This window comes from Cheilinus undulatus, linkage group 19 (assembly GCF_018320785.1).
Source record: "Cheilinus undulatus linkage group 19, ASM1832078v1, whole genome shotgun sequence".
Lineage (NCBI taxonomy): Eukaryota > Metazoa > Chordata > Actinopteri > Labriformes > Labridae > Cheilinus > Cheilinus undulatus.
This window is the reverse complement of record NC_054883.1, coordinates 25,229,913-25,351,808: the sequence shown is the minus strand read 5'-3', so window position 1 is coordinate 25,351,808 and position 121,896 is coordinate 25,229,913. Positions and strand designations below refer to the sequence as shown.

Genomic DNA, 121,896 nt, shown 5'->3' with positions numbered 1-121,896 from the left:
TCAGGCTGGCATAAACCGTCCAGTTAAACCCTCACATAAACATTTACATTTAACCCTCATACACATGCAAAACTAAAGAGCTCAGTGCTCGTGTCACAAGGAGGCTCACAGGAGATCTTTGTGTGCTCCTGCTGCAGATAGACCGTAGAAGAGGCTGCAGTGTGGAGGCAGCTTGAGCCATTTGTGGTTTAAGGTGGAATGAATGAATGATTGAACTTCAAGAGCTTTTTTAAACTTACTAGCACCAAGATTGCTTAAATGGGCTGTTCCCAAGGGGATATCCACAGAGAAATGTGATGTTTATAGAGAATCATGTGACTGACCAAAGCAGGGCCGGGCAAATGGCAGAGGAAACATGCAGCCTCCCTCCTCTCTCAGTAAAGCCTGCAAATCAATTTCAAACATCCATCATCCATTTCCATACATATCCATAAATAAATGACAAAAATGCCATAAGGACTGAGTGTCATGATGATAAAGCTGACTTTGCTATAGATTACATAGACACTTAACTTACATAGCTAATCTAAAGCTAAGCTCAAAAAGCAGCTACGTAAGCTATATATCTACATGTATCTAGCTACATCTGTTAGAACTCATGTTGCTAAAGCTGACTTAGCTATAAATAATGTCGTTACATAGCGGATGTAGCTTAAGCTAAGCTAACAAAGCAGCTACATAGGCTATGTGTATACATTTATCTAACTACATTTGATAAAAATAACGTTGCTAAAGCTTAGTTAGCTGTACATAACGTAGCTACATAGCTTACAGAGCTAAAGCTAAGCTCACAATGCAGCGATGTAAGCTTAAATCTAGGCTATGTCTTTCTAGCTACATTTGCTAAAACTCGCATTGCTAAAGCTGACTAAGCTGTAGATAATGTAGCTACATAGCTTATGTAGCTAAAGCTAAACTCACAGAGCAGCTATATAAGCTATGTAGCTCAATAGCTTTAACTATGTTTGCTAAAGCTACCATAGCTAAAGCTAACTTAGGTACATTGGCCTGTGTAGTAATGTTAATAACGTAGGTAGCGTTACCACTATGTTAGCTTTAGCTAAACTAACAAAGCTAAAGCTAGTCCCCATTTGCGTATCTACTTCTAAAACAGGTTTATACATAATTTGAGTGAAATGTTTCTTAGTCTATAATGTTTTCAGTGAGGTTATTTTATGAATGTAACAGCAGGACTCTAGTTATGGATACAAGTCAATTAAAAAAATCTAAATCTGGAAATACTGTACTGGTAAATTATGGCACTTCCTTTCTGAGATACAGTATACAGTTCAAGCCAAAAATGCCAGGGGCCAAGTATTCCTCCCAGTCCATCTCTGTCCAGTAGAAGCTGGAAAATGTCACTGGGAGAGGGTTGTCTGTGTTGACTTCCCTGCTGCCAGCATGATCTGACCCCTGACAGGAGGAAGAAAATAGATGCCATTATGTTTGGATTTTCTCATGAATATTATGTAAGAAACCACGGATGTTTTGCTAGAGGTTTCACACTGTAGAGACAAACATGTTGTTGGTTACAATGATTATGGAGTGCCCAAAGTACTTTCACAAAGTAGTACTTGAAATAATCCTGAAATTGTCATGGATCAGGGCCGGAGTAGAAACCCAATCATTACATGAGACCTTTGGTTTCACGGTGATGATCACTGCAGGTTTTAGACTTTTCTTCAGCTAATGTTATTGACTCTACTGATGACAGTGTTACTAATGCTGTGCCATTTACAGCATGTTCCATTCTCACATGACTCTTTCACAGAATGCATTTAGATATAAGAGACCACAACAAATTGAATTTTTTAACATCTTTTCCAGAGTGATGCACAGTATATTTGCAGTCCAGTGAGCAGGGTGTGATTTTCTTCAGAGGTGATGTTGGATCAGCTCCTCATATTAGCAGGCGTCTGCCCTCCTGGAGTGTCCTTGAATGAACTGCCAGTTTCCCTCCAGGTATGCCGGCCTCAGAGCAAAAAAAGGAACCTGCATGTGAAAAATAGAAAGTACCTGAAGATTCTGGTCCTAGATCTACCGCTGGTATCACCCTGGATTAAGACTTTTCATTTTGGGCACACCAGACCCACTGAGGGTTTAAAATAAATCATGTTAATGCCTAAGGTTTATTAGAAGTAGAAATTATTATTAGATTTGTGGATTTGTTCTTCTGAAAATCTGGACTGAACAAGGTCTCAAATGAGAAATTAAGAAATATAGTACAAAATATTTCATTTCCATGTTGAAAATGTTATTCATATATATGTCAGAAATCTATTATACATGCACACACACACACAGATAAATATGTGTTAGTTCTGTTTGTCTGTGGTTTGAGCGGACAGTTAAACTTTTCCCAGACATCCGTGAGAGTACACGTCACCCACAGAGATACCATAGAGACAGAGGAACCACAGGAGAGCGCCACTCTCACCTGGAGCTAGAATAATAATGGGCACACACTGGGACTGTTATGCACTTGGTTTTTCCACAGCAGCTGATGTCAGCAAACTGATGTTATTAATTACAGAGAGAAAAAAACTATCGTTGTGGCTATATGTCTCAGTAAGTTCAGTGGTAGATCATTTCTCTGTTGTAACAATGCTTCTTGGCAATAATCTGGTTCTGTTGGAACCCTTTTAAAATTCTGGAGGTAGTCTCTGATAAACCCCGCTCTGTGGAGACCATCTAAGTCATCTTGGAGGATAGAGTTCACTCCCAGACTGGGGAGATATGGGATTACAACTGGTTCTAGAATCTCATCTCCATATCTCTCTGCATTGAGATTTCCTTTAATGATGACAAGCTTCGTTTTTCCAGTCACATCACACCATTGGCGTCATAAATATGAGATAAAAAGTCAACATTATGAAATAAAAAGTCAAAATTATGAGTTCAAGAGTCATAATTATGAGATAAAAAGTCAAAATCATGGATAAAAAGTCGAAATTATGAGTTAAAGAATCATAATTATGAGATAAAAAGTCAACATTATGAGTTAGAGAGTCATAAATATGAGAAAAAAAATCAATATTATGGATAAAAAATCAAAATTATGAGTTAGAGGGTCATACAATATGAGATAAAAAAATCTAAATTATGGATAAAACTTCAAAATTATGAATTAAAGTCATAAATATGAGATAAAAAGCCAAAATTATTGATAAAAAGTCGAAATTATGAGATAAAAAGTCAAAATTATGAGATAAAAATTATAATTCTGACTTTTTATCAGATTGAAATTTGTAACAAGTAGTGTGCAATAACAAACTGGGAGGCCGCTCCTCCTCCCTTAAAAATGTCAAACTGATGTAGTCCAGCGCTGGATTTTCCAAGTATCGTGCCCAGAGACGTGGCTAGGGATTTTGGGCCCTCAGAAAGAATAATACACAGGGCCCCCCTTGACCCGCTAACCAGTCATTATTTACAAATATCCTAGCATTCAAACATATTTTAGAACCATAACTTCTGGATTTATGAGCAATATTTTTACAGTGGTTGGATTAAATTTACTTGCATTATTTTGCAGCAGTGGACTATACCATTTGGACATTTTTGAAGGAGAAGCAGGGCCCCCCCAGTATTTTATTTCACTCTATTTTATACAAATTTCAGTCTGTTGACTGACTCATTTAGGGGCTTCCCAAGGGCCCCTCCCTACTGTGGGCCCGGGTAACCCCCCCCCCTCTCCCGTGCTACACCCGTGCCTTTGCTTTGTGTTGTGTGGATGAAATGTGCTACAGCTCATAAATAAAGTTTGACAGGACTTTTGGACCAGTTTAAATAAAAGGACTATTCTTTCTTGGACTATGGTCAAAACTGTCCATCCTTTTTTAAGCCTATGTCTGCCCATCAGATTCATTGAATAAAACCAAACCAAATCCCTCCATGAGTATTTTAAGAACATTTCTGTCCCGCTATGAGAAGAGTAGAGAGACTGGAATAATCTCTCTCCAGCAGACAGAGAGAGAGAGAGAGAGAGAGAGAGAGAGAGAGAGAGAGAGGTCCCATGTAATCGGATTATGTGTCTGTAGGTTAACAGGCTGCTGTCTCTCTCTCTCTCCGCCCTATCTGGGACGGTCGTGCTCGCAGCTCTTTAACTTTCTGCTTCAGCTCCACGTTTGGACTGAAAAGAACTTTTATTTTCATCTACGCTCTCACACGCAACCGCGAACCAACGTGGTTTCGGTTTTAATATTCTCACTTGGCGGGACATTCCCGGAGCAGACGAAGAAATGTTAACAACTCTGCAGAGGTGACTGATGGGTAACGGTCCGGGCAGCATGCTTCAGTCTGCGTAGCACACAAACAGTTCAAGTTTACGCTGTTTCAGCGATGGATGTGACTTCTTGAGTGGCACTAAGATTCAGTTTGACGCTCATGTGTGCGCCCCGCTGTGCGCCAGGCTGGGGTTAGATGGTGCTTATCACGGACGACAGGGATGGAGGAGGCGCTCCTGTCCGGATCAGACAGATCCACCAGCAACAGAAAGTCCAAGTCCACCCGACTATAACCGAGCTCAACTCTGACGAGGACTACCTGGGCTCATGTGAGGAGGAAGACGAGGAGGACGATGAGGAGGAAGAGGATGATGAATTTGAAGTAGTTGACTTCGAGGACTTGAGCGACAGTCGGAGCATCGCCTCCGATGACTCCTTCTACCCTCCTGATGATGCGTTCGCGGACTCGGAGCGCACTCCGTCTCCGGACAGCCCACAGCCGCTGTCCTTCTTCCAGGCGTGCTGCAGCAACAACGCGGCCATAGTCAGGATCATGATCCGGCACGGGGTGACGAAAGAGGAGGTCAACGAGGCAGACCGAAACAACAGGGTAGGAATTGTTTACACGAGCGTTAGTTCACTTTGAAGGAAACTAGATGGCTGTTGGGGGAGACCAGGGTCCACAGTAACAGGGGGAAAATGAACAATTCAATATCTCCATTCAGAAACAGGAAATGATTACACTAAGTCTGCTGTGAATAGACTCCACAGTGGCCTTAGGCCTCCTGCCCTAAGGGACCTCAAGGTACAAGCGATGTATGGTCGGCTAGGGCCCCCAAACCCTGAGTCAGCCTTTCTCTCTATTAAACCACTCACATGACAAAGAATGACAGGAGAAGAGGGGACATGTTAAAAAAAGCAAATTAGTCTATTCTGACTGTTCCAAAAATAATATTACACTTAGTAATAAAAGAATTATCAAGTTTAACCCTGAAGTAGGCACAATAAATTAAACAGATGTTCAGCCTTTATTCATTACAAATCATTTTTTAAAAACATTTTTCTCATTTGGAGTGAATTCAATAAAACAAGACTGGGTTTTATACATTTGAAGAAGAGCATTTGCACTAAAATGCAGACCTTAAGCATTTCCTCCCTTTCTCTGATATTATATAACACCACAGCCTTGTTCTTTGACTCATCATAGATTTACAAGTAAATCCTAACTTAAACAGACTTTTAGAGACTCTTTAAGACATTATAACATGAATCTCTGCAGCGCTGGATCTGAGACACACAGAGATGATGCAATGCAATATAATCTGTGAAAAACAACCTTTTTTAACAACTGTGGTCTCTTTCTTCAGACTTTTCTCTCAGTTTTTCTAGAACCTGTTTGTTATAGTGTGGATTCAACATTCTGGAGCACACTCCTCCAAAATGATCCCCTAAATGTCAAAGAAAACAACCAACATGGCCTTGGATTTGGACTGTCTTTGTGTTGCTTTCTTCATCCTTGGTGACGATGGTGTTTTCATGCACTGACTGCTGTTTTGCCTCAGGATTGTATTTGAAGATCCAAGTTTCATCACATGTAATCACTCCTTCTGAAAAACGTGTTTCCTTCAATTTGTTCCAAAATGTCTCCACTAATGTGAGTTTTTCCTTTTGATCAGGAGTCAGAAGTTTTAGCACACACTTTTGTCATGTTCAAATTTTCATGCCGAACTGTCCCTTTACCAGTGGGCCCATTTCTGCTCTCATTCTTATCCTGAGTGGTTGATTATTCAGTTCCACCCATTTGTTCAGGTTGTTGAATGGTTTTGATGGTCATGGGTGCCCAGAACGTTCATGGTCTTAGACATCCTCTCTGTCTCCACTAAATCTTTAGCTCCATTCAAACACATGGCCGTGACATGCAGTGTTCCTGACACACCTCAGTTAATACACCAAAAGATTCAGCTGCTGTTGTACTCAATTTCACCAAAAATTTACAGGGGAACCAACTTTTAAGCTTACCATTTTTCTGACGCCTTACCAAACATGTGCACTTCAGTCAGCAGTGAACTAAAGACGTCACTGATTGGAAACTTACAGTATTTGTGTTTGAACCTTTAATATAGAACACTCAGTGTGACCGTGAACCCTGGGGTTTTATTCTAATAAGAGCAGGAACATTATTTAATACCTCTCTATATAAACTACTTTTAGTTCTCAGATGTACAGCCACTCACAACATGCCATGTCATCATACCAACATACAGCCAATCATACTGAGCAACATCACCAGCAGATGCAGGGCCCTGAGCAGATCTGGCTCTCACACAGGCCTCACCACTGTCCTGTGGCCTCACACTCAGCAGGTATTGAAATAATTAAGCCTGAACTCACTGCACTGGCTTATCTTGGCCAACACTGGCATCAGTATCCCTTTGTCTTAGTAGGGACCTTCTTTTTAAATTTTAAAATGTTCCTTAACATTGAGTCTCACCTATCATGAAACAGACAGACATACTAATGTTGTATTGAAAATTATGGTAGCCCTAAAGTTCACTGCAAAAGCATTTTATTGATTGCAAAACATTTCATCAAACACAATAAAACAAAAAATCATGGGTTTAAAGGATGGTTTTACATTTGCATTTTTGTAATTGCTGAACTGTTTTTGATGTGTAGAGAAAGTTTTTACAGTTTTTTAAAAATGTTTTTCTGTTTAAAATTAGTCCAAACTTTAACCCTGAATTAAAAAATATCATTATAAATATTTTTATTTAAAATGCTTTACATTTTTGGACTGTTTCAGGCACTGACAGACCTCAGATTTTAAATAGTAACCAACCTGAAGCTGTAAAAACAGTGAAACCTCTCACGGTTAGCAGAACACTCGCTCTTCTGTACGAGCGTTGTGTGTCAGGCAGAGAGATAGAGAGAGTTCGTGTGTGTGTGTGTAGGAACATTAATGTGTTTATTAGTGTGTGTCTGAGTGCATTTACTTCTTCTGGGTTTGGTTTTAACTTGTTGGAAGACGTAGGCAAACAAATTATCTCAAAATGAGATGACGGCAGTTGTTTGTCTGAGCAGTTTTGTTAATTATCCAAACTGTGCAGTTAAAACTATAAATTCCTCTATAGAGACGAGCTGATGTGTACACTTTCAAGTTTAAGGTATGAGGATGAAGAAAGCCTCAGCTGAGATGTTTGCTGCTTCAACTTAAAACTTCATGGATGAAAAATAAATCACAGTTTTATCATTTTTGTTATGTGAGCTTTTCAGTAAACATGTCATGTAAGTCTCAATTTATCTCAGTAAACAAGGAAATTATTTTTTATACAATCAGCATGTTAACTACATGTTCTCTAAACTTCTTCATGCAGTCAGGCTCACTGTCATGGTATCAGATAATTCTGGTGATTTATTTTTTAAGACTAGAGACCTGTATCGGACTCTTTTCTTAATTCTGTTCCTGATGGATTTCTTACCATTACCCTCTGCTCATGCATAAATCTCAGACTGATTTAACTCCTTGTTATGGCTTAGTGATGACAATGTCAAAGTAATATTTCTCAACCTTATTTACGCATCATTTATCATCATTTATTTTAAAGTCATACAGAGGTGGATTTTTTCCTGAGGCCTGGAAAGTCCATCAGCCCTCACAGACAGCAGACTTTACTCTATTTATGCCGTGCTTTTACCAACCTCGTCATGCTTAATGCAATAAGGCCAATTTGCATGGAAAGGGGTGTTGTTCCCCCAAATGACTGCATAATGGTTCAGCGTCTCTGCGCACTGGTTTGTATTTGTGGTGATTGGCCTACAAAATGATAAGGAGAGCATTAGTTCTGTGCCTTTTGACTTAATCAAAAAGTTTAAGAGTGCACATTTTATTGTGGAGTTTTAACAAAGCATCACACTGTTTGGCTGCACAAAGACAGTCATATATTCAAATGTATTTAAGCTGCACTGCCATCTACAACCAACAAAAAAAAGCAAATAAACCGTGATTTCTAACACCAATGTGTGCCACATCTCCTGTATTATCTTGTTTAATCTGAGCATGGAGAAGTGCTTTAAAGAGAGCTTACTTTGGGTGGGGATCGTGGAGCAGGTGTGTGATCACATCCAGGCGTGCCTAAAAAATTGCCTTGCAGGTGCCTTAGTATTTGCAATGTCAAAGTAATATTTTCCAACCTGATTTACACATCGTTTATCATCATTCATTTCAAGGTCAGAGGTGAAACTGTTTCCTGATCTCTGGAAAGTTTGTGTGTCATAAAAACTGCAGCACACTTCCATCAGCTCTCTAGGCTGTGCTGCTACCAACCTCGTCATTAGATGCTTCACACAATAATTCCAATTTGCATGGAAAGGGGTGTTTTCTGCCCCAAAATAACTGCATAATGGCTCTTGGTCTAAGTGCAGTGATTCACCTACAACATAACAAGGGGAGCATTAAACCTCAGTCACACAGGCGTGCCAAGCGCAACAATTTTGGATTTTATAGAAAATCTGTACATACACAATTTATGATTTTTTTAAATTGGCACCAGTTTCGAACTAGTACACCCAAGAAGTCTTCTGAGAGGTTTCAAGGACAATTGCAGAAGCGCCGTAGCATGCATATCAACAGACAGACACGCCACCAATAACAGTAATAAGATAGGTTGCAAATAGCTTTAGCAATAATAATAATGATAAAGTTATGGAGACCATATTAGCTTCAGCTATGAAGCTAAAACTGTTGCTTTATTTGTCATACTTCAAAATATCAAAATAATATTGGGTAAATATGTGTATAAGGTTAAGATACACTTAAAGTACAAAAATAATCCAATTCTAATTCTTTTACTAAAATGTTAATTGCCCATATTTAGATGATAGATGTGATAATCACTAAATTAATTTAGGAATGACTTCCTTGTGCTTTTATCTACTGTAGAGATATAAAACAGAAGGAAAAGATATCATAATGACAATTTTGTCCTCTATCATTTAGCCCTACATGTGGGGAAAACTATAACATCTTTTCTTTGAAGGTAATTCATTTAAAGAGTTCCTGGAGATAAAGTCTGCAGCTCTATCAAAGTTTTTCTTTTCTTCTGTCTGGTGTAGTGCTTCGGTCCGCCAAAGAACTTGAGCCCAGGGCGAGGAGACGAATCTATTATGGTGAAACACTAGACACCTTTTTTCATTTCGACACTTCTGTAATTGAATTAGCTGGAAATTAGCTCTATGCTGGAATAGATTCACATTACTCTGTTCTTTAAAAGGTTGATTTACTTCCACCATTATGTCCAAAGAAGAGGTGACCAAGCCTATTTCCTCTATACTGACACATTGTTTTATAAAGTTACATAAGGACCATCACTGTAGATTTATATCATTGGCTACAAACGAGTTTTAGTGCAGACTTTGGAGTGCAACTTCAATTAAGATTCAACTCAATCTCTGTTTATCATATTAACTTTACAAAGAGTACATCTCTCTCTAGCTCTACCTTAGGCTACTGCACGGGTCAGTTTTAGGCCCAGTTCTGGGCCTGATTTGCCCCAGCATGGTCCTGATTCAAGGCATATTGCAGCCTGTCAAAAACAGATAGAAACAACATGCTAACAATGGTTCCATATCTTAAGGCTTTCGTATGATAATCTGGGTAAAGACTGTATTATGCAGGAGCCCTGGAACATGAACTTCATAAAGCGTGCTAATGTGTTTTCAATCGTCTTGCAGTGAAAGAGGGGCCGTGTTTGCAGGATGTACATACTCAGACAAAGTACAGGTTAGAAAACCCATCCGTTGAAAACACATATTTATCTGAATCTGTTAAGCTCATTAGTGCATGTGTGTGAGGATGTGTGTGTCTTCGACATCCAGACACAGATGTCATCATCCTCATACAGCAGACAGCCTGATAGTGTGTGTGCAAGACAAAGAAAATGTCTGTATCTAGAGTAATCAGCAGGGAGATTTTCAGTTTAACTTTTCAGTTAATCTAAAAGACAAAGAAACTTCTAAAACTACGTATAAACAATATGACACACAGCTTACATATGATACTGTTCTGATGTATGGCTGCATACAGATAGTTACAACACACGACTTTTGTAGCTAAAGCAGATTAAAGATGGAACTGGTACCCAGTTAGAGAGGACAACAGGCTTTGCTTCATCCTGTTCTCATGCTCAAAAAATATGCCCTAACCTATTTATGGTGTAGCCTTGTGCAAGTAACACCTGGTTTACCATCTTGTTGTGCTTATCCTTAGATAAGCTATGCTGTTAGCTAAACTTCAGCAGAGGGGCACAGCAGTAGAGCTTGGTGTACAGTGAAGACATGAGGTCACCAGTGTGGGGGCCATGGAGTCTTAAATGGTAACAGAGCCCGTCATCTGCAAGACCATACAGAAAAAAGTTGTAGCTAACACTAAAGTTGATGTAGCATCTAATGTAGCTTATCCAGGACTGGGTCGCAATGGCAGCAGGCCAGGCAAGTCCACCCAGACATCTCTCTCCCCAGCAACATTCTCCTGAAGGATTCCACTGCACTCCCAGGCTATGTGAGATGTGTAATCCGTCCAGCAAGTCCTGGGTCTACCTTGGGTCTCCTTCCACTTGGACACACCCGGAAGACCTCCACATGGAGGTGCTCAGGAGGCATCCTGATCAGTTGCCCAAACCACCTCAGCTGGCTCCTTTCAAGATTAATGAGCAGCAGTTCTACTTTGAGATCCCACCAGATGTCTGAGCTCCTCATTCTGTCTCTTAGGCTGAGCCCAGACACCTCTCATTTTGACCACTTGTACCTGTAATCTAATTCTTTTGGTTATAACCCAGAGTCCCTGGCCATAGAAGAGGGTTGGAATGAAGATCAACTGGTAAATTGAGTGTTTTGTCATCTGGCTACAACATCTGCAATACTGCACCAAACTGCCTGTTGATCTCACGGTTCATGCTACCCTCACTTCTGAACAAGACCCAGAGATACTTGAATTTCTTCATTTGGGCCAAAGACACCCTCCCCTCCTGGAGGAAGAAATCCACTGTTTTCCGGCTGAGAACCATGGCTTCAGACTTGGAGGTACTGGCCTTCATCCTGACTGCTTTGCACTCATCTGAAAACTGCCCTAGGACCATGTTGGTGGTCCTGGACTGAAAAAGCCAACAGAACCACATCATCTATAAAAAGCAGGGATGGAATTCTGAGGTCACCAGGTGTCTCCATTGTTGCCCACATGGCCGTTGAAGTCCCAGAGTTTGACAGTGTAGTCTCCTGGGGCCACTCCTTCCAGGACACCACCCAGAGACTCCAAGAAGTTTGGGGACTCCAAACTGCTGTTCGAGGAATATGCACCAATAGCAGTCAGAGCCATCTTTCCTGCAACCCAGCACCACAGAGAGGCGACCTTCTCTACTGGGGAAAACTCCAGCACAGAGGCTGCCAGCCTTGTGAATAAGTGACCCACTTCTGGGTCCTAACCTACTAGTTGAAAACCAGTGATTAGATCATTATTGTAGCTTTTAAATACAAGGTCAGAGATGTTGGTTAATAACAGAAGAAGAAATACTGAGAGGATGTGGGATTTTGTTAGTTCAGCTTCATTATTTGGCAAATGTGATCATTTGTTGTAGGACTGTTTTTCATTGGTAGTGTCTTGTGTCAGGGAGGTCAGAGGTCAAGGTTTACTGCAGATGCTGCTGGTGATTTTGTGCAGAATCACAGTACATTACTCAGAAGTCTGTTGCCAAAAGGTAATTATATTACATTAATTTGGTTAGGAGGAAAAAGAGCAGAGCTAAAATCCACAATCCTTCTTGTGGCCAAAATATCAGAATCAAGTGTGTCATGGATCAGACAAAGAAAAAAGAAAACCATATGACTCTAGTTTAGCTGAATAACAGGAAAGGAACAAAAAATTAATATTAAAATGTATCTTAGAGAAGATTACTTAAATAATCTTAAACCCTCAGTTTTGTTTTTAGTTTCACTTTTTCAACATGTTTTTGAAGTCTTTGATTTCTGTCACAAACTCATTTTTATCTCAACCTTTTAGTGGCAAAAAAGTATGGCAAACTTTCAACTCCACAACGCACCTGTTGAAGCATGACTGACTGGAGTCATGACCCCAATTTATAGACAGATCTGAAAGCTGACAGGCAGCCATTACTGCAGTGGAGCTGCATTATGACATTAGGGTGTTTGAATGAGAGCTGACAGAGAAGGGGAACATTTTTCTTCTTTAACATGACTTTCTATGTGACAGTGATGGGAAGAACAGAGTGAAGAGCTAGTGGAGTTCTCAGCTGTGAGACAAACTTAAAAAAAAAAAAACAGGAAGTGCACAGTTTTGAGTTCATAAAGAGTCGTCCTGTATAAGAGCAGATGATTTATTCTTCACAAGATCATCAACAACAGGATCTTTATTCTGGCCTCTCTCTAAGATCTAAACGTCGTTTTGTTGTTCATCTCCAGGGGATTCAGCAAATCCTCTTGTGTATAACGTTCTTCTACTAACTAGTGAGCATTAGCAAACTTTAGTCTGTGAGGATCTAATGCAGCTGTTTTAAATGATTACACTAATTAAGTAGAACAGCCTCATTGAGTCATATTGCATAATCTAAATTTTGATCAATTGCTTAGACTTAAGGCCCCTGCACACCGGATTAATTTTTTATTATTTTGGTGCAAATAATTCACACCTATTTATTTTTTTGTCAGAAAAAGTGGTTCAGTGCAAACTTTCAATTCAGCAACAGAATTCTAAATGTGGCTGATAGTTTTCTTTAACCCTGGACGATTTTTCAAACTTCCTCTATCAACCAGCACACATCTTACACTTATTGCGAAACACTTGTTGTAGAAAAGTTTTATGGCAGACAGAGTGGCAAAACATCCTTCTCTCCATAACATGTAATGATGTTTTTCCCCTTTACATTCTGATATTTGTCTCTACTCAGTGCCTATTTATCCCTTTAACATGACATCATGGAGCCTCATGAAAGATGGAGGCAGACATCAGGCAGCCCAGCACATGGCCATGTTAACAAAACGTGCTGCATGCACAGCTGGAGCTCATTAATACTAAACAGGACTTGTCTCCAATGATACATTTAACAACCAAGTCTCTAACTTGCAATTTCCACATACACCGGCAGTGCTGCGCTTTGCAGCACCATGGTTTTGCTCTGAATGAAGGCGAGTGACCTTGCACACTCAAAGCGTGTCCAGAGCTTGAGACTCGAGGGAGGAGATCACAGCAGAATTGCAAGTTCACACTGGAATAATTATGTATCAACAGCATATTATTTTGCCTTTATTGGTTTGATTTGCTGTTCATTTTGACATGATTGCAGTATTTTATTGCTTACACCATGGGTGAGTACATACTATGTTGAGAAGTTAATGTTTGCTATGAAGAATCGGTGTTATCATGTGAAATTCGGTGGCTTTCTACCTCAGAAGTAAACTTTTCCTTGTCAATGTAGTAGTAGCTTTGTGACCATCTGACCTCTCAGTGACCTTTAGCTCTTGCTGCAGGATGATAGGCTATGTTGATAAAGTGATGAATTAAGATTGGAAGTGCAAGCATTGTGTTGTATTTGGAAGTTGACCGGATACTTTACACGGTCCGATCGATCTGCTCTGCGTGGATTGACACGGGTTGGCAGCAGCCTGAACATAAAGATGGTAGACACAGACACACCTGGATACCTCAAGAGGACAGCCTATAGCTGCATTTCTATTACCCTTAAAAATGTGCAAAATCTAAATAGTGCAATATGAAACTGGTAATGGAAACACCTGAATTTCGAAAAACCTCTCAAGTATCTTGAAAAAGTTTTTACGCTCTCAAGAGGAGGTTTGTCATACATTTCATTATAAAAAATGTATTGCAAAAGTGCAATGGAAACACTATTTTCACATTTACACTTCACAGGATGTAACGTTCAGTGTCACGTGACCAAGACAACATGGCGTGGTACGTGTGGACAGAGGAGGCTGAGATTTCTCTTAACATCATACTTATACCCTCATTCCTGGCTTTTTCCATACATATGGATTTAGCCTCTGAACTTTCATCTGTTGCCTTCGTCTTTTGTTCAGAATTATCAAGGTCATGTAATCATAACCGTACCAACACACAACAGGTTTTGAGTGTCCATCTTTCTTGCAGCGGAATCTCGCGAGTGAGATTTTATGAGAATTGTGAGGCTCATGCCCAAAACACTCTTCAGTGGAAACACATTCAAAGCTCAATTGTACCTAGTCGAAATTTAAGGAGTATCGCTTTTATTTTGTGAAAAACTGTAATCGAAATGCAGCTTGTGTCAGCGCTGTACATGGAACCAGGTAGAAACAGAAACACACTTCCTGCTGCACTGCAGTAAATATGAACACATCAGGAAAGAATTCACTGATCAAATCAAACTAAGGGTTCCTCACTTTGATTTACTAAAGGATGAAGTTAAAATGACATATTATGAGAACAAAGAACCGTCTGTATAGATGCTGCTGTCATAGCCTGAGGGACAACTATTCAGTCTCCTCCCAACCAACATACTGAATTTTATTCAGCATTTTCATTAACTGTTAATGTATCACTGTATATATCTAATTAATCAGATTTTTTATGTTTATTCTTCTTTAATTTCTTTGAATTATTTAATATGTAAATTAATATTATGTATATAATATTTAATGCATTTTTTAAAATTTTGTACACTGTTTTAGCAGTTATGGATCTGTTCATGCCAATAAAGCAAATTTAAAATTGAAATTGAAACTAGCCCTGCAGCATTTCTCAAAGGAAGCAGATCTTATTGGTGCTTCAGGGACGTGCCGGTGTGAGCAGTGCAACTACCCTGATTGACTAGAGAGAGAGTGATTTTCTCCGCAGTACATTTTGCTGGCAGATCGCGGCGCAGCCGTTGTGTGTGGAAATCGAAGGTTATGCACAGCCAGGAGGAACTAGAGATGAAAACCCAAATTTATCTTCCACTCTAAGTTTACCAGTGGATAGAGTAAACACACAGTAGACTTCATCAGCATGAATGCTTTGTAGAATGTACATAATTTACCCAGAAATTTGTGTTGCTCTTCAAGTGACTAGGAAGGTGTGTCAAAATTCACCCCCAAATTATCAGCATTCTCGTGCTGTTTATTCGCATAGTCCTTTGGTGTGCAAAGACCTTTAGTCTAATTAATGAGTCTTTTACAGCAGCTGTCTGTCTTTAATCTGACTATCCATGCTGCTGTCACAGTCAGCAGACAGCTGCAGACACTGCAGGATTCCAGTGCCCACATGCCAACCCCTGGATTCATCTTCACCAGTCAAACTGTGCATAATGACATGGCATTCTGTGCCTCATAGGACAACAGACAGTTTATGTAAATGTTAAAATTTGACACATTTTAGGTCATATGCAAGAATGTGCGTTTAGCTATAGAATATTCTTGGTGTCCTGGCTCTGAAGGCTGATGTTCTTCGTGAGGATTTCCACAGATCAAAACACAGTTCAGTAAAAATCACAGGTACCAGGGTGTCCACTATTAGATTTGTGTCTGTGTGTTAACATCATGTGTGATGAGTACTAAATCATCGTCCCCGGGCCCCTACGACCTGGTTCAGGACTGTGTGTACCCCCTGTGGTGAATTTGATAAGGAGCCATGCTCACATGGAAATTAAATAACACACACGCACCCAAACACACACACACCCAGACACAATCCAATCAACTTAAATGAGGTCGCTCTGTGCCTCACTGTTACCTCTCTCTCTCTCTCTCTCTCACCCTCCTCTCAAACACAATCAGATTTTCCAAACAGAGGCAGACACAGTCCACTTTTGTCAGCAGGCACACAGGGCAGCAGTGAAACTACAGAGTGCGAGACGAACACACAGTACGACTAACAGCACACTCAGACCAGACCACCGCGTGGACAGGAGAGAGACAGAAATCAGGCACCACAGATGGTAGCGAGCATGAGGCCGCTCACAAATATAGATGAGTGGAAAAATCAAAGCGGCAGTCATACTCATCTGATTTAATTCGACCATGTGAACGCTCAGCTGCAGACACAAAGACAGTTAACTGGGAGGCTATTGACAGGCACATGGCACAGAGTGTGTGTCAGACACAGGGCCAAGAACTGTACGTCTGCATCCGTGCTGCTGTGTGCATGTTCCTAAAGACAAAGATGTACTGTATAAGGCTGCAGAGCTGCAGCTGTGTGGGAGATCTGTTGGATTTAATTCACGACAGTACTGATTAGGAAGTTAAAAAGCCCCTATTTAGTAAACAGGAAGATTGTTGGATATTACTGAAGAATTCTCAGTGGGGAATCATCAAGGAAAGCAGGCTGTTCATGACTGAGGTTTTAAAAATGTTTCTTCTTATTTGGGATGATATCTTAGTTGTTAATGATATTACTTCAAAATCTGGTTTGAAAGATGCAATTTGAATGCCTATTTTTATGTAAGAAATTAACATTGCTGAGACTAGCATTGTCATGATTGCAGGTGCAGCCGCAGACATCAGACATTGCACAGACTTGACCCATTGATAACTGTATTACAAGCAGCTTCTCCATAGCTTGCAGTACAATGAAAACTGACTAGGCTGTCTGGGGTTGGCGCCACTTTTTAACAGCTTTTCTGCCTCATTAGTTCATAATCCAACATTTAAAGGAGTGAAGGAAATATAACGCTTGATGTGGTTTATGATACAGCCAATAGGTACAGTAGGTGGGGAACCAGGCCAGCTTATAGAACAGGCTGGGCCCCTGAAGAACCCAGAGAATATGCCCTCCCCAGCTGTGATTAATTGATGATGCCAATGCATGTGTGTTGGATAAGTAGCATTGATGCTACCATCCTGGCTAACAGTTTCCCCTAACATATATTGAGTTCTAATTTTCACATTATCTATTCGTGCCACTTGTTAACCCCTTTTCATCACTGTTTTTCCTATTTCCCAGATTTGTTTACACATTAAACTGATTTTTGCCCTTTACAACCCATTTTTAACTGCTTCTCAAAAGTTTTGCCACCCATTTGTGCAACTTAACCAGTTATTTATACTTTAAACCATTTTTGCCCATTTTTACCACCTTGCAGTATTTTTTCTGCCCATTTTTTTTGCAACTGTAAAGCTTTCCCATTCATCCCCCTTATGGCTGGCTTTGAAACACAAATACAAACACAAATAGCTTGACTATAGTGTGACAGACTTCTCCCAAATGGTTTTGAACAATATTTTGATGTGTGACGACCATATAAGTGATATTTGGAATACTTTCTGTGAAGTTCAGATGTTTTTCTCAACTCTGTCTTGCAGTCTGTCCAAAATAGTTCCATCTCTGTTTCTGCATGAAACATTTTCATGGGATGTATGTGCAGACTACTTCCATTGTGAAGTGTTTTGTGTTTTCTGTTAATACAAAGTGTTTCAATTATGCATTCCTATTATACCTGTATGCACTGCATTTGAATGTACATTCATGCAAAGCGGTCAGTTTATTTTTTGGCAGATCCATTTCACGGTTGAAACCAGACTCAAAAATAGGGAGGAACTCTTATTATTCCTTTTTTTTTTTTGTTTGTCTGTTTTTTTTTTGTTTGTGACCAAAAATGAAAAACAAACAAACAAAGCAAAACAGAAAAACAAGCCAAGCCGTTTTTCATTTTGGTCACAAAAACAGAAAAACAAATAACATTTAATTTCCAATTTTGGCACGATGGATGGCTCATGTTTTGACATGGAGGCTTTTATTTTAAAATGCTCACCTTTCCTAATGGGTCCCATGATTTCTTTTCCTCAAGTATTTCATTAAATGAAGAAAACAAAAGAACAGAATAAAAAAAAAAATTGGACCCCTTTTTAAAAAAATGTTTTGTTTTTTTTTTTCTTTTTTTGTGACCAAAATAAAAACAACATAGAAAAACGGCTTGTTTTCTCTTCTTTTTTCCTTCATTTTTGGTCAAAAAAGGAAAAAGACTTGTTTTTCCGTTTTTCCACTTTTGGTCTAAAACAGGAAAACGGAAAAATGACTTTCCATTTTTGGTTAAAACAAAAAAACATAAGAGTTTCTCCCAATTTTTGAGTCTGGTTTTGACCAGGAAATGGATCTGCCAGAAAACACACTGACACAAAGCCTGTTTGTGTGGCAGCTTTTGCAACCATCTTTTCTGTTAATGCAAGCGTTTGGATATGCATTAGTGTGAGACTTCTCAGCCACCATAAACAGGTGGAAGGAGAAGATGATCTACATGATGGAACTCATGCTCCAAAATTCATGGATGAGAAACTCTAGTTATTGCCCTAGTCTAGTTATGCACGCTCTGCAAAAACTATTTGACCAACCTCCATCTGCACTTACAAGTTGCTCGCTACAACAGCTAAACTGAGCCAATGTGGGCCAATCCAACCTGCAAGGAATTTTTAAGGTGAAAAATTGATGGTCTTTTAAGAGCTATAGAGCTGCATTGAACACAGCATGACAGTTTAAATCTTTTCATAGACGGAGGATTTTATACAAGCGCACCTTTTCATCGGCTTTAGAGCTCTCATGTAGATTCAGATTTCTCATGCTTTGTCATTGAGCTTCAGCTTAAATCAGTCAGGTGGACCATCAAAAATGCTTTAGTACAAGTGTAAGCTGGTATTTCTATTTTTAAATGATTAGATTAAGAACACTGACTGGAAAAAGCAGTTTGTTCTGTGTCTTTCAGAAACTTTATTGTGTCATCCTCACTGGAGCCAATTATTACAGCATTCTTAAGTAAAGAACAGACTCAAATCCCCCCCCCTTGTGTGGCTCTGATACGGCTAAGCCTTTCTATTCCTGGCTCTGGATATCCCCCAGATTACTTTGTGTGTTTGTGTCTCTGTGTTGTTGTCTCTCTGCGGGCTAATAATAAGATTTACTGTATGTGTGTGTTTTTAGACTGAGTCCACTGACCTCCATTCCTAAATCAAGTTTAAGTTCAAGTCAGGCTAAAATTAGAAATATTTTAAAGACATGTCACATAGTTCATTTAGGAGAGAGAATGTAGTTTTCCTTTTACAACCCAGGCCCGGATCAGAGACCACTAAAGCCAGGTTAATTTGATCAGTGTGACCTTTTTTGAAGCCCCGCCCTCCTTGGTTACTGTCTCCAGGTTAGACAGACCACCTACTGCCAGCCTTCTCTCCATTAAAACAAGTGAAACACTCTTCAGTTTAATTTTCAATTCTAAAATGGTTTTATTCTTTTACAAACTTGGTCTTAGTGAAAGCATAAAGACAAAGATACAGTGGGGTGGTGTTGCAGTAACAGTGAGGTACGTTCCGTTCCACTTGTTGGTCAAATATTGCTCTGCTTAAAGTGGCCAGGAGAGTATTAAGAAGGCTGGGAGATTTAAAAAGTTTTATATGGATCTCTACAAGATGGCAGTGTGAGCAAGTTAGGGAGACGGTAGAGAGAGGCAGTCAGGCTGCTTTTGCAGCAGATTAGTCTGTTATGTAATCTGATGGCAGTGTTTTATCTAGACATGCTCATATTAAGATAAATGGTGATGTGAAAAGTTTTTTTTTTCAGCCATGAATGAAACTTGAGTTTAGTTTACTGTGGAGACAGAGAATGACCACTCATGCTATGAGTTACTGAGAGTTAAGAGCTCTGTGAACCAAAGATGGCACTCGGTGAGCATCCAGGTAAGAGCCTCGCCTCCTCGTTCCTGTATCAGAGCTGCTGTCAAACATTCACAGTCGGCTGTGAGGTGGGATGATCTGACTCAATGTCATATGAGTAATGGTGCGACTGGTCTACCTGCCAAAGGCTTTTGAACTGATGCTTTGCTCATTTTAAGTCCAAGATTGTTAAATGAGGCCTCAGTTCCAGCGTGAGATTGCAGGAATTGTGCACAACATATTTAATAGTCACAAGTCCACCACTCCTAATGCAGGAAAATGCCACATGAATTTCCAGCAAGCCTGTGCGCCATGTAGCAAACATTTGCTCAGTCGAATACAGGACTGGTTTAAACATGGTTAAAATGAGCAACAACACTCAACAGTCAAACTTTTCAGTATTGCCTTAATGATTGTGATAACTCTCCTAATAACAAACTTTATTATCTTACCTCTTAGTTGAGGCTTATTAAATCTGAATTTTATGATGAGGCTGCAATGGAGACTCAAATCAGCCACCAAATTGCCACAAGATGGAGAAATACAAGTATTTTTCTTAAAATAACTGAAACATTTCCCTTTATTGTATAGCATTAAACTTACATACTTTAATTCTCGACTTTCTTTATCATAGCTTGTCTCATTTTGCTGATTGTTAAAATAAATTGGCTGGTAGATTTTTGAATCAATCAGCTAAAGTGGCAGGTGGATTAAAAAAGTAATTTCCAACTCTTCTGTCAACACGTTCAAGGCCTGAAATGTAAACACTATAACTCATCCTGTTTACTTTCAAAGTAAAAGCTTGATTTTTTCAAGGCCCACCTTGAGCTACCTGTGTATTCACATTATGCTTTTATTCTGAAGCTAGTGAATTAAGTGACTTAAGACACTTGCAGGATTACTAAGCTCTTTCTTGGCATCTGCTAAATTTTCTTAGTGAATAATAATAATAATAATTGCCTCATATTTATGATGATTTAATACATAAGGCCAGGTATTTATCTGAGATCCCCCTGTCACTCTTTGCTACCATCTCAGTTTCATTTCTGAAGTTGTTTTATTATCAGTTCTCAATTTAAACACACGTTCTTAGTGTAAATAAGTTTATTTTCTAAAAGCAAATTCCCATACAACAACTTAACCAACCTCTGAACAGGTGCAGCCAGAAGGCGGAAAAATTAAGAGTAGTATGTCTGTTTTATGCACGTGCATTAATGAGAACCTTTCCTTGCAAAACAAAAACAAAGAACAAACAAAACACAAAATCCATAAATGAAGTTTCACAGATTCCTGCTCAAATATGATGCAGTGATCATAAACCAAGATGCGAGTATTTCTTATGTCTACAGGGATATGCATAACCAGGTTTCTCTGTGCTTCTCATGCGAAGACAGTATCCTGATCAACACCAGGATATGACTCATAACCGGGATATTTAAGTCCATGTAAACACAGACAACCATATATATCTGTACTGCCATGAGAGGAAGTATCGACTTTAATACCTCTGCCTCCTGTACAGGTGAACAGAACAGACAGCTGCTGATTCCTTTGGTACAAAGCACAAAACACAACAGGTTAGCATTGAAGCTAGCTGGCTAGCCTGCTAGTAGGAAGATGATGGGTTGTTAAATTATGTTTTAGTGGAATGTTTGACCATTTCTCAAAGTTAAAACTATAAATTGTAATAAAACCTCAGGACAGTCAACATTTCTAATGTTTTCTATGGACGTCTAGAAGCCAAGTGCATTGTGGAGCTACCTGAAATGTGATTGGCTGATGGCTTTAGAGGACAGGCTGAGGGATGATCACCTGGAGAGCCAACAAAGGATCAGTTCTGTGAAAAACCTCACATAACAAACTAAGGTATTTAGGCTTGAACTCGAGCGTTATGTAACACCTTTTTACTTAGCAAGAAATTACAGAAGTAAGGTCAGGCAAAAACTGCAATACATCAAAATTAAGTTTGAGTCTGCATTAACCTTGAGGTAAATATCACACTTCATAAGGCGCCTTCAACCAGCTGTAATTGAAGAGAGGAGATTAAAGTCAGAGAGGGCATGTGTCTATGTCCATCAGCATCAAGTAATGAATGCTTTCAAATTGCTTTAGTCTGCATCCTCACTTGGCCTACATGCAAAATACATAATCCTCCCAGAAAGTATTGGTGAGGATTTATATCTTAGTCATGCTCTGAGCCTCACTTTACATTTGACTGTACCTCTATCTAACACATACACTCATCCACCCCAGAGAGGAGCACTCCTGATGGTTCCAGGGTTGTTGAGCTACCTGCTAGTGTTGTTATTTTTATCCTTTTAGCCCCACAGTTAGTCACTGAGTGGGTAATACTGTGGAGCACATGATTACCTTTCTGGATGTATGTGTGTCTCTGTGATTGTGTGTGGTGTGTTCCTCTGGCAAACATTGCCAACAGCCACTGATAAAGAGAATCAAAGGATGAGAGAGTGTGTTTGCATTTGTGTTTGACCACAGGCCTAGAGCCTGAGGAAAGGTAAGACAGAGAAGGTAAAGAGTAAGTAAACCCAGAGTTTTGGCTGAGGTGCCTCCGGAAATGGGGTGTGATTTTGAATGCCTTGTGTCATTAATGTGTAGAAATTCAAATATTATAACTCCTGGTTGGTACTACTGCCAGACTGTTGCTGTTGGCTAGCTGCCATTAAACCACAAAAAAATTAATCCAACTGTGAGATGTTACCAATATTTTTTTACACACTGTACCTTTGAGTAGTGTTGTTGCTATGACAGGGTGATGTGCTCATGCACAAAAGTCACAGTGGAGCATGAGCTGTTAGTTAACATGACCTTAAGCACACTACGCTGCTTCTTCTTCATTTTCATGACTAATCTGAATTAAAGTGTGCCTGTAATCCTCATAATCAGCTGAACACTGTGCATGCAGAGGCTGTGTGTCTCCTGGATATCAGGTGAAGCTGCTACTATCACAGATACACCAGCATGATGATCCAGGCAGACGATTAGTCATGCAAAGCCGTTCCAAGGTGAATCGATTTCAGCTTTAATGGCACCTCTTTTTGGTGTTCATTAATATACAAGGCACAAATGTGCTGATTATTTATTTCACAGCTGGCAGCCTCCACAGCTGGGGGTCCATAGTGGCTGCCATATTAAAAATGCTGTCTAAAGTATTATTGACTACTGGGTAGTTTTGCCTGTGGACCTCTGATAATTTGTGAATCACGCCCTTTGTCAGTGTTCGCGACTGTGCAGTTGCATGTAGGCCTGGGAAGATAATAAATCGATTAATTGCATAATAAATGAAAATGAACTCAATAATTTTGCCGGCCACGATATATTGCCATGTGCATGCGTATTTGTTTTCGTCGTCTCTTGCCTCCAAACAGGCTGGATGACAAGAGGGTTCACTCTGTGCATCAGTCTCAGCACCTGGCTGGTTTGTTCCATAGCGGAATGAACGTAGTGAACCCTCTTGTCAGTCATCCAGTCTCTTTGTCTCTGTGGGGGGAGGCGGGGCCGCTAGCATACACACACAGAGTTCAGCAAGTGAGTCTCGTGAGGAGCAACGCAAGGTAACGTAGTAGAAATTAGGAGGAAAAAAAAGATGATTGCAGAGCCAAACGCCAAAAACTGCACCTCAAGATGCAGAGCCTTCGTCCCGACAGTCAACACTCACTGAGGAGTTTGGTCAACAAAATAAATACAAACGGAACAGCGCAAAATGGTGTGTTTGTTTTAAATATTTTGAATATTTAAAAGTCCTTGACATTCCAATAACAATGGTAAAAAAATACCCATGAGAAATAAAAGTTTATTGCATTTGAAAGGTATACTAGCATTACAATGAGATATTATCATTACATTAGTGGTCAATTTGATTGCAAAATAATGTTGACAATAATATTTATCGGCAATAATTTGTGGTATAATATATAGTCCAGCAAAATTTGTTATCATCACAGGCCTAGTTGCACAATTAAGTAAAGTCTGTAATGTTGTCAAATTTACAGACATTTCTGAAGGAAGCCCACGGCTGAAGCAATATAAATGCATTAATTTTTGTTTCTAAAATCCACACAAAAAATGCTTTGTTGTGCACATTGCATTCTGCAGGTGACATTTCCTGCATGTGTCTTATACAGACTGTTAAGAGTTTCCAATACACAGCATGGACTGAAGGTGTTTTTTTTTTTGCCTCTCTCTGTCTTTATATATAAATTAACATTTTTGCGATCTCTAGAAGCTGTCCATGACTAATAAAATAGTGACAAGAGTGATCTCCTGCAACTTTCCGATGACTCATTATCAGGCAGAGAAAGAGAAAGTCGAGCATTCCTCCCATAACTGTGTAAAAAACATGGACGTCTAATGTTACAATGCACCTCTGGTCATGCATATACAACAACCCTCCTTACACAGATCGGCTGTTGCAGCCTAACCACTGAATGTTGAGACACATTTTAAATCATAAATTGTGTTATGCATGAAATATACAGCTGGCATAAGATCAGGGACTTGCAAAGAGAAACTGCAGGAAGCAGAGCAGTAGTGCTGCGCACATGAAGAGAGCAGTGGTGCACGCATGCACATTTGGACAGCAGAGTTTGATCAAAAAAAAGTTCAGCAAAATGAAGACATTTTTATATATAACATGAAATTAACAGGAAGAGAAGAACTATTTACTATAACCTATGAGTCCAAACTTTGTTAACCATCTACCACTGTTATACTTCTTCGATTAGATAAAGGCACAGGAAAAGCCGCATGGACTGCTTAAAAAAACTAATTACCACCTGAAATTACAGAGATGCTGATTAGCACAGGATTAGAATTACCTGTGGACTTCTGTGTGCTGAAATACAGTCAGTAGTTTGCCCTGGAATTTTTACTCTGCAAATTACCAACATGGTCGATTCACATGCCCATAATCACAGACGTTCTGCACAATTATTTCAGATTACCAGAGGTCCCTAAGCAGGTCCTTTGCAAAGAGGACATTAAACTAACTTAAGATTGGACAAAGAGGCGGAGCTGAAGTGGGTCTGATTTATGCTTCTGCATTAAAGCTACACCTAAGGTGAGCTGTAGAATCCGTGTAACCTTGGACCCTATGTAGATCACAGTGTACCGACTCTATTTGCTGAGATTGGTTAGCTGTGGTGATTGTGCATCTCTGTGTAATGTCTACAGGAATATTGTGTGCACTTCAGTTAGAGATACATGGCTGCAGACAGCAATCCAACTGGTCAGATCAACTTCCTGATATCTGAAAATATCAGGCATGAATTTCCTCATCTGTGTCTCTCTTGCATGCCTCCAATTTCCACATACAGTGACTGTGCGGTGATCCACCGGCAAATCGTACTGCAGTGCAAATTGCACCGCAGGTCTATTTTCAGCACTGGCTGCTGCCAATGTCAATTCCCGCCGATCAGAAAGCTCCAAACAGGAAGTCACAAGCTTAGAATATCCGGTTCTTTCAAAATACAATACAATGTGGGGGGACTCCCAATCGTAAATCATCATTATATCAACATTAAATCCATCCTGCAGCAAGAGCAAAGGGTCGACAGGAGATCAGTGGGCCACAGAGCTACAACGGCACCATTGATGAGAAATAGTTAACTTTTGAGGACATTTAGCCAAGGAATTTTACATAAAACCACAGATCCTTTAAGCAAACATTGACCTTTTAACTTCCTAATGTACTCACCCAATGGAGGAAGCAAAAATATTATGGACTTATACCAGTAAGGATGATAAATTAACCCCTAAAGTTAAAAAAGTCAGCTGTTGACATACTATTCCTGTGTGAACTCGCACTTCTACCATGATCTCTGCCTGCTGATAAGGGCTGTGTGCCGCGGTGCAGCACTCTTCACACGCTTCCACACTCTTCACACTTCAGTGCGCTGCACAGTCGTTGTATGTGGAAATTGGGGGTTAGACGCCAAGCGAGTGCAAATCATTCTCTCTCTTCCTGAGCTGACTTTGCATCAGCTCCTCTGATGTCTCCTCTCTTTGTCAGTAAAACCAACTGCTACTCAATATCTGTCAGCTCCAGCTCCAACCTAGTACACTCCATATTTTCCTGTGCAAAAAAAAGCAGGAAATAGGGTGGCGGGACCAGGAACTGGCATTATACACTGCCTGGACAAAAAAAAAAGTAGCCACCTGGATTTAACTAAGCAAATAGGTATGAGCCTCCTATTGGATAATTACTGCATGGGCGATTATCTTCCAGCTGGCAACAAGTTATTTAACCCCAGCTGATGCAATGAGTAACTTCTCATTTCTTAAACAACCATGTCGAAAGACACATCCTGTGGTCGTGGAAAAGATGTTAGTCTGTTTAAGAATTGTGAAATCATTGGCATGCAAAAAAGGCTTCAGTTTGCTAGGGAGCATAAAGATTGGACTCTGGAGGAATGGAAGAAGGTCATGTGGTCTGATGAGTCCAGATTTACCCTGTTCCAGAGTGATGAGCGCATCAGGGTAAGAAGAGAGGCAGGTGAAGTGATGCACCCATCATGCCTAGTGCCTACTGTACAAGCCTATGGGGGCAGTGCTATGATCTAGGGTTGCTGCAGTTGGTCAGGTCTAGGTTCAGCAACATTATGTGCCCAAGAATGAGGTCAGCTGACTACCTGAATATACAGAATGACCAGGTTATTCCATTAATGGATTTTTTCTTCCCTAATGGCACGGGCATATTCCAAGATGACAATGCCAGGATTCATCGAGCTCAAATTGTGAAAGAGTGGTTCAGGGAGCATCATTTTCACACATGGATTTGCCACCACAGAGTCCAGACCTTAACCCCATTGAGAATCTTTGGGATGTGCTGGAGAAGGCTTTGCGCAGTGGTCAGACTCTCCCATCATCAATACAAGATCTTGGTGAAAAATTAATGCAACACTGGATAGAAATTAATCTTGTGACACTGCAGAAGCTTATCGAAACAATGCCATAGCAAATGCATGCTGTAATCAGAGCTAAAGGCGGTCCAACAAAATATTAGAGTGTGTGGCCTTTTTTTGGTGGCAACTTTTTTTTTTTTTTTGGCCAGGCAGTGTAATATCGCACTGTGGAGTAGTATTTGGGCAGAATATTGCGGAGTGACACTAGTATTTGGGGCTCACTACAGCAGGCCTCTACTGAGTAGCTACTATTTAGACTGCACACAGAGGGATAAACTTAGCATAGCTTTCAGATGTGCAGCCATTGTCTGTCTGTAGTACCACATTAAAACTAAGAGTAATGGAGAAAAAAAATATGGATTTGTAGAAGTAAAATAACATTTTAAATATTTGACATCATTTCCCACCTCTATCTGCTTACCTTTAGATGTTTTTGTGATTGTGTATGTGAGAAAGGTTCACAGAGAAAATAGGACATTGTCAGACAAGTGAGATCGCTCCAGACACGCTGCAGGGCATGCTGCTAAAGTACATCACAGTGAGGCTGGAGGGATGCCAAGAGTCTGTGAGAGAGAGAGAGAGAGAGAGGCATAAACGAGGACTACATGCTTGTCTCTAACCAGATAGAGCGATCTGGAGAGCTGCCAGCATGTGTGAACTTCCTGCAGACGATCCTCCCATTACTCCACGGTACTTTTCTCCACCTTTATCCTTTAAAACTCTCAGAGCTGACAGCACTAATCGTGACGACGTCTCCAGCCGGCTGACAGTCTGCCGTGTTTTAGAACAAAGTCTAGGTTCAGTTTGTCTTTCAGGTTAGAAAACTTCTACAGCAACTTCTTTTTTTTGTGGTTCTTAATCTTTATTTGTAGAGCACTTAACACTTTACAAAAACAGTAGGTCTAGACTGTTCACTTTATTTTATGAAACAAAGATCAAATATTAATTCATTATGAGCACAGCGATGAGCAACATTTACCAAAGTCATTGGCGGAAATGTCAGTAGAACCAGACTCCTGTTGAACAGCCATCTGCTGGGATACTAGAGAACAGAAGGAGTCTTCAAGTAAGTCTGAAGGGCTGTTCTTCTATTTTCTAAATAAAAAATATGTTTTGGTAAGAATACTATTGAGTTGACATGCCTCTTCTATGTCACATGGAGGTCTGGGACAGTACCTGTGGAGTGGTGGACCGGGCTGGTAGTCCCCTTTTTTTAAAGGGGGCCGGAGTGTGTGCTCAAATTATCAGGGTATCACACTAGTGTGCTGTAAAGGAGGGTGCTGTAAAGGGTGCTCCGGCTCATTGTCGAACCTCAGATTCAGGAAGAATTACAGGGATTCTCTCCTGTCTGTGGGACAGCTCTTTACTCTTGAAGGGCTCCTTGAGGGAGCATGGGAGTTTTCTCATCCAGTCTACATGTGTTTTGTGGACTTGAAGAAAGCTTAAGATCATGTCCCCCAGGGGGGTCATGTGGGGGATAGGAGTATGGGACTTCGGCACTGCTGCGGCGAGCCATCAGGTCCCTGTATAACCAAAGTGAGAGTTGTGTTTGCATCCTCAAAGTTGCACAATTTTTCTGTGGGTTTGCCTTCACCAGGGCTGCCCCTTGTCTCTGATTCTGTTTGTGTTTTTTATGGACAGGATCTTTGGGTTTGCGGTTCAGGAAACCTACTGCTGTTTGCAGATGAGCTGGTTCTGCACTAGGATGGTTTATGGCAGAGTGCAAGCTGCTGGTATGAGAATAAGCACCTCCAAGTCTGAGGCCATGGTCTTCTGCTGTAAAGTGGTGGATTGCTCCCTCTGGGTGGAGAGTGAGTCTCTGCCCCTAGTGAAGGAGTTTAAGTATCTCGGGGTCTTGTTCACAAGTGAGGGTAGAATGGACTGTGAGATTGACAGGTGGATTGGTGCTGCATCAGCAGTTTTGCAGACATTGTACCATACCATTGTTTTGAGGAGGGAGCTGAGCCAGATGGCAAAACCTTTGATTTGCTGGTTAAACTTTGTCCAACCCTCACCAATGGTCATAAGCCCTGGGTTAATGACCAAAAGAACGAGATCACATGTTCAAGTGGTCAAAATGAGATTCCTCAGGAGGGTGTCTGTGTTCAGCCTTAAAGACAGGGTGAGGAGATTGGACATCCGTAGGGATCTCGAGGTAGAGTTGTATTGACAAGAGCCATTGGTGGTTGGGGCATCTGATCCGGATGCCTCTTGAGTCCCTCCCTGTGGAGACCACCCAGAACTCGCTGAAGGGATTATAGATCCCATCTGGGCTGGGAATGCCTTGGAATCCCTCAGGAGGAACTAGAAAATGTTTCTGGGGAGAGGAACGTCTTCTGCCACCACAACCCAACCTCGGATAAGTGGAAGAAGATGGATGGATGTAGAATCTGGAGTTTCTAAATTAAGGAAAAGAAGCGGTAAGCAAATCCTAACAGATTACCTTCCTAACAAAAAATTTCTGGAAGAGCAACATTTTTTTAAGTCAAAGGAAAAGTACTGTGAAAGACCATATAACAGTACAAAAGATAGCCGTTAACCTTTCTTATACTACCGAGAGGTTTGCTAACACTGTTCTCAGGATAAAGAAATACTCATCGAGCTGCTATTGTTGGGGGAGATTTGGTACTCAAGGCCTTCAGTTTTTTTTCCTGAGGTTTTTACATTTTCCTTCTGAGTTTGTATTTTTTAATGTTCAGTATGTGGAGATGCACATACAACCTTGTCAGTTTTGTGTCTGTGAGCATGCAATGTTCTGGTCATAGGAGGATATAGGGGAGTTTGCCACAACTTTTGTAAGTTTGCTAAACACCTCCAGGTCCTCTCTGTTCCCATCTTCACTCATCATTATGTTGACTTTTCAGAGAGACAGAACTTTTGATCACATCCAAGCAAGAAGTTAAAAAGAATCATTTAGTGCAGTAACACAGTGTGCTGGGGACTACAAACATAGTCTACAAACATACACTGCTGAGAGGCACTTAGCATGGAGCAGATTGTGGAGAGAACATCGAGTCACAGAAGCACGTTCCCAAATCAAGTCAGCCCTCGGAGTATGAGAGTGGAATGTATTGTGATAACTTTCCTAAACACAGTAATTATCTCACCAGCAAAGCTGAATCTATTTCTGGAGACTGATTTATAATTATTTATGGCACTGATATGAGTTTCACAAGGCAAAATAGTTGGGTGGTAACCAAGTTGGGTGGTAATACAGTAATTAAATATCGTAAATCAAATAGCCACAGCACCCCTTTAATTACTGTCATGAAAAAATCAGCTGTGGAATGTGCGCATGTTTATAATAAATAGGTCCCATCAATGATGTAGGCCTTCTTTGTCAAAAAATGGACTCACTATACACAGTGTCTATAAAAAGTATTCACCCCATAGATGTTTTACCCTCTTACTGATTTTATAAATAAATTGTGGTCAGTATAATTTGGCCTTTTTGACCCAAAAAAATTTTAATGTCAAAGTGAAAACAGATTTCAACAGAGGTTCAGACAGTTGGTACTACCAGTCTCACAATTAGTGAAATGGGGAGCGCTGTGAATGTGTCTCAGTGATTGTAGTATAAAGATACCTGTGTTTGGAAGGTCCAGTATCTGGTTCATCAGGATTCCTGGCTACCATTACACCATAAAGACAAAAGAACTCTCCAAGCAATTTAAAAATAGGTTATTGAAAAGTGTAAGTCAGGGAATGGATACAAAAGCATTTCCAAGGCTCTGAACATTCCCCAGAGTTCAGTTGAGTCTGTCATCAAGAAATGGAGGAATATGACACGAGTAAATCTGCCTAGATCAGGCCGTCCTTACAAACTGAGTGAGTGTGCAAGAAGGAGACCAGTGAGAGAGGCCACCTATAGATACCTATGACTACTCTGTAGGAGTTACAAGCTTTAGCAGCTGAGATTGGAGAGACTCTGCACACAAAAACTGTTGCCTGGGTTCTTCACCAGTCAAAGATTTATGGGAAAGTGGCAAAGAGAAAGCCATTGTTGAAGAAAACTCAGATTAAATCTGGACTAGAGTTCACCAAAAGCATGTGGAAGACTCCAAGTGGAAGAAAGTTCTTTGGTCTGGTAAGACCAAAATTGAGCTTTTTGTTCATCAGAAAAGACGCCAAACACTGTACATCACCACAAATACACCATCCCCACTGTGAAACACAGTGGTGGCAGCATCAGGCTGTAGGGGTAAATATTTATGCAGTCACTTATTTTAAATTACATTTTTATTTAACTGACATTGCTTTATAGATATCTGTTTCTGCTTTGACATTAAAGAGTTTTATTGGTCAAAAAAGCCAAATTATATTGACCATGATTGATTTATAAAAACAATACAAGGGAAAATCATCCAAGGGGGTCAATACTTAGGACTGATACTTGCACCCAACTGGCTGATTGATTTCATGACTCTTTGGAAGGTAATTCACAGTTTTCCAGATATACTAGCAGGATTTTAAATGCATAAATAAACTGTGTTCATGATAGGTCAATTGAGAACTGTGTGTTCCCTTAGCCCCCCCTCTCCTGTGCTGATCTCTCCTCTCTCATGTTTGTCTTGGCTCATGTAGTGAACACCTTCCGGAAAGCACCAAACTTTTACGGGAGTTTTCCAGGACTCACACAGGCGAACATTTACACAAACGTCCACACATAAAAGGGTTCCTGTACTGGCATTAACACACCCACACAAATACACAACCAAATACACAACAACAACATCAGAGGAAAGTACACAACAACATCAGATGGGGAGACAGCTTTTATTTCCACTGAGTTCAGGACGGTTTACTCCTCAACGAAAAGACAACAGATGTCACATTTATTCAGGGATATTATTTTGTAGGACACACAAAGATCCCTGAGTCTTATGGAGTCCTGCTGACCTCGCCGTCAACAAATTTTTCTCCATCCTACTTCTTATATCTCAGCATTTTATTGAACTCTCTTCTATCATCCTCTCACTGCTTTGCTCTCCTGTTGGGTTTTTCTCAGATTGGGCTGTTGGTGGCGTGTTACCAAGGCTTCGTGGATGTGGTCATAGCACTCGCCCAGTGTCCATATCTGGATGTCAACTGGCATGACAGTGAGGGGAATACAGCACTCATCACTGCTGCTCAAGCAGGTAACACACACAGGAGCTGTGCTTGGAAATACAGTGTAATGAAAAAGCATCAGCCTCCTTCCAGATTTTTTTTTCTTTTGCATTATTTGTCCAACTTAAATGTTTCAGATCACTAAACAAATGTTAAAATTGGCCACGAACACATCATCTTGCTCTCTGTCCCTGCCTTCTTCTCCTCCATCATCCTAAACATGCTCTCTGTCCATGGCTTCTTCTCCTCCATCATCCTCATCTTGCTCCCTGTCCCTGCTGTCTTCTCCACCACCCTCATCTTGCTCCCTGACCCTGCTTTCTTCTCCACCACCCTCATCTTGCTCCCTGTCCCTGCTTTCTTCTCCACCACCCTCATCTTGCTCCCTGACCCTGCTATTGTTTCCTCCACCACCCTTATCTTGCTCCCTGTCCCTGCTTTCTTCTCCATCATCCTCATCTTGCTCTCTGTGCCTGCCTTTTTCTATATTAATAGTTATTAATCATTTTTGTGTCCATGTTTGATTTTTTAACTCTGAGGTATGTCAACATGTGCAAATTGTCAAATTTTATTTTCATATTGCTAACCATTCCTGCTTTCTTCTCCTCTATTATGCCCATCAGCTTGTCCTCTATCACTGCTTTCTTCTCCTTGATCCTCATCTTCCTTCCACCGCCTGCTTTCTTCTCCTCCAACATCCTAATTTTGCTTTCTGTCCCTGCTTTCGTGCCCCCATAATCCTCATCTTTCTCTCTGTCAATGCCTTCTTCTCCTTCATCCTCACCCTCTTCCTCTGTGTCCCTGCTTTCTTCTCCTCCATCATCCTCATCCTCTTGCTCTCTGTCCCTGCTTTCTTCTCCTCCATCATCCTCACCTTGCTCTCTGTCCCATGTGCTCTTCTACATTAATAAAGTTATTAATTACATTTGTGTCCATGTTTGAATTTTAAACTCTGAGGTGTGTCAACACAGAGGCAGATTTTTTTGTCTCACTGCTATCAAAGTTTAGCAGTACAAAGCACAACATTTTGGTGTTTGCACATTCAATATAAAAGCATTTGATGCCAGTGTTGAAGGGGAAAACTGAAATTTACAGATCAGAGCATTTAAGATTTCAGGGATGCTGTTTCCTGATTCACAGAAGAAATGATGAGCATGTAATGTGAATAAGGACCAGCTGAATGTATGGAGATGTTATTGTTCAAAACATGATAACAAGTGTAAATGAGTATTTAGCTGCTGCCATCTAAGCCTGTGTTGCAGTAACAACAACTCTCTCTATGTTCTTCAAGGCCACATAACAATCACCAACTATCTGCTCAACTATTACTCTGGGCTGGATATTGAGAGGAGGAACTGTCACGGCTTCACGGCTCTGATGAAAGCTGCCATGCAGGGCCGCGTGGAGTGCGTGCGCTCGCTCATGATGGCAGGTGAGGAAAGAGTCTATAATTACACTATCTGGGTGGTACACAACATTGTCTTTCTCAGGAGCTACCCATATAAAACATATTATGGACAGAGGCAAACTCCAAAAGTCTTTTTCTTTCCTAAAAATAAATTGTTATATAGAAAGTGGATAAGGAATGAAAAGAATGATGCAAAGTAAAATTAAGGAAGGCGTTTTTCATTTTGACTGATATAGATGCCCCTCATCAAAAGTCCTTTATGCTCCAAGTCTTTGTTTTTTGTGTATCCTCCTACCGCTATGTCCTCTTTTCACTCTTCCACCAGGTGCCGCTCTGGATTCCAGAGACTTTGGCCGCCATTTCACTGCCAGGGAGTGGGCATTATTTACAGGCCGATATGAAACAGCATGGGTGATGACCCGGCTGATGGAACGACCCTACCCTCGCCAGTACTGTGACACATACAGGTAATCTTATGCCTTTATCTTACTCTTAGTACCTAAGAATCGGCCCATTTCCATCACTGCTTCACTGTAGTCAAAACTGAGATCTAAAGCAGTAGGATGGAAAGCAGGCTGACTCCATGTGTGAAGAGAATCTTACTGACCAGCTTTCAGGACAGTAGAAATATTCAGGGGAATAAATAAAAGGTGTATTCATATACAGGTCTTGTGCTTCTCTTTGCCCCGAGGAACTGACTTTTTTTTTGCTACCCAGCATCTTAACAAGCCGTTTGAAGAGCAGATTCTATCAGAGCAGCTCACTTGAACATCCTGACCAATATTCCAGCTTTGTATGCCTGCTTTAATCATTTTATCATTAGGGTTTCTGTACAGGTCTCACAAATGTGTACATTTAATAGGGGTGTGCATTTCAAGGAAAATTACTGTTTAAAAGACACTGTCAGTTAGTCAAAGAAAATTCACAGATCTCTAGAGATGTACTGGGATATTCATCTGAGTTTGTTAGCTTGATGCTAATAAATAATGGAAGTCACCCATTACAAGCTAATAGATTTAACATGAAAACATGACAACAAGTGAACAAAAATTTAGAACAGAACCGGGGATAAGTGGGGTACAGGGCTTGCCGAAGACTTCAGGAACACCTGAGGGAGGGAGAAATGCAAGGAAATGTATGGTAAATATAATATTTAGGGTAATGGTAGCAAGTTTCTAAGACTTGTGTAACATTATTGATAAAACAACATGAGTTCCCTTACGATCAGTAATGTTGTTTTATCATTAATGCTACACAATCCCATGCTGCAACATGTTTATTTTGCTTGGATAAAATTTATATCTTATTTTAAACAGATCAAACTTAGCTCATCAAATACTTATGCTCTATTTATCACTCGACGCTGTCGTTAATGGTAGCAGTAACTAACAATCTGTATTCAAACAAATGCTCATCAACAACGCACATGTGCTCAAGCAGGGTCCTATTTCTACGGTCCTGAATCTGCAGTCCCAAAACTGCTGCCTGGGAGCCTGCTGATACCCCCTTCTCAAAAATATACAAGCTAGTCCCATGCAATCTTTTAATTTTTATTTCTATTGATTATTAACTGATTAAGAACTTGAAAATCATTGCTCATCCATATCCTATAGTCGATTTTCTCCTACTATAAGGGGAGACTTGTTCTAGTTTCTCTCTGCAGATCTCAGTGGATTTATTTCACATTTTTCTCCCAGTCTAGAGTGGCCCCCACTGGCATCACAAGTGGCCAAAGCCCAGGAGCCTCGCGGCTGTCTGAAGCGTCTGTCTGATACCGTACGGAACGTATTCAACATCGCCAATGTCACCAACCCTGAGGATGAAGGAGTCATCGACCACATGGTTTCCATAACAACTGCAGTGAGAAGCCCTTTCATCGCTGTGGCATGCCATACAGTGAGTATTTACATGATTGTTAATTTCAAATGAAAAAGCCATCGCTACCTAACCTTGCAAAGCAGATGGATACGCCCGTTTCCGTGTTTCTTACTGGCGAATCCATCTCGCAAAGCTCCCATCTGAACTGTTTGAGCCCAGTTAGAAAATGCTGTATATGAGTGGTTTTTCAGGTTAGTGCGTCAGGTTAATCGCTACCATCATAGATTGTAAAGGGTTGGAAATCACAGTTCTCTGTCTTATTTCCTGTTTTACACAACTGTCTAACTTTTTAGGATTTGGTGTTTGTTGTTTGAAGTCTCTAACCAAACTGCAATATCTTTCCTGCATTTCCAGAGATAATGTAGAAATACAGATGCATTGGCACGGAACTTATATCATAAATGAGCTTTAAGATAAAGGATTAGTCCGTATTACTATTTGTTAAATAAACATGTTTGCCTTGAATAAGTGTGTAAAATTCCTTTTATCAGTCAGTGTGATCGCTGCTGTTTCATACAGATGATGTGCAAATAAGTCAGTGATGATACATGACTAATGATGCTTGAATCTGCCACTAATTAATCTTCTATGTATTGACACATCATCTGCCTTTTCATGGGATTTAGTAAGAGTAATTAATGGATGTAATTAATGTGGGTATTATCTGATAAGAAGGTAATTCATGCAAGATTAACCAATATGCAGAAGAATGGAGACTTAGCTCTGCTTTTTGTTTATAGAAATTTCTATCATCAACAGAGCTGCACATGTGCCTCCCCATCTGACCAATCAGATTTGCCTATGTAAATCCTGAGTCTTGGAAACCCATGCATGATGTCATTATTAGTTAAAGCCTATCACATGCTGTTGTTTTTGTTTCAGGTCTGCCCTGACAGTCCCCCAAGTGTTGGCAAAAGGAGCCATGCGGTCCCTGAGATCATCCGGCAGCAGCGTGCCAAAGAGCTCCGCTCCACCAACCCCAACAGAGCAGACAGCCACCTCAAACTCTTCCAGAACTCTCGGGTCACGCTGGTGGCTAAGCATTCAGCAGACCGCCGGGCCAGCCTTCAGGCTCAGAACCTGGTCCCCCGACACAGGAGCTCCAGTCTTGGTGTCGTGACCTTCAGTGAAACTCTGGACCTGCGGAGGACCAGCCTGCTGCCTTTAAACATGATGCTAAGGAGGAGCAGCGTGAGGCCAGGATTCAGCATCCCTAAAGTGAGGGTGTCCAAGGCACCAACGCCTACTTATGAACCAGAGAAGATCCGCAGAAAGAGTAGCTGCAAAGATGGAGGTGGGCACATGCTGCAGATCCCAAAGTGGCGCTACAAGGAGCTGAAAGAGGAGAGGAAGAAGGCAGAGGAGGCGGAGAGGAGGAGGCTAGAGGCTGTGACCAAGAGACACCTCACTGCTGGGAAGAAGAAATGAAATCACTGCCTCAGAGGATGCCACGTTTACTAAAAGGAGATAACTGTGCAGAGCATTACGTTTAGTTTTGATGTTTTCTCCCTGGGAGATCAGGGTGAACCTCCTTTACCAGCAGTGTTTCACATGGACCACAGGAGACTGAGGCTTTTTCAAAAATGGTTTCCAGAGCAGAAACACACCTGCACGCTTAGTTTCCCATAATGCCGAGGTCAGACTACACAGATCTTTTGTCTGTTATGATGCTGTTGTCAGGTGATCACAGAGAACTTGTGCCATGACTTGATGACGGACTCCATGGCTGACAAAAAGTTGGATGAATAGCCATTATTTTTAATAGGATTTAATTGGTTGATTAAATTAGTTGGCAGATTAATCTGGGCCCAAGAAATAATCAATAGTGGAATAGATCTCAGATTAATAAGGAGTATTAATAATCGATAGAAATTAATGATCTCCATCCCTACTCCAGTCTATCGTAGTCGTCCCTCTTCACCACATCATAAAAGCAGGGATGTTGTTGTCAGAGCTCGATAAACATTTCCTCTGTCTCATAGTTCCATAGCCCAGCTCGGACTTTATTCTTCTTTCGCTCCACTTTGTTTAGGCTCATGACTTTTGTTTTTTGTCTATGCTGTCATTGGCCAATACTGATACGATGAAGCAAGTCATAGAAGGTGGTAAGAAACATTCAACTTAGTAGAGTGTTAGGAGTACAGTCCCAGATATGCCAGGGCTTTCGTTCACTGTGACACAGTTCACGCTGATTTTTTAGAGCTGACGGGACCCATCAACAGACAGGGCCTTAATTGTGCCCATAATATGGAGTCTGACCTCGGCATAAGACGTGGAGAGACTGATGACCAGGGGATCTGATACTTGAAGTCTTTGTAGCTAACTTATTTTTTCATATTTATTACTTTTAGAGGGGATGGAAAAGTTTACATTTTGTTACACGTTGGGTGTTTGCCTCCTCAGTTTTTTATATGACTGTAAAGAGCAGCCAGACTTTATTAACACTGAAACAGCAGCAGATAACTTTATGAATCTGCCTGGAAACAAAGGACAAGCTACAGACATGATGGAGAGATGTTTTCAGTGGGGACACTGATGGATAATGGACTATGGAAGCTAAACACAGGCTTAGTGAGGAATACATGGAGCTGGGCAGCAATGATCTGAGACGCTTTTTTATTTTGCTTTCTAATGAAAAATCCAAGAATGTATTTAGCATACATATTTTGTATTAGATAATGCTTTTTAAAGATGTTTTTAAGTTTTTTATCCACTATGGACTTTTTCATATATTGTTGTGTAAAAATGAAGTTTTCTAGTCTTTTGCCTCTTTTTTAAATCTTACCAGGGATAAAAAAAAAATGTCTTAGTCCTTCCCAAATGTTTACATTTAAAACCAAATTAACACTGGCTTTAATAGTGATAAACTAAGGCTGGCTACACATCAGGTGATTTTCAAATCCAAGTCAATGTTGGAACACGGGACCACAAACTAAAGGACAGCTTCAGTTTCTTATATTACTATTCTCCAAATTCAGTCATGCACATTTAAGAATAGTAAACATACTTACATCTGAAGGATTTTTTTAACATCACTTTGATTTCTGCATAAATCTTGCCAAATTATCATGTTTATTTTGCATTTAACTAATTCCATGCATTTATGGACAAAGTGGAATATAAAAATTGAAATAATCTTACAATATTCTTTGTTTTTTGGAAGGCGACCCTCCTGGGGGTCCCAACCCCCATGTTGAGAACTCAGCCAGACTGTCAGACTACACACTTGCAGTTTGAAGGATTTCATAGCATAGATTCCACAGAAAAGATCTCAGAAAAACTCACGTTATCAAATGTGATCTCAGAAGAAAAACATAAGTAGAGGAGGATGGTCATCAGCTGGTTCTTGGGTGGGGGGAGTACAGGTAGGCTGAGAAGACAAGACAGTTGTTACCTGCCATGTTTAGGAGCTGTAAAAGTATGCCTCATCTGGTTGGAGATGCTTTCCTCTTTGCCTGTTCTCTTGGCTTTATTCTGTAGGAGGGAGCTTGATCTAATAACTGAAAATATTTGATATTTATTAGGGTCGTAACAGTGTTTGTATTCACAGTTCAGTGCATGTAGTCACATGCCAAATAAGTCAGGGGAAAACTCAGGGAATAAAAAAAATAAATAAATATTACAGTATTTACTGCCAGTACAGGTGGCAGTCATGTTCATTAGTGTTTGATAACCGCTATTAAACAACCAACGAAGAAGAGGAATACACTAAGGAGACAAAATACACAAAGAAGAAAAGTTGGCTTCTGCAGAGCAGGGAGACCTGCTAGGGTTTTCTCACTTATCTCCGCGCTGTTTTTAAAAAGACTCTGGATGTGAAAGCAGAGTGTGTTGAAGATATTACAGATGCTTATACATTTTTAAAGGCTATGCACGAGTAACCCCTGCACCGGCTTTTTACGAATGACGTGAATAATAGATCTGATACACTGCTCTAAAATGCATGTATTTATTTTCATTGTTTCAAATCAGGAGATATTTTAGGCTGCTCGTTTCTGTGTTGCTTTTTAAAAATTGTCCTCTTTTTTGTCTCATGTCTAATCCATCACAGGCCATACCAACTATCACAGATAGCTCTATCTGGATTAAACAAACTCTAAGCTAATGTTAGTTTAAAAAATAATAATTTGGGGAAACCTAGAATTATAAATCTGGGTCTTTTGGTTCCTTTTTTATAGATAACCTATACTGAACTGTGGCCTCTGTGAAATGTTACACCCCTAATATTTATGGTTTCAAATTTGGCTCTGACTTAATTGGGTAAAGTTCAATATTTATGTTGACAACAAACTAAGGGGATTATTTGGACATCAACTCTTAAAATTGGACCAGTCCCCTGATCTAGGAGGGCAAACTGGGCCTAAAACCCCCACTAAAATTCTCTAATGTGAAGCCAGCCTTACATAGTGACTGAGTTGGGCGTATACATGGAATGGATGGTGTTAAAAATAAATAAATAAACATGTCTGCTAACAGTGACTGTTTGGAAACATTTATGATGTATTGCTTTTATTTAATTAAATGTCTTGACTGTTTTATGCAGGAAAATTAATTAGAGAAAGATTCTTTGTGGTATTCATGAAGCATCAGAGCATCGAGTATGGATTAATGTGCAGAAAATAACTCTGTAGGGATGTGAGTCTGAGAAACTCTGAAAGTCCAAACAGAACTGAGGAGATAATCCCAAACATATGGACCAGCTGATAAAAACAGTATTAGCCTATAGAACACAAGGTCAGCTCTGTTTTAGCATTAGAATAGTGAAAATAATGGGGCAAAAAAGCCTGCAGTTTAACACAGAGCCGGGGGAGAGCAATGATATAACAATGTTGAGATTTTTCACAGCACAATTTCACGCTCCTAACTCCTCATGGCGGCTGCAGCTTAAGTGCCATCCAAGACTGTGTGTCTAATATACATGGTGATGAGTTGCTCAGGGGTTACAAGGCCGCTGTGCTGCCAAATTGTTTCTTCAAACAAACTTCATTGACTTAAGAGTGGTAGACGGCTCAGATAGTGCCCAGAGGAAGTCATTTGAACATGACAAAAGATGAGCACATTTACTGAACTCTGCACTTCATGGACTATTAGCATATTTCACATTAACATGAGGAAACGATTCAGATGGAAAGACCTTTAAGGGCTTTTCTGACCATTAAACAAAACCAAAAGTACTGGTAAAATGGGACATTTAAAGAAGGCATTTCAACAGGAAAAAACCTCATGAGTGGGCGGGGTATCACATGCAGTTCAATGTGATACACTTGAATTCAATGACTTAGCTGAAAAAAATTAGCGTATAAAATATGAATACAGAGCAGGTATTGTGAAATCTTACTACTTTCACCATTGTGACTTACTTTTCCTATTTTGCCACTTGTAACCTACTTTGCCACTTTTCAGCCTTTAATGATTATGCTGCTTTTTAGGCACTTGTTTGCCCTATTTTTGCAAATATTAACCATTTTTTGTCCTTTTTGCCTAGTTTTGCCACTGTTTTGCCACTTAAGACCAATCTTTACCACTTTTTGAAACTTTTAAGGCCACTTGTCTCCCATTTTTGTCACTTTCTTACCATATTTTGCCACTTTTAACCCATGTTGTCACTTATAAGTATGCCCTATTTTGCCAAATGCTACCAATTTTGGTCACTTTTTACCCTTTTTTTTGTGCTTTTTGTCCATTTTTGCCACTTTTGAACAATTTTTCTGTTTTTTGAACCGTATTTTTCTTTTCTGCTGCATCAACATTTTAAATTGTAAATATTATTCAAATACCACTCTTCCAGAGGTTTTGGTAAAACATGACTAAAAAAAATCCAACATGGATTCTTTTCTTTGAGTAAATGTACATTTATTTTTTATTGAAAACATTCAAACTTTATATTATTTATTTGGTTTCCAGATTTCCAATTTAGAGTCTTTGAATTGACAGTTTGAAATACACATGGACATTTCTATACAAAAATATTTCTAATCAGTCGTATTTGGTTTATTTTTACATCAAATTTAAACTGTAAATTGTGCGGTTATGTGGCCACAGCTGCTTTATGTTTTAAAGATCACAGCCATGACTTCATAATTTATGATTAAAATAATTTATATTCATCTGTGTAGGCAAGAATAAAGCTGACATTGTATGTGAGCTAGTTAGATGTAATTGATCCTCAGTAATATTTTAATAACTTAGGTTTTAGAGATAAAAAGAGACAGAGATAAGTTTATTCTCCAGTAGGAAATGAACTCTATGAGTGTATTATGGGTGTGTGTAGAGGACATAACACCAAACCTATTAGTCCTGAATGCATCCGCCAATATTTAGGTCATGCTTGTGGCTCACACAGCTGTTGGCTTAGATTGGAACCTGAGATTATGAGGCACTTCAGGCTTGGTCAGCGATCCCCCCACCTCGACCCAAATCCCTCAGAGAAAATCAAAAAAAGGGCCAAATCCACAGAGGGCCACGCACTGATAGTATGAGATATTACATCATGCTGTGATGCTCCAGACCGATTTAAACAGGATGACCTGGATCTGGATCAGCACTAACAAACCTGTGAGATAAGGGGGGATTCCTGTCTGGGGCCCTCTGCTGGTGGGTGTTGGTACAGTGTGTAAGGGTTTAAGAGCATTAGAGTAAATCTAAGTGGGATTATGCAGGATTATGTATGCGATGATATTCCTTTAGGGTACAAACTGTAAAGATAGAAATGGAATCATCCATTCATGTTACTTGTTTGTTACTTCTGATTAAATTATACATTTCTTAGTTGGAAAAAAATCAACAAAAATGGTGGAATATTTTACATTCAGGTTACCTGATTTACAAGTTACACCTTTTTAATGGATTAGGAATTATCCCTCTGCTTAAGTACAAACTTCCTATTTATTTCTAAAAGGCACAATATGGTAAATACATCTCACAGCTTTCATTTATCTACTGACTTATCTTTTCTTTCAGGATGTTGTGTTTGTTTGTTATTATGAAATGGTTTCAATTTTCTCAGATGTCCAAAATATCATAATGTTACCCCCTCCTTGTGGTAGACTGATTTTTTTTTTAACCAAATCCGCCATTTTTTCCCCATTTAATTCTTTTCATTCTAATGTGTTTTACATAATTACTTTAACCAAAACAAACGCTCCTCTAACAGTCACAGTCCTCCACTGCAACAAAAAAAGGGTTTAACCCTCTCGAACTAGCCTGAGATTTTGAAAGCTGATATGGAAAGTCTACTTAGAAACTCCACATAGAAGCCAACCAGGCTTTCATGTGTTTAACTCTGAGGAGAGCCTTCATCTAACCACGCTACCATAGAGCCCAGATCAGGGAAGGGCTGCAGTGATGGGTTTCCTTCTGGAACTTTGTTGCATCTCCAGGATCTCTGGAGCTCAGTCAGAGTGACCACCAGGTTCTTGATCTCCTCTCTTACTAAGGCTCTTCGGACCAATCAACTTCTTTGAGGAGAACAATATGGCAGCTATGGGCGGGGTTTAGTTGCCTCCAGTGCAGAGATTAGCCAGGATGTAGCTGCAATTGGTGTATCCAACGGCTGCTGCCGTAGTAGCTGTTAGTTTGGATGTAAATGTAGAAAAGTAGCAGTTTAATTGGGACTGGACCACATTTTCTTTCAAAACAAGGTCTGATAGCCACACTGAAAAACTGTCTCGGCAGAGAAGATGTTCTTTGCAAGTCTCTCGACCGGCCTTGGCATCACTTTTATTCGCAGAGGAGTGCCGCCATTAACAACAATGGCAGTACACAACCTCATTTTGTCTCATCAGTCTGATTTGCCCATTGTGAATGTGACAGACAGAACATTCCTCCAATCACCTTCAGATAATTTGTTGGAAACTCCTGCCCTTCCCAAACACTTTCTATGGGAGCTTTCCCAGATGAATGTGCAACACATCCATGCAGTACAGAAAGCAGTCTATCTGATGTCAGGTGACTTTCTAAATGCACTATACATAATTCACATGGTCACCTGTTCAGGTTGGGAAATCTAAAATTTCATGCTGAGTTATGGAAAACCATATCCCTGATGCAATCACACAGTGGACAGCATGTTTAAACTCAGACATTTTAGAAAATATGTCCTATCATTTACGGCTTATAGAAACACTTCACTGGATGCTTGATTTAAACAAACTGTTACAGAACAGGGAAGTTAAGAAAAAAGGGGCTAATGATTAGAATTATTTAATTTCCTTGTCATAAATGTAAAAGTTGTGAACATCACCGAAGAGTTTATTTATGAACAATAGTGATAGAACATGATGTCCTAGTGGTCACAGTATCCCCATATTTGATCTGCTGTAGGAAGAATTCTATCAGTCGTCCACTGCAGCTCTCTGGAAATATTAACTGTATAATTCAAACTTCCTTTATTAGCATTTTCTCTGAGATGATACCGTGATGCAATCAAAGATAAAGTAGGTCCTTCTTAATGAATTCCATTTCTAAAAAGCATGAATAAATGAAAATGTCTCACAATTAAATCAGCATCAGAATTATCTCCAACATGTGGACTAAAAATGAACTTCAAGTGGCGCTGCTCTGGCTGATAAAGAGGGAGAGAGCAGCTCTGTCCCAGGAGCTCTGATAACGCCAAAAACTGCTGCTCTATACCTTTTTTGCATCAACGGAGCTAAAAATACATCATATTGACTTCAGAAATCCTGTCGATGTGCCGCTTCAGGCTTTGGTACAGTGGGATCACGGCAGTATATGTTTATTTCTCAAAGGTAGTTGAAAGTGTGGTCAGTTTGGTTTGATGAAGCTGGAGCCAAAATGTCAGAGTAACTTGGTCATTTTAGCCCTATCGCTCTGACCGGGAGCACATCCTGAAGGCTCCTCTAGGTCACCAAAATCCCTCATTCCACTGTTGCTAGTTGACTCGGTAAACTCCAGCCTCTGCAGAAGGTTTTCAGGTGGTTTGGTCGCAGAAATGACCGGTCTCAACTGGCTGCAGCCAGATTTAATGTTCCTGAGGAGCACACGGCCAACAGCTGGTGCTGTGTACTGAGGTCTAATGTAATAATGAGAAGGACTCAGTGCTGAGGGTAAAGTGCAATAAAAGTGTAACCCTGACTGCTGTTATGGAGCTGCAAGGGAAATGTAAAAGCACATTTCACACTGAAAAATGGATTACTCCTTTAGATTGTTTTTATAGTTTTTCTACCTAAATATGGCCACATACAGGGTAGTCAGTATGAGTCTACCATCTCGGTCAAAGCCTCAGTGCAACTACTGAAAGATGACATCACAAACTACCCATTTCCTTTAATTTCAACTTCAACAAATCAATACACTGGGAAAAAATCATTCACATTCTCAGCAAAGACCTGGAAATTTGTTCAGAAATGCAAAGTTTTAAAAGTGGGATTAAAATAGTCAATAATTGTGATTAATTATCTAAACTCAGCGATCAATCACATTTGACAACATTAACGGGTTGAGAGTCCTGGTATTTAAAAATCAATCCTGTGCTAATGTACCTTCTCCACTGTGGAATTTATAGGCAAACAAGCCGAGATTTGAAGCTGGACACTGATGTATTTTTAGCATCCTCTCACGCTCATTCTGCTCCTTCAGTCAGTCTAATAGGCCATGGCAGCGGACTGGAGAACTGCACACGAGCATGGAGAGTGGAGGAGAGCGTGTCTGCTTTAATGGGACTTTCAGCCCGCTGACAGAGGCCTGCACACACCGAGCTGGCCGGCCGGCACAGGCTGCTTTATTGGGCTAACATAAACTGACAGAACACCTGGTTGCAGATGCTTGTGTAAAGATGGATTACATGCACTAACACCTGGTGCACACTGTGTTCCAGTGTGTGTGCGTGCATGTTTGTGTGGGAGCTACTGGAGAAAAAAACAACAGACAGCTCTTGGAGATGTTTCTGTTTCATTTCAAAACAGCAGCTGAGCCCGGGCCCCTGAGCGCACGGTGCTAATTCACTGTGGGATGCTCAGATGGTTCAGGTTAGGTACAGGTTACAGTCCATCAAGTGGGGCTATTTCAACTTTATCAGAGTGCAAAAAAGGGAGCATCACTCATCTTCTTCAGAAGTTATATATAATCTTTATAATTCACTGTGTACTTTTGTGTATGTGAGAAATCCCAGATGTTTACTTGACTGGTCAGAATTTCTAAGTACGAGCACACTGGTCGTACTTCACCACCAATCTGGACCTTAGACCACTGAGATCACATGGTCCAGTTCTTTTTCTCCTTAGCCCAGGTGAGACTCTGATGACATCTTTGATTCTTCATTCATTATCTTTAATGAATAATGAATGATTGATCTAATATCTAAAAAACGCTTTACAGGGTTTTCTTCACATTTTGCACAAATGTCCACTCTGACTCAAGGTTCAAGGTCCAAAACCACTCCAGACCTTTATCTTGACCCACCACCGTACTTTGACTGACTGCTAACTGTATACCTCACATGCTACCACTGGCACTGACAGGGAGGGCTACACGGCTCTGGACAGTGTTGACTTTGCCAACAGTCAGAGGTTGAGGATTGCTGAATTGCGGTTCCAGAGGCCCCATTCGCGGTACTGGATGGTATTTCAAAGATGGCATCATGAAGAAGGAGACTGACCATGTACTTGTAGGTGGATGCTGGAGGTTGCTCAGCGACCACAGGTTTTCAGGAGTTCCCTGTTTTTTAGTGACCATCTGCTTCATGGTTGCAACTCAGATGTTGTAGCTGAGGTGCTCAAAGACAGCTGATTCTGGTCATATAAAATTTGATGTCCGTTGCCTGAGGGAGCCAGACTTGCAAAGGCACATGTGGCTTGTGATCCTGAGTCTCTCTGGGCAGTTTTAAAGTCTTGTACCCTGGCTGCTGCCAGTGAAATGCATCCCGACTTACCAAGAAGGAGGAGGGTCTTCATCTCTTGCAGGGCAAGACCAAGCGGCAACCTCCGGTCCTGAAAAATGAAGCCAATGCAGAAGTGCAAAAAATTGCTATACCACAAGTGTCCACTTGAGGCTGGCTGCAGGAACACTGGAAGTCCTGTCTGGACACATGTTAAACAGCCGGTTTTGATACTAGAAATAAACTGGTTTACAGCCTGGTTCAAAACACCAAACGTGTCTCATTAGCTAGTGTCTTACTGTGCTCCCACTGTACGGGGGTTGAATTTTTTTGTACCACAACCGTTTGGATTATATTTAGGATGAAAGCTGATTGGCGTGTCTCATTTGATTGACAGATAGCTCGGCAAGCAGAGGCTCCGTTTCTGTCAACCAGAATGCTTGCTAGCAGGCTGACAGGAAGTCGTGCTTAGTGGGCAGGCCATTAGGGGGATCCAAAGTTCAGTTGAGACCGCGATTTCAATACGGAAGCCTCCACGGATTAGCTTTAAGAGCCATTTGAGTCCACCTATTGTAAGCAGATGCCTGATGTCACACGGGGTTTGTTCAATTCTTTCTACACTCTATGGGCAAGACTTGATGGCAAAACTGAACTTAGCCGGAGACTAGTGCGAAAGCAGAGCAGAGACTGTAGATGTCCTTGTGGGGGCTCTTAACTTGCTGAGTGAGGAGGCTGAAGTGTTGGGGATGCACATCTCCTGGGCCAAAACAAAGATGCTGGCATTTGGGGATGCTGCCATCAAATCTGTGTTTATGAATGGTGAGAGCATGGAAGTAGTAGATCAGTTCATCTACCTTGGCAGCAAAAATCCATTGATCCACTGATCAACTGCAGATTTAGACTTGTGCATGGTGCATTGGGTTTGTTGAGCAAGACATAGTGGTGCTCCCGATATCTGAACATGCAGATGAAAGTGAAAGTCTCACTCCTTGGTCCTTCAGGTTTTACTATACTCTTGTGAGGCCTGGATATTGACCGATGGTGCAGGTTAATCTCCTTTGTGACACCTTCTCTTCTCTTGGATATCGTTGGCAAGCCTGTGTGTCTAAAGCTGTTATGTTCAGTAGGCTGACGATGGGAAGGGTCAGTTTCCTGATACAGGAACAGCAGCTAAGCTTACAGGCATCTGGTGTGCTTTCCCAGGCCTGATCTAGCAAACCTTGTTCTGGGTAACCAGGGTCTGATGGGTTGGTCCAGCTGCTGGGTGCAATCTATGCAATGTCGATGGTGGCCAGAGTGGCCATCAGGAGGCCTGAGCAGTGCAGAACCAAGGTTGACACGGCAAAGTGCTGAACTGCTATATGCTCCCATACTTGACTGACCACAATGGCATATGACTTGCAGGCAGTGGTTCTAGTTTTTGAGTGTTACCCTGTTTCTAAGTAAATAACTCATGCCGTCTCTTGGTACCGCTTTTTTTTCTCTTCCTTGTTTGTCCTTAAACTCATAAACCTCATGGTTTATCAGGTTATTTCACCAGTTACGTTCATTCATCACTCCTTTCATTCAAACAAAACAAGAGGAAAAGCGTTTTATCAAGATAGTTTAAATCTTTATTTACTATGACAACCACACCTAATACCTAAGTCCACTCAATGACTAAAGATTTATACAATTTGAACAATTTACTCAAGAATATGAACCAAAGAAAAAGCAAAAAATAAATCTCTTTTAAACTTAATTAAATTAGCATTGGAAATTATTCCTTCTTGGTAAGATAAACTCTTTCTTTCTAGAGACCTGAACATTAGTGTTGAAACATCGACACTTGAGTGTAAGGGGATGGGTGATTAAGGATAAAGGGTGCTCGTGTATGTGTTGATATGTATCATTTCTAAGTGGATTTCTGGGGTTGATACAGACTTCTACTATGAAATGAGCCTTTCTGCAGATATTCTTTGCAAGCAGAGATAAATGGATTAGCTTTGTACACTGTCATACTGTTGACATATTTGTTACAACAGTTTTCCATGGAATGTCAAAATCACCAGTTTTGTACAGCGATTACCTTTATCTGACAGCTGAAAGCTACTTTTTCTGAACTGCTGCCCTGTGAGGCTGTGTTGCAAAGTCTTCATTCTGCTGTTCAACATTTTGTCAGTGTAGACATAAAGGATCCTGCAGGTGCTTCTTACCAGACATTTTTCATTGCATTTCTGGCTTTATTTTGGTTACAGCTGACTGTACGGTGGCTGACAAGGGGAAAGGATCAGCTCCTGCTAAAACTACTTTCAATAAGATAAACACAAAGCATACTCAGAAACTCTCTATGAATTAAAAAGTACACACAAATGTCCAAAAATAAACACTGCAAGTACATGAAAGATACAAAATCTGCAGTGCAGTTCAAATGTTGCATTTGTTTTGGACCTTGGCATGTGCTTTTTAATTTGCAGAATTTCTGTATTCCATATGTGCCGTTTCAGACAAAGCCAATTTTTTGCCCTTGTTGGTCACTGTAGACTCTGGTATGAAGCAAAATAAAGTAAGTCTGAGCAGAATTAGATTTAAAAAGATGTTGGAAGTCTAACCATTGAGACACAGCTGGAGACTTTTACAATGAAGCAGGTTCATTTGTAAAGATTGAAGAGGAGGAGCAATGATGACTGCACCAACAAAGCAGATAAGAGCAGAGGGCAAGGCTTCTGTCTGTTGAATTAAGGCTGACTACAGACTAGACCATTCAAGCCCCTTTTGGACCCCTGGTTGTCAAGTTTGTGGTCAGATTCAAGGCTTGAAGCACTGATTATTTGTTAATTATCTCCAAGTGTGTGGTGTCATTCATTGTTTTTTTACTGCTCTCAGCAGCACACTTAGCTAGAGTCACACTGGATCTTTTTTGGTATCTTTTATAAAGAAAACATCAAATTGACCCTTTGTTGTCTGATTGGTCCGCTGACCCACCAATCAGGGAGCCCTCTCTCACTGCAACTGTTACTGGGCTAACACCAGATAGAAAAACCTTTCAAGACAAGTCTGGCTGCAGACCGTTCCTCTCTGATGGTCACTCTCACAGATGTTCATCTAAAATGCTGTATATCTCAGAACAGAAGCGCTGTCATTTGCCAGCACAGTGTATTTTCAGTTTTAGAGTGTTTTTAAAATCCAACATTATTCCTACACAAACTCTGGCAGTTAGATTCATGAAATAACCACATAGCAATCATTACAGACAAAGCAACATTTCATAAATAAAACTGAGAAAAAGGTCAGAAGTCTAATCCGGGATAACGTAAAGTATAGAGCCATTTTAGCAGTAGATACATGAACGGTGACTCGCTTTAGCTAAGTTATCTTTAGCTAAAACTAACAAAGCTATGCTAGCTTTGCAATAAACATTACTACATAACCCAGTGTAGCTAAAGTAGCTTTAGCAAAAGTAGCGTAAGATGACGAAGATATGTAGTTTACATAGCCGCTTTGTGAGATTTTACATAGCTAAGTTAACTTTAGCAAAGGCAGCGGAAGATAACTCAGCTACATATATAATGTAGATATGCAGTTTAAGTAGCTGTTTTTTGGGCCTAGCTTTTAACCACGTTAGCCACAAAGCTAAGTTAGCTTTAGCAGAAGTAGCAGTCTTTATCCTTTCACTGAATCCAGATTTATAAAAGATCAGATCAATTGAGAATTTGTAAAAGTTAGTCAAATTGTGGATTATTTTCTCTTGATTCAAACAGGAAGGATCCTGACAACATGAGATTTGTCCAACCTGGTGACAGTGAACAATGAGGGCTGGGCTTCACACTTCCTGGTAAGGTCAGGGTTTCACAAAGGGTCAATTTGAAGTCATGCAATCACTGCAGTCCTAATTGTTGCTAAATGCTGGAATCCTAATGGCTCTCTCTGGTCCATGCTTTTGCACTGTGGATTCAGTTTTGGTGATACAAAAGTTGAACTGAGTTTTGTCATTCAGAAGCTGCTTTCTGTGTCTTTTTGGTTTGTGTTGATTGTGTTATGTTGTTGTCCACCTCTTGATTGGTTCTTTTTGGTCTGTGAAGATCATAGGTAGAAGGCTGGAGCTCGGGCTCATCACTGTGAAGTGATTGGTTGGTCAGTTGGCTGGTTTGCTGTGATGTGACCAGCTCATGGATGGGATGAGGCTTCCCCCCACAGACTCAGATCAGTTTCTATGATAATAGTAATGTTTAATCCTACAATGATAGCCATTTTAGATGATCCACTTATACCAACTTAAGACTATAAAACGGTCAAAGCAATCCCTCATGAGGAGAGGATTAAAAGTGCAGAACTGATAGTGCAGCACGATGCAGCAGGGGTGTAAACAGTAGATCCTCTAAAACAGCTACAAAGGCAGTGGATGTGTGTAAGAGATTATTTCCTTGTACATTTAATGCAGCAAGCTAACAAAAAGAACTCTGATTATTAAGCAGGGACCTGAGGCTGGTGGGGGAATATCTTCATCTTCTGTGTTCCTTTGGGAAGGCTGGCTGGTGGCGTTAGCGGAGCCCTTGGAGCCTGAGGCCTGGCTCACTTGCGAGGCTGGTGGATTTGCTGTTTGATGTGCTGCTGGCTGTGCGGCAGCTTTGGGACACCTGGCTGGGGCTTCTGGTGGGCTACCTGGGCAGCAGCAGGGGTGAAATCCTTATCACCCTAAAAAAAGCACAATCAGCCAATTAGAATAAATATAATGCATTCACTGTTGACACAAAAGCTACGAGTTTCAGTCTCATAACCTGAGTGTAGCTGATGCATAGATGCACACAAGACCATCTGCTAAAAACATGCCACTGTGTACCCAAACAACTGAGCATGCACAGCAGAGAAGGCAAAACAAGAAAGAATCAGCTCTCAAATTCAGATTTAGAAACATCTTGAATACCTATATGAAACAGTCCAAAGTCTAACAAGACTGTTTCTGTTTAATTATCATACTAAGACTCTCAAACTTGCAGGAAAATCAGCTGATAACACCCATAAGCCCTTCTGCACATCCTTGATGTCTAAGCCAAGACTGTTTTCCCTTCAAAATAAAAGTGGGTTTGCATCCAAACAGAAGGTTAATCATCCTAAGTGTGAGACAAATTCAAATGCAAAATAGAGGAATTTCAATTGGTGACAAAAGAGAGATTAATCGAGATTACCTACAGAAATTCTGACTGGGCTGACTAGGTCTTTAAGGGGACAAGATTCTTCTATTGGTGGGCCTGAAGACTGGCCAGTGACCTGTTCACCACAGGCTTGAATGGGCCAGCATTTCACCCTTCTAATGCTATTAAATTCTTTGATAACTCAAAGCAAGATATAATTTTCTGTCACTCCACCAATTGTAATATATGCTGCCGGTTTGTTTGGCTGTGGCCACACCTGTCTGCACAGGTAGTCATAAGAAAACAGGCTAAGGTGCAAACATTCCGCTCTATCTTGTTTTCTTTCTGAGCTGCCCAGGGAGCAAAACTGTGTTTCTTAAAATCCTGATTATGCTCTCTGAAACTTGAATATGTCGTTTACATGCCCAAATATAAAGTGGGACACTTAAAACCCAGTTTGCATTAGGATACCCCTGTTCCTGGTTGTGGTTCTCTCTGCTTCACATCTCTGAAAATATTTCAGAACAGACAGAGAGGGTGGCATGCTTGGTTAAAGCTGGGGAAACAGCTGCTTAAAGACATCTATGGAATGAAAAGCAGATATTTAACACACATTTCTATAATGCATGCATGCTTAAGTGGATAAATGTGGCAGGTTTTCTTACTTTAATCAAAAATACTGGATTTGTGCATAAAGTTACACGGGTGTTTGCTGATTGCTCTCATTTGCATAAACGGATGTTAATACTCCTTCCTAAATAAATTCAAAAATGCATCGTTCTGGCATTTTCTAATTTCTAGATTATGTTTCAGTGTGTGTGGATTTAGTTATGTAACACATTAACTCACTGCACTTTCACACACACATTGTGAACCTTCTGCTGAACTCGCTTGCCTGCCCCATCCTTGCTTGACCCTAATCCTCCATGTTGATTTTGTACAGTTGACACTCGTTTTCCAGCATGTGTGTAGGCAGCAGTAAAACGTTTACAGTGTATGCGTGTGCTGCTTTCATTTACAGCCAATTCCACAGATAACAGCATGGATGTGGTTGAATTTGACCTCCAGTTGCCGTTCTTTTCTCTTGTGAAGCTCTCAGCCTGTGCCTCCTCTATCTTTGTCCCCTTGAAGCAGAGGTATGGCTGCAAAGCAACAAATTAACTCTTTAACTGCACTAAACTCTGAGAGCAGACGCTGAGACTAGCAGGACATGTCTCCAGTTTTTGCCAACTGGCAAAGCACTGGGATGAATTCTCTTTTCAGCAACACTTAAACATATACATCGTCTCCTTCCCCTGCTCTAGGCTCACAGTGGCTGCTGTTTTAACAGTGATTATGATCCCACTATTATCAATACGGGACCGACTTTGACACCAGTATCAGGTAAAGGTGCCAATACCAAACCTCAGTACTCGTGCTCATAAAAATTACAGATACAGTACTCGGTATCATTCTGCAGCATGTTTGCTCTCATTATGAGAGCAGGATGGTGAGACTGAGCCATGTCTGCAGTTTTGTGATGTCTAAATGTAAATAAAAATGCCAAAAGTGAAGCACACTACAAACTTTGCATTGCTATACTGTCGCTGGGTTTTCAAACTTTTCAGCTCATGACTCCCAAAATAGGTGCCAGAGACCGGGGACCCCCATTGTACCTGAAGGTGGTTGAACACAGCCATTCAAGAATAGTCCTGTGCAGACAAGGCCGGCCATAAGGGGGATAAAGGGAGAGCTTTCTGGGACCAAACCAAACTGGGCGCCCATGGAGGTCAGATAAATCATGGTCCATATAAAGGTAAGCTGAAATAACAGTATCTTATTTTTACCTGAATTATAACCACTTTGATCAAAGTGACAAATTTATTTTTTAATCATTTGTGCCGTGGTATACAGCCATTGTAGAAATGTAAATCCAATTTTTTTTAAAACAGAATCAAAAATGGGTTACAAAATGGCAAAAATTGGCAGAAAAGGTGGTAAAATTGGATTCTAAAAGTAGAAGAAATGGGTTAAAAGTGGCAAAAAGGGACTAAAATGGGTAAAAATGGGAATAAAAATGGCAGGAATGAGTGTAAATGGCACATATCGATGGAGAAGTGAGTGAAATGGGATTAAATAGAGGGAAAATTGGTTTAAACTAGCAAATATGGGTTAACTGAGGCAGAAAAATAAGACGAAAGTGGCAGAAATGGGTTAAACTGGCAAAAATGTTGAGCTGTGGTTAAAACGGGCATATAATATATAATAACAGGCAAACAGGCAAAGTGGTGGTAATAGGTAAGTGGCAATAATGGGTCCATAAAGGAAACAAAAGGTGGAAAGTGGCCAGAGTTGGTTTGAAGTAGCAAAAACGGGCAGAAAAAGTGGTGGAGAGGGTTTAAGTGTGACAAAAATGGCATAAAGGTGGAAGAAAAGGGCAGAAAAGGAGGTGAAATCGGATTTAAAGTGGCAGAAATGGGTTTCAAGCGGAAAAAATTGTGTGAAAAAGTAACAAAAATTAGAACAATGTGACAAAATTGGAGTAAAGTGGCAAAAATGGGTAAAAAGGGGCAAAAATTGACATAAATTGCACAAAGCTGATTGCACAATAGTGGCAAAATTGGACGGGAAAAGAGTAAGTTAGCCAGGATGCTAGCACTAATGCTACTGATAAAACATGCATCGATATCATCAATGATTTCAACAGAAATCTCAGCAAATGTCCAAGTTTTTATTTCACATTTAACTAATTTCATTCATATATTTTCAGAAAAATAAATAAAATATACAATGTTTTATAAAGTATTTGCAGTTTTTTGAGGCATCCGGGGACCCCCTCTCAGTGCCTCATGACCCCAAGGGGGGCCTGACCCCCACATTGAGAACCACTGGTCTAGAAGAGTGGCAAGGAACATCTAATGAAATTAAAACAGGCTTTCAAAATACATTTAAGGAATGAAAAGTACAAATACTCAGTATTGGTTAGTACCTAGATGTCACTTGGTCTAAAAAACAGTGGTTTTAGTGCATCTCTATTATCAATCCTAGAAAAAAATAAAAAAATAAAATATTGGGCTTCTTTGATGAAACATTTTTTTCTCCCACTTGTATTACTTAGTCTTGTGTTTATGTTAAACCATTAAAGCACAGACCCCAGTCTACACCACAGGGACAGATCTGAATGAAACTGACCTTAACAAAGGAAGCACAACTTTTTTTCAGGAATGTTCAAATACCGTTACATGTGTTTGTTTAGGGTTTGACAGCCTTGACCTACCTCTCTGAAAGTGGGTCAGCATCTCTGACTATCTATATTTGTTTTTTGACTCACTGTATGTCTGAGTGTGAAACTGTACAGATGTGTTCTCCTGGTCCTTGAGTGTTAGGATTTCTCCGTTCCCTCCCTGTCAGAGCAGGTAGATTGTTTGTGGAAGATTGCAGCGATATCAGTGAGGTGGCAGACATCCCATTTATCCCCACGATCCTCCTCGAGCTTTCCTATTCGCCCCCCTATCTGCTGCCATCACAGCCGAAGGCTAGCACTGCACAAAGCCTCTGAAAAGCCTTTTGAAAGCTGAGAGAATACTTCAGTATGTGTGAGAGTGTTTGGCCTGCTGGGACTTTTAAATGTTAAAAACAAGCCATTTCCTGACTCTATTTTCTATCCTTCCATCCTTTTGAATGACTCAAAGTCACGGCCAAGTGATTGTGCTGCTACAACTATGACCCAAGGAACTATAGGCAGGCGTTTTAAGAGAGCCAGCCAAAGGTAAAACTCTAAAGTAGAAGATTATTGAAGGATATATAATAAAGCCTTCATTGTAAAGTTTACATCCAAAGATCACTCAGCTTTCCTCAGGTCAAATGACATCCTTATAACCTCATAAAGACTCCTGAGCTTCAACATCACAAGAAAACATATGTTAGGATGAGTTTGTGTACACATGTATGAAATCAAAAAATAAGGACTAATGTCCGTCAACACCTTTTCACAGCGCTTTTTGTTAGGAGTGCTGTTAGGAATGTTGAACTGTGCATCCCTCAGTATTAACTCTGTCTGTTTTAAATAGCTCTGAGGGCTTCATATTTCCAATATTCAAAAAAATACCTCTGAGAAAACCTGAAAACACTGTTAAGGAATGTTGTCCTGGTTTTATCAGCAACTATAGACCTGGAAATTGTTCCCTCAAAAAGGCTCGGATAACTTTTTGGCAACCCTGATAACAGGATTTCTGCAGAACTGAGGAAGAGGTGGTTTTAACGAGTGTGGCGCTTTCCAGTAAAATGTACTTTTTCAACTGGAAGCACTGTGAGAACCAAGGTTATTATAGTTAACAAAACTAACTAAATAACCACAACTAAAAAATGAAAAAAAAAAAAAAAACATTCTAGTTAACTGAAACTAAATAAAAACGAACTTTAAAAATATAACGTTTTAAAAAACAAACTTAAAAATTGAATCTGTGCTAAGAAAAACTAACTGAAATAAATAAAATTGAAGCAAAATCTCCTTAGTTTCAGTCTTTGATGGCAGCAGACTGACTGAGATGAACACCCAAGCCTGGAGAGAGTAACATGATCTGATTTGACTGAAAAAGACTCAGCACAGTGCTAATTTGAGACCTAAAGTGTCATTTAAACATCAAATTTGAATAAATAAATCAAACAGTGAAGTGTTTGTTGTGCCTCTTTGAATGCATTTTTTAAATTGTATGATGTTTACTGTCTCTGGTCCTCCAGGGTCTCGCCTCTGACATGTATACGGATAAAAAGTAAACTAACAAACCATCGGTAAAAACTAACAAAAACCGGACTGAAACAAAAAACATGCAGTAAAATTAAATAAAAAATTAAAAATGAAGGAACTGTTTAACGTTGGTGAGCACAGCAGCCAAACCCAGCTGATGACTGGGCGTTTTTCAGAGTAGAGCCAGGCTCTAAATAGATAAATAAATCCCACAACTGTAGGAGATCTAGCCACGCTTTAAATATTCACTCTCTGAAATATGAATTGGTTTTCAGTTTGTTTTGTCTTATGTGTTTGTGATAGTAACAGTACACTAATGACATATGTAGGTTTTCTTACCCAAATGCTTTATCTTACACAACAGTGTGATTCTTTATTGATCAGTTCAATTTTAATACAAAGGCTATTACATTATGCTATTCAAGGCTAGTTCAGATGTATTAAAGCCTATTGCATTCACTTGGAAAATACAAATCTGTTTGTACAGAGTTACAAAAAAGTTTGTGAAAAAGACAAAATGCTCAGTTTTTCTCAGTCAAAGAGATAATTATCTCACAAGGAACAGTTTCATTTGTGTTACCGTATAGTTTTAGACTTTATCAAAAGCTTTCTTTTCCTTGAGACCAGCCATATCTGCTCATATCTGATCCTGGAGAAATGCTATTAATCAATCAAATAATTTGTGTAGGGCCAGTTCATAACCAAAGTTTTCTCAAAATACTTCACAAAGAGGGCAGGTACATGTACATACATACATATGCATACATGTACATGTACATATATCCTGCACACTATGACAGTATAATTTCAAGGACCCAACATAAAACAGCATGAGCTCAGCAGCAACAATTAGCATCACTCCCTTTAATTAATGATTAAGAATTAAATCAGACTTTCAATATTGTTTATAATGGCAGATCTTTTACTGGATGGTATTATTCCTCATATGGCTCTACTCTGCTCCTCTTCTCCCTTGTTCGTCTCAGCCCCAAGCTTCTTCCTCTCACCGTAGAGCTCATGTCCCAGATATAAATCACGGTGTAATGCTGATTTCAACAGTACTGGTGGTCTGTGTATGTGTCTTACCTTTGTAATCACTCCAGACACAACCACGGGGGCCTTTGGTGGACTGAAAAGGAGAAAAAAGAAAGCATAGAAAATTGAGGATTATTTTTAGAATAATATACAACTCAGTAAGCAGAGTGTGTGTCCAATTCCATCCTGCAGGGATTGTGTGTATAAAATAAATCACACTGTGCACAGGTCGAAGGTGCCGTTAGCTGTGTTTAGCATGGCAGCGTCTACAAACGTTTATTTATCTGGTTACTTCAAAACCTCGAAAAAGGGAAACTGAGCCAAAACTTCAACATCCAAAGTTGTTGAAATACATAACACCCACAGTCCTCCACACACACACAAACCGGATGGACCTGCCAAAAGCCTAAATAGCTCCCATTCATCCTGGCCAAACACTGGGGCTCACAGCTCCTCGATGGAAAGCATGCGCAGAGAGAGAGAGAGAGAGAGAGAGAGAGAGAGAGAGAGAGAGAGAGAGAGAGAGAGAGAGAGAGAGAGAGAGGGGGATGCAAGGAGGGAGGAAGATGATGCTCTGAGAGGAAGGAGAGCTGAAGAGAGGAGGATGATGATAAAGGAAAAGGGATACTGAATTAGAAGCTAGACCTGCCTGATCTGATGTCTGTCAAATGGAAGAGATCTTCCAATCACAGCAGACACAGCAGCAGAATGAGATTTTAGGCCTCAACCAGAGAAAAACCCCAACCAGTGGTTCGGTCATTGGGGTATTAAAAATAACAGTGGCTCTCCACTGGTGGGTCAGGACCCAAAAGTGGGTCACAAAGCTGTTTTGAGCTGGAACCAATTGTCTGCTGGAAAAAACTGTGGCAAAAAGTACATGATGTATGGAAGCCCTACGTGGACATAAATGATCTTATGAAGGTTTTCTGTAATAACAGGTCAATCAATGTCTTCTCCTTAAGATTCCATCTAATTAATATCCTTTCCCCCAGATAACAAAGCTGATTTTTCCTAGATAATAGTGAAAATCCCTGAGAAATTACCAGATATCCATGCTGCCTCGTGAAAATGGAGAAAAATTAAATGTACGCATGTATGTCCTTCTCCAATGACGTGCTTTAAAACATGGTTGTTTAATTGCCATTATTTGTCATTTGTCTGCAAATGGGTGCTGCAAAAACATGTTTGAATATCGATGGCCACAGCACAAAACATCCTGTCTGCAGGATTTTCTGATTTGCAGATTTCACTGTGGATGATGAAAATAAGGAAGGCTGCTCATAGTATTGTTAGCACATTATAGTTATATAGTCCAAACACAGTGTATTATTTATAGGGTGTCTTGAACAATAAGCATTCTGCCAAAAAAACAAGTTTTTTTTTTGTTTTTTCAAAACAGCGCATTTTTCTAACCTTGCAAAGCAGATGGATTCGCCCGTTTCCATGTTTCTCACTGGTGAATCCATCTTGCAAAGTTCCCATTCGAAGTTTTGTATTTCAGCCAAGTCTGTCCCCATGCAGCCAAACGGTGTGATGCTTTGTTAAAGCTCAATAAAGTGCATGCTCTAAAACTTTGTAAATAGGTCAAAAGGCACAGCTTTAATGCGTCCCTTAATGTGTTGTAGGCCATTCACCTCAAATATGCACCAGCATGTATAGAGGCTGAGCTATTATGCAGTTATCTGGGGAAAAACAAAACGCTTGCAAATTGGCTTGTTGTATTAAGTGTTTAATAATTAGGACAGTGATAGAACAGCATGATTAGAGTAAAGATTAGTCTACTCTAGTGCTGATGGAAGTGAGCTGCAGTTTTTATGAGACACAAACTTTCCAGAGATCATGAAACAATTTCCCCTCTGTATGACTTTAAATCAAATGATGTGTAAGTAAGACAGGACAGCATGCGCTGTGGGAGTGCCAGAAATCTAACGGGAGGAGGATTAAGAAAAGCATCCCATGCCTGGCTGTTGTTATTGTAATAGAAAGAATCAGTACTTTTGAAATTTTTCAGCATATTTTTAACAATAGCATGATAGTACTGACTATAATTGTTTTGATAAGTGTATTCATAATTGAATTGTTATTATAGTTTATTCTCTGGGCCACAAGGGAAAGGCTGGACTGGACGGTGAAGGGTGGCAATGGGAGGGTAAAGGCAGGGAGAACAGGGCTGCCAAATACCTCTATAATAATAATACAGTATTATTAGAGGAGAGTGGAGGAGAGAGGGAGGCCAGCACTCACTCAGACAGTGAAAAGGGAAGGGATGGAGGCAGAAAGAAAGATGAGAAGGAGGAATGCGGAACCTGAGGGAAGTATCGACCTTGACATGACAAACGAGCGCCGTCTAATTTTACGGCGTCGTCACCCCGGGCAAAAGCGTACAGTTGTGTTAGCCACCTTCAAAACTCCACTCAAAGACATTAGCTACAGCAGCAAGCATGTCCAACTTAAGCTTACCTCATTAGCATCATTAATATGAAAGGATGAGAAGTTTCTCACACAGAAAACTCACACAGCTTTCAGAACATGAGCACTGGAGAAAACATAATATTAAGCACATCTGCTACTTTCTAATAAATATTTTCAGATCCAAGCACAACTTTTTTAATTAGAACCAGTAATGGATTCTCAACACATCTGGCTAACCTCCATCTCTGCAATCAACATCTTGGCACTGAATAGCCCTGTGCTACTTATCTTAATGAGAATATGCACACCTTGCTATTAAATCAATGCTTGGATATGTTGGATTTCCCTGATTATTCCTCACTAACCACATGCCAAATGTGAGGTTGAGAGGCTCTCCATTAGCAAGTCAATTAACTGAAAATATTGCATATTAACAGCCCAGCAAGTGTTTCTTATTCAAATTAATGCTCTGCTAGCTGTGAGGGGTCTAACGGCTAACGGCTAGTGGGGGGCTTGAAGTAGAGTTTATAAAAACAGGGTTAAATGTGGAACGTGTGCAGAATATATGCTGCATTTGGCATTTTTCATAGCTGAGGAGAGCTATAAAGAAACTGAAAACATGCACACAGATGCTCACCAGTAGGGGTGGGCAAAAAATATCGATTACTCGATGCATCGCAATATTTCCTCCCCCAATTCAATATCGATTCAGCAAATCCTCTGAATCGATTCACCTCCTGGCCAGTGGGGGTCGCTGTGCGTTGTATGGATGGAGGCCTCACTCAACCAAACAACCAACCATAACCATGCTATGTGAGGTTTATCACAATTTCCAAGAGGACAGAAACATTATTTAAGTTTACATGCACTTAACTTTTCCAGTGTTTATATAGAGCTGTCATGTTTTTTTACTTTTGTACTCCATATACACAAATAAGTTAGTATTGTGCAAATTTTTATTTTCAGATGTTTAATTGCTCAAAAATGTGAGGTGACTTATTAAAAAATTGTCAACAGGTCATTTGTGTATTTCTACTTCTTACTGAATCGACATTGAAGGATTTAAATCAATATTGAATCGAATCAATATCAAATCGAATCACAACCTCAAGAATCGAAATCGAATTGAATTGTGAGGTTCTTAATAATACCCAGCCCTACTCACCAGTGTGTGAGTGTCTGACAGACAAGTTTTCTTCTAAAAACACTTGACAGGGTGCAAAGCCCTGAGCAGACATATCCGCTTTTATTACAATTACTTAGCTAACTAATTAATGGCTTGCTAGCATCACATGCTACGAGGTTTTCAATTTTTCCTTTAACGGGCCCTTCTAGTTAACCTGGCTTGCTTAATAGATAGGGTTTGATGATGGCAACAGTTTTCGCTTTTATTTCACCCATGGAGTTGACTGAAGAATGGTCTGGTAGCTTTCAGGCCTGCCCACAGACTTGGCTGGGCCCCTGACAAACCCAGAGAATGGGTCCTACACAGTTCTAATTTATTGATCATATCGATAAATTACGCCACAAGGTATGTGACTCCAGTTAGCTTTGCTTTCAGTGTACAGGAGTTGAAAATTACTCAATACAACAAAAAAAAATTTAATAAAACTGAAGCAAGTGTAAAAAAACAAGATTAAAATTGTACAACCTTTTGTTGGTATTATTTCTAGATCATATAAGTCCGTATACATTAATGGTATGGTTGCAAGGTAATCAAATGGTGCACGGATGCTGACTAGACATGCTCAGAGGCATAAAACATGCAAGGACGTGGGCAGATTTACATGAGGGAGATAAGATATGTGATGCATTTTACCACAGAGAGCCTTCTTGAAGCATCTGAGTTACAGTGAAATGATTAATTACCTGCAGGATTTGAGTACGGTCAATAGATTACAGTAGTACGTTAGGTAGATTTATTTTTGTAAATGTGTATATGAAGTGAGGCTTTTACCACAGTGAGCTTTCCTGCAGTATTTGAGATACAATAAAGCAGTAAGAGACAGTGCATGAGTGCCACTAACAACTAATTTTCACACCCATTTTTATAGTGTTTACGACATTTAAAGTTTCACTATTCCACTAATAACCTATAACCTTTTTTCTTCACCCTTTCTGCCTCTCTTAACCCTTTTGGGATGTTTAACCCATTTCTGCTGCTTTTGTCCAAAGGAGCGCACATCTGGGACAGAGGCTTATAGTGTTACGGACATGGCCCATCTTCACCCTTTCTGCCTCTCTTAACCCTTTTGGGATGTTTAACCCATTTCTGCTGCTTTTGTCCAAAGGAGCGCACATCTGGGACAGAGGCTTATAGTGTTACGGACATGGCCCAAGAGTCTGGATTTCCACTGTTTTCTACCCAGGGTTCAAACCCCCCAGCTCAGTGGTTTACATTACTGACTTTACTGAAAAAGTCAGTAATGTAAACCACTGAGCTATCCAGCCGTTTTAAGAAAAGAGGTTTACCTTTTGAAGACGGTTAAATACAAAGGCATGAATAATTTTTAAAAAGTATTTATTAAGAGTGGTTATTCTTCAGGTTAAAAAACAAAATATGGATTTTTCAGTTTAACTTTATAATGGACCGTGATTTTGTCGACCTTTATGGGACGCCCTATGAAGCGGGGCCCCAGAAAGCTCTCCCCTTTATCCCCCTTAAGCGCAGCCATGGTAGCCTTACAAGCTACTAGATTTCCTTAATTCTTTCTTTTTCATACTGGCTGTTTTAGCTTTGAGCTAGCCTATATGACAGGAGTCATCAAGTAAATTTGCACAAGGGCCAGATTTAGTCTTGACAGAGACTCTGGGGGCCGTACTTTCAAATAAACAAATATTAAATAAAAATTTTGGTCTGATTAAGATGTTATTGTATTAGTAGTAGTATTTTCTTTCACAACACAGGAAATTTTTAGGCATTAACAGTGAGATACATCCCTTTTATCTATAATGCAGCAGACCACAAGGAGACAGATCATCTTCTTTTCCCCCCTTTCTGAATTTAATGATCTTCTGAGGGCCTGATATGGCCCTCGGGCAGCCAGTTGATGATCAGTGCTGTACGATTTAGCTACTAGAACCTGATGTTGAATATAATAGGAGAGCATACTTTCATTACTTTAAAAACAGTGTGATAGTATTACAGAGTGCTAGATTCTCTCTTTTCCTTGGACAAGGCCTTCATTTTAAAGTGAGCTCATTAGCTCAGATGTGGGTTTTAAAACGACAGAGGAGTCTTCTGCTGCCTGTGTCTAATGTTTAATGAAAACAGCTCTTTTTAAAGATTTTTAAGTGTCTTGAAACGGTTTTCTTCACAGATGAACTAAAACAAGTTGCTGGTTTTAAACTCGTTTTCCAAACTGCCAGAGAGTCTTAGAAGACATATAGAGCAGCTGCTTCATGTTCTGATTCATACTGAAGCCAAGCGGAGGTCTGACACAGTGGGAATGAGTTGAATAAACTGTGCTTAGTTGGATATTTACTCTCATACTGACACAGCATGGGCTAGTATTCACTTCAAGCTGGCTAGTCTGCTGAATACCTGTTTATTTTGTGTCACCTTCAGATAAAATCATGAAATATTGACACGGCTGCAAAGAAAGGAGGGGGCGAAAAACAACCAAAGGAAGAAGGAACTGAAGGAATTGAATTTGAGGCATGTTAGCATCAGACCTTGCCTGTTGTGGCTAGGATTGGACATAAAGGGCAGAGACAGAAGATAGACAAATAAGACATGACTACAAAGACAGGTAGAAGTGAAGGGCTGTCAGAGAGACAGCTAACAAGCTTCTGACTCCTCAAAGGTTAGAAAAACTTCTCATATTAGTCAGAGAAAGCAGAAAAGACCAGAACTCAAGCACCAGTTTGTCTTTAATCTACAGAGGGATTGTTGTCACCCGTGTTCTTAAACTGATGAGGACAGTTGGTAAATGAAGGCACCTGTAAGCATCTCATCCAACATGCAGATTAACAAAAACAGTCCCCTTTAGGACAATGAAGGACGAGTTTTAGTCATGCTTGAAATAGAAAACAAGCCGCTCTTCTTAATCACTCACACAGGCTTTGATATCTTCACCTAGATTACACACAAAGCTTCTATTATAAGATTATAATACTGGCACCTTTCATCCATTTATCTGTGTGGAAGATGGAAGGAGATACTCAGAGAAGGTCACAGAGACAAAGTAACACACAAGTGGGCTAAGGTGGGTGAAGGAGCCTGCAGGGGGCAGAAGAGAGCTGTGAGGAAAACTGGGGAGGAGTCGCTTTGTGCCAGCAGAGGAGAGAGGAGAGGAGTTAGAGAGAAGGTCGAGAGAGAAGCAGAAACACATTTCAACTCAGATAAATAAAGGCGCATTAATATGCAAGGTTCAGACACCTTTTCCAGGGTCAATTTCAAGCTCTTCAAGCTTTTCCAGCCCCTACAGCTGTGGTAGATTCTGCATTTATACATATACAACTAAATAATATATTCCACTTTGTAATCACACAAAAACAGATGCAGACAAAGTTGTGTTTCATGCAGTCTAACAACAGATGTAAGTTAACAGAAAACACAACTTTAGAGCTATTCACACAGGAGTAGTATTACCTCTGCCCTCTGAAAATCTGTAAAATAGCCCTGATGTCAGTATCTGGTTTAGTACATTCACACAGGGTAAACAAAGTCTGTGATATGCTCAGATTGACAGACATTTCTGAAGGAAAACAAATGCACAGTGAATTTTTATTTTCTAAAACTCACGCAAAAAATGCATGCTGTGCACATCAATCTCTGCAGGTGAACCACTAGTCTCAGTCTGGTTGTGACTCTCAAAACGCCAAATCTCCCATCGTCAAATGTGACACCAAGCTAATGTGGCTAGCTGTTAGCTACATGCCTAGGTCCAGGTCTCTCCAGTTTATCTGTGGTTTGTTTTACAGGACACGTTGTTAAATGCTTGTTTTTGTTTTTGCCACTAATTAACAAGTTGCTCGTCCATTTCTGAAGTCCTTCAAACTTTATGCTTGACGATCGCTGTCATGGCTGTGTTTTGCTTTGTCCTTCAGACACCTTGCTTTCTGATTGGCTGTCGGTTCATTCCGTGTAACAATTCTGCTACATGCAGAATGCACGTGTGCACCATGCCTGCTCGGCTGTCCTCGGTGCTCATCACACACAGCCAGATTTTTGGTTATAACACTGTATATAACCACGTTCAATACTTATGATCTCGGGATGCTGGTTCAGGTCAAAGGGTAGAGCAGGTGCTCCTAAGCAGAGGTTACAGTCCTCAATGCGCTGTTTCCGGGTGTCTGCATATCCGTGTTGCATGGGTTACCCCACTCTCCCCATATTTCCTGTCTCTTTTAAGCCGTCCTATCAAAATAAAAGAAAAATGCCCCAAAAAATAACCTTTCAAATATATTTATTGCTGATTTTGTTCAGAAGTGGAGATTCAGGCCAGAGCAAATATCGTGTAGTGTGTGGTCCACTTTAGACCAGTGGTTCTAAAATGGTGTCACAAGGCAAACTGGTGTACCATGAGGCAAGTCTAGGTGTTCTGTGGGTATTTGTCCAACCGCACATTATTCCTGCAACTATACAACAACTAATGATACTTACATTAAAGGGGTTATTCTACATGAATATGAATTCAGATCTTAGCATGGTCTCAGGTGTGACTTGGGAAAAAAAAAGTTTGAAAACCTATGAGTTAGACCAGCCCAGAAAGTCTACACATGCAGCGCTGAGTGTAGATATTGTGATTAAAACAGTGCGTGTACAGTACTCGTGTAATACTGGAGAAATTACAGCAACATTGAGTACTCGAGTACTCACACCCATCACCACCCTAGACCACCTCATCAAGTAGTTTAGAACACTGTGCCCCAGTCTGGTACCCCAGTTATCACACTGATCCAATGAAGCAAACTCTGGGGTCAAGTGCACTTGGATCCAGATCTCGGCCCCTAATGGGTAACCATACCAAAACTAAGACTCTAGGATTTCCTGTACAATCCTGAATGTGTTTTTGGTGTTTTCGCTCTCCAGCCACACCTCACCACAGTGGCCCCACCCATCTCTCTCAGCTTCAACAGAGCAGGAAGTTTGCAGCCGTAGGCGAGGAGGCGGTTGCTATAGGAACTGATGCCTGCGGCCTGCTTCTCCTCCTCCTCTTTTCCTCACGCTCTCTCTCTTCAACTCTTACCATGAGCTGTCAGCTTACTGCACATTTACCAACAGTTCCTACAGACTGTGTACGTGGCAGCAGCTGATGAAGTTGAGCAGCACCACCCGCTCTTTTCTGAGGCTGTGAAACACTTCCACCTCTCACCAAAAACATGGAGGAGACGTGACAGTACAGCTGACACCAGGGCTGTAATCATGTAGTTTTGACACCTTTAGCTCATCCAAATGATGGGTAAGCAGTACATAAGTCATGTTGTTGTGTAAACTAGAAGCATGATGCTAATAACCACGTGCTCTTTTTTGCTTTGTCTCCAGATCTCACTGACATCACATTTTACACAGAGGAAATAAAACTGCATTTACTCCTGATTTTAAAAACATTCAGGAATTGGGCAGGAGGCCTCTGCTGGGTCACCAGTTTAGCTTATGCCTCTCTTCTTACATCTCAGCCCTTACCCGCCCTTCTCCTCTCTCTCTGAGTCAAACCTCATTTTTCCTATCTTCATATCAGCATGGCGTCTCCAGCTCTCCATACCATAATAATCTCCCCTTTTCCTCCTCCTCCCCAGATTCCAGGCCACCTATCTCTCTCTTTGCCCCATCTGTCCATCTCGGTGAGATTGGGTACGGCAGGTGTTCCCATGACTACACCGCTTCACTGGCTGCTACTAATGTGAAATTTACCCAGTAGCCACCTGCTAGACGTCCATCAGCAGGACACAGAGAGGGACAGACGGAGTGAGAGAGTTTCACTGACTGCATTTACTGATGGAGTGAACCACTGCACTTCTCTTTTAGCTGACAGGTCATTAATGAAGGAAGAGGTGAACCTTTGAAAGGAGGAAAGTATGGAATGGGCGGTAATATACTAACACTGCATCCCAGGGTATTAAAAAATAGCTACAGTAGGTGAAGACAGAGCTGTGTGATGAATGAATATTTAGATCAATTCCTTTAGAATATGTATCTGTTTCCACCAGCAGCACTACTGCCTGTGTGTTAAGATGTATTAAAAATGATGGCAGAACTCCTGATAATGATGTTGGACCATTTTGGCTAATGACAAACATCTCACAATTAGTGAAATTGGGATCACCTGAATGCAGTGAATGTGTCTCAATGATTGTCGTATAAAGACACCTGTGTCTGGAGGAAAACAAAAGAACACTCCAATCAACTCATCCATTTATTCTGGATTATTGATGATCATTCAAGGGAAATATTTCATTCTGAGCCTATGTTTATTTCACCTTTCATTACTGTTAACAGTGAGTCAGATTTTGGCGTATTCAGTGACTCCTTGTACCATGCTGGTATTATGACAGCTCCAGTTTGTGGTTGTATAAGAGAATAAGGAAGTGCATGTGCAACAGGCTGGTCCCACCCTGAACAACGTCCACTAGAAGTGAAACAATTTCTAGATAATGGTCCAAGTGTTCTTTCTTTCTTCAGCAGTCCTTCATCCTGGAGAAGTATAAGCCATGTTATTTTAGCGCCCTGTTTTCATCATGACCTCACTTTTCACATTAATGCTCTGTCTGCAGTGATATTACCGTTCATCTTAACACAAAGGCGAGGAGAGAAAACAGAACAACTTATCGGCACTGACGGGCTTTGAGCTATTTTTGCTCTGAATTACAGGAAAAGACTCTGACAACAAGCAGGGTCATTGAAGATCATGCAGTTTATAATTCAGAGTGGATGTGAGGCTGGGTGTATAAATACCAGCATACTAAATTTCTTCATGTTCTTGAACCCTGCTCACTGCTATGCACTGCTTGTCAGCTCGCATTTATCACCTCTCATTAACACGCGCGCACGTGGACTGATATGTGGTGTGAATCTGCCACCTGTACTGATACGCATATAGCTGACAGGTTCTCATGAATATTGAGCAGACATATGTGGGTGTAGCAGCAGACACATGCAGACACAATTACAGTGGAAAAAAAACACCACCACCTCCATCACAGTGACCCCAGGAACAACATTTGGCCTCATTCACCGATATCCTCAGGATTTTTGTTCTTAAGGAAGTTCCTAAGAATAGCCATGGCATTCTAACAGCAGAAGGGTTCCCATTCGTGTCCCAAAAAGCTGGAAGTCTGTGTCCATTTTTACCAAAAGGAAGCACCCCTTTGGTGTTTGAGGGCATAAGGACAGGCCCGTTTAAACAAAGAAGTCACAAAGGATCCAAAAGAGAAGTAGAAGGATGTCAGAGGAGACGCCAAATTAAAAGATTTAATTTGCAGAAATTCAATAGTGGGTGCTCATAATAGACCTGAACAGGCTGATTTATTGATATAATATTTACTAGATCTGCAGGACAAACAGATCCATCTGATCATATTACTGCTTCAGACAGTGCTTTCATCAGTAACCAAGTACATCAACCTGTAATCTTACAGAACGAACAGATGAAGGAAAATCGGAGAACAACTGGAACCATAAGAAGACACTGATCACCCTTCTTATATTTCAAAATGAATATAATTTGATTCAAATCTAAATTTATTAAAAAAACTGATGGTGGGAAAATAAGAAGCATCATCCAAACACATTTAAATACTTATGTGAAGGGATTTTTTTTAAGTATCTGATGTAAAAGTTCTTACAATAGCGCTAAGTTTATTTTCATAATTCAACATTTTGCAGTAAAGATTAAAGGCTGCATGAAGTAAAAGTTGACCAGATTTAATTCATGTATTTTTAAATGGTGCTGCATTGTTTGGTAATAACATGTGACTGCGATTATACCTGACATTTCTGCACTTTGCAATGATAAGAAAACCCATAAATGGTATCATGAGTCTACTTGCTCAGATAATAATGACAGCCAAGAAATGTCTTTTTCTCAGCTCAAAACATGCAAATATCAAGTAGCATAAAAAATACAAAACTTTAACTTTTTACAGTACTGCTTTCAAAATAACTTCTCTATGTATCTAATTTCATTCTCATCATGTGTAACTTATGGCAGAATGACAATAAAGCATCTTCTTATTTTCTTTGTTGAAAAAAAGTTCTTCTACAAAGTGGCACTGCTGTGAACTTAAAGGCCTTTCTGCAAACATTTCTGAAAACCATTTAAGTTCTACTGAAGACAAAAATAATTGCAGCCTTCTTGCAATTATGTAATTGCAGAGCCTGACTTTGCATTTGTGAATGTGATTAGGATAACTGTGCAGCACGATTAATAAAACGTTAATTGTAAATTGACTTGAGTTTAGCTGTCTGGCTTAGTGTTGCACTGTATGACAATTTTTTTCAGTATTTGTTGGTACTTTTTACTCAAAAAAGTACAGTACCAAAATTTCCTGACATTTGGTACTGTTTTGTTTTTTACTACTTGCTGATCAAATATGGTTCTGGTTCAAGTGACCTGTGGAGCATTAAAACCCCCTAAACCCTACAAGATTGCCAACAATCCCAAGCAGAACCACAAGACAGATCTTTATGGAGTGAAATGTGATTTGAAGCTTACCTTTTGCCAACATATGGACAGCTCCTGGCATTTATCTCCCTACCAGAATAATTTTTTTAATATATGCAAATTGCAGTTTTTATTCAGAGCTTTGGTACTACAAATCAACATAGCTAAATCCATGATAATCCATCCATGATGGTTTTGTTCTTTTAATTGGTATTTGTGCTCGTACAACTTCTTATACATGCATCCTTATAACACACATACTCTGATAGTCCAGGCTGTCCTGAAAAAATAGATGTCTATAACTTTATTGTGCTGAAAAGCGTTGAGATTTTACAGGCATTTTGCTTCAAAAATATAGGTGGACCAAAAAGTAGCAAAAACTATCCTGCGTTAACGATGGTTTAGCAGGAAGTGAAAATCAAAAATTTTTACGATCTTCGCAGGGTGGCAGTGTGAGCGATTTAGGTAGGCTCAGTGTTAACAGTGAAGTAGGCGAGAGGAAGCATGTCTGTTACTAACAACAAGCACCAGCCATCCACTGTCATACCTCCATGTCCAGGTGAACAGAACAGGCTACCTACATCTCCCATGGAGCTACTGGACCCAGAGAACTATGCTGAGCTAACTTAGTTTACCTGAATTCTAAAGGTATAAAACAGTCCTTACAGCAAACATACTATACCACTGAGCCCTTGTAATTGTCTTTTGTGATATGATATTTTTAAAAGTGCTAAATGAAGAAAATGCCATTAAGAATAAACTAAAATTATGTTTTCTGAATCCAGCATATTTGAGTGCTGATGAGTAGACTTGCTCAGAATGAGCTGTTTCTGTGGCTTTAAATGTTATTGAGCTGTCTTACTCCGCCCCTGACCACGCCCCTCACAGGAAATGAGGCCCCATCCACACATAGACAAATTCAGGAGTATACGCAATTTTTTTTTTGTCGTATCGGCCTTTCATCCACACGGAAATGGCTTTTGGGAGGCTGTAAACACTACTTCTTGAAACCGGGTCCCAGAGTGCACAAATCTGTATCGATTACCATTTCATCTCTGTGTGGACAGCCAACTGCATCTTTCTTGAAATGATTGCATCACACATAGCGTAGGCTACTTGCCCTGCATGCACATATCGAACCAAAACAACAATGCCTGATTACGGGGATGTGTTCGTGCTGCAGAAGCTATTGAGCTTACACATTTTCTGAAAGGTGGAGAAAGAGAGGGGTGGGCATGGATTTTCCTGGTACTTGAGGGGATTGTGGACAGGCCAGGGGCACATATTTTTGTTAGAAAAGCCTGAAAAAGTGTATTTTTGCATAATATGTCCCCCTTAAAGAGAAGAAAACTTTAGTGAATGTCAGATTCTTTGTTTTGTTCATACAGTGGTTTGTGAATGAGCTCCAATGCACTGAAGCAAACACATTAATATGGAAACTGACAGTCACTGTAGCTCTGAAACTACAGCCAAGTCTGCTCCTGTTTCTGCTGAATGTACCGTTCAACTTTAATGCTGTTATTGTGTAGTGATTACGTTGTTTGTACCCAATTAGCTGCAATAGTACACAACATGCCTGCTGAATTACATGCTTACAGTATAGACTTACATACAAGCTGAAGCTGGCAGTGTGCAGGCTGTGAATGTCTGAGAGAGTGTAATTACCCTCTTAGCAGCTGATCCTCTATTTCTTGCACACATGAGCAAAACATTCTGGCAACAAGACGCTCAAGCTATGACTTTGCCGTGTTTATTTTGCAGTCTTCCAGGGTTTTCTTTGTGGTCATGTTTTGTCTGAAGAGTAGCTTTTTAGCTCGTATGGCATTTTATATTTCTGATGATTCTGCTTCATCTCCTCATAGTTGCACAGTGATTGTCATGACCCATGTTGTTCTTTGTGGCTATTTGTGCGTCTTGTGTGCAACATTATCTGACCCAATAACTCCATATGACTTAAAAAAAGTCTCTCTCCCATGCAGGACTTTCCTGCTACCTTTGTCCCCTGGACCTGTGCCAAATAGGCCAAATGAAAATTATCTCTGACTGCGTGGGTGAGCTACCTGCTGCTGACGTACTCCTCTTCATCCTCATCTTTCGGCGGTGGTTCAGGAGCAGCAGCAGTGGGCTGGTGCTTTTGCACTATCCTCATCCCTCCTGCCTTTACTGCAAAACACAGAGAACACACATGTACACAGGGAATATCACAGAACTAGTTTAACTTTAAGGGAAAATGATAATAAACAGTTTGATCATACTCATATCTAAGATATTTAAATGAAAAAACCTCACTAAAGCCACGATGATTCAAGTTAGAAATAGTTTAACAGTTAAAGATATGAACTTTGTGGTGGAATAATGAGGAATGTATCACATCTTTATTGTTAAATTTGGTCTTAAAAATGTACAAATGTAGTGAGTTCCAGAATCACAAGTCTTGTTCATTAGTGGAGGTAACATAGAGAGAAAATCACAGACGGATGAGTTCTAAGGACTTTGTGCCAGACCATCGTGGTGATGAAGGAGCTGAGCCAAAACACAACGGTCTCTATTTACCAGACAATCTTTGTTCAACCCTCACCTATTAGCTGTGGTCATGATAAGAGATGGGCAACTCTATTTAATACTTAGACAGTCCTTAATTTAGAAATAAAAGCTCAGATTTATTGTTTCAATTAAAATGAATGTAACCAGCAGCTGGTTAATCATCCCAGAAGATGGCTGTGGTGCATCTGAAAGCTTTAAATAACAAAAGAAGATAAAACAGTAATGTTAAGTGACACAACCTAGGTGCTAAGACACCAACTTTACGATACCATTTGTTTAACTGAATGTTTTTAAGTAAAATATCAAATGCATGCATCTAACCTTTAAGTCATGAACGAATGCATCTTTAAAGCTTTAAGGATTAACAGAAAAAATGTCTGCAAATCACTTCAACACATGGTGCACAGCATGAATGCATATTTGAAACACTTTTCATTAACAGACTGCTTCACAGTGTTTCACAATAATTCACAAAACTATAGAAATCCCATGTAAATATTTCTGAGGGACGACTTTTGTGGATGGACTTCATGAAAGAGTTTAAATAAGTGACACATCATCAAAAGTTTACTACGAGTAAATACCACTTTTTTGTGTTCATAGGGCTGAATGATTTTGGAAAATAATGTTATAGCAATTTTTCTCCCAGTACTGAAAATTTAACACACTTATTTTTTTAAGTTCCCCCGCTTATGCATTTCTTAGAAAACAAGCAATAGCTATTTCATTCTATATTATAAAGAGCACAATATATACCAATATATTGCCATATTAAACTATGGCTGACAATGTTGGAAAAAAATATTATTTTGTCCCATTGTAAATCAAATACAATTGAATAAACAAAAACAAGAAAGGTTGTATTTTTGCAAACTATTCTGGGAAAAAATGACATTTGAATTTTTGCATGACTTGTAGAGCATAACATCTCTGCTGCAAAAAAATGTATTAAACCAGAATTTTGAGACACATTTCAAGTCAAAGAAATGTTGCACCTTCTGTGATTTGAAAATAACGACAGGCCATATTTCCATTTAGTCTAAATTTTGATTATTGCCCATACCTAGTCTTCACACACCAGAGTGTTGCTCAATGCCATAGCATGTCCATTTGGGAAAATTGTCCTGTTGTGAATCTGCTGTTGTTTGTTTTCTGTTAATGCAAAATATACATTCATGCTGCCCCCTTTGTGACTTTGTGTTGAAGCGATTTGCAGCCATCTTTGCTGTTAATCCAAAAAATTTTGAAGATTCATTCATGTAAGACTTCCCGGCCACAATACAGTAACATTGACAAAGTAAAAGGGCTGAACGATTTGGGAAAATAATCTGATTGGAATTTTTCCCCCAACAATACAATTGCAAATTAACATGCAATTATTCCTTATTTTATCTATTATTCAACAAACACTAGAAATAAATCATTCTGTATTATAACCAACACAACAGATTTATCTAGGCCTGAAAAGTGTAAAAATATCTAGCTGTGATTATTTTGACTTCATTGCAAACTCATTAGAATTGCTGTATCGAGGGGAGAATCATTTTTTTTATGTTATTCACATTTTGTACAAACTATTCAAAAAAATGTCTGCATAAAGTGTAGAATCATAACATTTCTGCTGCAATGACCTTTTAAACTGGCATTAGGACACACCTTTTAGGTTAAAGCAGGACATCTTATATTTAATCTGAATTTTGATTAATTGCCCAGCCCTAGAGACTAGAAGAATAATATAATGGATAAAAGCGGATAACACGAGATTCTCTGGAGGGCATCAGCCTTAGAGAAAGGGTGAGGAGTGTGGATGAGGACTGCTACTCCTTCACACTGAAAGGAACCAGCTGAGGTGGTTAGAGCATGTGATCAGGATGGCTCCTGGTCACTCATTTGGAGGTCTTCCTCACCCAGCGTGTTCCCCGAGGCAGACCCAGGATCTGCTGAAGGAAGCATCGCTTGGGAGAGGGGTGTCTGGGTGCCCTGCTGCCTATGCTACTCGCCCCTTGCTAGTAAGGCTGGGAAATTTAGTTTAAAACACCTTATGGCCTACTGCAATTTTCAAACTGCAGATGCTGCAATATTATTTTAACCTGAAATGTGTGTGAAAATACCAGTTTAACACATTTTTTTTTGCAGAAGAGATGTTACGCGTTACATGTCATGCAAACATGCAAGCAGCATTTTTTTTTATTTGCAATTAAATATTTTTTCGAAACCCTAATTATGATGTTAATTGCTTGCATGCCTGCAAGTAAAACAGATCAGCTGATGTGATTTAAGTAGATAAATAAAAATATCTAATTTATCATCTAAGTTCATTGTAACATATAGTCCTCAGCTTCAAGAACTAATAGTTTATGTTAAATCTATCTAATGTTGTTATAATGTAGAAGTATTTACTGTGAGTGTTTGTTGAAAAATACAATAGATGAGGAACTTAAAGAGTTGCATGTGAAATCGCAATTGCAACATTGGAAAAAAAATCTCAGTTCCATTATTTTTCTGATTCGCTCAGCCCTACTTTCTAAGCAGAAGAAAGTGGGAGAAGTTTTTTTTTACCTATAGGTGTGTACCGCAGCTGAAAGATCCTGGTTAAACTTCCTAGTCAGTCCTTATCTAGTCCTGACCCCTGCCACAGTGGTCTTGACCCTAACTTGTTCCCAGCAGCAGGACTGCTGCTCTGTTCTTGACCCTGACCTCAGTCTTCAGGTCTCCAGTGCTCATACACAACAGTGACATACAAACATGTTTATTTAGGACAGACGCTGCGGTCTGTATGTGCTGTTGGCCTCCCACTAATCACAGGTTGGGTGTAAGGGGCATCTGTTATCTTACTGTGCTATCAGTGCAGCTGCAGAGGCTCAGAGCCCTGCAGGTCCACGTACATCTTACAGGTTTTTTTTTTTTTTTTATTACAAAGCTTTATGCCCACAGGACAGGAGTCTGGGACGTCCACGTCATCTCTCCAGCAGCAATAACTGCAACATTAAAACTGAAATCCTTCAGCTGCGATGACCACAAATCACTCCAATGTCACCACGCCTCATCATGTTAGATCGGACGTCAAAAAGGAGGAAGAGAAATGTGGGTATTGGGAATAATGACTCCATGCTATTGTCTAGGCACGCTTTCGGCCGCTGATATGTGTAAGTGTAGTGATTACATAAGAATCATTGAATATCATGTGATAAGTGTAGTGAGAGAATGCAGAAACAAAAGGCCTGATCTTGAAGGAAGCTCTGAAAAACCACATAAAGAAGTCTACCTGCAGGGGGGTGTCCTCCTTTGGTCTCCACTTTCTCCTTCGGCTCTGTCGACATGTCCGCGCCGATTTCACGTCTGCTGAGACACCGAACAACAAAAGCTGCTTGTTTCTGCTCCAAACGAACGACTACACTTCAATCTGGACAGTCAACGTGGCTTTTTCCTGAGCATTGTTTGGAAACGAGGCGTCATGACGTCATGCGGAAGCGCCAGAGTGCAAAAGGACGTTTGAGCGTGATTACGTAACGCGTGGCCAATAAGCAGACCTTTCATTTAAAAAAACAAAAACGGAATATTTGTCTAATAAACCCGTCGTCAAGAGTAAAATAGTTTCTGATTTCTCATTAGTTTAATTTTTAATCAGTTTTACCATTTTTTTAATAATTTCAGTTTATACTCATTAGTTTTAAGGCTAGTTTGTCAGTACACAAATGCTTTGATTCGTTTATTTTTAATTAGTTTTAGTGTTTGTTTTATTTTTCAGCAATATGGGATACATGTCAAGGGCAAGACCCTAAAAGGTTCTTCATTTTTTAAATTTCATTCATTTAATTTTGACGTTTGTATACAACTCAAAACCTTAAATTACCATAGAGAGAAGTCTTCTTCAGTTAACTCAGGCGATTTTCTGCTGCTGTCAAAGACTAAAAGTACGGAGGTTTAGTATTTTATTTAAATTTAGTTACATAAGTTTACATAAGCACAGATTTAAGTTTAAGTTATTAGTCAGATTTTGAAAAACGGTTTGTGTTATTTAGTTTCTGTTAACTTAAATGATTTTTTTTACTGTTTAGTCTTAGTTATTTAGTTAGTTTTAATCAAAGATAATAATGTTCTCCCTCATCACTACTCTGGATGGCTTTGCTTTAATCCACAAGTATGTTTTGTTTGTTCTTTAATTTTTGTCTTTGAGTATTATTATTATTTTAAAGTCATTTATTTATTTATATGATTTTCCCTGCTCCTGGCATTCTTTTATGATAAACATAGCTTGTAGTGGTATCCAATAAAGTTTGAGAAAGAAAAAGAATAAGAAAATATCATCATATAATATGAATATAGCAGTTATTTTAAGAAATCATAATTGTGCAACTACTACTGCCTTTATTTACCAACTTAATGATAATAATAATAACTAGAAAAGCACTCGGAGAGCGCAGACCTCCACCATTAGCCCTATCTCCCAATAATAAAGAATCCTTTCAAAAATTCCTGGATCCAGACGATGATCCGGATCACTCCCAAAATCTAACCAGTTCTTCCCTATGCCATTTCTGACATCGATCACATAACCTCCTTGGCGGAGGTAATAAAGCTACTAGTAAACAAACAATCACATTAATGATAGTACCAAACTTAAATATTAATAATGCTTATAGTGGAGGTAGTTGCATATATTGCATCACATATAAGTCATTCATTTCTTTTGTGCAGTTTAGTTAATCCATGTCCGCCACTGCTCCTTAATGTCTCATTTCTCTCAAACTCACAGACAGCTCAGTGGGCAAATCAAAAGTCATCTACAGTAATCAAACAATAACCTTTTTAACCTTTTAAATCAATCCACAACAAGGCCCCTTTTCTGTGGTTAATGTCATCATCTTTATGTCTTATTTTTTCTGTCTTTACCGTTTTTCTCATTCCAAAACGAGTGGCCAATACAGTTTATTTCAAAGACATTAGGTGATAAGTGACAGAAAATGACCATGATCTTCTTGAGCTCATGACCTCATATTTGACTTAAATGTTATGCTGATGTTATGCTCATGCTGCTGTTCAAGATATTAATTTTCACAGCAGTGACATGGAAAGTTGAAAAAGAGCACTTAAAGAGTCTTTTTGTGTTGTGCTGCTCTCCACCCACACAACCTCTCCAAAACAAGCATTATGCAAGGATGTGTCTAATAGAAGCTCGCTCCCATGGCTCACCTTCATGCCGAAACAACAGGAGCAGAGGCAACAGAGAGGAAGAGAATAAAGAGACGATCCAGAAAACAGAAACAGCAGGAGATGTGTGAATGTGGATGGCAGTGGTGACCTCAGTGACTGCTTTGCTTTCCACATTGGTCATTAATTGGATGATATGACACTGTCCTTAGGCGGAGCTGAGAAAGCAGGCAGAGCCTCGAGGTGTTATAGGTACCTGGAATAAAAATCACAGTTTCAATCCGTCAGTGCCTCTATTTATACACAAGTCTATATAAGAGTACACAAGGAGGTGAGTGTTTGGGCAGCAGCTGGTAGTTAAACTGTTTATAAATTTTAAAAAATATATGAATACATTTTTTTTCATATAGCAATTTGTGTGATGCAGCTAGAAGGAGCAGTAATGAGTCTGATAATGTGCTTACGCTCACATGTGTGTTATGTGTGTGTGGTCTTAGTTGTGTGTGGTCATAATTGTGTGTGCAGTCCAATTGTAGGCTCTGTAATATTATAATTGCAGCATGAAGTGGCAGCTGCGTCCTGTGCTTAGACCATCAAAGTGATTTTCATTGTATTTACAGTCCAAACAGTTGAACACATATTCAGAACACTGTAGCAGGCAGAAGCCTCCATGGCTAAACAATGAAACCAGTATGGAAGGGCAAAAACCACAGCATGGCTGCACACGAGAACAGACTATCCATGCAACCATTTACATTTTTACAGTAGAAATAAACATGTTTAAAACAGGATTTAGAAATAGTTTAGGTAGGAATGGTTCATGTCTTCATCCTGAAGGATTTATCAGTGTGGGACATGTTTGGTTCATAGTTCATGTGTAAAGCTGAATTAAGCTTTTAAGCTTAGGAAGAACACTTTGGAAAACAAGAGAATTTCATTTCTGAGGAAATTGTGTGACAAAGGAGATACTTTAGTGCCAGTGCTGCTCATGATGAAGTTAGACAACAGTCTTCTTAAGCTATTTGTCAGGAGGCCTCGGTTCCACCTCTTTGTTTTCTATGACTGGAATAAGACAGTTATAGCAGATACACATGCAACAAGATTATTCTGTCCTCTTTGTACATGTACACACACAATTGTCTGGGTCCCTGATAAACCCAGAGAATGGGCCCTCCCTAATTGTGATTCATTGATATCCTGGCTAACAGTTGTTACATTTTTGATCTGATAGGTGACTCTATTATTGGGACTGATGTTATTAAAAGTTATTTATTTTATCCACATTTTAACTGCTTTTGACCACTTTGTCAGATTTTTTTATTGACACTTTTGAGTTTCACTTTTCACCAATTCAGTGCATTGTTTTTTTACCTCACTTGCCTCTTTTACCCATTTTTGCGGCATTTTAACCCCTTTCCACCTATTTGTTTTTCATTTCTGTTAACCAATTTTTGTCACTTTTAACCGATTTTCATTCTGTTTAGAGAAAAGGGTTGACATTTTGAAAAAGGCTATATAATATGGCACAAAGAAATAAATGAATGAATAAATAAAAGGATGAACAAATAGACAAATGAATAAACTAGAAAAGCACTCAGAGAGCACAGACCTCCGCCTTTAGCCCTATCTCCCAATAGTGAAGAATCCTTTCAAAAATTCCTGGATCCGTCCCCATGTGCCCCCCACCACAGCATTCGCCGATTACTCCCTCCCCTGGTGGGATGGAAACACGGTGAGGCAAAGCAGTGGGTTTGCTACGGGTACCAACAGATGCACCCATTGTCTCACCAGATGCCTGGAAGTCATGGCAGAGGGTGAATATTCCTCTATTCCTCCCAGCATTTTGAGTATTCTCGCTACAATTCGCTGTCTTATGCTCCAACTCGTCTCCTGGATCAGGCGTGCGTCTTTCAAACACACCTAAAAAAACTGCTGCTGGGATTGAAGTTACTCATGTCCGCCATCTCCTGGTGTGAAGTGGTAACAGTGCAGACCTCTGCCTTTAGCCCTATCTCGCAGTAGTACAGAATCCTTTAAAAAAATTCCTGAAAATACCAGAAATCCAGCAGAAAAAAAGGACTTTTCTAAGATATACATTTTTTGATATAATGTGATGCCAGTTTTCAAATATCATAGTATCAAAAATGCCTGTGAAAGCATGTTCATTTATCTTTAGTTTTTGTATTATTGTAATAATTAAGCATGGTTGTACAAATTCCCACGGCATACCTAGATTTGCCTCAAGGCACACCAGTGAGCCTCACCACACTACCTGAGAACCACTGTTGTAGATAAACAGTGGGGTATTCTGCAAGGAAGCCAGGGTCCAGCTCCATATTTGTCCTTACATCATAAGAATCTGCTGCTGGGCCATTAGTGTCCCTGAGGGACAGCCAATCAAAAGGCCAGGAGGTGAGGCTCAGGTCAGGATGCTGTTAATTAAATGTTGGGACTTTGTTCCCCCTTATTTAACAAGACAAGTTGATTAAGATCATCGTTAGTGACAACAGCAGCCTAGGGGTGTAATGCTGGCACAGAGGAAGGACTAAAGAGAACAACAGCATCACATTTTCTTAAATATAAAACCTAGATTGACATTTAGTTGTCACAGCTTTATCCTAGCACCTGCTTTAAGATGTGTCACACAGATCTCTAAGGGCTTGTGTCATCTCCCTTATTTGAGATGTTAAACTCAGATTTGTACTGAGATTTGTCTGATGGTTTTCAAGGCTGACATTCTGCCAAGCCAACGGCAAGGACATAAAATTAAAGGGTTGCAAGACACAGGCTATGAAAAGACGACATGCTGGTGGTGACCTGAACTTACATGACTGGGTTATGCTAGCTAGTCCCACCACACTACACAAACACAAATCATTATCCGGCTCAGATCAAATAAAACCATGCCCACTAAGTCTGCCAGGATCTGGGTGTCATCATCAATGACCAGCTAACCTTCAAGGTTCATGGACTTCACCTCCTCTTTTCGGTCCCACATCATATCGGTGACCAAAACCGCCTTGTTCCACCTCAAAAACATCTCCAGACCCAGACCATTACAGATTCTGTGGCTGAAACCCTCATCTGGACTCATCACTTCCTGTTAGGATTATTGTAACTGAGTCTTGTCTGGGGTACCTAACAAAGCCCTGGACAGGCTCCAGTACCTCCTGAACTACACTGTCAGGGTTCTTACCCACACTAGGCCCTGGCAGCACACTACCCCAACCTCCATCCACCTCAACTGACTCTCAGTTAAGTTCTGAATCAAATACAAAATCCTCCTCTTCCCTTAAAAATCCCTTCATGCCCTTGGCCCTCAGTACCTCACTGACCTTCTTCACCCATACACCCAGAGCCTCCAGTCCTCTGGCCTTCTCACTGTTCCCACCAGCAAACTCTATACTGATTGTGACAGAGCTTTCAGGACTACAGCCCCCATCCTCTGAAACAACCTCCCTGAAAAAAATCCACAATGCACCATCTTTTGACATGTTTAAGAAACTCCTCAAGCACCACCTGTTCACCACAGCCTACAGTCTCTCCTAAACCTGCCCCCTCCAGACTTTCAACCTAGTGTCTGTCTTTGGGGTTGTTTATTAATGTAACATTGTAGAACAATGTAAATCACTAGGAGCACTGCTGCTGATGCACAACCATACTGGTTTGCATTTTGCCTCTTTGATATTCTGTAGGAAAATACATCATGCTTCTCACATTTCCACTCTGACATTCAACAAGACCATGAGATATTCATACCAGCTATCTGGATTACTCCTCTGTTCCTCCAAAGACTGTCTTATTAAAGCATGTGCATATGTGGCCACTAGATGGAAGAGTGCAGCTTTACTTCATGCCAGAAGTCTCTTCAGTCATGTGAGGGTTTCCGTCCTGCAGGATTCATCATCTCTGTCACTTTAGCAGAGCTCAGCCTTTGATGTCCCAGAAAAACTGAGGAGTCACTGATAGAAACTTTACAACTGTGAGGCAAAGAGCTCAACATCCACCTCAGTCCTCTCCCTTCCTCATCTTTAGCGCCACTCTCCCTCCACTCTCCTTTCTGTTCTACACCTTTTCCTCCAACGATCACATGCACATGCAAGACCAAGAGAGAGGGAAAGCATTCATTACTCGGGTTGAATATACACAGCACATGCTCAGACTGCCAGGGGTGAAATCCTCCTCTGAAGTCGGTGATCTCAACACCTGCCCATGGCTGATATGACTCTGTGTGCTGGCAGGGCCTTTGAGAGGAGCTCTCTCAGTGACGGCTTACAGAGAGACAGAATGAGGACGTCACAGGTGAGTGGATCTGCTCAGACTGACAGGTGAACACACACACAAACACACAGTATCCCTTACACACATGCAATCATGCCTCTGACACGTACATGCCCCCCCTCCCGCCATACTGACGTAGCAGAGTGGGAGCCAGCTGGGTCTGCTGCAGCAGCACTATCACACATGAATAACTGGAGCTCCTGCTCTGCACCATCGACTATTCAATACCTGACAGGACACCTTATGGTGTAGTGTGAGACAGAGAACAATCCAGAAGAGCGTACACTTGAACTTAGACTGCACGTGTCATCAGTGGAGGCGTCAGCCTTAAATCTGTGTGCATTGTGCATCTAATGACTGCTAATTTTATTGATTTATTTTTATGGTAGAAACTAAAAATTTGCATCAGACAACCTTGCAAAGCAGATTCCACATCTGTCATCAGACAGATCAATCTTGCAAAGCTCCAATCTGAAATGTTTGTGCATGGTCTGACCAATTAGCATCAATGGGTTAAGTTGTACAGGAAGCTGACTGCAATGGCTGTTTCCAGAGTAGCCATTAGCTCAGATGTAGCTGTAGCACAGAAACGGTTTAATCAGAACTGGACAGCATTTATTTTGTAAAATATGAGCAAAGAGCCAGACTGAAATATTTTCATAGTAGAAAATATGTTTTCAGTCTTCTCTCTACCTGCTTTGGCATTAGTTTGTGATAGTTATAGGTGGGGTTTAGTTGCACTGTGAGCCAGTGTATTCAAAGGCCACTGGTGGAATGATTAGCTCAGATGCAGCCACGGCGGCAGTTTAAACAGGACCGAGGAGTCCAGAGAATTGCACAGAAAGTTTGTCATTGCTGAAAAGATGTTTCAGATCTTCTCCTGACTTGCTTCTGTATAAGAAGGCGATAGTTAACAGGTGGGGTCGGTTTGCATTGCAAGCTGGTAGCAGTGGCTGCTGCTGGTTTTAGCTCAAATATAGCTTCAGCCAGAGTTTTTTTCTGATCTAGAGAGCATTTCCTTATCAAAAGAGGAGCAAAGAACCAGGCTCCATCATTCATGAAATACAACACTGTCTTACTGCTTACAATCCAGAGCTGCACACCTGCTGCCTCATTTTGTCTTGTCACTCTGCTTGGCCTGTAATGAATGAGACAGAATAGGCCTGCCCTTCCCAAACACTGCAGATCCTGAGTTCATGTATTTTTGTATTTTTTTATTTTTATTGGGGTTATGGAGGGAAAGGAGAGTCAGAGAGATTTGGAAGAGGATAAAGGCCACTAAAAAAAATGAGACAAATTGTATTTTTTTTTTTACTTGTGAGAGAAAAGTCAGAATTCTGACTTTAATCTCAGAGTTCTGACTTTTTCCTGAAATTCTGACGTTTTTCTCACAAGTTAAAAAAAGAAATTTTCTCTTTTTTTTCAGTGGCCCTGATCCTTTTCCGTAGAGAGAGAACAGGAAGCATGTGGTAAATGAGCCGGGGTTGAAGTGGAACCCTGGAGTTTCATGGGCCCACCCCAGCCCATTTCAGTTCACAACCCCCAACTGAAAATATGTAATCTACAACCTTGGAAATGGTCTGCATGTGCATTTGCTTCTCTTTAATCCATGAGATAGGAGCTCAGTGAGCATAAAGGACCACGTGCCCTTGTCAATCACAGCCAAAAGTGTCACATCCCCTGGTTGACTTAGTTAAGTTTTTTTTTTAACTTTCCCCTCATGTTTCCAGTCTTGTCATTTTCTGTTTTATTTTGTATGCTTACCTTGTGTCTCTCTTCCAGATCACTCCTTCCTGCCCATCCCTACCTGTTCCCTGCATCTGCAATCACCTCATGTGTTTCAGCTGCACTTGAGTCTGAGTGTCTCCACCTGGTGATCCTTGTCTGGGTTGTCTTCCCTCTCCTTGTGTATTTAAACCACTCACTCCCTTCCCTCTGTGCGAGATCATCTTGTTCTACTCCCAGGGTGCATTACTTTCGGCCCTTTACATTCTGATAGATCCTTTGTGTTTTGACCTAGTTTTGACTTTAGTTTTTGGAGTTTGCCAGCCATTTTTGTACTTTTACCTGAGACTCCTGACCTCCTGTGTACCGAACTTTGCCTCCATTAAACAGATTTGAACTTTTACCTGTGTCCTGTGTCTGCATGTGGATCCTTTGTCTGGCGTTCCGTGACAAAAAGTTTACTGGAGTGTAAAGTGAGAGCAGGAAAGACAGGAGGTGTTTCAACAAACAGATTGATTACCTGTAATGAGATGTTTTATTGGTCACCACAGGTTTCCTCCCATGGCTCTGCTTCTCCTCTGAAAGGCGTCCGAGGTCACGTTCAGGTAGGAAACACATCTGCAGCTGCTCCAAAGCATTCAGAAAAGTCAGATACTGACTGTGAGGGCATTCTTCCAGCTGGCTCAAGACTGCATGCACCCAGGCTAACGATGATTTTTAATGGACCTACTGAGACATTGGAGAGAAAAACACTCACTCATCTCTGTATGGTTTTGGTGCTATTGATGGATTCTGTTCTGCATGATCAAAGATGCCCTGGTTGTGCTTTGTTCTGCATACTGGATCGAATTCAGGGGCTGCAGTGTTAATCAAGTAAAAAAACCAACCTTTTCCATCATTTCCTGTGGATAGATCTATGTTGGTACTATTTCAGGAAATAGTTTAGAAACTTTAGCATGAAAAGGCCTCTGGCTATTTGACTTTTTATCTCACTTTAAGCCATGATAGCTGTAGGGCTGAACGGTTGGTAATGTGATGATGACAGACCACATTCCCATGGGCACCATTTTCAATCATGTCCATCATTATAATAAACATTAACAATTAAGTGGTTGCAAGCTAATGTGAGCTGAAATCTTGTGGGAGCTGAAGATCTTTGTCATTGGATTTCAGTATGAAAAAAAGGTGATGTCAGTCAGGTACCTGATTGTCACGAATGTCATCACATGTGAGCTGCTACAGTGGTCAGTAGGTGTCTATTGAAGAATCGGCATGTCATGTTTGACTGATCTGGACAGAGCCCATGTGAAAGGGCAACTTCAAGGTGGTGCTTTACAAAACCAAGTTGTGACATTATTTGGAGTGAGCCCTGGTACCATCTTTAAACTGAGGCCAATTCTGAGAGACAGGCATGAAGTGGGCGCCCCAAGGAAACTGTTTCCTCACCCTGTCAGCACTTAGGAAGCGCAGGCTCAGCTGTCCACTACGGATTTGCAGTCAGGGTTTGCAGGACAATATAGCGGACAGCTCTCTGCCCAGACAATCCAGAACAGACTGAACACAGCCAATCTCTGGTCTCATAGGACCACCAGGAGGTCTGGCATGACTGCCCTTAACCGTCAGGCACATTTACGCTGGTATCTGCAACACGTGCACTGAAACCTGTACATGTGGCCAGATTCTGCCTACAAGAGTTGGATCGTAGAGTCAAAGTGTGGAGAAGACATGGAGAACGCTATGCTGATTGCTGCACTAATCGAGTAACATCCTTTTGTGAAAGCAGTGTGATGGTGTTGGGTGACATCTCCCTCACTGAAAAACAAGGCTTGTCATCATTTGAGGAAACTCAATGCAGAGAGATATGGAGATTAGATTCTGCAACCAGTGGCAATCCCATATCTCCATACCCTGGAACTAAACTCTATCCTCCAAGATGACATAGCTGGGTTAATCTGAGGCTACCTCCAGAATTGGGGAGTGAAGCAGATGATGTATCCTGCCAGCAGTCCTGACCTCAACCCCAAATGAACACTTGTGGGATCAGCTTTGGCATGCTGTTAGTGCCAGACCAACATAACCACACTGGCTGACTTGTGATGAGTGCTGGTTGAAGAATGGGATGCCATTCCACCAAACAAGAGTCAATGGTAGAATAAGCTGTTTGGCATCGGCAGAGAAGAGTTGGCAAATTTTTCATGGGCGCAACCAACATACTCAGCTCTGCTGCTCATCCCACAAATGCATGTTCCTTACAAATGTGGCTCCCTTAAAAAGGGTAACAAACAGGCTTTCTAACCATATAAGATTTATTACAAAGAAGCATTGTTACAACAAAGAAATAATCTAATAAACACTACTTCCCTACTATTGGAGCTAGGTTTAAGATATATATGCCCCTATATTTAATACGAGGGATGCTGTTTCCAGAACCATGACCTTCCACAGCTGCTTCCTTACTCATATTCTAATTGTATGCTATATTATGCCTCAAACTTTCTCATAAATTTCAAAGTCTCCATGACCTTTTCCGCTTCTCTTTCCTGCCTCTCCATCTTTCCTGTTTTCACCTTCCGTCTCCTTCAGGCCCCACCCTTCCCTCTCCTTCCCTATCAGACGAGAGCATTAATTTCTCAAGGTCTATCTGTGGCACACAGTGGCTACGTGGAGCCTCACTTCTCCTTAAACACAAATTGATTTCACGCTCAAATCCTCCGAGTATAAATCACAGACCATCCACCTGCTCCCCACTGCGCCTCCGTCTCCCCTATTTTTTGCCTTACGTCTCACTTTGTGTCTTCTCTTCCTTCTCCCCCATTTCCCATCCTGCCCGGCTCTCTGCTGACAAACACGTGTCTGCACACATACACACACACATCTTTGTCCTAGGTGTGTTACAGCTGAATGGGCAGGGATGCTGTGAGAGGAAGCTGGGAGAAGACGGAGGGAAACAGCGAAGGCCGCAGGCGTCTGCAGGCTGGAACGGGGCTGTTTCTGGCAAGGCCGTGCACAGGAAAATTGAGGAGCCATTTTCATGCCACATTAAGTTAAAGCAGCCTTCCACTCTGAGGCTGAGCTCAGACAGAGGGGCTTACTCCTATTGTAAAGGCTAATAATCAACGCAATGGAGTTATTACCCAGCAGTGCATTTCACAGGCCGAACCTAGACGGGATCAAAGATGAGGGAGGGAGGGATGGAGGAGGGAGAACACAGATTTATCTGGATTATATCAAATGCTGCTCGCTCCATCTCAGCATCATTCACTCAATAACCTTCACTTCAATCTCAAATGGTATCAGAATGAATGGATCAAAGTTACATAAAAGCAGGGACATAAAAAAGGAAAATACCAGATAGTCATTATTATTAATGTCCTTTTACCATTACTGTTAGTGACAGAAGTTACAACCTTATTAGCCCCTAGGGATTAAAGTAGTTATGATCTGTCTGCTATCATTAAATTTGTCTTACTGTGTTGAGTTGCCCAGCTATGAGGATTTTTTAAGTGACTTTTTTGTGCTTGAGCATGTAAACTTCATATCCTGGCTTCAAGAATTTTTGGACCTTATGTGCCACATGGAGGACTCTGTAAGAAAAACCTCTTAAGGCATGAAAAACAGAGTTGTGTCTTTCTTAAAAGAATTAATTTAAAGCTTTGTTTCTCATCATCAGGATGCAGATGGCCTAGAGTAGTTAGGACGCACCACGTGTACATGGACAGCCAGGATTCAAGTCTGGCCTGTGGTTCTTTGACCACATCCTCCCATCGCTGTTCCCGGCCCCTGCCCACTGTCCTACACTCTAAACTTGTATTTCAGTGTCCGTTGAAGTAATGTAATATTAAGCATGAGTCTAATCCAGACCTCAAGTAGAGGGCATTATTATGAAAGAAAACAAGTAGTGCCATCAGCTACATTTGCATCAATGCCAGAAAAATGACAATTCTGAGGACTAGCTAATACAGAGGCAAAGTAAGGCAAGTTCCTTCTCCATCCCAGAGGAAAAATGCAGCCCACTACTGAATGGTGTGCATCAAATGGGATGTAGAGGTGGGTGTATTGTATGGAAACTAAAAAAAAAAAAGAAGTGGGTATACTCTATAAAGAACCAAAAAGAAGTGGGTATACTCCATAAAGAACAAAAAAGAAGTGGGTATACTCCATAAAGAACAAAAAAGAAGTGGGTATACTCCATATGTCTGGTATACACTGCACTACACCACTGTCACTCATGAATGTGTATATAAGATCCACTGCCTACTGCAGAGCCCCCATTCCTTTCTGTGAGAGGCTGTGATTGCTACTTTTTGTTCTGGTCTTGGGACAGGGTTGCCCAGGTGTTTGCTTTATTTGCAGAGTTTTCCCAGAATGCCCTTGGGCATTAGACACTTTTGTACCATGAGTGAAGTTACTGACTCAGTTAGAGAAATCCCAACTGGGGCAGCCAACCAAAGGAGGATGCACTGACTTGTCTGTAAGTGCACTTTCTCAATCAAACACACCTTTACTCAACTTGATTTTTTTTATTGTATCCAACTCAAAACAATTTGTTGAAGTATATTTTTGTTAAGCTACATGTTCTTCATCTGCTGTACATCTCCCTTACTTTTTAAATCTTGAATATTTATGTAACTCACCATTAGCTAACCTAAGTAACTAGAAGTGACAGTACGTGAAAGGAGCTCACTGAACCAGGATGTCCTCTTCCATTCAGTTCAGAGTACAATCTGTAATGTATTTTTGGTTCTATTTCTTCTTTTTTGTGCTTTTGGCAGATTGCAATTTTGACTTTTAAGTGCATACTACTACCTACTGCACCAGAGTATTTAGACATGATCCAGTTTTACAACTGTATTACAACTCTGGTATAAAAATCAAGAATGATATAACATAATCTACACCCCTTTGTTCTTTATTCTTTTAATTAGACCAACCCTGACTAAAAAGATAATGCCTACTCTACTGTGGCTGCTCCCCACAGTCAGGACTTCCCTAACTCAGTCAGTAACTTCACTCATGGTGCAAAATTGTGTAATCCGCAGATTAAAGAATTATTGTCAAATTATTTGAGTGTGATTAAAAATGTATACTTAAAATGATTGATAACTGTTTACTTAAAACTAAAAATGTGTTCAATCATATCAGAAAAGTAAAGCTGAAGGAGCTGTTTTGTATTTTTAAGTTCACACATTTTTTTTAACAGCTTTCTAGTGTTCGGTCTTGCAGTGACCTTTAGTGGCATGTGTGAGTGAGTGAAATGTTCAGGATTAAAGTATGTGATAGAAATAAGGCACTCATCGAGGTTTACTTAAAAATGTATTTCCACTACTTAAAAACTGTGACAATCAGTTTCAACAAAAAAATTTATTTTGAACTTGTTTGGTTTTACATTGTAAGGTTGGCTAAATAATGGAGAGGGAATTATAAGCTTTCAGATGACTTGCATTAAATTCAAATTGATTCAAAAATAAATTTTAATCTGTAGAAATCAAAATAATAAATACATTTGACTTGAAGAAACTGTTTCCTCAAAGGAAAAGTTTTTTTGTTTTGTTTTGTTTTTTTGTTTATCCAGCAATTATTTTTTCTAGTGTTTCTTTGTAATAAAGACAAAAAGCCCCAAAAATAAATCTTAAAAAAAAGTTCCCCACCTTTTACCCATGGATCCCTTGTCCTACACCGTGGCAGTGACAGGCTGACACCAGTCAGAAGCCATTAATGTATTGAATATTTGCTGTTGCTCTCTTCTCCTGTCCATGGATATGAGGAGGAAACGCCGTACTTCCATCATCATGTTGGTATGTAACAGTGCAAAGTCTGCAGTGAGCAAGTGGTCTAAGAATTTCTGCTGTTTAGAAAATAAACCTCCATAATAAGATGCAGTATTCAGAAACTGGTATTGTACTTGTCTTTGACACAGGGTTATGAATAACATTTCCTTATATACCATATTGACACCAGGATGAGGCTAATTACCAGGATAATCATCCTAAAGTCATAGCAAAGTCTGGTGGGTAATGGAGCCTTCACATTAGCTTTGTTTCTATTATTGTCATTAATAAGAGCATGCATCACTACAGGGTAACATCACAGTCCTGTCTGCTACAATCTTTAAATGCTATAACTGTACAGCGTCTGGATGTGGTCATTATCAGCAGGCATGTGAAGAAGGCTCATATCCTCAGCATTATCATACAACATGTTCACACACACTTGTCAGTCAGCAAACACTGCGTTTGTTTGAACAGATGATGGTATCAAGATGTTAACAGTGTCGCCTGTCAGCCGTGGGGACAACAGCGGTTAATTATCTGTGTGAGAGCTGTCTCAGTTTATTCACATTGTTTGGACTGTGATGTATGTCTGAGGGCTAACAATACTGCTGCCTGTATATTATGGCTCTCTCAGACTCATGAAAATAATACATCTTGAAGCGCATACTTAAGCCCAAGTGCTGAGTACAGAAACAGCAGAAACTTTTGCAAAACATTTTTATATTTCAGCGAAAAAGTTGATTTAACTCCCAAAGTGTAATTTAACTTCATTCTGAGTGATACAACCTTCAGTGTTGGAGTAATTTTACATCAGTCCATTGATGCAAGCTTTGCCCACTGCCAGTTAAAATCTGAGGGATATTTGGCCGGAGTATTCCCACCATGCCCTTCAGCAGAGTGTTTAGACTTGTTTTAGATGTGTTTGTGTTAACATGTGTTCAGGTTTTCCCTGTTGTACAGTGATACCTGCTGGGATTGACCTTGCAAAGCAGATGGATTCGCCCATTTCCGTGTTTCTCACTGGCAAATCCACATTGCAAAGCTCCCGTCTGAACAGATTGGGCCCTGTAAGAAAGTGACAGGACCATTCAGCGTTGAAGGGCAGTACTTTTGGGTGCGGTGGAGTCATGACGTAAGCAAGCAGCAACTAGAGGCCGGTGCAATAATGGTGGAAGACATTAGCAAGTTTCAAAAACGACGAAAGTCGTGTACTGACATGTCTACAGTTGCCATGGTTTGTGTTATGCAGTTCTCTATGGATTTACACCTCGATAGCAGCTACGTCACGTGTTTTGTTGCTCTGATTGGCCCATAAAGATGTGACAGACAGAACGTTCATCCAATCACCTTCTGAGTTTTTTTTCAAAGCCTCTGCCCTTTCCCAAACTCTGTGTATAAGTGGTTTTCCAGGTGGATGTGTGAAAAAAATCCATCTGGCATGTCAGGTTATGCTGGGATTCCTTTCCCCATGTTTCTGATGAATTGTCATCATTTTAAAAGTTAGAAGCTTTCGCACTATGAGTGAAGTTGTCCACTTTGTTCCCAAGTTCTAGCCTATGGAAATGGGTGAAGCAGAAGTGCAAGTGATTGGCTGTCCTTCATCAAGGGTTGCTGAGAGATTGTCACTTTACCTTATTTGTGCCACAGGATTCAGATGTTTAGAATAAGGATTTACATACTCTGCATTTAATATATGTCAAACACATTAAAATCAGGTAATGTCTTGCTACCTTATTTTATATAACAAAACTTGTAAATGTTTTGAGTAGTTTCGCACAGAGCGCCTGATATCACCCAAGGTAACTTTTTTATATTATGTGCACAACTAATTATCTTGAGGTTTCTGGGTGCTTTTTCGAAATGTTGACTGTGAAGTGATCAAGTATGCTATGGCATCTTCACAAATATAATTAAAACTAAATATAATCTCAGCATTTTAGCTCATTGAGTATATAAACAGTGTCTAATATCTTCATATCTCTAGAGTTTTTTTTTTCAAACATTTCATTAAGTCTGCCTATGGTAAAATACATGTTTAAACTGTGATCCAAGAATGACCAAAAGAAAGAGCGTAAACCTTTATTTAAATATAAAGCTCATTCAATATGGAGCTATCATTGTTTCAAAACTATTGCAAATGCACGTACAGAGATCTGTACACACATAAGATCTGTACACAAATCTGCAAATGCATATATCATTTTTTTATATGCGTGAACAAATCTGGAACTCTGAAAAAAAAGTGGAACTTTTCGAAGATTTTGAAATCTTTCTGCACATTTGCAGGTTTGTGCATACATTTGCTGATTTGTGTACATGCGTTTGCAGATCTGTGCATCCTTTTGTGTATTTTGCATGTATTAGCAGACGTTTGCAAAGATCTTTGTATGCTTTTGCAAATAGTTCTGCAACAATAAAAGCTCCCTAATTAAGGTGTGTCTGACTGACCCGAGCTGTATACCAGGATTGCTTTGTCTTCACTTTGAGCAGTGTACCTATAGAGAAACTTAAACACATGCTGCTGTAGAACTTCACTGTTGGAAGCCCAACTCAAACCAAAGACTTGGGATGCAACAAGACTATTTTGGTCTTTTGCAGGAAAAAGTTGCAGCTGTGTAAACTAACCATAAAAGAGTAGCCCTTTGCAGAAGTTGCATCTCATCTCATGGCAAATCTTTGGTCTGAAGTTGGCCGATGAAATCAACAAGAGTGGAAACCAGGACGCTTGTTTGTAAAGAGTTTTTTTTTTTATTTTTTCCTTGTGTTCAAGTACGGTCCTCTCTCAGCAGGGTCATCTAAGAAGCATGGACACACAATTACACACAACTCGCACCAGAGCCTGAGCATCTTCAGGTGGGGTTTCTCTTTTGTCCCGGTCGGGAGGGGAGGGGAGGGGAGAGGGGGGTCATCTTATCAGCAGCTTCCACGTTTAGGTCAAGTGAACAAGAGTCCTGTTGTACATCACATTATCATTTTTTCTCTGCGAACATTTCTTGCATTTAGTGACACTGACATCTGCACATAAAAATTATATATATATTTATATTTATATTCATATATTCATAGATTTGTCATTCTATATCAACATTTCATTCTAGTGATTTTTACCTTGGTTGTTCATGTTGTAAAACCGGACAAACTGTTGGTAGGAATGCCTTGTTTGGACACTGATTTATACAGGAACGCACACACATACACGCAACAGAGGCATACGCACACTACTACACACATGCATGCATAGATACGCTCGCTCAGGTTTACGTGTACGCACACATTCTGTCACACACATGCACACAAACGCACACACGCTTGTGTCCGCACACACTCAGTCAACACAGAGAGGCAGGTCTGTACATCTATGGGAGAGAGATGTTACCCATAATCCCCAGCAAAAAGTACGGCTTCACCTGATTAAAACACAAGAAAATAAAAGTTACAAACAGCAGAGGAATCCTCCTCCTCGGTCATTGTCTTTAACTTTGACAGAATGTCCCTTTAAAGTCCAATCAGACTGGCCCATGAGGTGTCAAAGTTTGGCACAATGTCACGCCTCCCTCTTTGTTCTTGTTCCCATCATACACCGACATGTACAACACTCACTGTCGGATGGACCAGTTCCTACGCACAAGTAACAATGAGAAACCACTTAAAGTTGACATGGTCAAACAGATCAGCTCCTGAAAAGGAAAAAAAGAGATCCTTTCCAAAGACAGAGTGTGCTTTAAACATACACATCAATTCTTTCGGCAGTGAAAAAGCACTTTTTGTTGACAAGGACTCCGGAGTGATGCTGCTCTGCCAATCTATTGATGTGGCAGCATGGAACTGCTCTTCACGTTAAAGTGTGTCCACAACAAAATTCACTGATGGAGAGAGAAACACACTGCAGGGTTTCCTCTCTGGCTGAAAAAGGTCAAAACAAAGGTGTTCCATCTCCATCCTGTCCGTCTTTGTCTCTGGTTTTTGTGTCTCGTGTTCGTTTTCTTGTTAAGGTTATGGAAAAAGAGTTTCATAAGTGGCCCCATCAAAAACATGTGTAATATACACACTATATCAACTTTGAACTGTACAATGAAAATAAAAAGGCTTCTTTTACATGACAATTTCAAAGTGTACAAATAAAAATGTGAAAATGTAAAGAATGGAGACAAAAAGTTGAGAAGAGATGACATTCCAAGAACATAAACTGAGAAGCCTGTGAAGGCGTCAAGGCCATCGCAACAAAAAACAAGCGGAGGAAAGCAGTGCTACGTTTGTCACTCCGGTGAAATGGCAAACATCCACTTTTCACCTTGTGCCTCATGTGCTTTCATTGTTTTCTGTGCTTTTATTCCACCCAGCCCCCTCAACAATCCTCACGTTGCTCCTCTCTTTGTCTTTAACAATGGACAGGCCACTTCCTGCTACCTTAGTGTTAAAACTCAGCCTCATCTGCTTCCCCAGTACTTCATAGCTACATGCATGTAGATGAAGCAGCTCACAGCAGCAATACGTCCATGCAGGCGCCATTCAGAGGGGAAGAGCTTCAGCTAAAATTAATGTGGTGGCAGAAGGTCTAGCCTTGATTAGAATGTTCATAAGCCTTTGATATGCAAATCACACATGTATTTATGATCCAGGATACTTGGAAATACTTTCTCAAATGTAATTTTTCGGGGGAATACAACACTCTTCTGTACATTTAAAGAAGACTTTTAGATAGTCTAATATCATGGTCTTTAGCAGGGCTTTACATTTACACCCACCAACTAGCCAAATGCAAGGAGATTTGAGCTGTGGCTGGTAACAGAGTGACTTCAACTAGCCACTTTGGCTTTAACATTTTTTGGTACTTTCATGGAAATTTATTTGTACAATTTATTGTAATTTAATGTGGAAATTCAGGTAGGGAATTTCCTGTGAAATTTTCATGAATTTTCTGTAGGAGTAATTTTGGGAATGTTCCATAATTTTCCATTGAAATTTGGGGAATTATTTATAATTTTTTGTAAATTTGAAAGAGTTTGTAGTGACATAATTTGATTTTCTTTTCATTTGGGGAATATTTGAGGAAATTTTGGGGTATTTTTTTAAGGGATATTTGAATTTTCTCTGATTTTTTCCAGTAATATCTTTGACATCTTAGAGAATTTAGGGGATTTTTTACATTTTGGGAATCTCCCATTGTTTTAAATGGAATTCTCCAGGGTCTCCAGAACTTTTAGTCGAAATTTTATTCATACATGGGCTTAAAAAGTTCTTGTGGTTCATCATCAGAAAAAAAAGAGCTACAAGTACATCTCTGAATGAATGAAAATGTTTCTTACTAACTGAACGACCCTCTGGCTGACACACTCAAAATTTATTGAAATTAAAAACGTTGAAAAATCTGTATTTTTTGAGTGTTGTACAGTAAGATATAGTCCACATATGCAGACATCACTGTCGGGGAAAACTACTTCCCGTTCAAAGACAAGGCTTAGATTTTATACTTAGGTTCTACTGATTCCAAATGAGTAGGACAAACTAAAAATGCATTCCAAACAAAAGCTCAGGTCTCAGGAGAATGTAGTTTAGTACTTAGTACTTGTGTCCCGGATGTTGATGGCTGAGATTTGTCTGATGGTTTTAGTGTACTAAGTACCGACGTACTGCTGAGCCAGCAGCTTTACAAGACGGGGCTATCATGAACAAGTCAGAGAGCGGCATACTGACAGGGAAATGCACGTGTATGGCTGGGTTAGTATGAACTCATTTCATTAGTGTGTACTATGTTGTAAAAATGTAAATGACTGAGTGCTGCTGTGTCAGAGTGTCTTCTACAGCAGTATTTTTTGGTGATGTTTCTTTGCCGTTTTTACTATGACAAACATGCACTTTTATTTGAATCAAGTTTCCTGCATCATAGTCATAGACTTACATTCACTGTGAGCTGCAGCTATACCTCTCCAAAATGGCACCTGCATAGATGCATGTCAGAAACCTGAAAGAGGCATCTACTTATACAAATCTATGCTGATCCCCTCTCTCCTCTCTGTCCTCTCTCTCTACCTGCTTGTTTCCTCTCTGCCTGTGTTTATCCCAGCCCACTCCTCATCACCTTTTCAAACGCTCTTCTTCTTATCTACTCCCACCCATTCCACTCATCAGTGCAATGGAGCTGACTTTGAAGAAATAAAGCTGTCTGGAAAAAAAAGGAAAGTGTTGGCATGCACATGCACAGTTTCTCTTTTCTCTCGACCTTACTTCACTTCTTAACATTGACTTCCATCTTCCCCCATGTTTGAAATTTTCTGCCACTGGTTACAAGTCCCAGTTTCATCTTGCCGCTTGCTGTCACCTTGTGTTTTTCTGCTGTTGATCACTTGCAAAAATAATCCCTGTCACACACACTCTCCCTCACCCCCCTGTCACCTTAGTCTAACTAAACCCAGGAGTCAGGCGAGGCCGGGTAGTGGCTGGTCTCGTAGTTAAGTTCGCTGTAGGGCCGAGAGGCCGAGTAGAAGTCTACGTAGTTGCCGGTTGATTTGAGGCCCAGATGCATACGCAGGTCTTCCCGTGGGTCTCTAGGTGGCCCGCCTGATGTCGGAGGCTGCTGGGGTTGGGCCTGAGGCTGGGCCTGTGCCTGGATCTGTGTCTGTGGCTGTGAAGGTGGAGGCAGAGGTCCCTGCTCCTCGTAGTAGACATCTTCGAAGCTCCGGCTCTGGCTGTGAGGTGGAGGCTGCGGCGGCTGAGGCTGGGGGAAGGAAGGAGGGGGAGGGTAGGGGTCGTAGTCTTTTAGAACCGCTGCTGATGGGCTTTCCTGCTGGGGCTGGGGGGGCACGATGCAGGGCTGGGCTGGAGCCTGGGAGGAGGGAGTGGTGGAAGTGGCAGAAAGAGTGGATGGTGATGATGAGGTGCAGCAAACAAGAATGGAGAGGCAGAGAGAGGTGGGTAGCGGGGGTGAGAGAGAGAGTGGTGATAGGAGAGTGAGCACACCAGGAGAAGGATTTAAAGGCAGGTAGAACAGGTGAAAAGGCTCAGATAGGAATCAAGGGGGGAGGGACTCATGCTGGGAAGTCTCTACTACATGCAGGTACTGAAGGGGGCAATTTATCTGCAATACTGTAACTTCACAAGCTAGTTACGTCTGTGTGAGTATGTGTGGATGTGAAAGCACAACATTCTTCTGTTTACAGACCAATGTCAGCTCCTCCTGCCAGTTTAAAAGCAATGACTGGACCCATACAAAAGCACTTGTTTGATGATTTATTACAGATTAGGTATGAGATAAGACGCTTTTTGTTACTCCTTCAGTTGAGGCTGATAACTTGTGAAATCAACTGAGGAACATGTCTGAATTATCATACATGATCCTGTGGTGTGGTTTTTGTATGCATTTGTGTTTTACTGGCAAAGCTAAGGGTGTGATTTTACTGTACATCTGTTATCACAGGGAAACACCTTTAGTGTGCATGTTTGTGCCTCTTCCAGCCTACTGCTCTCTTTCCTAATGAGTAACAGAACAGCAGAAGCCAATTAATGTGAGTGACATACATGCATGGCTGCATTAGCATGGTTGTGTCTATATAACAGTGTTGTGAGTGTAAACCATTCACAGAGGACTATTAACTCACCTGGTTTTGCTTGATATCATCACTGGCAGTTAGATAGGAGTTCCGGAACAATGTTGACGTCCCACAGGATACTTGAACTGAAAGGAGAGAGAAAAGAGAGAAGCTTAAACTAGACCAGTTCAGATCTGATCTCTGGCCCGGTTTGCTCCCACCACAACAAGTTGGGCCGTAATTCAGTACAACAGATAATTTTTCCACATTATTCTAAAGTGAAAGGTCAAAATACTCCTAAGTGAGTTGAACAGTTGGATATTATAAATATCAAATATATCTGAGGTTTATGATTCCAGAACAGGCTGTCTTTGACACACGAGCCAGTGAGAGTTTGCAAACCCAGAAGGATGTTCTCTACAAAAGAATGCACACTAGCGTTGTGCACCATGAAGCAAAACTGGTCTGGCTGGCATAGCTGGCTATCTTTAAACCTGGCTAATTCACCAAGTTTACAAAGTCATCAAGAGACCAGGGAATGTTCATAGTTATGGCTTGAAATCTGCCATTATTCTGATTTATTTACTTTTGAATCTTCTCCATGGATGTTACAGATCTTCAGTGGTTCTGAACTGGTCTAGCCTTAAGTCCCACCTCTACTACTTCCATAATAGGATTAAGCAGTATTCATTTCTTTTTATTGCCAAACCCACCCAGATTTAACCAGGGTAGACAGTATCACCAGGTCAGGGTCTCATTTATTAACGCTGCATACACACAAATGAGGTCTGAAGTTGGCGTGCAATACTTCCTATGCAATTTGTAACACACAGTGAGGTGGTGAACTGAAGCCAGTTTAGAGATGAATACATCTGAAAAAATAATTTGGCTAAATACAAAACTTTATACCACCACCCACGTCATCGTTAGCATTTTTACACAGTGAGCCCTTATATGATAATGTGTTAACATTCATCTTTTAAAAACTCATCATACATTTCCTTATCAAAGTCTCCCTGATCATAGGTGGCCAAACCCCGTCTTCATTGTTTGATGTACAAATCCTAACACCAAGATGCAAGGAAAAACTGCACCATTGCTCCAGCACTTGTTTGAAAATAATTAATATTTTCCTTGTTATCACAGAGTGATTTTTAGTTTTAATAAATTTCACTTCGCTGCAAGATGCACAGAAGAAACTGGGACTCGGTGTCTGTACCACACAGACTCATCTTTTCCTTCTCCGCACAGAGCACATCTTTATCACCTGCATGTATTTAACCATATAACAGAGCTAAGTGTGTAAATGAAGCCTGAACAGCTCTTACACAATCAGAACATATATTCTAATAATCTGTCATATTGCAGGCTGAGCTTGTAAAAACAAAAGAGTGAAAAAATAAACTCTTTGTACATCCATCAGACTTTTACTTTGTGAATTTAATTCCACAGTGATAGACTTAAACTCTTTTTAATAATATCATGTAGTGCAGTGTTAATTCCGTCAACTAAAACTCTGACTAAAAATGTTTGTCGACAGCCTATTTTTCCACGACAAAAACTAGACTAAGACTAACAAAAATAGATCTGTGATGACTAAAACTGACAAAAAGTAAGTTGACTAAAACTAGACTAAAATGTAATGTAGTTTTTGTCAGACATTCAAAATCCATGATATTTCTCCTGTGTGGCTAAATCTGTCAAAATACAATGCATTTGTAGCTATTCTGCCTCTCAGCTGTAGAAGGCAGGGACCCCAGGTTTGGCAGATGGCACAGATCACACTACCGTGATTTAGTACCAGATTCGGGTGAGAGAATAAATGCTTGGACTAAAAGTAAAGACTAAAATGTGAGGACTTTTTATGGACTAAAACTAGACTAAAATGGTTTGAATTATCATTGACTAAAACTAGTCTAAAACTAAAAAGGGTAGAAAATACTGAAACTAAGGCATTTAATCTAAAGACTGAGACTGAGACTAAAATTAAAAATAGCTGCCAAAATTAACACTGATGTAGCTGGGGGGAGAGATCTGACATAATGTTAAGAAATCATTGTAGCTCATTGAATGAAAACTGGAGTGAAACTCGTGCATAATGATGAATGGTGCGATGGTGCAAGTGGTTATCACTGTGCTTTACACAGCGAAAACATCTGGTGTGCATTTTGAGAAAGGGCAGACCAGGAGGCTGATCTACGTGTGCATATTCCCAGGTGGATAGGGATTTATAAAGAGAGAATTGTGCATGGGCACAGTTTTACAAATCTAATTTATTTTGGGCACCCACCATTTCAGAGGTTTGGGTGCATGTAGATTTTCAGTCTGGATTCTATGCACTGTTTAATAAATGGGACCCCAGGTCAGGTCAGGTCAGGTCAGGTCAGGTATGGGAGTGTGTGTCAGCACTTCATATCAACCTTGTGTCCTGTACTGCTCTGGCCTCCTAAAGGCCATCCTCCAGGCCCATGCCCAACATCATACAAGCACAGTGCAAGAACAGGAAGCAGCACTCAACTTTTTTTTTTTTCAATATTTTAAAGGCAAAATTTTCAGGAGCCCTAGAAGTGATTGATAGTTCAATTTCTGCCTGATGTTTCTGCTGGTTATCAAGAAACTTTATAATATCTAATCACCAATTTACACCCTGATAGAAGAATTAAATGTGGGTAAGGGGCTTTTGGATTAAACAATCTGTAGGAAATTACACTTATATGGCATGTAAGTTTGACATTGTTCTGAATATTACTATGCATTATTAGAAAAACAGCTAGGGCATAAGATTTGATCAAACACCTGTCAGATTTTCTAAAGTGTCTAAAATCAAAGCACGGAGCAAAGCATGAACAACATGCAGAAAAAGACGTCTGCAAAAACAAGAAGACTCTGGCCTTGAAGAGCCGGCTGACAGAAATGACTAACAGCTGTCATGAGCTGTCTAAAAAACTGACAGCCCAAGAGGAAACCAACCAGGTGCTACAGAGGAAATTAGAGGACCTCCAAAGAGAAAGGGACCTCAGAGCATTGAAGGCTGTCAGCCTGGAGAGTGAGTTAGAGGAGGTCAGACGTCTGCATCTGGAGATTGTCACCAGAAAAGAGCTGCAGATTGAGAGTCTGAAAAAAGAGAAAGAATCTCTGCAGAGGAAGGTAAAGGTACTTCAGATGAAATGCTCAGGTATGGAAGAAAAAAAAAAGCAGCTGTCTTAATCTGTCCAACAAAGTGGCAGGACATGACGAGGAAAGTCTGGCTCTGCAGAGAAAGATGGAGGACCTCCAAGAGCTGCAGAACCAGTGGAGGGCCGATAGCCTCCAGAGAGAACTCGACCAGATTAGGTATGAGCTCTCGGAGACCATTGTTAAGAACCAAGAGATGATAGAGAGCATGACAGTGACAACAGACAGCCTGAAAGATCAGGTTCAAAAGCTGACTTTAGTGAAAGAGTCCCTGAAGGAGGAGATGGAGACCATAAAGGAAGAGCTTTGACAAAAGACAAGCATCTGCCTGGAGCTTCCTTCCAAACTTGCACTGCAGGAAGAGGTAAGACAGGAGCTTCAGGAGCAGATAAAGAAAGTCCAAAAGCAAAAAAAAAACCCAGCAAATGTTGAGGGCTGAGGCCCTCGAGAAGGTACTAGTTGAATACAGGAAACTGTGTTTGGAGGAAGATGAGAAGGTGTCATGGTGGAGAAAGATCAAGAAGACCATGACACCAGAACACCCTCGCCAACACAAACAGTGGAGACTGGAGCTGCTCCAGAACCCCGACCCTTCATCTCACCACCTTCACTGCTGATGGCGGGAGGCCTGCGGTTCCAACGCCATCGCAATGACCTCCGAATACCCTCCCAGCTGAATTTTCAGTTATGGTTTCAGTCCTGGGGGGTGAGGTTGTGGAAGAGCTGACAGGCCAAGAACCAGACTCTGCTGCTTGGATGCAGTCCCCACAACCTTCTAATACCCCGCCAGCTGAACCTCCACTCAGTGGTCCAGTTTTGGGGGGTGAGGAAGAGCAGACAGGCCAAAAACCTGAACCAAACATGGTTCCGTCTCCACCTCCATCAGCTGATGTTTCCGAACATCCAACTGTCAGTCAAGATGTTTAAGAAGAGCCAACAAACAGACCCTGCTGCTGCGACGCCGTCACCATGACCTCCTAATGCCCTGCCAGCCAAACTTCCTTTAATGGATTCAGTCCTGGGGGCGAGGATTCATGTAAGCAGTCCATCAAAAAAACAGGCCTGATTATGGCCCGTTCTTCACCTTCTCCAGGTGGATCATATTGACACCCTCTGGTTGATCCTCCCTGCATGGTGAGGTCTCAGAGACTATGATCCAATCAGCCTTCAGCTGCATCCAGGCTGAAAAAGAAGACTGAAAGTTTTCTGTTTACTGCTACTTCCTTTAAATAAACGTTAAAGTCAAAATGAAAGATTAATGTTTCCATTGCAGTCTGTTTGCATCAGCCAGTTAGGTTTTTAATCAGTGTGTTGTTGCTACTGATAGTTATGGTCAGATTATCGTTGAGTCAGTGTAATCTCTTGGGGCTTCATAATGGTCATGCATATCTCTGTAGCACCTCAGACATCAGATCTTTTTAAAGGTATTTCTGCAACTTAATAACAACTATCTGGTAAGTTTTTAAGGGTATGAACAGAGAAGGTCAAATACACTTCATACAGATCTACATCTCTATGGTTTTGAGAGAACTTGTAGGAAACACCTAATTAACATAAAACCTTTAATTTCCTTAATCTACCTGACCAGGAAAGCCTCACTGAGACTGAGAATTGTGCTTACAAGAGCTGTATGGACAATGTGTGCAAAAATACAACCGCAAGTTACAAACACACAACACACAACATGACTAAGTGTTCTAGTTTTTCTAGATCAAAATAAGCTGTAACATTGTAATATCAGGAGTGCCTCAATCCTTTTCCAGAGAGGGACGTGTGGTCAGGGGTGGAGTCAGACAGCTCATTAACATTTAAACCCACAGACACAGAAATGTCTCGCTCTGTGAAGGGCTGAAACAGAGGGCTCTTTAGACATGCAAAAATCCTATACTAGAGTGTTTCTTCAGCAACAAACTTCACAGGCATGTTTTGGGGACCTCTGAGAACAATACAGACTTGTCTTAAAAGGGTAAAATACATCCCCTTTAATGTCACATCTGTGGGCTCAATCAATCAATCCTAACAACACGCTATACACTGTAAAAAGCAACATCCATTTTACTCATAAACATTGAATTGAAATTACTCAGTTCTTCTTAACCTGTTCTAAATACTTATCATAAACAAGTTAATTGTACTTCTTGGCCATAACAGCAAAAGGGCTTGATTTACTTAAGTTTACTTAGTTTAAAAAAAATTAAGTAAAAAGGGGGTATAATTAAGTTGTGTTAACTTAAAAATCCAAAACAGCGATTTGAACTCTATTTTTATGAGCTGACAGAACTTATTTCAGTTTCAAGTGAACAGTACTCAAACAATTTAAGTATTTTTTGTTATAACTCATATTATTTGAGTTGTGGCAAATCTGCAGTTTTCCCAGAATGCCTTTGGGCACTAAACCTTTATGCACTCTGTTTGCTGCAGCTGTCTTTGCCAGGACACTTTTGAAAAAGAGATTTTTAATCTCAATGAGGTCTTCTCCTGGTTAAAAAAAGGGGGAATAAGATAAATAAATAAAATGCACCACGTGTGAAGTTGCTGTCTCAGTTAAAGATGTCCCGCCTATAGGGGGCACTAATAATGTTATCAGCATCAGTGAAAGTTGTATGGCACACTGTCATTGATGAAGTGGGTCACCAACAGCCATTGTTGCAAATGGTGGCACAATATAGTCCACCTTAGGTGAAATGATGACTTACAAAACTTTTGTACTAGCTGATTTTCTAAGGTGATCAGTTATGTAAGATATTTTGAGTGCTATTAACTTATCAGTGTTTACAATGCACTGAAAATGTGAAGTATTAACACTCAAAGTAGATGATTTAGGCTAAGTCCTGCAAACTTAAATTATCAATTGAATCTCAGTTGTGAAAACTTAAAATAATTGCTTTTAAACTAGTAGTGAATACTTAAATAGTTCAAGTAGAACAAGTACTGCACACTACTAACAAACAAGTTTTTTTAACTTACAAAAGTAAAGTGTAGTTTACTTGTTATTTTTGAGGCAACGACTTTCCATAATTTTTTTAAGTAAGCTCAACTAATTTTTTCTTACAGTGTAGTTGTAAACTCCATGAATGTTTTAACTGAGTAACTGTGATAACTGAAGACTCCCCTGAGTTTTAACTCAGAAAAGTGTGAATGTTCGGGTCTATTTGTGCTACGCTTGGTGTTAGCATCAAGCTAACTTTAGCTCTGCCATCTCAACAGGTGAGAATCATGAGCTGCCATAGTTCTTATTGGCTTTTCTCTAAAGTGTACAGATGGCCAGACATTTCGAAAGTTATCCATCCTTCATATTAAGTTCACATGACTCGACTTCTTAGGTGCAGAACTGCAACTGAAAGACATTTTGGCGATGACTGGTGCGTCACATCCAGCTACCTAGTGAGCACCTACAGCAAACGGAAATCTCATTTAAAGGTTAAAAAGTCACCGCGAGTCACGCGATATTTCAGACGTTAAGCCAGAGCATAGCAGAAAGGGCTGTGAAAAGAAGCAGCACAAGCTGAATGACTGATCAGGGTAAGTAGCACCTCTACAACTTATGATAACTATTTAAAGACAAACAGAATTGTGGGAAACTCCACAGCTGGCTCCATCAGAACCAGAAACAGAATTTCCTGCAGTTCGTTTTTAAGTTTGGCAGTTAGTCTGGCGTGTATGACTTAAAGAAAACATGGTAGTCGACAGACATTTAAGGAGAGAGAGAATGAAAGAACAGGGATGAGAAAGTACAAGATGAGAAAGAAAAAAGCAGTGTGAAAGCGAGCAGACAGAGATTCTGGCAAAGGTGAATAAAAATCTAAGAGGAGAGAGTCGAATGAAAACAGAGGAGGAAAAAAGATAAAGAAGGGGATAAAATAGAATCATTTAATTCTTCTCAGTCTCTCCATCACACACACACCTGCCATGCCGTCTTTCCGGGATGTGTGCTCTCCTTTGTTGCTATGGAAACCTGCGTTGGTTGCCGTGGAATCGTAGTCCATCTTGCGTTCCTTCAGACTCATCATCTCTCTGGGGGAGGCTGGAGCGCTTGCTGCAAACACACACATGCAGAATAATGAGCAATAAAAGCAGAGCAGCGTGAGCCTCCACAGTCTGTGTGCTTAGACTTCTGTGAGTCTCAAGGTGCACCGTCATTATTCATCATTTAGCTTGTCAGCATACAGGGTCACCTCCAAGGGCTGCTGGGAATTAACGCACACACAAACACATGCACAGGTTTGGATATTTGAACATCAAAGTTCACATCTGTTACACCTCTGACGTTTCAGACATTAGATCGGGATTTTTAATGTTTTTATAGGACTTTACACATTAACAGATAGAAAAAAAATCAATCATTAATGTCATGACTGGACACTAAACCAACAAATTATGTAGAAGATTAGTAGGTAGACTGATGCTGTCGTTTTACAGCACAGGAAAAATAGCAGTGAAGTTGTTTGGATTCTAGCAGTCTGTTGCACCACCTATGCACAAAATCTGCCATAATTTATAATGCAAAGTCCAGCTTAACCCTATGTCACAACTAGTTGAGCTCTAGTATTTGAGGACTTGATGTGGCCGTCATTATTTGAGGAATGTTACATTACTTACAAACTATGCGTACTCTATTTAATTTTGAATCAGCATTAAGTCTACACCCTATCTGCATGTGGTCTTAACCCTCAGAACCCCAAGCCAGTCTCTGCTGTTTATGGTCTGTCTGTATTTTTTACGCAAAGATGTCTGTAGGAACTCAACACTTCTAAGCACAATAAAATTACAGAAATCTATTTTTTCAGGACCACCTGGACTACCAGAATATGTGTGCTGCAAGGATGTCAGATGAATGCATCAAAAATTAAATGACCAGAGAGACTCAGATGATCATGTTGCACATAAGTGGTACTCTGATGCATAAAACCTCCATGAATCCAATTTTACGAGCATGAACATCCTTTTTTCATCATTTGGGCCATAAAGGGCTATTTCTTCTTGCCTCCCCAAACTGGCAGATAATTATCTTGTCTCTTGTTGATCTTTGGCTGTCTCTGATTGGCTCCTACCACAAAGAAAATATTAGAAGAATAGATTGGAGCATTGGGCTAAGAGGAAGTTGTTTTAATTTGTAATAAAAAGTCACATTATCATGGATTTAGCCATATCAAAGCTTTGTATAAACATCGCATTTTGTGCTTGGATTAAAAAAGTTCTGGAAGGGATAGAAATGCCAGAAGCCATCTGTAGATTAGCAAAAAAGGTATGCTTTTAATCACAATTTACTCCATAGAGATCAGCCACAAACCACACCATTTTAAGCTGGATTTGCCTCCCTGATAATCGTGGGGGTGTATCCCGAGAAGCCTCGTTGCAAATGACTATTTGTCTGAAAAATGTCAAAGCCAGTATGATTATTCTACTGCCCAAATCACACTTTCAATTTGTAATAGAGATGCAGGATGTCTGTGTTGATAATACCATGTGAATGACTACGTTTGTAATTTATAAAAATAAAATAAAAATTCCAGGGCAAATTACCAATCATATTCTAACACACATAATTCCACAGGTAATACTTAAACTGTGTGAATACCCCTCTCTGTAACTGTGAGTGTTTTTAATTGCTCATGCAGCTTTTCCTGCTATAATAGAGATATTCTCAACAAAGTTTTGACACATACAGTTATTAATACTGTTTTTCTCAGTTCATTCCAGCTTTTGCTCACAAATGACTTTATTTTGCTTGGTTTAGTCATTTAAACTGTATCATTAAACTGTCATCTCTTTTCCTGTGCCTGATCTTATATCAGTATTATTCAGCCAAACATGTCACACTTAATTCACCACACATATACTAGCTATATTACGGTAGTTGAACTTTCAGCCTGTGGTAAATGTCGTGACATTGCCTGCAGACCAAATGCCTCTGAGGCCCAGGGAGGAAAGATGATAGAAGTGGTGCTGTCTGCTTTATATGACACAGGAGACACAGGAAATGATGACAAAAAAGTTAAAATAAAGGCTGTTTGACAGACTTTTAAGAGCCTTCCTGTCCCTTTATTTCTGTATAAGAGCTGAACCACTCTTTTTCTCCACATTAAAATCACTGAGACAATATTTGGTTGTGGTGAGTGAAAACTATAAAAGAAAAATGTGGTGAAGTAAAAGAGAGAGGAGATAAGTGAAGCTTTTGTGATGTTTTGACATCCTTGATATTTAATTCTCAGCGTTTGACACCTCTGCGGTGGATTCCATTAAGGTGTATGCTAAAAACCTGTCACAGACACCTCCGGAGACGGTGCCATCACTCCTGGTTACTGCACCCTTGGGGACCTGGCTCGTCACTGTACGAGAGCCCGAGAGACTTGTCCTATCAGCACTGAACACAGCCGGGCCCTGTGGGGCCCCTGATGGATGCAAAGGTCTCTCTCTCTTTGTATCGCCCTCTGTCTCGCTAACATCCAGAATCCTCGACTCCTCTCCATCTCCTCCACACTTTTATCCCACTCTCTCTCTCTCTCTCTCTCTCCTCTCACTGCGAGCTGCACGCCATCATCACTTCTCCTGCTTTGATCCATCTCTAAGGGCCGGATTGCAGACTGGAGCATATGCAGAGAGGAGATACTGATGTGTGTGTGTGTGTGTGAAGACGAAGAGATCAGAGGGAGAGGTGAGAAGAAAGCGAGATTACTGCAAAGAGGAGCACAAGAATGAAACGAGAAGGGGAAGATGAATGGGAAGGAAAGAGGAGCAAGACAGAAGATGGGAGTCATTCACATTTCCTGTTTATCCCAAAACCTCCTCCAAACACACAAATCCCTCTTAGCATGATGATCTCAAAAGTCTTTTTTTTCATTGGATGAGTTAGGAAGGGTTGGAGGCAGGCCTAAAGGCTGATATATGCGCGTCTAAAAGCTAAGCCATAGCCTCCACCAGGGATGGACAACTGTGTGTTTTCAAGAGGGCCGCAATTTAATGCCAATACTAAGGAGCCAAATTGTTACGGACTAATGGATATTCTTCATTTAAACCCTCTGCTTAGTTATATTTAAATGACAGGAAGACTGTGTTGCATCCATGATCGTTTATTATACCAACATTTATTTTTTTTGTAGTCATGTGCAAATACAAACAGTTAATTTAATGCGAAACGCTCAATTAAATCAATTTCAAGTAATTTTTTGAATGCAGAGAACGTGACAGTTACTTGTTATTTTACTTACATATATTGAAAAAACTAAAGTAAAATAGATAAAAATTGAATAAACAAAATAGAAATGAAATAGTTAGTCAGTTAGTGAAGTTTATTTCCAACATGTAAGAGAAAAAAAATAATAAACATAGTTATGTACCTTCAGAAGACACATACAAATTTTGAAGAGAGAGATGAAACAAAACTATTACAAAATAAATAATAATTGATTAATTTTTTGGCAAAATAAAAACTAATATATATATATTGAAATTGAATTTAGAATATTCAAAAATGAATACAAATGAAACAACATAGATTTGAATAATTTAAAAAAAATAGAAAATAAAAAAAACATTGAAAACATGTTTTGAATTGTTCAAATGAAATAATAATAATAATTCAAAAGCACTGGCCATGTACCAGTAGTGAAAGACTATAAGATAAATGTTTCTGTTTCCATGTTTTTATTGCAGGTATTGTCCTTTTTTTCTTAAAGTGTATAAATATAGGTATTCTAAATTTACGTGGGAGCTGTATTGAGTGATGTGGAGGGCCACATGTGGCACCTTGGGCTGCCAGTTGCCCACCCCTGGCCTACACCATAGGTCTGGAGCTACATGATCTGTAACTACAGGTTAATAATAATACATTTTATTTATAAAGCACTTTTCAAAAACTCAAACCACACAGACTACAAGCCCTTGTTGGGCTACCCATTTGACTGGGCCCCAGAAAGCTCTCCCCTTTATCCCCCTTATGGGCAGCCTGGACTTCATAGGTCTCTAAAGCACTAAACCCATTTTTCTGAATCTTTTGCCTAAAGAGATTCCTAATGTAATACCACTGACTCATGTGACATCACTTGAGGACATTTATCAGACTCTGCAGCCCAAAAATGCTGAATACAGCTCTTTTTGACACTCCAGTATTTATTTTTCCTAAACAGACCTTGTTGTTTAAAACAGGTGGATTTCCCTTTAACTCTATCCTCCCATTGTTAACCTCCATGCAGAGTTCACAGAGTCTCTGAAGCCTCTCTGTCTGCCTCTGAGATCCCTGCTGGCTCCATCTGACAGACCACTCCGGGAGGCTGCTGGCACCAGAATCCCTTTCCTCATGGTATGTGGACTCCTGAGCTCCTCTGATAGCTGAAACTGTCAAATATTGTTGTAAGCTGTGGGAATAATGCCGGTGTATGTTTGATGAACATAAATCACTGCAGATGAGACAGCAGGAGGGAGACACGTGTGCTGGTTTTAGTTTCATCCTTTTTGCTCTCATTTCTTCTTCTTGGAGCTTTCCATTAATGCTCGGTGTTTTCTGTGAATGTTTAACTGCTGTGAAAAGCACACTCTGCTTTCCATAATGACTCCAGGCTGTGTGCTGATGAGTCTGAGTGTCCTCTGGATCGTGTGGGTGTGGGATACGGCTGCTGAGGCCTCTGAATGGGGCTCTTTGTTTTTCAAAGCACTGCTGTGTCCAGATGATGGCTGCTCTGACGCCTACCAGATCTTAAAAAGAGAGAAAAACATTCCAACATTAGAAGGAATTACTTCTACATAAATGCATGCAAAACTGCACAAAACTTCCAGTTTGTAGCATCCGGCCATACTTGACATTAATTTTAAAATTCCTCCAGTAAGACCTCAATATGACAACCCTAGACGTGCATGCACCCTGACATATATTTGACACTTCTTTGCCAAGTTTTACCTTGGCTAAGAAGTGTAATTGATAAAAACAGATTATAGAGACCGCAGGCTATGGCTTTAAAGTGGAAGATATAATTGTAAGTCATCTGCAAAACAATGAAAATCTATGCCATGCTTCCTTTTAAGGGCGAGGAACTCCATAGGCAAGGTGGGCCAAGGAGGTAGGAAAACCAGTGTTGTTGTCTCGAGATAATGAAATATAATGCTGCAAAGTTGCAAAACTTTTGGGATCACTTGCAGCATGAACCAGGAAGGTTACTTTAACAGCTTTTCTCCCTCATCCATGAAACCAAAACATTAGTCTGCTGTCACACCGTCTGTTCTCTACTCAACTGGAAATGCCTAGTTGGGCTACAACATTACAGGGTGGTGGGGATGGAATTCTTTATTGAGGCGGGGTTTGGCTGGTTGAACTTGCAGCCAATAGCAGCCAATAATTGGGCTCTATCACAAGAGTGCACCACAAAACATAAATGCAATACGTCCACCTAACCGTAGCGGTTACCATCTCGTTATGTAGCAATCTTTCAATTAACATCCATTTCCATGGTAACCATAAACAAGTCATGTCTGTCAGATTGACTCAGTCATGACAGCCATTGTAGCAAGAGACACCCCCTTACAGCTACAAAAATTGAGAATTTATCCGGTTTTGAAAGCTGTTGGAAATATTTAAAGTAATATGAGACTGAGCCAAATAAATGGCAGTTTTTCAAAAATTGATATAGAAATTCCAGTCAAAAACTAACCTTGCAAAGCAGACGGATTAGTCAGATTCCATGTCTGTCAACAGGCAAATCCATCATGCAAAGCTCCAGCACGTTTGTGCCAGGTCTGAAAATGGACCTGACCAATCAGTGTCATTTGAGGAGAATGTGGTGGTAGCTAGAAGCGGGGTTAGGTGTGCTGGAAGCCGATAGCAATGGCTGCCTCCGCTGTAGCATTTATCTCGGATTGTTGTGAATCATTTCCTGTTAAAGGTTACAAAATACAATGTTTCATATTCACTTAGTAAAATAAGGCATTACAGGTGTTAAAAGTATATTTTATTGTTTACACTGACAAGTAAAGAGCCTACTAAGTTCTGTGGTTAATATCATACATTTAAAACTAAAAAGGAAGTGCTTTTATTTTGAAGTGCTTTTATTTTAAAGTCCAAGAAGGAAACACCTCATGTCTTGTTGCTGCTAGCTTGACAATGTTTTGTAGCAGAGGTGCAGAAGCCAGTGTGTGTAACTTTTTTCTTTTGTTCAAAGTGCACCTCTAAGCAATAAATGTTGCAGCCCCAAAGATAGCCGTTTTTATCATCATTGAAGCTTCCGCTACACGACACGGATGTAGCTACAGTGTAGAAGCTTTTGTAGTTCATCAGAACTAGACCACATTCTTTTGTTAAACAAGAGCACAGAGCCGCACAGAAAGCTTGTCTTGGCAGAGGAGAAGAATCTCCACCATGTGTAGCCTGCAACACACGTCTGCCAATCTCAGGGTTACTAGAGCTGTGCATGTCTACTACCTCATTTCTTATTGTTGCTCTGATTGGCTCATAATGAATGTGATAGACAGAACATCTGTCCAGTCACCTTCCAGGAATTTTTTGGAAAGTCCTGCCCTTTCCCAAACACTGCAAGGTCTCCTGGATGAATTGAAGTATATTCAATTCAGTGGAAATCTTTCCTTAGATTAAGACTGGATATTCTGTGATGATGAGTTACTTTAATGAAAACACAGCTGATTGTAATTCATCATGAAAAAACTTCCCTACCTTAAAATAACTAGTTATAAGTTGAGATCTTGAGAAGACAACTAAAGTTTTGAAGTTTATGTGGGATAATGGAGTCAAATTAAACGTACAGATGCATGTCTGCATGGCTTCTGCAGAAATCAGTGCACATTACAGTCATGCTTGTCCAGATAGTTCTGTTTGTTTTAAATAGCATGCCCCGATCAGAGCTTTGCATGCTTGTTCAAATAGCTGCCATCTGGAGAGGCGAGGACATGAAACAACTTTGAGCTCTCGATCACAAAGGAAACAAATTGTGCAAAGACCAAAAGAATTCCTGTTCATTAAAAACAAACATTTAAGAGAATGTGAATCAAACAGGGCTAAGAAAAGATATATCAGCTGCAGATGAACTCATTCTCCTGTGAAGTGTTTGCCCTGAAATCCACTGAAAAACATCATAATCAGCTGTCACACTAAACAGTAAATCTTTTCATAAAACGGATTCACTAACAAGGAAGTTCCAGCGTTTGTAACAACAGGAAAATAAATTGACAGGAGGCCCCAGCTGCCCTGAGCACTGCAGATATAGGACGCATGGATACATGGCATGCATGCATAGCTCTGCTCTCCATTAGCTACCCTTCATTAAGCCGACTATTTGACCGAGTCTGGAGGTAATTTCAGGACCTTCATCAGAGTTTATCAACCACAGGGGGAAGGGACTTTACTCAGTGTACTAGATGGGATCATATGTAGGGTATTTTAAACAGACATTGTTAAAGATAGATTTCCTCACAGTCAACCCCAATTCAAACCGGGATATCTTAAGGCATTCAGACGATGGATCCAGAAAGCTTCTCTTGGATTAAGCTTTTGTATTTTATTAGCTCCTCTGCCCAGAGGTTGGACATGTTCAGTGCCTTCAATGTGCAATAAAGAATCAATAGCACTGTGAGGTACATTAAAATGCCTCACCATAGGGTAATCCTGATTTCTGACTCTGATAGCATGTTAACGCTCAGCCAAGAGATCCCTCAGAGGTCTTATGTAGCTGAAACCCTCCTTACATTGACAAAACAAACAATATATGACAAAAGTGGTGTTACAATTAACAAAACCCCTTTAGTTTGAGCAACATTATCACAGTGAGGACAATGCATTCATTTAAACACACCAGCTGGTTCTTTCAGCCAAGTCCTTTTGTTGTCCTCTGGAAGATAAAAATGCATTAACCTGTCCCTAAGAGTAGGTGCACATCTGAAAGAAACAATCAAAGGTTCAGGGAAAACCTAAATCAAAAGAGGATCACTCTTAATGATGGCCCAGTTACTCTTGACAGTAAGGAAAATTGTGTTCGGTAGATTATTTCTTTGTTGTAACAATGCTTCTTGTCAATAAATCTTACACTCTTGGAAAGCCTGTTTATTACCCTTTAAAATTGTGCCACATTTGTAAGGATCATGCATTTGTGGGATTAGCAGCAGAGCTAAGGATGTGGGTTGCGCCGATGGAGTTACGTTTGGTCGACAGGTAGAGCTTGGTGTCATCTGCATAGCAATGAAAATTGATGTTAAACTGCGTGTTTGATAGATTATTTCTTTGTTGTAACAACGCTTCTATATTCGGTATAAATCTTATACCGTTGTAAAGCCTGTTAATTTCCCTTTAAATGGTGCCACATTTGTAAGGAACATGGATTTGTGGGATGAGCAGCAGAGCTGAGTATGTGGGTTGCACCCATAAAAAATTGCCAAATCTTCTCTGCCAGTGCCACACTGCTTAATCTGACGTTAAGTCTTGTTTGATGTTATTTGGTGGGTTGGATGATTGTAGTCTGAAGAAACAAATCATATTAACAATTTAACAATTTACTTATTTAACAAACAGGAGGCGAACGTTGTCATTTTGTTCAGTCCCAGGCTGTGGAGATATGGGATTGCCACTGGGTGCAGGATCTCAACTCCATATCTCTGCATTGAGATCTTTCCAAAGATGACAATCAGGCACTTGATTTAAGCACCTGGGGGGTACCAAAAGCCCTAAAAGAGTCAAAAGCAACATTAGAATAAGCTGTCTGGCATTAGCAGAGAGGATTTGGGCATAACCCACATACTCAGCTCTGCTGCTCATCCCACAAATGCATGATCCTAGAGATAAACAGGCTTTCCAACAATATAAGATTTATTACCAAGAAGTATTGTCACATCAAAGAAATAATGTACCAAACACAAAGTAACAAAAAACATTTTGTTAGCTTAGCTTTAAAAGAATGTATATTGCTAAGTAGCTAGCCAGATGCTGTTTAAAGTCACAAACTGTGTCTCTTTGCACCTTTAGAATTCACCATTAAACACTGTGATTGTTTGTATTTTAAGTTAAATCACAGAAAAGTCTGTTTTATGAGGAGACTTGACAAGAAGGGTTTCTGCATCTCCTTTGCTACCAGGGCTCTGTGAAGCTAATTCAAACAAAGATAAGTTATTGCTGTCTTTTGCTTGTATTTGGGAAATAGTTACAATATTGGAATAAAAATGTGCTAGATAATTCTTTTAAATCTTTTAAAGCATGTTTTTTGCAATTATAGGCTAACTTTGAATGTACGGAGCCTCTTTCTATAAGTAGCTTCATTCATTGAAGAGGAATTTATTCAAAGACTCTTTATTTTATGTTTTTCCTTTGGTAAACCATACACAATGAGCCTCTTTGACTTTGTGACAAACACAGGCTTTGACCAATTATCCTACATTAACAAATAACTGTCTGTTGTTTCGGTTGAAAGCTCTGAAACAAACAAGTAAATGGGCCTAAATATAAGATTGTTTTGTCCACTGCTCTGCAGGGTCAGGAACGGACAGTCACGCTCAAAGTCGTCGTTAAAAATGTTCAGTCACATTGCTGAGTCTTTTGTGCTTAATGATCCAGTTCGATGGGGTTAAACAGGAGAATAACAGCTCAGATAGAGTCAGGGTCATTCTCAGCTGAGTGTTACAAGCGTTTTGACACTTCTCCAAAATTTCTGGAGCCCAGTTTTGATTCTGTTTGATAATCTCCAAATTTAGCAGCTTAAAGAGATAGTGAGAATATTATATGACCCAGACTGACATCAAAATAGAAAGTGTGACAGAACATGCTGCGAGAACATTGAGTGCATGCAGCGGGACAGAGAGAATGTAGAGCGAGTTTATCAGCACAGTGTCTGCCATGCTACAAATTCTCCTTCTGTAACAAGCACAAACTTTTCTTATCCTTCAAAGTGAGAAAATGGGACCAAGTATTTCTACTGATTTTCACACTTTGAATGCCTGGTATAGTCGTGAACAGCTCACAACATGGCCTTTTGGTGGAGTTTCTCTGTGCAGAAATCCCTTCTTGCCCCCCAGTGGAAGTTCTCTGCTGCTGCCTGACATGCAAAAAAATTTGTGTAAACTTTAAACCTTTCTGCAGGCATTTTAGTAAACCTTTACAGTACTACTGAAAACTGAAATAATTACAGCCTTCTGAGTGATTATGTTATTACACTGCCTGACATTGCAACTGCATTTACGACTGGAATAACTGCGCAGCACTAATGTTATGTCACTAATATGCAGGCTAAAAGTGATCAAAACATTTTTTAACGTATCGTAGTTCTGCTAGTTCTAATACAGAGTATCTATTCTCTCTGACTCTCACCTCGTCTCCTCATCAGTCTGTTTTTCCTTCTCTCTCCACCCGTCTCCTCTTCCTCTCACAACTCACTCCCTTACACCCCTTTAGGCACTTTAGAAAAAGTGAGAGGAAAAAAAAAGGAGAGTTGCTAGGCAACCATTCTGCCTGTTGCTCTACCCATCACTTGATGGTTAGTTGAAGGTCATGGGACTGCGAGGTAAAAAGCGATTACTGCACCAATAAATGAGGTGCATGAGTGTGTGTGGCTGCACTCATGCCAGACGGCAATTATGACCAAAAATGTGAAAGGTTACACCTGATGGGTGTTGGGTCCGCTCTAGGCCCCTGAACATTGTCCCTTCTTAAGTCCTGTTCTCTATTTCACTCATTTCACACTCAGATTATTAGATTAAAGGTGACATATTCTAACCTTTCACTCTACTGTGGTCTTAATGTAATATCTGTGGCATGCTTTATTTAAAATATAACACACTCCAGAGGAGGTTTTTAGACCCCGTATAAACCTGCTCTCTACAAAATTTCTCTGAATGTTAGCTTTAAGGTGTGTCTTTTTAAGTGCTTCAAACCCCGCCCGTTTCTTCCATAGGGCGTGCACGACTACTTGAGTATGGCTGCTGCTTCCATGTTAACTCATTAGTGTGCCTTGAGAAGAAACATGGCTGCTGAAGGAATACAGTGGTGTGACATAGAAAGAGACGTGAAGCATTTCTCCTATCAAAACATACTAACTACATGAGCACATGTGTAACTTGTTATGCAGACTGATGGTGAATGATGCCAGCTGCCATATGAATGAAACAAGTTCGTATCAAGGGGGAATCCCTTAAAAAAAAGTGAAACAAATGTTGGCGGTGCAGTGCAGTTCCTTGATTGCCCACTAGAGGCTGTCTGTGGAAGCATCAGACGTCATTTACACGCCCATATTTAAGTCCAGCCTCCTTCACCACAACTCTTAAAGAGTTCAGCATTGAACTGATTCAAGTGTTTGAAAAGAATTCCACTTTATTTTGTGTTACTAAAATTTATAAGGCAAAAGGAAATTAACTTTTCATCCTGTCTGGATTGTTGAGTCTGGTGTCTCTCATCTTCCAGAGATTCTCTAAGGGGTTCAGGTCAGACCAGTTGGCTGGCCAATCAAACACAATAATACCATGGTCAGCCACTAAATTAGTGGCACCTTTTTTGTGTTATTAGATATTCTGAAAATCCAAAGATATGTGCAAAAATACTGACATTTTTAAAGATATGCCTTCCTTAAGAAAAGTGAGCACCTTATTCAACACATGATCCATCTATCCTCTCAGGAATAATATGCATCTGACCTTTGCATTCTTTATTTTTCTGCTTTTGTTCTGCTGATTTAGGAATTGACCTTTACTGTGAACAGCTCAGGCTACTGTATGTGAGTGCTGCACGGTTCTGCCTCTCTGTCTTCTTAAAATAGTGTTTTAGCCTACACTGAGACAGGCGATCACAACACACTTCTCCCTGCCTCCCTGTCTGACACAGGTGAACATCAGAGAGAAAGCAGGCAACACACTGAGGCAGCTTCTGAGGCCTGAGGATGGTTTGATGTCGACTTAAGTATTTCAAACACTCATCTCTTTCTGGCTGTCGTTTCTTGTTAACGCCGTATTGCAGTGGATGACGGTTTAATTTTAGCTGCCTCTGGACAAAAGAACATCTTCCCAACAGCAAACTCTGACAGAAATTCAGACAGTTTTAATTTGACACTATCAGAAAAGTGGAAAATGCAAACAGATGGGGTAAACATGTTTCAAAGTAATCCATTAGAGTAACAAGGTTACTTTTTAGTTGTTCTAAGAAATGAAAAGGGTTAGTTTTGGACTGAAATAATACATATTTGTCATTAAAGTAAAACATTACTGAGGTAAGGTGTTCATCTTTTTAGTCCTGATGTCAAAACATGAAAGAAATTCCAGAAGTATCAGCTTCAGTTTCTCTATGACTTCTGTGTAGGTAGCTGTGTACAGTAAACCTATAGTTGCATCAATGAGCATGTGTAGCTAAGTTTACTTGTGAGATGTCAGAGAGGACAGCGTGCATTTTGTGAAATATTACCATAATGCTGAATTTTTGGAAGCACATGTTGTGTTCATGTAAGCTGTGCAGTTTAAAGGGGAAAATGTATGCTGAAACAAGCCGTTCTCAGATTTTCCCCTCATGATGTCATGTGGGGAGTTAGCCGCACCCCCGGGTGCGGTTGGTTCACCCCGTTTGGAAGAAAGTCCCACCCTCCTCTCCTGATATTCCTCTCAGCTGCCAGCTGAGAGGGAGATCAGGAGAGCCACATCCATCATACCACATCCATTTCCTGAGAGGGGCAGAGTCAGACAGCTCAGTGACATTTAAAGCCACAGACACAGAAACAGAGCAGGGCTGAAACAGAAGGGTTTTGGAGAAATACAAAAAAACAATACTGGCGTGTTTTTTTCAGCACCAAACTTCACAGGCATGTTTTGGGGACCTCTGAGACCAATAAAAAACTTGTCTTAATTTACTCCTCTGCACAGTTCATGGACAGAGAGTGATTATATTATAGAGCAGTGAAGGTTATCATGTATGTTATTCTATAAGGCTGCACAGTTACACATTATAAGCTGTAAACTAGAAAGTAGTAGACATAAAGTTACACTACCTTGTTCTACTACCTCGACAGAGCAGAAAAAGGAAGCTAGCAATAGCTGCAACCAGAAATCTGAGAAAGCAGGTTGTGTAAAAACCCTCGAGTGACTGCAAAAGACCTCCAGCACAACTAGGTGGCAACAGGGTCTGAGATTTCAGTGAGTACAGTTAGGTGGTACTGAATGTAGACGGTTTCCATGGCAGAACTCCAAGACGCACACCACTACTGACCCAAAAGACCATGAAAAGTTTGCTTCAACCTGCTAAAAATCATCAAAATAAGCTGCAGAGGTTTGTGGATTCTTTTCTATGGAACGATTAAACAAAACTGGAACTTTTTGTCATGATGGATCAGAGGTATGTCTGGAGGAAGCAGAATGAAGCATATGCTGAAAAGAACACTGAGCTCACATTTAAGCATGCTGGTGGCTCAGTGATGCTCTAGGGCTGCTTTACATCCTCTGTCACTAAAAACCTGCAGCGTGTGGATTCAGTATCAGGAAGTCCTAGGAGGAAACGCCATCCTGTCTGTGAGGAAACTGAAGCCTGGGAGTCATTAGACTTTCCAACAGGACAATGATCCCAAGCATACACAAATTCCACTAAGGCTTGGTTGCAGGAGAAGTCCTGAAAGATGCTACAATGGCCATCGCAGTCACCTGACTAATCCCATAGAAAATCGGTTACAGCATCTAGACCCAAGAATATCACTAAACTGGAGACCATTGCACATGAGAAATGGGCTAAGATTCCTCAGGAACGCTGCCAGAAGCTGCTGTCTGGATATGCATTTTGTTTGCAGCAGATCATAGAAGCAAAAGCGTGCTCTACTAAGGACTAAAGATGCTTAATATGAAGGGGTTGAATCATTTTGAGAGTGGAGGAGTCATTAGAAGTTGCATTTTTAGTTGAATTTGGGGAAACCACATTAAGCATTTGTTGTGTTCTGCTACATACACAAACACTTAGGCGTATGTTGTCTGTTGGAAACTCTGTTTATCAGTATGTTTAGGACACATCCAGGAAACATCATCTGCAGAACATGATGTGCACAACATTGCATATTTTTGCAAAACTTTAGAAATAAATTCACTGTGTTTCATTATGCAACCATGTAGCACCCTTATGTTTCCTTCATAAAAGTCTGCAAATTTGAGTACATTACAGAATTTTCTTGTCCTGTGCAAATGCACCGCACTAAACACTGATACTTATAATAAAGGGACATACAACAGCTGTTGTGTGATGCAATGTGGGATCATTCTCTCTTTATGTGCTTCTGTGCAGTCAACAGAGGTGGAAAAAGTACAAGACTATAGTACTCAAGTAAAAGAACAAATACTCTGATTGAAACTTAATAAGTGATCCCAATCTGTGTCTGTTTAGAGGTAACAGAGGGGTCCGAAAGACAAGACGGGATCAGCAGCAGTGTGCATGTTCAACTGTGGAGCTTCAGCCATGCATTGCTCTGCAATACTGACAGAAGTGGATGCTAGCATTACACTGTTGTGGAATCTGAATGGCCTGAGGTGTAATAACAGTGACCAGTAGCTCCATGCCATCAGGACCATATCACTGATGTGTGCAACAACTCTCAAAAGGTTTTTTTTTCTCGATCATGTTAAAGTACTCTTATATGTTACTTTATGTGATGCAGTATTTGGTAACAAGTTAGCTCTTTAATGGAAGCAATCTTGTTAAAATATAAAGTACATTCCCCAACACTGATGGTCACACATCCTGAGAATCATACATGCAAAGATTCTGCAGAGCACTGTGCTGTGCAATCAATGACCTCACACATACAAACATCACACACACATTTGTCACTCAGTCGCATCACACAAACACACCCACACACTGAATTACAAATCCCTGCAACATATTGTAAATCTGTCACATGTGTGACAAACAGAGCATCTCTCTGACCCTGAACCCCATCTGTCATATGTGTGTGTCTGTTCTGGTGATTTGTGTTTGTGATATGAGTATTATGTGTGTGAGAGGGAGAGAGAGAGAGGGAGAGAGAGTGTCTGATTAAGTACCCAAGCTAGATCGTTTATCAAGAAATGAGGCACGGCAGCCCGGCAGAAATTACAGACTGAACAGTGATATGACAAAGTGTAATGGTGTGAATATACAGTCTGAAACTCAGTGTTTAGCTCATGGATATGCCTGCAAGAGAGAGAGAGGGAGAGAATATTGGGTCTGAGATGGAGAATCCTTCTGCTCCTATTAGGAACAGTTTTATTTACCAAGTGCAAAAACAAAGAGCTGGAGTCACGCAGATGACCTAAAGGCCCGGCCACGCTACATGTATGTGGGGAGCTAGGGTTCAAGTCCTGTGGCTCCTTTCCCACATGTCTGTCTCCCACAGTGATTTTACAAAATCCAGATATAGTGCCCAGCCAAACCTCAAAGTCTCCTTCTTAGGAAGATTAATGTTTTTCTCTACAAAGATTAGCATCTCAGTCTGTTTCATCCAGGGTGTGAGAAGCAGCCTCACCTCCAGCACAGGTAGTGCACACATACTATTTATTTAACATCCTCAGCTAAACAGCGCTCTTTGTACCAGGATGTAATAAAGTAACAATGCAGAACAGTGAATCAGACTCTGCATGTTCAAATCTTTTGCTAACAGCCTCTAATAAAGTCATCTTTTTAGGTTTTTAACTCCATAATCAGTGGCTGCCTCTATGAGTAAAAGATGTTTCAAGACTCTTACCGAAGGGATCACATCAGCAGCTGATGAATCTGATACACTGACTTCTCATGTCAGCTGTTCAAACTGAGAGAGAGATGTGATAACATTTTCAAGCTAACCGCTGTGCAGTTAAAGTTGCGCTGAGATCGCAGAGGCATTAATGCAAGAGGCTTTGCATCATGTTTAATGCACTATTCCACCATGCTCAGATGTCCCACTGCAGACCTTTTGGCTTTATTTCCTGACTGCGCCTGCACAACCTGCAGGTGTGAGTAGGTGACCGGAGGATGTTTAAAGTGTCCCTCTTTTTCAGCCAATTACAGCCAAATCCAAGCTGAAGTGCTGGCAGCGAACTGTGCTGATGGGAGGGTTTGTACAATGCAGCCAAAGCTTGCCAGATGGCTGTCTATCATTTCATACACTTAACATTTTTCTTTTTCCCAATTTAGACATACAATTGCATTGCCATCGTGGTATACCACATTGTTTTTAGATGGGTTGATGACAGTTAACGGGATGACCATCGGCCGATGCTGATGTTAGATGTAAACATCCCACAGGATGTCACTTCTGCCTCAAGGCGGGCCTTAGTTTTTTTTGCAACTAGGTTGTAAACGTGTAAACATGGACTTCTAACATTGGGAACACATTTGACTTTTGATGCTTCTGCAGAAGCAGGAACTGCAACTTTTAGCTTCATTTTTAACAAGAGTTAGCCGCAGCAGTACATGTAGGTGACCCTTTGATAAAGATTGACCCCCAGGTGGACCAAAATCCTCAGACAAGCACATTGAGACCAGGGGGTAGCCCTGCAGAAGTGATCAAATGACATGATTAGTCGGATATTAAATGTTTAGTTCTTGTGAATGAGAGAGAGAGGAGAGACGGAGAGAATACGTGCAAGATGGAGAACTGGGTCCTCCTGGTCCCATTAAGAATAGGTTTATTTACAAAGTGATCATGTTTGAAGTTCTTGTTTTCCATCAAATCCCCTTGTTGAACAGTTCTGCACATTTGTTGTTTACTTAAAAAGATGACCTGTGGCTTCCCTCCCAGGAAATGGAGATGAAACACTCCATACAAACGCACACAGTGAATGAGGACACATCCTGTCAAATAATCCAAATAAACTGGGGTAAAAGTAGAGTTTTTTGCACTCTGGAGACTATTATACATGATTAATCCTAAAGTCAGCACTAGTGTTGGCTTTGGTTTATTAATGACCACTGCACCACTGATCCTTGAGTCATCTCAGACGTTATTTACATATAGACTAAGTGTTTATTTATGGGCTCCAACTTTACGTTTAAGTGAAGTGCCAGGCAGCCCGGCCCTCCGTTTTGTTGCATCTTTCCTCTCTTCCTTGCCTCTCTCTCTGCTCCCATGGCACTGCCGTAGGAACTGATTAACTCTTCTTACTGCAGTTTGACACTTTCAACGACACTCCGGCACATAAACAAAGCTGCGTTCACGTATACCCACACCTATAACTTCTACACAGTTTGAGAGAGTGTTCAAAAACGCTCTCATTACTCCAAAACTTCAAAGCAAACAACTCGTTGCCAGCAGAGCTCAAATTGACTCATTATTGACCCCACGCTTTTCGCCTATTTTCCAAAACTACACACAAACAGGCACACGCACGACTTAGAGAAGCCTATTTTCAAACTGCAGAATTTTCAAGAACTCACTTCACTTCTCTCCTCTATTCTCCTTTCTGGCTGCTCTCTCTTTCTTTCCCTTGCAAACATTCTGCAGAGACACCCAGCTCAACTTTTCGTCTAAATTGTATGCTAATCCATGTTTGGATTGGAGGCTAACAGGATTTTTTGCTGCACCTAACACCCATGACCTAATACGTAAAGCAGGGATACCAGCAGTGAAGTCATTTCTTTGCAGCTCTGGACTTGGGCGATAAAGTCAAGTGTGGATTTGCTAATGCATCAATTTGCACAGTTTTAAAATTAGGCTGGTTTTTCACTAACCAGGCTGTGTTCAGTCGTACAATTTAAGAAGTAAATAGGTATGACAGCCATCATCCTTCAGACAGTACTCAGAGCCTCAGACCACTTTTTTCATCTGGAAACCTATGTATGTGGGTATGTACTACCCACATGGGTACTACATATACAGTACATAGGTTTGAGTACCAAGTGAGTAACAGACCCAGAGCGTTTAGGCTGAGGTAAAGCTGCCCTGGAATTCTAAAACTGTCATGGACAGAGCTGGGAGTGGAGAGGGACAAGATGCAATAATAAAAGGCTCCAACATCATCCTGTCTATGTTGTTTATCTGGATTTGATTAAAGATGGACAGCAGTCACATGATCCTGTCGCCAGATGGTCGGCAGGAAGTGAAGAACAGGAATGGATGGGAACAGAGGAAAGTTAGAACATTAAAGCAGTAAATAAACCTGTAAGCTGTGATTATCTTCAGAAAATGTCTGTATACATTGAGAGCCCTCCACACTCTATACTAAATAGTGATCTTTCCCACAGTTTAATTGGTTTACCTGGTGTGGAGGCAATCAATATCACAAATTGCTCAGTCCTGCAGACTAGAGGGTTGCACCGGGAGTGGGATCCTATGGGTCCCATGGGACAAAAGGCAAATCTTGCAGGGAGTGGTGAGCAAAAAAAATGCTGCAGTCCCAGAAATATAGTCATACACCCAACGATGATCAGATGACAGGCAGCTGATCCTAATTATCGCCTCCCAGCTCCCACAGCCAATCACAGCTCTTTCTCTTAGCAGAGCGGTGTATTTATGTATGATGTACTTCTTAATAACCCCTGCTTGCATTAATGTTGCTGCACCATGCTGCTGCTGCTGCTGCTGGCAAAGCTTAACCTCCTCTGCCCCAGCCTCCTCCTTTATAGCCTTAAGCTTGTTGCACCCTCATATTCAGATTTATTGTACTATGGATTCATTGCTTTTGGAATAATTTTATTGTCTTCAATATGCATTTGTTTTTAAATGTATCCATCCCTATTTATATCCATGAGCTCTGTGGAAAGTCAAAGCATGCTGCTGACAGACTTGTCAGCAGCATGTCAGAGGATTGAACATTGTCTTGTCAGAGGATTTTTAATACATACAAGGATTTATTTTTGACAAATAGTTAGTTAAACAAATTTACTAACATTTAGATTTT

The 121,896-nt window shown here is 40.3% G+C and overlaps 3 protein-coding genes across 3 annotated transcripts in view; 1 reads left to right on the top strand and 2 right to left on the bottom strand.

Moving 5' to 3' along the window:
• The first annotated feature begins 4,083 nt into the window (after window positions 1–4,083).
• ankrd33ba (ankyrin repeat domain 33ba) lies at window positions 4,084–39,663 on the top strand. The gene is made up of 6 exons (XM_041813703.1): window positions 4,084–4,833; window positions 31,821–31,950; window positions 33,213–33,353; window positions 33,655–33,796; window positions 35,027–35,225; window positions 36,090–39,663. Exons 1-6 carry the CDS (start codon window positions 4,420–4,422, stop codon window positions 36,633–36,635), a joined length of 1,572 nt encoding a protein of 523 aa, XP_041669637.1. The 5' UTR covers window positions 4,084–4,419; the 3' UTR covers window positions 36,636–39,663.
• Window positions 39,664–47,631: 7,968 nt separating this feature from the next.
• LOC121527321 (death-associated protein) lies at window positions 47,632–74,938 on the bottom strand. Its single transcript, XM_041814244.1, has 4 exons — window positions 74,743–74,938; window positions 70,994–71,096; window positions 56,965–57,007; window positions 47,632–50,715 (listed from the first exon to the last, which is right to left on the bottom strand). Exons 1-4 carry the CDS (start codon window positions 74,795–74,797, stop codon window positions 50,593–50,595), a joined length of 324 nt encoding a protein of 107 aa, XP_041670178.1. The 5' UTR covers window positions 74,798–74,938; the 3' UTR covers window positions 47,632–50,592.
• A 16,195-nt stretch (window positions 74,939–91,133) lies between these two features.
• The window catches only part of ctnnd2a (catenin (cadherin-associated protein), delta 2a), a 395,533-nt gene continuing 364,770 nt past the window's right edge, over window positions 91,134–121,896 (bottom strand). The window contains exons 23-25 of the mRNA XM_041814718.1: window positions 103,010–103,141; window positions 96,001–96,077; window positions 91,134–95,228 (exon numbers count right to left, since the gene is read on the bottom strand). Of these exons, the coding sequence (XP_041670652.1) occupies window positions 94,809–95,228; window positions 96,001–96,077; window positions 103,010–103,141 (629 nt within the window). The 3' untranslated portion in view covers window positions 91,134–94,808. The remainder of the gene's footprint in view (window positions 95,229–96,000; window positions 96,078–103,009; window positions 103,142–121,896) is intronic.

Bases quoted from the DNA above. Each gene is read 5' to 3' on its own strand.
- ankrd33ba (XM_041813703.1), top strand. From the start codon at position 4,420: ATGGTGCTTATCACGGACGACAGGGATGGAGGAGGCGCTCCTGTCCGG. The intron at 4,834-31,820 runs GTAGGAATTGTT...GGTTTTTCTCAG, and splicing joins AGGCAGACCGAAACAACAGG to ATTGGGCTGTTGGTGGCGTG. The intron at 31,951-33,212 runs GTAACACACACA...ATGTTCTTCAAG, and splicing joins CATCACTGCTGCTCAAGCAG to GCCACATAACAATCACCAAC.
- LOC121527321 (XM_041814244.1), bottom strand. From the start codon at position 74,797: ATGTCGACAGAGCCGAAGGAGAAAGTGGAGACCAAAGGAGGACACCCC. The intron at 71,097-74,742 runs GTAGACTTCTTT...TGTGTTTTGCAG, and splicing joins AGGAGGACACCCCCCTGCAG to TAAAGGCAGGAGGGATGAGG. The intron at 57,008-70,993 runs GTAGCTCACCCA...TCTCCTTTTCAG, and splicing joins GAGGAGTACGTCAGCAGCAG to TCCACCAAAGGCCCCCGTGG.